Below are 139709 nucleotides of genomic sequence, written 5' to 3' on the forward strand. Positions count from 1 at the left end.
ATGTGATTACATATTAACAATTTCATATGTAGTGATGAAGGCATGAACTTACGTGGTACATGGACTGCAAACCGAACATGATAGAGAACCATTGCAAAAATGGTTCTTTACACAGGCACATTTCGTGTTCTCTACTGGGGTACAGTTCTTTGCAATCTCCAAACCTAAAAATGAATTCCTTAAAGTGTATTAGTTTGAAAAAGCAGATTTCTGCCCACAAGTTCTTGTTCTCAGACTTGCTGCTAGCTCTACCTCTGCTGGCACTGGTGAGGCTTAACTTTATGATACATCACACAGCTTTTTATGGAGCCGGGCTGCCAGAGCACTGGGAATATGGAGCTGTCAGAGAGACCTCTGCTGGACGAGAGCTCAGAAAACTGATCACACTATAAAGTTCTCACTAGAACAGGACTCATTCGGCACTGCTGAATCCCAACTTCTTTTTCCCATTCAGAAGTGTAAAGCCAGAAGGAAACTCAGAAGATCACACAGCCAATCTCCCCTCTTGATAATGGAGATGGGTTCTTTGCACTCCCTGACAGACAACAAGTTTTACCTTTTCTTGAGACCTCCAATTCCACTCTCTCTTTTTAGCTAACATATCCATGTTAAGTATTCTTCTTAAGAATCAAACAAATTAATTAATTTTCTCCTATCCTCGGTGTATACAATGATGCTATCTCCATCTATGAAAAAAATACTGCATTAAAAATTACTGTATCTACCTACTATTTTCATAGGCATATAAAAATAAAACAAATTTTTGAGTTACTGAATTCAGTGCCCTGCTGTAATTTGAAACCACTTTATGTTTCAAAATTTGATGAAGCTCTGCTGTGAAACCATTGCTGAAGCAACTCACAGAAAAAGCAAACATGAATGGTTTGCATAAGAATGGTTTGCATGGAACTTCTGTGGTAATTTTCCTCTTGCCTAATGTCAGTCTACTGAGTTCTCCTCAACTATGTTACTGTCTATGGAATATTGTGACTAGCCATCCCATTACCCTTGTCCTCCCTTCAGTTTAAATAATTGTGACACCATATAAAATACTGAATTGTTTCGCTCTAGCCAATTTCATCACCCATGCAAAAATGCTTATTACACTAGCAAATGGGAGGAAAGTTTTCTATCCATATTGAGGTCCTAAAGGAAGGGGAGAGCACCAGAGATTGATATTCCAACAGGTGATCTGAGTGCAACCATACTGGAGTCCAGAACTGTCTCTCACTAAACTTGATTTTGGGTATGAGGAATGAAGAACTATCATTCCCTAAATCCAGGTAGAGCAGATCTACAGGACACCTGGTGGAACTTGTAGGAGATAAGTTTAATGGATTAAAAAAAAAAGAGAGATCTGTGATGGGTATTTATGCAACAGGTAGTGAATTTCTGCTGCCACTCAGCAGGTTCATGAACAAAGGGCTCATGAATAGACACTAAAATGACTAGGTAGGGATGGATCTTCTAATGTCCTTTCCCACAGCTGTGGGTGCTGATAGACTGTAGGGAAAAGACCACAGAAAACAGACAGGTTTCTTTGTGTTATCTCTAAATAGCACCTCTTGCCTCCCCTGCTGAATGCAGAATACTGGGGTAGGTAGGCCACTGGTCTGACCCAGCAGGGCTTACTTTATACTCTTATACATGTATCCCACCCAACATCTTGAGTGTTTCAAATGACAACAATTTTAATAATTGTTGGAGTGAAAGCTCCTCTGGACTCAGGCCCAGAGGAAAGCCAAAGCATAGGGGTTGAATTAAAACCTTTGGACAAGCTGAGATACATGAAGCCACACCAAAGTGAAATAGAAATATAGATTTTTTAACTTTTAGTAGAAATATATGCTAAGTGCCTTAAACATTAAAAAGCTGTAGCAGAGACCTTAAACACAGTTGTTACTGCAGCAGTGTTACCTTTTCACAGAATTCTTTACTTCAGACAAAATATAGATAGAATTATACTGTTCATATTTTTTAGATAGAGTGTTCACATAAACAATAAGAGCTGCTAAAAACTGTATACGCAAATCTGTGTAATACCTGTGTAACACTTGTGTAAGGCTTACGACTGTTAGAATTAGACCAGGGAAGGTTAAGAAAAGAAAAACTAGAATCATGTGTTAATCTTATTGGTCAGTTAACAAATACAATCCACACTTCTGTAAGAAAAAATATAGAGTCTAGAAAATAGAGTCTAGAGTCTAGAAAACAGAGTATATGGAGCATATAGAGCATATAGAAGACAAAGAAGCTGTTTTGCCTGCTGTTGCTGTTGCTGCTTGCCTTTATCATGTAACCCCCTTCGAACTCTGCCTTCAAGAAAGCTGTGAGACTATGAAATAAAGAACTTAGCAGAACAGCAGCCTCCTCTGCTCTCTTACCCTGGTCTGAGAAGGAAGGGTACCCCGTCAAAAGCTCAACAAATAATATTATCAATTACATGAAAGACTACAAAAGAAACCCTCATTGCTTCTTACACCCCTCTTTTAAACAGAGGGTGAAGAAGAGGGAGAACTTGTCTTCCTTGGCCTAACCAGTTTGTACAGTGTCTGCTTTGCAAGGACTTTGGCTAAGCAAAGGCAGATATAAGGAGAAATAATGGGCCAACTATTTTTCTTCCTACTTCGTGCTTGATGAAAGGGAACTGGAGGATAAACTTATGACTTTCTCATTTATCCATTCCTGTTCTACCACTAAAAGTTTTGAACCTACATGCTAACCATGGTGCAGGTATTACGGAGACTTTTCAGTGAAATCCTGGATGAAAGAAGAGTCATTGCTACAGTTGCTATTTCTGTAGACATACCAAATTTGCTGTCGCATGATTTGCATCTCAAACACTTCTCCAAGTCATTAGGGTGATCCACGAATTCTTTTCCTTTCTCACATGGAACACAGTGTTTGGTACTATCTGTTGGGCAGGTGACATTTTTAACAAAACCTATAGAGACAGAAAACCAACCATTTAGACAGAAGCTCTAAGACTTACATCAGAATTGCATTTTTAATCCCTAATACTTTTTGATTCCAAATATGGAATCTACATTCTTTGTGCATGTGTAGATGCACTTCAGGAATGTAGTACGCATAACATTTGATTATCCCCATTCTTCCTCCAATTTAATACTGAAGGAGAAAACACCAGACAAAACTGTACATGAAAAATTGGAAAACCCATGAATGTATGGAATCTTGTAGGCAAAAGCATGTGTTTTCACTTTTTTAGCCTCTTTAAAATATGTGTATCTTAATTCTTGGCTGTTTTGTAACAAGCATGTTATGAGAGAACTACTGTCTGTAGTGAGAAGTTATTGGTGCACTGAGCTGAAGAAGTATTTTTGGAGTGGCTTATGGCCTGAAACAAAAAAAGATACAGCTAGAATGAAGCACTGCCTCCAGCAAACCACCTCATGCCGCTTCAGTATCCCTGCACAAAGCGATTCTGCTGTTAAGGACTTCTCAACAGAGTCTTACAATAATACTCACCACTTCCACATTTCTTGCAACACTGAGCATCTAAATAGTATTCATCCTTGTTACAGGTAATTTGCCTCCTGGCAATGATCCTCCTATTGTATGTCATTAGAGCTTCAGTATCATTTTTGCACTGTGTTTCAATAATTAAGGCAAACACCTAGGAGAGAATAACAAAAAATTAGACAAAAAAACTGTTTAGGGCTATAGGTGTGCTTTAGCACTAGCAGAGTTACATTAATAGTGTTACTCTATAACTAAACATTGATATTCACTCCCTTATTAAAACTGTTTATTCAAACTCATTACTTTGGATTGAATGGAGTATGAGGGCCTATATTACAGCCACGAACCCTACCTCTACAGACATTCTGCTTTCAAATTAATTTACAGAAGATCCATTTCTTTGAATTTCTTTGCACTGTCAAGTTAAATTGCACAGTGCTTGGGGTTGTTTGTTTGTTTTTATTCCTGTTACTAGTCAGTAGGAACTTTACTAGTGGTCCCTGCCCTGCCTCTTCTCATGATAATAATAAAACACTGTGGCCAAGAGGCCAAACCCTTTTTTTTAATTTTTTTTTTTTTTTTTGGTCTAGCTTGGAATAAGGTGGGAAAATTATAAGAATAAATCTGGTGTAGTTTGCTGCCTTCTCAGCAACATTTTCTGGGGAATCCTGTTTTTACTCTGCATGCTAAATATGAGATATCTATAAGATGGAGCTATGGATGCTGACCATAATATCAGTTAGATGCAGAAAACTCTTTATGTTAAATTACTGAAAAATCATTTTGGATATCAAACTGGCCTCTCAAGTGAAGGAAGTGTTATCTGTTGCTAATTATCTGAGGTAACCAATAATGACCATTGCCTTCTACAGTAGCCACTTCTTTTGATCCTCTAGTCTATACAGAGGTGGGAAAGTGGTAAGCATTTTATTTTTCTAGCAGCCATCTGTTTAAAATGGATATGATACTAGTTACTAGACTGAAATTAAAAAGGCCTTTCTTTGCACCTGGAGGTGAAGCTCCAGCAGCTGAAAGAGCATATTAGCACTTGAGGAACTGTGGGTATGGATGCTCTGCCCATCACTTCCCCTGTTCGGTGCTCTCTCTTCCTTTGCTGCCAAAGCTTTCAGGGTGCTCTCCTCTGAATCCCAGGGTAATGATGTTAAAAAATTAAAGTCTTCACAGAAGTTTTCAAATGGATGTATCAAATTAGTGTGATTTGTTTTCCTTTTGCCTAGGAGAACTGTCTCACTAAACCCTGGATTAGATAGTCCAATTAAAAAAAAATTACTAAAATACAGTCAGGAATGTAAGACCAGTCTGGTTTGGTTTTTCCTAAAGCAGTATGAAGAAAATGTCCAGAGAGTCATGCAGAAAATAGGATATAATCAAAGAAGGAATCATATTTCTAAATTACTAATATCAGGAAAACTTTGCTGATTTTACCAAATGTCTGCGAACATGATGTGTGCAGAGACACATGTTCCCTCACACGAACAAAGCTCTCTGCCTCTTGTTTATCCTTTTATACAAATGAGCTATGCTGGAATGAGGGGCTGCAGAAGCATAACATCTTTAGATGGATGCCCTCCACTCCTGCTCACGAAGATGAACTTCCTGGTACACTTACAAGAAGTGGGGGTCACTTCTAAGAATTTGACACTTAAGCAGCACCAAACACCTACATTGGTTCTGCTTGTAGGGATGTCTTACAGCATCTTCCTGTAGAAGGAATAATGATAAAACTGTGAAGACTTTTAACAAAGCAACACCCTGATTTTTTCAAAGTTTTTTTCTCCTGGTTCTGCACCCTCTTAAAAGCAATCCCTTTGCTATTTACAAATTTTGGTGTGTCTTATTGGAAAAAAAACCAAAAAAAGAGTCAGTAGTCATTTAGCTTCCTGTGTACACCTTAGTTGCTTTTTCTGTTGTCACTGAGCAGTAAACACTAATATCAGAAAGGAAACAGTTTAGGTACTTTTATAAAGGCAGGGATGATAGGTGCTTTTTTATGACGCACACACTCAAACAGTGGCTGCATGTTTTCAGTCTAAAATGACTCACAGAGGCTCTCTTTTAACTTTCTCAACCTAAAAAAAAATAGTTTTCATATTTACACTGAAGACTTAGATTGCACTAAGCAGTCAGTAGGAATAAGATCAATCGCTTGGGAACATCTACCCTTAGCAGAACCCATAAAAATTATCATATGAGCCCAAATTTTCTGTTTTCTCTCCATTTGCATTGCCCAGGCAATGAAAAGAGTTTTCTACCTGCTCCCTCTCCTTTATTCCAACAGAGTCCTCCAAAATGCTTTCACCAACAGGTATTTGGTAAGGACACCTATTAAACCTGTTTTTGCCTGCATTTCTAGGGCACAGTGACAAGACCTTTAATTTCTTTGATTACTTGTGAAACTTTGGGATTCTCAGGCCTCCAGTTTTTCCTCTATCAGGGGATCTTCATAACATGTCAATCTATTTTAGCTGAAAAGCTTTTGCAAAACATGGCTCATAGGTATGTAATCTCAGCTTTGAAAGTGTGTGAACATGTAATTTGCATACAGGACTTTTTAAAAACTTTACAGTGTTAACCCTGATAAAAACAATGTCTCTGCTTTCTCCTGTTATCTTTATAATACATTTTATTTTTAGCAAGCCATTCTTCCATTTCTAATATATAAATGCTGATGAATGAGAAGGCTGATGGCCACAGAATGTGACCCTTTTTTTTTTCCACTCCACATCTGTTGCGTGGACCAAAGTGCATGAGCTCATCAGGGGCTTTCTAGGTGTTAAAAAAAGGAGGAGGGGAGATTTTTCTTGCTTTTTTTTTTGCCTTGTGGAAGTTGGGTTGCTAGAACTAGCTCCATTTTAATATGCTTTTCTCTGTAATTATTGTCCCTTGTATTAGCTCTGACAGGATGGCCCTTTCAAAGAGTAATTTCACTCAAAGGGTAATCTTAAGAGGACTCTCTACTCCAATTCTTTCACTATGACAAGAAATTTCTGCTTCCAAAATCTGCAGTATCATTTTTCCTCCAGCTCCTTTTTTTCCCCCACCAAGGCTGAATCTCATAGTTAGCACCAAAATAACCTCTAAAAATAGTACTTCACATTCTAAAATCTTTTATAAAAAACCAAAAAAGAATCCAGTTCCATTGTTTAAATCCCAACAATGGGAGTTGGTATTTCCCCACAACTAGAAGCATCCTGAGCTTCTTAAATTCTGAGAGAAATGCGTGTGTTTAGTGCATGTGAGAGCAAATAGCCTCGGCTACTGTCCAGCATCTTAAAACACTCACTGTCCAAATTCAGTCCACTACTCTTTCAAATCTCACCTGACTCACATGGAAATTGCAAAAATATATTGGGGCTGGAAGTTGTATGGTTGGTTATTTCGTTGGGTTTTGTTTTTTAGAAGTACTGTACTAGAGAGCACCTAATAAATACTACACAATTTGGAGAGTTGGGAGTGATATTAACTTTGTTGTGGCTAAGGATAAATTGGAGCTGGACAGATAGAAATATAGCAACTCTTCCCCTTTTTCTTTTGTAACACAATATGACTTTCTCTTTGTTCAGTGAGTTACTGCAAAGATAAAGGTAGTTACTGTGGAAACATGCACAGACATGTTTCCAGAATTGGGGCCCTTGTACTTTTCACTTGAGTCTTGGGTCATCCCATCATTTTATGGCTGTTTATGCATGTACATGTAAATGTGTGTATTAGTTTTCCATGGTATGAGGAAGAAAGATCAATGCAGTAAGGTTGGAGCCCTATTTTCAAAGATACGTCTTCTGAACTTCCGGAAAGCTGCCTGCTCTGTAGTCATATGAGATAATTACAAAATATTTAGATAATAGTTCACTCTCTGGCCTGTTCCCTTAGAGTGTTGTCTTGGGGTGATTTTATGATGATACTTTATTCCCTAATGGTCTGTTGTATGCCCCGAAATGGCTGCTGTAGCTCTAATGTGAACCAGGGGGCAGGGCCAGAGCCTGGGAACCCGGCGTGGGTTTTACTCAACGCGCTCCAGCGTGCTTCAGGCAGTGCCATGGATTGTTAGTTCCTTGCCTTTGTTGGATTCGGTTTTTTGCTTGCTTAGGCAAGAAGCTGTTTTTTTTCTTTCCCTACCTTTTTCCCTGGGCTCCAGGGAGATTCTTCAGTTGCTTCTTTTTGGTTTTCTTTTTCCCATGAACTGTCTTGATTTGTTTTATTTTCGCAGTCCAGGGAGCCTGGCTGGTTGGAAGCCCGAGAAAGACGAAGCCAACAAAAGAAAGGACACTAAACCCCACCAGTTTCACCTGATGTGAGGAGCACACCAAAGCCAGAAGCTCAGCAGGTTCCTAGCTACTTTTTGCCTGAGCTGCTGTGTGGACTCTTCCCATCCTGGAGACAAACGGAGCAGCTGCCATCTTTGCCTCCTGGCATGAGGCTGGATTGGGGGGTGTGGGGTGTAAAGTTCAATATTTTTTCTTTCCTGTGCCTTGTGGGTATCTTGCTTTGTTAATAAACAGGGTTTTTTTTTTTCATTTTCACCCCCTGGTATTAATTTCTCTCATTGGCAAAAAGGGATTATTGGAGTCCTTCTCTTTAGAGGAAATGTTAATTCCAGAGTGTTTTCTCCTAAATTTGTCTCTAAACTGAGACAAGTGTGTCTCTCAGTGGTACGTAGTTTTGTAGCTTTTTCTAGAGAGAGAACTCAGATGTTTTCTAACTGCATAGACCATTGCTATTTTTGCACGACTATCGCTAAAAACTTCTTTTATTTGAGTGCACTTTGCAAAACTGAGGTCTCATTCAACAATTTTTTCATATTCTGGTTTAACCAAAATAATATGCCAGACTCTGACCAGGTTTACTATTTTATAAGCAGTGAAACAACATGCTAATTAAAACAAATAACTTTTTAAAAATAGAAATTATGTAGGAATGCCACAGACTTCCTAAGGTGTACTGAAATTTGGAAACAATTGGAAAATAAGAGCAGAAATTATATATTTTCTGGAGCAGTGTTATAAAAGAAAATATTTTTAATCTTTATATATATTCTGAATAGTTTCAACATGCTGAACTACACTGACATTTCTGTCACTAGTTGGCTGCTCCTGTACAGGAACAGGTAATATACACTTCTGTCAGCAGATGAAAATCCTATGTATTTAATTATACTTCGATAATTTGTGGAGGGGCATGGATAGAGCTCTCTGAAACACTTTAAATAATTTACTATCTGTTATGGAGTAAATCAGATCACAATTTGAGTGGTTTATACGTTAAGACTTGATTTTAACCCGACAAACCACAAAACAAACTGCGTTTGTTACCAATATAACCACGAAGAGACTTCGAATGTCAGCTCCAGGGAGCTGTCTCTGAAACGGGAGAATTGGGGCTGGGGAAGCAATGTGTGCTGCATCCACGCTTCCAGGCAGGTGGTGGCTCTGCTATGCAGCAGGGCTCACTGCCACCTGCTTCATCCCCCCTCTCCAGGCCTGGGGGAGCAGGGGCAGCTCTACCAGAGCGCAGGCCGGGCCCGGCCATCCCCACGTCCCTAGGTCTCCCTAGATCTGCTGCCCTGGAGCAGAATTCTTGCCACTACAGCTCTTCGGCATAATGCACCTGTACCAGTGAAGATCCCTGTGCTGGCCACTGACACACTTACTTTTCCTGTTGACGGCAGCCGTTCAAAATGGATCTTTGTGAAGGTAACTCTACTGATGAGAGTGAGACTCGAGGCCGAAGCTCTCAGAAGCTGCAGGGACTCATACTGTGTGCACAGGGCATGGTTCAGGCAAGAGGGGAAGGCCTTGTCCTATTGCTTCCCGTAAATGCTGCACACTGTCGCCAGGCTTGGACTATTCCTCTAGCTTCTCCTGGGCCACTATCATAGGGGTTTCAAACTCCTCCCCAACACGCATTTGCTTTTATGCTGCTTTACCAGCTCGCTGTTTTAGGGATCCGCTGAGGTGCAGTGCAGGTCGGCTCCCACCGAGCCCAGTTTTAGCCCGGGCAGGTCCAGCACCTCCCCGTGCTGGCAGTGCGGGGTCGCTCCACCTGCCTCGCCCGCGTCTCTGGCCGCTATGGGTGGCTACGGATGGAGGCCAGCGCCGGCTGTCCCTGGATCTCCCCACCTACAGCTCACGATCCGGTGTCCGAGACAGCCACCTGCATCCATCCCCCTTTTCTTCCGTCCCCTTTTACACAACACTCACTTCCCTTCACTCAGCACCCTCAGCAGTGCCTGAACTTGAAGGTGAGCTTTTTCCACTTAAAACATCACCTAACGAATTAACTGAAATGTCGGTAACGAGTTCGTCGCGGCCGGCGCCGAGCAGCAACCGGGCAGCGCTCCTCGCCCGGCGGCGCCGCACTCCCCGCCCCGCACCGCTCGAACCCGCCCGGCCGCCCGCCCGCTGTCCCGCTCGGGCGGACACTTACGAGAAGCAGGAGAAGGAGCCCCCGGGCCATGCCACCGCTCTCCCGCACCGCCCCCATGCCGCCGCTGCCCAGCGCTGCCCCGCACCTTCCGGCAAAGCGAAAGTCCCTCCCGGCGGGACAACCGGACCTGCCCGCGCCCGGCCCACCCGGCTCCTCCCATGTTGGCAAACACGGCCCGGCCCGCCCCCGGCACGGCACGGCACGCCCGGGGCTGGCGGGGCCGGCGGGGCTGGCAGTGGTGCCGCTGCCCCGCGGGAGCTCGGGCGCGGTGATCCGGTCCCGGACAGGGGCTCCGGCCGCCCGGCGAGCCGCAGGCACCGGCGGGACAGCCCCGCGCTCAGTGCCAGCGCCCCGCGGTGACAGGGAACGAGGGCACGGAGCCTCCGCTCGGGTGTCCCGGGCGCCGCGGGTATCCCGGATTCTTGGTCGGGGACCAAGAGTGGGTACTCGGCAGCTTGTGGATGCCAGGCACGGCCCCGAGGTCACGAAGCCAACGGCCTTAGGGTTGGGAATGAGGCATTCGACTCCTGTGCTTCAGCTGCTGGGCGGAGCAATTGCCTCCCCACCCAGGGCAGACGCTGCTTTTCTAGCGTTGGCAAGGACAGGCTTGGGGCAGGCAGTCCTGTGTGGGTAGAATGGAGCAGGCGCTCAGAACAGGCTAAACTCACTGCAGCAGACAGTACTGCCCTTTGCTGCCTTACTGAAAGGGTTGCTCAAGCCCGTGACTTCTATTTTGTAACTATTTCCAGTCACTTCTTATGTTTTTCCTGCAAGCTTTCAGTAGTTTGAAATGCTGGTAGTCTGGCCTCCTTTGTCGAGTTAGAAATAACGTGACGGCGTTAGTTACCAATATGTGTTTTGATCTTTCCGGTTTTGACATGATGCCATTGCCTTGGGAGGACCATGGTTGCAATCGAACCAGCATTTTCATTTTAAGCACCATTTTTCAGTGGTTTATGACTCAGATTTTCAAAAACCCTTCAGCTTTTTGGCTGGTATGGCTCTTAGCTGCAACACATAGCATCAACAAAAAATAGTTACTGTTTTAAATACTTCAGTCTTTTTAACCACTTCCGGATAAACCAAAAGGTACTGCTGACACATTTTTAGAGATGCTGCCTTTGGAGTACCCTTGAACAATCAACTTTTTCCCTTCCCAGTGGCAGTATGGAGTATAATGAGTGTGAGACACCTCTCTTGGGTGCAGTGCCTGGGTTATATGTCTCTAGTTCCTACTGGGCAAACCCAAATCAGCATGTCTGTGAGGCTGCTAATTTTAGTGGAAATTTGCGTGCTGGTAGGGGTGGAGTAGGGACTGCAAGCAATGTTGTCCAGATCTGGATGGTTGCTGCAGCAGAAAGCTTGGTAGAATTGTTTCCAAATCCATCACTTGAGGGGATTGTGTTTTGTCCTAAAATCAAAACGTTATGTGACTGGGCCCTCAGCAAGCATTGCTCAGGGCTCAGCGACACCTCGGTGTGCCTCTTGCACTATTTATCCGATATCTTCCGCTGATGTCACTCGAGTCTATTAGGTGCATGTGGTTTGCACTCCTCCCTGCCCCCCCGGTAGTGATGACTGTGTGCCTGTAGCTGCTTTGGGGTGGAGCGCTTTTTTCTTGGTAGGCAGCTTTGAGAGATGTTTGAGAAGCCACCAGATTCATGTCAAAACAACGGTATCTGCATATGACTTGAAGTCATACTTTACATAGTTAATAACTGTAGTTTTGTGGGGTTTTTATATAGATAATGAAGAAAGAGAGATGTGTTTGGAGGACTTTTTGTTGTGTGACTATTCTGAGTTGGTATCAGTGAGTACTGTAAGGCCAGTGTTTTCATCTTTGCTCATCTTTGCATCTTAGCAGCTTCTTTTTGGCTGGTAAAAGTGGCAGCGTTGACTCTTTCCCTTACTCATCCTTCATCTAAAGGCCAATTTATGTGTCAGCAGCAGCCTGCTAAGCAGTGCAGGCTCTGCGGTGTTTCTCTGCCAGCAGATGGCCTTGCGCCTCGCCTAATGCGGGAACAGGGATAAGACTTGGGTGGGATCCAGCTCGAGGAGCAGTTAACACACACTTTTTAGATCCTTTGTAAGTCCACCTTTAAAAATGTAAGATTTTGGAATTAAAGTGAAAATTTTGAGGTTTTTTTACTGTGCTGATTTGATTTGTGTGTGTGTGTGTGTGTTTCGTTTCTTTTCTCCCCTTGTAATTGTTGTCCTAGGCCTACACATGTACACTGATCATAGGAAATTCTGGTCTGTGCAAAACCACCCAAGGAATAAATTTGGACATACATGGTCACAGTATTCTGGCATTTAGTGTTGCTGAGTTAGAATCAGTATTCATGCCTTAACTGGCATCAAACGTTTCCTTCCCTCTCCAGAAAGCTGCTTGCACCTAAGGAAGCTGACTCTGTTGGTGTATTATGACGTTATGGATTGCTAGGTTTTTGAGAAGATTAATTTAGCCAGTCTCTCCAGGTGAAGAAAAATTTTTCAAGGTGCAATAGAACATAACTGAGGGCCCAGAGCCCTGTGCATTTTATTGGTCTCACCTCAGAATGTTGAATTCATATTTATGTTCCAGAAGGAAAGTAATGGGAGAGGAAGCATGAGATCTGACTTGCTTTCTACTACATTTTTCTTTGTTAAATTATCACAGATTTTTAAATTTTTAAAAAAATATTTGGTTTAGATTTGTTTTGGCATATTAGTAATCTGTACAAGTTCTTTTGTACTAAGATTGGGCAATTAGATTAATGTGGTATAACTTAACCAAAGTAGTTCCATCAAACTTAAATTCTCCTTTGTCCTAAAATACACATTAGAAGATCATTGTTGGTTTGGTTTTTGGTTTGTTTGTTTCACTTTCTGTCTGTGTTTTGTTTTATTTCGCTTTCCTGTTTTTTGTCTCCCCTCCCTCACGTATGTTTAGAACAACCAAGCTACTTTTGACTTTTTGTTCAAGTACTAGAATGAGTGATCCATTGCTCATGCAGCTCTATTGCATCTCCTTCATCTTTGATTCAAACCTCTTGAGTAATGTGACTTGTCACAAGCATCAGCTAACACTATTGAGAAATGATGAGAGTAGCATCAGTCTTTAAATAATCACCTCTTACTCACTACAGTTTTATGGTGGTTTTATTGTTTTCCAGATCTGTGAAACATTAAAGCAGTGACCTTGCTCCACCCTTTGCATTATGTTCTTGTAGACCAAAAAATATCTGTAGCCACTGTAACTATTGGCTGTTTGTTGCAGTGTGGTATGGCCAGATTCTGACAACTGAAGGTTACCCTTCTCCCTTTTTTCATAAACCCTTATGTACTACTTACAATCACCCAGGTTTGTGGTGTAGTGAAAGGTTCTTGGTCAGATGATGTGGTAACAAAGTGGTTTGTTCGCCCTAACACCATGTTCTGCTTGTGGAAAAGCTGATATGACAGCACAGAGGAGGGAAAGCAGGGTGTTACCAGAAAGGTTTATGAAGATCCTGTGGGGTTTTTCATAAGGGTGCTGCCTGATGTTACATCAAATCACAGATCAGGGTGTTCTGGCATGCAGTGTATTTCTTTTAGAAGTAATAGTGATCTGATACACCCACCTGTGGAGCCATAGATGCTTCTGTTTATCTGAAAAAAGCCCACACTAGCAAGAAAACATAATGGAAACAAAAAAAAAAGCCTAGAACAAAACAGAGGAAACCAAAACTCGTAGCAAGTCACTTGTGTCCTCTAGCAGTTCTCCTCTGGAGGTGATAAAGGAGAACTGGGCATAGACCCTGTCATTCTAAAAGAAAATTGAAACAGACGTGTGTCCTTTTTCTCATAATTCTACTTCCTGACACAGCCCTGGATCCATGCTTTTGTTCAACAGACCCAGTTTGATGACGTCAATGCATTCTTCACAGCAGGGAAAAAAAAAAATCATTTTTCAAACAAACTGAGCATTTCCTTAGACTGGAAAAGCAAATTGGCTGGATGCCTGGTGGCTCCTACAGCCAATCACTATAACCTTACCATAAATGTAGATGTGTTTCTGTCTTAGGGTTGATTATCGACTTTATTTTAGACATGGGACCATCCTGTCCCAGTCCTCTGTGTGTGCACTGTACAAGGGAGTGCTGAGATCCTGAACGCTGCAATATTTACCAAATATTTTGCACGTTACATGGGCTCACATAAAATTCGACATTGTGACTTGATAGATTGTAAATGCATCTCTTTTAATAGTTTTGCAGAGCTCTGTATCCATCCAGATCTTGCAGCAGACAGCTTTGCTTCAGAGGCTGGCTAGTAATATTTTCTCTTTTTTTCAAGCTAATTGGTCTTAGCTCTTTTTTGAGGATGTTATTACTAAGATTATGCTTTATACTTGCAAAGCTTGGTGTACAGCAAATGATAACTGTCAAATGCGTAACAGATCAAGTGTAAAAGCTTTTGAGATAATGTGCTAGGGATGCTAGGTGTTCTCTAGAGGTGAGTCAGAAAGTGTTCAAACCTTTTCTCTTCAGGCACTGCCTGGACAGAGCACTGCTATTTAATTTGTGAGTATCTTCCATTTGTGAGATAAATCCAAGGCTGAATCCTTGTGCTAAGGATGAAAGAGGAAAGATCTGTAGAGAAATGTCTGGAGTTAAAAGGTAAATGTGAATAAAAGGAGATCTTTAGTTCTGCTTTTGACCTTCAATCTGAAGATGTCCTTAACAGGTACACCAGAAGGCTGCATTTCCCATGTTGAGTAAGTGATGCTCAAAGAGCCACCCTTCAAGGAAGTTTTCATTATAATTTTAAAGTAAACTAAAACAAATTTTATTAAACGTGGTAGTGAGGAGGACAAGCTAAAGAAACATTTTAAAGGGTAGCATGCTGTAGTTTCTGATATTGTAAGAAATATTACGTCTTTGGAATTCAGTTCCAGTGTTTTGCTTTGCTCTGTCATGCTTCTCTTTCTGGGGTATCATCTGACAAGTGAGACTAGCAGGCTTAGATAAAAGCAGTGCCTTGTGGCTGAGACTCCAAACGCTCTTGTTTTGGTTTCTTTTGATATCAGTTAACCTTTGAAATTCTTTGGGGGTGGGGAAGACATGACGGTGATGTGAAAAGTCTTATCCCTCCCACTAACATCTCAAATGCAGTTTGGCATCCGCCGTGACATCAAATGTTCTTCAGAGCCTGAACAGGATGCAGTGGTCTTACTCTGAATGTTTGTCTCCTGGGCACTGCTGTGTGCTTGTAAGCAGGACTTGTGCTTCAGGTAGATGTTCAACAGCTAAATCATGGCAGAGAGGATTGGTAAGCACAAAGTTTGTAGGTCAGGGAGTTATCACTGTTCCCTGCCTTCACCTACTCCCCCACTTCTACCACACATTTGCACAAATAGAAGAGAGGCCTGGGTAGCTGCTGAAGCTACAGGAGTGAGTCATGTCTTCTCTATTCAGCTTCACAGCCCACTGCATAGGAAGGTTTTATGAGCTGTAGCAAATGAATTGAGTATGTAGTACAGACTGATTTATATTTCTGTCAAAATGCAGTGGATTGTTTTCTGTCAGTGGTTCTCATCAGCATTAAATGATGTGTTTAGGTAGTTGTGCATCTCTAAGGATGGTCATAACAAGAAGGGATACAGACATGTTAGCTGTCTGAAGCAGTCTGTTTAATTCCCAGACAAGACATCAGTTATTTTTCAGCTGAATAATTTCTCAAATACTTCTTGAAAGCCGTATTTTGAAGGAGGCATCCTTTCCACATAGCAGAATAGCTACCTCTTCTGCTGTCAGCCAGCTCAGATGCAGGAATGGGAGACTGGATGAGGGACTGAAGAGGGATGGACAGCAGAATATGCATTTCTGGTTCCCTGGGATGGGCAGGAGAGTCTAGTGCTAGTGCAGGCCATGGCTTTTAAAGCCACAGCTTTTGCATATGTTTTTCCCAGCTTGGGGATGCTCAGAAACCTCCTGGAGGCAGCCAGCTGAGAGGAGAGCAGTTCCTCAGTTTCATGTGAGAAATGAAGAGGAACTCACATGCCTTTGCTGTACGTGTAGGGAAATACACTACCTCTGGAAGTAGAGGTTTTGGACTGAATTCTCAGCTTTCATTTATTCACTTCAGTGAGCCATGATTTTTTTTGAGATCAATAGTAATTTTAATATTGCCTTGACTGAAGCTAAGATTTCACTACATATGCATAAAGCATATGTTAAGATAAGTTATGTCAGTATCTGGAGACTTCCCTCTCTCTGAGAGGCAGGGCTGGCCACCAAACCCTTGTCCATCAGCTCCCAGAAGGGGCAGCCCAGTCTGCCCTGCACTGGGCACATGGCAGAGCCTGGAATGTCACAGCTTGGTGCAGTGAAAGGCTGTTGATACATGGAGCTTATTCCTTGCCCTCCCAGCTACTGTCCCACTATTCCTGAGTGACCTGGCACAAACCCCATGTTTTCTTTTCAGGGGGCCCACCTGAAAAACAGGATCTGACAAAAACAAATTGCAAAATAATAACTGTAAGTTATTAAAAGTAAGGTGATAGGGAAGGTTTAGCCCTCATGAAAACAGTAGCTTGTATTGTGCATGCAGAGTAAAAGAACACAGATGTTAGCCCTTTTTCCCAAGTGGGGTTGTTCCCTGTTCCTTCCAGCCCCTTTTCCTGAAAGGCCTGGCCATTTGCAGTGTGAGTGGTGTTCAGTTCCTAATGCAATAAAATGCTACAGCAACACTGTTTTATTTAAATATGATTCAGAAAGGGGGATGTGTTTGAGCTGAAGATCTGCTAATTGCATAATTTTCTCCTTGTATTAAACAATGTGTTCATGCTGTGTAGTGCAGAGTAATCAGTGTGCAGGGAAATGATTTATATTATATTGAAGAGGTCTGAGCATTTGACCTCGTAAATGAATTCCCAGACACAGCTAAACACAATGCAGTAAGTAACAGGCTCTAATTAGGAAGCTGGAAGAGTTTTACATAGTTCTGGTATCCTGATGTGGCAACTATCCAGGCATTTTCAGGATCCTTGTACAACAGTGTTTTGCAGCAGTGGAAGGACTTACTAAGCCTCCAACAATTACTAGCAAAGAACTGAAAGAAAGAGAAACTCGGGAAGTACTTACAGGACCAGCAACACGGTAGAAACTATAATTCTGAGACCTTTTCTTTATTTTAGTGATGTTACTGGCTTGCAAGGAGAACAGAAATAGATCAAAAAGCAGTTGAGTTTGCAGAAGTCTCCCACTGGCAGGTTAGAGGTGAGTCTTGACAGTTTTTATCCCCCATGAGACCAGTAGTACAACAATTGGTCCTGAAATGGGCTGGAATGAGGAAAAGCTTTACAGAATTCTTGAGTTTTTCCATGGTTTGGGAGGACAGTTATATTTGTTTCAGAATTATGTATCTAAGTCTTCTTTACAGTTAGAAAAGGAAAAGAACTTGTTCTTTGGCCTGAAAGGGAATTTAAACAAACAGTTAAAGCTGGGCATGTAAAACACATTTAGTGGAAGAGGAAAAGAAAACCCCAAGTTTGATTGGAAAATGCTTTTACACTTTCAGAGAACCAACCAAGTTATTGAACAAAAATAGCATGTTATCTGTACTTTTCCATAGTTCTTACAACTGCCTGTAAGAAAGAGGAAGAGGAAACTACCTTATGTAACTAAGATATGTCTGCAAAGCAAGGACCAAAAGCCTGCCTGCTTCAGTGTTCTTGTGAGCCTTTTGCATCATTTGGAGAGCAGTTTATAAACTGAATATGCTAGAGCATGAGACACAGCTGTGTGCTAAATGACCAGCCATCACCAGCTGTCAGTATCCTGGGGCACCACACTTTGTAAGGGGAGGGTCTTCCAGGCCCAAGCAGCAGCCAGGATGAGTGCAGAAAGGTGTGACAGAGCAGGCTGAGACTGCACATGGGGCAGAGGAGAGCACCAGTGAAGTCCTGTCCTTCCTGCAAGCTGCAGTGAGTTAGGCACCACGTCCCTGGGTGTGTTTTCATTTGCCAAAATGACACTCAGCAAAAGTACTGTGGGGGGATGGGGTAGGAATCCTTCTGCACAGGTCACACAGGCAAAGAGCCTTCTCAAGGCTTCCTACTATAAACAGATTCTGTTGGGGAGGAGTCTGTTTTATCTTAGATCTGTAATGTAGGTTGTGGCAAGTTATAAAAATACATACACACTCACACACATTTTGTCTGTGACATTTTTCTGTAACTTATGTTATTGTTCAGATCACTGATAAAGGCATGAAGGTGTGTAGCCAGTGGTGGGTCCCACAGAATTCCACCCACTCAGCAGTGATTTCCCTGCACTGTTGTGCTGTAAGACTTCAGCTTCAGAGGCAGTTCTCATGCTACTCTGCATAGGTTGGATCTGCAGTTGGATTTTTTTAATGTTTTAGAATGTAAAAGGGATTCAGATGGCTTTTACAACTATGTTTATAATATTTCTTAAAAAAAATTTACAAGAAGTTGTTTTTATACAGCCTTATTCTCAAAGTTTATTATATTGTCTCTTATTTTTTATTATTTGAGTTCTGTATTGGCAGCTGTGGTAGGTTGACTTAGAGTGGTGTGTTCATCTGGCAAGTTTGTAATTAGCTACTTCTTGTCATTACATGCTTGAAATTTTTGTAAGACTGCCTTTCTTCCTGGGGAAAACCCCTCAAGCATTTTTAAGGCTAATGAAAGTAAGTGTTGATTGTTCTGGAAGCACTTTGGCCTATTCTTTCTAACACCTGTGTGGATGCAGGCTAGTCATGCCTGCTGCAATGTCCATGCCCAACTTTATTGATGGCTCTTTTAGCATCCTCTTGCAGTGGAGTTCAAATCAAAAAAGTCCCAAACAGTTTTGCAAATTTTCAATTTGACTTCTGACTTTTTTTCTGGTACAGAAAATGCATGTGTACTAAATATGTTTGCATTTGCCACATTTTTTACTTTTGCATGTAACTGCATGCACTTTCATATAATGGCATGCCAATTACAAAAGTAGGTTTCCTTTTACTTCAAAAGTATTTTTAAAAGTATGTGTTCATTTTAGCCACAAAGGTGGTAGATTTCCCCTTGTATATTTTGTACATTTTTTGGTTTATTGCCATGTAACACTCATTCCTTCACTGTTATTTAGTGGCTCTTGTGTAAGTTTAAAAAAAACCGTTTAGCTGTGCTCTCAGCTGTTTGTCACAACTGTGCTGAGTGACTCATACAGAAGACAAGGAAGTTGCAGTGGGGCCACATCTCCTTGTCCTGCCCTGCATTGACACTTAACCTTTGAGTGCTCCAAATCCAGTGCCAGGACAAAGGAATGGAGGCCAGGGCTGGGCCTTTGGGAGAGGCAGGTGCCGGCTTGGTAACATTCATGGTGAGAGTGATTCCACAGTTTGCCATCATCTAGAGCCAAAAAGTGAAACTCTGGCATTACAGCAAATTATTAAATTTGCTAGTGTAAGAAATTACCTTGTAGAGGTCCTTTTGCTCATGGTTTGCCAGAGAGCCAGCCATGCTGGCTCCTACAGGAGTTAAGCTGTGATATAACCAAGCATTCAGAGCCCATGGGTTTAATCTGTAAGTAATAACTCCTTGAAACTCACTTCCAGCAAGTTTCTCTCATGGGAACTCTCCATTTTCTTACTGCGTGCAAGCTCACCTGGCAATCTTGCTCTTGGTGAGATAATAACAGGACAATCACTTGTGAAAACGTGGGGGGAGCTGCTCTGCTTGTTGCTGTCAGTCTGGGAATGTGTTGGCTGGGGAGCTGGGGAGTCATTGTGGAGGAAGGACTCCTGTGCTCTGCCTGTCCCACACAACTCCCATTCCTTGGGAATGCAGGACTTGTTTTCCACAGTGATGGGGTGGGAAGATGTCATTTACATTTTGACAAGTTTGGATAGCATGTTACTGCTGAGGTTCTAATCATCTAGGGCAATCTGGCTCTTGAGAGATGTTCCAATGTAACATTATTATGAGGCCTTATCTACAATGTAATTTTGGACAGATCTGTCAGCATAAACTGTGACCGAGCTACTGAGGTGCTGCTGATAGTGTTTGCACACAGTGGGTCAGAGCTCTGCCCTGGCCAGCGGCCTGAGGGCTTATTCAGGATCTCTGCTGGATTTTCAGCTCTTGGTATAGACAGTATTCCTTTGACTATGCTTCTGATATATTTGATGTTTTCTTTGTAACATTAGGCTTTTCTACACCAGTTGGAGTGTGAGCTATGGGTGATGCCTCACAGAAAAAATGAAGAGCTCATTTCTACAAAAAAAAAAAAAAAAAAATCGTGAAGGGCATTCAAAACTATGTATTTAAACTAGGCAAATTTATGGAGGAAAAAGGTGAAATATATCTGCATCTATTATGCATGAGGATATGGGTACATACTCCTGTCTCAACAATTCCTTCTGCTGTACATAAGGAAGCAGAAAGGATATAGGAAGAAAATTACCACTGGAAGCATCCCATTTCTTTCCGAGCATCTGCTATCAGGAAATCTCAGAGACAGGATGCTGAGCTATATGGATATCAGCCTGACCCTGCAGGACTTGTGCTTATGTTCTGTTTATTTATCTAAGGATGATGGGGGAGACATTATCTCATTTTTACTTTGAATATGTTCCTTTGATTTTGAATGAAGGATAATTTTACCACATTCCCATGGAGGAAGATACCTTGTCAAGAAGATGAAGGAAGGTTGTGGGTTAATATTCTTCATCAGCCTGCTTCAGAGGCCCAGGCCCAGCTGGCAAACACTGTCTCCTCTAGCTCTTGAAGAGCACTGACAAAACTATTTTCCAAACTTTGTAGGTTCAAAATTGCTATATTTGAAAATGATTAGAGCAATTTTGTCTTAGTTGTTAGAGAGAGACCAGTGCAAGAACCTGACAATCATGGAGAAAGCTAATCTATGGGTCTGACAGTTTATGGTTAACCTGACACTTTACAGATGCTTACTGTGTGACAGCTGCAATGAATCAGGCTATTAGAGTGACTTTCTGCTCCTAAAGCTTATTTATTCCTGTCTTTCTCAAAATAGGGGATAGGGATGTGTAAAGCCTATCAATGAGATAGAGGAGAGGGCCTGAAGCCAGACAAACCAAAACATTTAGAGATTCTGCTAATGTTACGAAGATGAAAGGAATCCCCAAATAAAAAGGAGCCAGAGACATATTTAGCAGGGCCTCATTCCTAAACAGCCAATTGGATGGAGGCAGGAAGGTCTCCACACACATCTCAGAAGTTGTTTTCCCTTATAAAGTAAAGCAAAGGGATTACTCTATTCACAGTCTTCTATAGACTGGGATAAGCCTACAGCTTCTGTCCTCCTTTACCAAAAAAGTATGGCATCTACACACTGGTGCTGGGCCTCTGTGCTGGCATTCTTCAGGCCAGCTGGAGCCCATTTTCTAGGCACGGTTGGCTCTCCTGCTGTTGTCGAGTCACAGGCACAGTTTATGTCCATATGGCAATCCACACAGGTTACTGAAAAGGAAGAACTTAAGGAAGGTGTAGCTAAGAGTTTCGACTGATACATTGAAAGATGCTTCAAGTCAATAGGAGAGTTCCCAATGTAAATTGGAGCTTTGCTAGTATCTCTATTAAGAGATTGGGGGAAAGATACTAAAGAGAGAGACAAAACTCGTTTTTCCTCTTCTTTTTCTTTCTGTGATTGTACTCCAGACTGTGATGCAGACTGCAAAAGGGTTTAGCATGGAAAACCAAAGAAGTTCTCCAGGGAAATTAAATAAAAACCATAGATTATGGCTATGGATACAAAGAAAGAAAAGGAACCTTGGGGTATAGACACACCAGGCAAATTGTGCTGTGTAGATTCTGTACGTGAAACTACATGATGAGTGGGATAAGGATTTACAGACAGGAAGCAGAAACTGGTGCTGGAAGTGGCCTCCAGAGGGAAAGCTAAACTATCTTCGGGAATGGTGTTATGTTCTTTTTCTTGAAAAACAAACAAACAAACAAAAATAAACAAAAAATCCAAAGCCCCACACCACATATATATATTTGGGCCAAGCTCTTATTTGTCCATAGCTGCAGAGGAGGGTTCGGAGATTTGATCCCCAGCATTTAGTCTTGATTCTCAGAAGACTTTTTCTATTCAGCTCTCTTTAAGTTTTCATTCATGTCTCATGGTGAGTCCATTCTTCCCTCTCCCCCTGCCCCTCTGTCAATGACCTAAGTTACTGAGAAGAAAGGTGTAAGCCACTAATGTAATCTTTTCCACGTGTGCTTTTATGTATAGAAATATCTGTGTGATCATAACTTCAGCATGGAGTCACTAAAAAGAAAATAAATTCTTTTATTCTATAACGTCCCTGGATCTGGACTGACCTAATTTCCTTGTATAGTTCACCTGTTTGCCTTCCTTCCTTCCTGCCCCAGCACTTTCCATAACGTCCCACTGCAGAGACGAGCTGCCTGCTGAGCGCTGCTCTTCATTGTGCCCTGGAGCTGTGGCTGGGCAGCACCTCTGCATTTTCCCTGTGCTGTTGCTGTGTATCCATTCACTCCTGCTCAGTCAGCCTCTGGGCTTATTTCTTCCTTCTAGTCTGCCTATGCCTGTCTCTAACAATACTCTTCATATGGCAGGTCCTTCCAAACAACTGGGGTTTACTCTGTATCTCCATATCCACTGCTACCCGCTTGGAGTGAGACTCTGTGAGCCGCATCTTTTTCATGAGCACCCTGAAATCTTTGGTGCCCACTACAGGGAAGGAGATGTGTGATCTGCACCCAAATAACCATTCCTCAAAGCAGCCATGGGTCTGCTGCTGCTGTCATTGCTGCCAGCAGTAATTGTGGTATGCACCAGGATAAGGTTACAGGTATCATGGTGGAGCTTAACAGAGGTACAAGTCTCTGGTATCTGTGTGGCCACTGTCTCCTTTATGTTCACAGAGGCCTCTTGTAGAAAACTTGCCTATATTTCTAGCTATGCTGGGCACTGTGGATGATGCACCAGTTCTACTGGAGGGTTGTTTACTTGGCTCTGCAATCTCACATGTGCGGTACCCACCATAGCACAATCACCACTAAGTTTTTTTGTGAGTGTGAACTTCTGCTCAGTAAGGCAGAAAGTTTAGATTCTTCTGAATCTTTCTCCCGGTCTGGGTATTTTCAAGGTATTTCAAGGGCGATGTTTCTGAAAACCTTGGAGCGTGTTTCTTCTGATCTAGAAGGTAATTGATGTTTGTATTGAAATCAGACATGATACTGCATTGAAGGGTTCTGCTGTGTGAAATTCCCCTTCCCCTCGACCAAGGTTCCCTGATCTAATACCATATGTTCTATATGAGGTATGTAAGTTTTCTTGGCTATGTTACTGAGTGTTGTTTAAAAACAAAGAATTTGGGTTTGGCTGTCCTTTGAATGTCAGTTGGAGATATGCAAAAAAGGGCCTGTTTAGATCCTCAGCTTTGAGTTGCTTACCTCAGTGGGTATTTTATTTTCCTTTTTCAACCCCTTTTTCTTTTTTTTTTTTTTAATATCTGTGTCTTTCACCCTGATGATGGAAGTTAAATAATAAATAGCTTTTGCACAGCTCACGTTCCACCACTTGTTAGCTTCTGTTTCTGACTCTCCAAGGCAGTCACATTCCTTAAAAGTTCCTTTCCTTAAAAGTTAAATTCCTGTTGGTGTTCAATCCATAATTCTGCCTATTTGTTATCTCTACTAGTAGCTTATTCCTTAAATTTTCACATCAGAAAAACTTTCACTGTGGTTTTCTGGGAGGTTTTCTTGCATGAAAACTACTCAGGCAGCAAGCACTCCATAAACAAACGCACAATGCCTCTCCCTGTTGTAACAAGGCTTGCAAAGCAAGGCTCTCACTTGGATTCTCACATCTCTCTTGGCTTGTATGCTTGGAGCACTTTTGAATTTGTAAGGTTTAATACTGGAGTTAAGAGATGCTGTTTCTGGTATTTTGTACAAACTTGATGACAAAATATTGCTGGCTGTGATAGGGCTGCTTCACTAGAATTTGTCTGTCCAGAGAACAGTTGGCTACAGCTGTAGAAATCCAGGCCTGTGCTGAAAATAACTTGTACAGTGTGACCTGTTCCTTTATTTGCTAAAAACGTGTTCAGTGGAAAAGATAGCTGGGGTTATAAAATTCAACAACTGTATTATGAGCAATTTGGGATGTGAGTTTATGACAGTCCAGGCTTGTGGCCATCAGTAGAGCAGCACTAGGGCAAATTTGGGCCACAGGTCCTAGGGTTGGAAAATAAGCTTTCAGAGAAACAGAATGAGTTCTAACCCACCACAGTCCAAAGGGGATCATAACAACCTTTTAACTGAACTTTTTCACAACCTTCAGAGACTTCTCTGTGAACCTTGTACAACAGCAGGTACTTTTTTTACTACCTTTAAGCCTGTGGGCAATATTTAGTATACAAACCAAATGCTAAGCTTTTAAAGAGACTTTGTAGGAAAATTGAGCAGCTGTTTAGCTGGCCAGAAATATTTATTCATTGTTTTTATCAAAAACTTTAATGGCAGCAAGGTGTTTCTTTAAAAAGACCTCCCCTGTTATAAACGACTGCTCTTCCAATATCTATTCTGCTTCTTGGATGTTACTGTGGAGTCCTGGACCTCTCTTGTTTGAGCACATGGTCCTTCTGCCAGAGGGTATCTATTGTGGGCACATTCTCTCTGTATTATAGCAACTCTCCTGAAGTTTTAAAGTGTTTATCTTACTCAGCTGAAAGTCTCCTCCTGTTTCATGAGCTCTGCACTGGAATGCAGTGGAAGAGACCCAGGGCCTGTGGCCACCCAGATTAGAGTTTTTTGTATTAAGGTCCCTATATGGTTTTGTTAGAGACTTCAGCTCTGTCTCTGTCTGTCTCTGCTCCTTGTTTGGGAGGCTAGTGGGAGGAGAAGAGCTGAAGGGGCTATATAACCTCTGAGGTTTCAGATACAGAGTGTACCACCCTAGAGCAGCCATCCCCAGCCAAGCGCTGTCAGGGTAAGTGGCACGGAACCAATGGCATGATTTACAGATTGCTGGAGGATTTCAATTAAATAATGTCAAGTGGAAGCTATTCAGGAGGATGTACTGCTGTGCTGTAGTTTGCTTAAGAAACTTACTACAACTGAATTGATAAAATACTTGTAGTATTTATACTGAGTTGTCTTTATTTTATATTTTGAAAGGAAAAGAAAAATTCTACCCTAATAATTTTGCTGCTTCTACCAGCACTTCAGCAACTGTATAAAGAAACGGTTTGGGTAATGTCACTGCAGGAATTACAGCTATATTCTGGTTTAAATGAACCTGTGTGACATTGGGGTGTTAGTTTGGGACAGGGTTCCTGATGGAGTATGTAGCAGTGTTTCTTAGCAGATTTGCTTCAGTGATTTTAATCGAGTGTAAGGTGAAAGAGTGTTTTGTGCAATGTGACTGCAAGAAGAGCTGGGAGTATGCAAATCAGCAGTGTCTAATAGGATAGAATGAGGATGCATGTGTATTTATCCTTGTCTCTATGTGTATGAAACTACTGTTCTGTAAAATGCCAAATATTCATTAAGGAACAGGCTACATACAGTACTTCTTGTGCAGCTGGAGTTCTCTTAATAATTTGTTGTGGAGATTGGTGAGGTGATTGATTATATTTACATGTAAAACAGGGAGAAGAAAGAGGCTAAAGGCTGTACTGTTTTCTTGGGAGAAAAATTTCCTTTCTTCCGCGGTACTCAGTGACATTTGCTGCTCTAAGATCTTGTTACTGCCTGCAGTGGCAGTCCTGAGCTGTAACTCATTGGTTGGTAGCAGAGCCCTCTGTCTGATTTTTCAACTTTTTGTGCTTTATTACTAAATATGGTTTTCATTTAGAGCCCAGTAAGCTCAGAAATGTAGCCTTTCCTGCCCCCTTCTTTCCCCTCCCCCAAGTGATTTTTGGCATTGCATTAGCTGCATTGGTTTGAGCAACCCCCCTGACCTCAAATGCTGTTCCAAAAACAGACAGCTGAAAAGCGTATTTCCTAATTAGGAAAAGTTTGTCCAAACCAGTCTGTTCATTCATGTTAGATAACAATTGTACTCCATTCAGTAAATATTTTAATATAAAGAGCTTTTTCCCCCTAGGAGTTTAATAAATGAAAAAATTGCAACTTACTTTCCTTCCCCAATTACAATGATAAAATATCTGGAATATTAAGTTAGGATTTCCCTATCCTTGTCTTCTCCTGGGAGCTCTGCCCACACAGCCTGCAGGAGCAGGGTTGCAGCCATGTCTCGTGGCTGCCTGGCTGGGGAGAGACAGAGGACCTCAAATGAAGGATTTGGGAGAACTGCCCGTGCTTGTTCCATCCATTGCAGGGGCTAAACAGATTGTGGCCTCCCTTGCTCATTGGCCATGGCTCTTGCTGACCCCATTCTCATTTCTGCCTGCACTTCCAGTATCCCTGCAGCAGAAGGTTTTGGAGACTGCATGTGGAGCCAGCTGGTCCATGGACGTCAGCTGTCTCCCTTAGCTGTTAACACATTGCAATTTGTTGAACTCTGCATGGAAGCCCGGGCTTGGAGCAGGCCAAGTGATTCCCTACCACGCTATAAATTGCGAGCAAACAGTTCTTCTTGAGTCCTGGTATTCAGTGCTTGTTTCTGTAATTGACTTTAATACAAAGCCTTCAAAGCATTTTTATTACCCATATTATCTTCCTGTTGCTAGAGGAAGAAAACAGTTTCTTTTTACTGAGCCAAGGAGCCAACATAAATTGTTCTGTCACTCTACAAATGTAGTTTATTAGCTGCTTTGAAATTATGATAGAGCAGACCTTATGACCTGCTTTTAAAACACATACTGTCTCTGGCTTAATTTTAAAAGTGGGTTTATTTTTCTGAGTGATTATGGGAGAACTGGAAAAGACTTGCCTTTTTCTTTTCCCCCTTTTTTATTTGGAAAATTCCTACCTTTTTAAAACATTAAGTGTAAACTTTGTTGGCCACCTTCACCAATGGATTAATATCTGCATCAGGAAAACGCCCCTGGTACATGCATGGCATTTCATGTAGTTAGTTTTTGGGAAGCCCAAGACTAGAAGGGGAAGTTGAAATGCTCTTACCTTTAACAGGTTATCCACATGTGTCAGGATTTTGTCAGGGTGATAGAAAAGCAGGAGAAATTGTGCTGAATTCAATGCAGAATTCAATGCAAATGAATCTTTGTTTTTGCAGCTGTCAGTCCAGTGTTCTCATTTATCTCCTTCCCCCAGCCGTGGATTTCTGTGACCAAATTTAGATAAACATTTGCTGCTCCCTGAACTCTCTGCCCGTGCCGCAGGGCTGGAAGTCTCCTCTGGAATTCCCTGGATAATCTCTAGTGTGCACAGCCCTTTGGCAGACATGGTTGAAACCTCTCATGCTTTCAGAAGGAAGCCCATTCCCTCCCATGGCCCCGCAGTCCTCGTGATTCCCAAACTGGGGCCATACCTCTCCTTGCATGTTCTGGTTGCTTTCCTAGAGCCAAGGTGGCTCTGCTACCTGAGTATGTTTTTTGGTTTTGATTTAATTCTTCCCTGCTGTTTCCATAGGGCTGTTTTCTGTCTGGAAGGCCAGTGGACACTGCTGTAGAAGATGTGTGAGGAAGAGGACAGCACTGCCCTTGTTTGTGACAATGGGTCAGGGCTCTGTAAAGCTGGCTTCGCTGGAGATGATGCTCCAAGAGCAGTTTTCCCATCCATTGTGGGTCGTCCCAGGCACCAGGTGATGAACTACTTTGGTTGTTTCTTACTGGGCTTGTAGAAGGCTTTGTTACCCTGTCCCTGGCTCTTCACCCGAGGGCCATCTGTGTCTGGCACTAGGCCAGCCTAGGGTGATCTGTGTAACAGTCTTTCCAGGCAAAATGAGTCCAGCAGTGCACTCACCTGAGTCAAAGGAAGTCTCTTGCCTTGTGAAAGGAATCCTTTTAAAATTTTTCACTCCCTTCTGTGACATCTTTTCCCTGCCCCTTGATTTTGAATCGCCCAGAGAACTTGTTGAGTAAAACTTGTTTAAAGAAACCCCACCCAAACCCCAAATAAGCCCAACACAGGAACATCTGGAAATTCTGACTTCCCTTAAAGCTGATAATAGGTAATATGTGGAACACTGAAGGAGGAAGCAGAAGTTTTCAGTCAGCTTTCTCCTAACCCTTTTGACTTTATTCATTTAACTGTCAGAAGTGGGCACCTGTCTAGGGTTGAGTTTCTTTAGCTTCAAGGTTTACATTTGAGTATATGATGCATTCCACTATATTTTAATAGTTCTCAAAATACATTTATTATCTGAGCTGTTAAATACAGAGAATTTATGAGACAGATCACCATTAGCATGAATTAGAGAAGCTTGTCTAGATCACAAACTAATCCAAGCAATTAGCAGATCCACCTAATTGCTTGTATGTCACCCAAGGCCCTGGTGGGAAGAGGCAAGCTCTTTGTAAGATGTAGCACTTCATATACCCAGTAAATGCATTTTAAGTTCTCCAGGATTGGAGAAAGACCTGCCTTTCAATATAGAAAGTAGGACTGGAGGGTTAATTGAGGTCTCTGGGAATTACCATAATTTAAAAAGTGTATTTAAATGCCATTGTCTGTAGCTAGTGTGAATGATATTAATTGCTCAAAACCAAGCCATAAAGTTACAAATACATAAAGAAACAAATACAGATTTCTAGAACATTTCTTTCCTGATCATGTAGGATGGATCATCCCATTAAAAATTGCAAATCTGGGATGCCTGTTTTTAAGACACAGAGTTAGAGATGCCAAGGTTTGGAGTCTGTAATGACTAAGTTCTGATAGGAGTATTATGCACTGAAAGCATCCTACTGCATACTATTTTTTTTTTTTCATTATTTCTGACTTTAACATAGTGTATATCCAGAGTACTTGCCAGCTTCTGGTCCTTTAACCATATCTACAGGATTCATGAAAATACCTGTAAAGAAGCCCATACCAGTAAATTTAAATTGTCCATCCCTAATTACGGTATTATGGCATTCAAAAAGAAGATTAAAAAACGTTGACGCTTAAGCTTTGGGAAAAGTGAAGTGTGTATTGCTCCATCTTGACCCTTAGATGGCACAATATCACTTTCTGCTTTTACTCCACTTTATTATCATTTAGTAGACAGTTCATCCCTAGATAATAACAAACATTAACTCAATTTTTCCACTTTATCTTGATGCATTTAATACTGTACTTGTTCTTGTACATGTACTTGTTTATTTAACTGTAGTGGAAACATGAACTCCAGAAATTTAATAACCAATCATTTAATATTGGCAATTTAAGAGCAATTCGCAATTCTTCATTTGTTAGTGTCTGTAAACTATGTTGCAACTAGTGTAACTGGCAACTGGATTTATTTCACAGCTAATATTCTGTCTACTTAATGACACTTTTCCCTGAGAGACTAATGCAATTTGTATTATTCTATAGGGTGTGATGGTTGGTATGGGTCAAAAAGACAGCTATGTTGGTGACGAGGCTCAAAGCAAGAGAGGAATCCTGACCCTGAAATACCCCATAGAGCACGGCATCATTACAAACTGGGATGACATGGAGAAGGTATTTCAGCTTTGAAAATTGATGTGTACCACTGGTAAACAGAACTACTTGAACTAAGTATTTACAGAATATCCACTAAATTTTAGATTAAATTGTCATGCTATTAAGTATGGCTCAAGGAGAAGCTTATTAACAGCCAAGGTTAATGTGCATGTAAAGCTGAGTATCAGTAGGAGTACTTCAAAATTGTAATTGGGAGTTCTTTTACTCCAGCCTGATCTTTGCCAGTTACTGAGAAGTGGGTGGGGGGAGAAGAGGTCAAGGAAGAAAGAAAGAGAATATATCAATTTTCTAGTAAAAAAATGGAATTTAAGAAGGTGCCTGTTTCTGCAAAAATGCAAAGCATGTATGTGATTCTGATGTGAAGGGCACTGTTTATACACATACTTTTTAATGCTTGAAAGATTAGCAATATTGCAGTGCCATGCATCCATTTCACAGCCAGTATTTGAATGAAAGGCTTCCAGAACCATGTTTATAGTCATAGTCTGTACAGATGACATAATTCCTAAGATTCCAAAATGGGATCTCCATTTAATGTAGTTCTGTGAAAATAGGGTTATTTGGAACAGTCAGGACATCACAACACACTGTAAGTGTACGGAGTCACACAGCACTTAATGAGTCTCAGTATTGTAAATTTCACTTGAAAGCAAAATCTTTTAGATGCCAAACATACTAACAGTCCCTAATCACCACAAGCTTGAAAACAAACTTAGCAAAAAATTATTGGCCTTCAGACTGAAATCTCTGGTTGTTTTACTTCTTATCAGTGTATTAACCTCCTCACTGCAGTCCACTTGGCCTCAGAATTTTACAGCTTGTAGGAACAAGTCATGTGGAGGTGATAAACACAAGCTGACTTTCAACCTCACAAGCCATTTATCTTCATTTCTTTTTATGAATTCTTGGGCTGGCCTGTACAAACCAAAAGATGAAACTGTCAAGAGACCCATTGTCTGTTGACCTCTGTATTTTCTCTGAGTTGTTCTGGAACTGTTTACCTTTCAGTTTCCCTTCCTTTCCTTTCATTATTGAAATAGCATTGCTAGAACCAAGTGTGTCCAGTTCTGTCTTTTCTATTGCAAGAATAATATATTCATTTTCATTAGCTTATGTGTCCTTAAAGTAAGTTGTATATTACTGGTAGTAAAACCTGAGGATAGTGGGTTTTTTCTACAGTTATTCTGGTAGTCTCTATGGAAGCAGTAAGAACAACTGCATGAGAAACATCACCAGCCTTTATCTAGAACTGTAAGCAGAGTGCTGGAGCTCAGTAACTTCCTGAAAGTGATGCTGACCTGCTGATTGATGGTGTTTCTTTCCCTTGGCTTCTCTCATTATCCTCAGATCTGGCATCATTCTTTCTACAATGAGCTCCGGGTTGCACCTGAAGAACACCCGACTCTGCTGACTGAGGCACCACTGAACCCCAAAGCCAACCGTGAGAAGATGACCCAGGTAAGCTCACAGGAAAGCTGTGGAATAATCCAACCTTTTCATTCAACAGGTTGTGAACGTCATCATTCTAGTTAGTCATGCTGTCCAGCAGTCTGTTTCTCTCAGTTATGGAAGATGGAAAGTACATAGTGACCACCTGTCATATCTACATGTTATTACATATAGCTTAGAAAGTCACTGTATCCATGTCGAATGTGAGTACTTCAGTCTGTCCAAACTTTCAAACTTTATGTCATCTTAATCTGTTTTTATGCCCAGGCCCCTTCCCAAATTATCTTTAATATGTGGATGTGGCTATATCAATACCATAAAGGTATAGGCCAAATACAGGAGGATATCTTACAGGACAAATACTTTTGGATTTAGATTTTTTCCCTTTCTTGTTTTTACCAACCATTGAGAAATATGAAAATCTTGTATTCTACCTCTCTTTCAGTAAATTGCTTCAACTAAGCTAAACTCCCTAGTGCTAAGACAATTATTTTAATGGCATTTCAGATAATGTTCGAGACGTTCAATGTGCCAGCCATGTATGTAGCTATTCAAGCCGTTCTGTCCCTCTACGCCTCTGGACGCACCACAGGTAGGCCTCAGGGGAACATGGCACAGACGTTTGAAATAGTTCCACGGGTATGACGGGAATGAATCGTGTGTTCTCTTCTCAAAGGGATCGTGCTTGACTCTGGGGATGGTGTCACCCACAATGTGCCCATCTATGAAGGCTATGCCCTGCCACACGCCATCATGCGTCTGGACCTGGCTGGCCGGGACCTGACAGACTACCTCATGAAAATCCTGACGGAGCGAGGATACTCCTTCGTGACCACTGGTAAGGACACGCTGCTGGCTGACAAGGAGAGTTGTTCATGTGCGATGTTTCCACTGGCCTTAGAAGGACTATCAGTGGTTCTGCAGTTGAATAGGCATGACAAGGTCTCCAACATGAAAGTCCCTTGAAAGACTAGCAGACAATTTGTTTAAAATATGGGAGTGTTGGAGGATGAAAGGGAAGAACCAGTCAACATGTCTGGGTCCTTCCTGAATTCCATTTTAAAGATTGAATCCTCTTTACAGCGGAGCGTGAAATTGTCCGTGACATCAAGGAAAAGCTCTGTTATGTGGCCCTGGACTTTGAAAATGAGATGGCCACTGCTGCATCTTCCTCCTCTCTGGAAAAAAGCTATGAGCTTCCTGATGGTCAGGTGATCACCATTGGGAACGAACGCTTTCGGTGCCCAGAGACCCTCTTCCAGCCATCTTTCATTGGTAGGTTCAGTGACTGTTCTGCCGTGGTGAACTGCGCAGAAATACCACATCCCTGTTTCCTTTTAGTTGTGCTCCATTACTAACTCACCCAGACCTAGACACGAGTGTGTTGTAGCACCCATTATAAAATAATCTTTTACAACAGAACTATTAATATTGTGGATAGAACTTCATGTTAAAGAATTAGCCAAAATGCTTTCCCAAAATAAACCTGAAATGTTTATTCTTGCCTTCTGGCATTGGGCCTGTGCCATTTTGTATGTTTGAATGTGCTTGCCAGGAGTGGGAAGAGGTGGGAGGGGCAGGCAGGCAGCAAGACCTATTTTTATTTTTCCAAAAGACTGCTCCAAATCCTGAATCCACGGTTCATTGCCTTTTCGGAGCAAAGCCAAGACAATGCAATTGTAATCAACATCCATGAAGGCAGATTTGCAGCTAGGTCACACAGAAATCCAGTGTCAGTTCTGCCAATAGGCAGAATTTCAGTTCAGAAATAATGTAGTTGCATACCTAGAGGTATTAGGACATATTTTGACTCTTCTGTCTCTGAGTTGACTTAATTTGAAAAGAAGGAAGAAAGAAAACAAATTATTCCAAGATCATATAAGGAATTCTTAGGACAATTGAGATTTCCTGCAAAAGCCTAGTGGAAACTTTACTATTCCACACCCCCAACTTTCTTTTTAAGGAGGAGGTGGTGTGTGTAAGGGGGGAGAGAAGGGCTGTACACAAAGGAAGTCTTTAGCAAATAATTTAGGCAACTGCAGAATGACTTTCCAGATTTCCAAAGCTCTGAGACTGATGTCTTCCAAAGAGTCACTAAACGTCATGTCAGTTCTGTGTTAGTAATTTTAAGTCTCTGTATGGAGTTGCTTCCTCAGTGTTCTTCTGTACCTTCCCCAGGCATGGAGTCTGCTGGTATTCATGAAACCACTTACAACAGCATCATGAAATGTGACATAGACATCAGAAAGGATCTTTATGCCAACAACGTGCTGTCTGGAGGCACTACAATGTACCCGGGTATTGCAGACAGGATGCAGAAAGAAATAACTGCTCTGGCTCCTAGCACCATGAAGATCAAGGTATGTATGGTACAATCATTTGTAAACTATATGAGCTGGCATTTACAAAGTCCTCAAAGATGTAGTAAAACATGCAACACTTTACAAAGTAAGTGCTTTTAACATATTTTGAATCACATCTGGATTATCTAGCAAATAATCACCACCTGGTAACTTTGGTGCTGGAAGAAGAGAGCCTTTTCTCATTGCCTTGTTCATGTTGAATTCTGTCAGGTGCCCTAATGTGGCCAAAAAACAGCATGGACCCAGCAGCATGATTTTTCCTCTGGGGCTGTATGTGAGCTTCTTCAGCCCTTTTAGTGTGATGGACATGGAAGAGAGAGAATGCTGGTTTTGTGTTTGGCTTACAGGTTTGAAAGAGACCCTGAAAAACCAATCTTCATTCTGCTGCTTCGAATCTTCTGTTCTTTGCTTTACAAACATTTTATCAGCTATACCAGAAGGAGCACTCCATAGGTCATTGATTTTTTCAAGCCTTTCTAGACTGCCATTATATGTTTCCAGAGCAATTATCTCCCCTTTTCTCATATGTGCCTGGGGGTACATGAATGCGCCAGGGATAGGGGTCACTGAAAAGGCTGAGTCAGGCAGAGAATTTGAGGGTATAGATTTTTATAACAAACTTTAAACTTTTCTGCTTGCAGCAATGGATAGCTGTAATAGCACTAGCATATATAGGCAGTGTTTTTGTTGATATCACATATCACTGCTTTAGTATTTTTGTATAAAAATGTATTTTATTCACAGTAGTCAGTTGTACTTAATGCTTTTATTTCTTGAACAGATCATTGCTCCTCCTGAACGCAAGTACTCGGTCTGGATTGGAGGTTCTATTCTTGCCTCCCTCTCTACTTTCCAGCAGATGTGGATCAGCAAACAGGAATATGATGAAGCTGGCCCATCCATTGTTCACCGCAAATGCTTTTAAATTGCTTTAGCTTTATATGTCTCCTTAGTATGAATGTATTCAGGGAAATACATTCTTATAATTTCATTCCATAAATCCTTCATCGTAATTAATCGAATTAATTGGATACTGTGTATTTCTTAAAATAAATTTTAAATATGTTATGAAATTGCTGCTCCTATTTAAAAACAAAAGGCAAGACGTGCATGAGTGCAGATGCCATTACAGCTGGCTTGAAGCTCCATCTTGTGACATGAATTTATTATTACACTGTACTGGGCTTAACAGAAACGGAGGTGCCTTTATCTCAATGATACCAATGCCAGAAAATGCTCACCTATCAGGCTGCACGTTCTCGAAGTTTAGCCTCAGAAAACATTTTAATCTGCAAACAGAACCAGTCGTGGTTCTTACAAAGTTCTAGGCAGTACCAAAGGAGCACAGCATCTGTTCAGTATCAAGATGAACACAGGCACCCTGCTTTGCATCTTCTCTATCCAAAAATATTATCTATCCACATCATTTCTTACTTCATAGCTGTCATGCAGGAAAAGCTAATTTATTACAGTGCATGGGCCAGCGGTGTACGATGGGTACCGCAACAATTCTGTATTTTCTTTAAAGAAACAAAACCTGTTCCTTTGGGAGCATATCTGAACACTAATAGTAGGTCAAACATATGATTTTCCTATTGTATGCCCTCAGGATGAGTGCAGCCTATTATTTTTATTTTGTGATTTCTAGCAAGATCTAAAGGGTAATTAAGCTGGCTTAATATACTTTCTCTTCAGAACATCTTTTTTTTCTTAGAGGGGGGGAGTAATGTGTTCAAAGTAGATAAAATAATTTAGACAACGTTCTTTTTCTGTGGTTTTTCTGATTCTATTTATAATCTTAAATACATCAGCTAAAGGTATATGCATAGAAGCTGGAGCCAGTAACACTGTCTTAGAAGTATATAAATATGACTAAGGAATTCACTGAGACAGACCTGGAAAAGGTCACTTCTAAGGAACTTGCTGCAATCTGTATTCAATAGAGTTCAGGATAAAGGATGCTATTTATGTTTGTTAACCTATTTTCCTCTCTCGACTCAGTAGTTTACCTCACTTGCCTGTTACTTGTTATCTTTCAAACTAAGCTCTTTGCAACAGCACCTGTTATTTACCATGTCTGCATAACCCTGGGGTTCCAGATCTTGTCCAGCTTCTGACTGTTAGCACATGTTGCAAACCTCTTTGTACTAACCTTATTATTTAAAGTATAGGTCATCTAGATTCTTGGAACAGTTACTAAATAAACTCTTGTAAAAGCAAATAACTTTGTATGGTTCTTCCTTCTAACTCTGTCTAGATCTTTTTATCTAACTCTAGATAGATCCAGGGAACCCTTTTCAGGATAAGAAGTGTCTTTCAGTTTAAAGTTTCTACTGGCAGGTTGCTGGAGAAGACACATTTCTCCTAGGGACTCTGATACATCTCTGCTATCCCAAAATGGTGAGGGTCAGCTCCCAGATAAAGGATTTGGGTATTTCTAAGTATTTTCTCCTTAATTACTTAGCTGAAACTTGAGGTCTAGAACTTGGACTGGAGAAAAGGATGAAAAAAATCACTCAAACTGATGGATTTGCCTCTACTACATAGAACTTAAATTTACTGAAGCTGTAAGAGATGTATGTAGCTGGAAGTCACAAAAAGCCAACCACTGTTAAAAATGTCTAATTCTCAGGAGGAAATTAATGCCAACAAGTGACAAAAGAAATATTACTTATTTCAACACAGTTACTGTAGTTTGAAGTTCCTTTTATTGTTGTGTTTTATAGGTGAGATTTTTTTACAGATTATGGGGTAATGCCACTGAACTCCATCTTGACAGAGCAACAAAATAACTCCAAAACAGGCTAGAGCAATAAATATCAAACCATTCAATCTAAAATGTATAAATATAAAAGTAATTTCTGAAAATGTAGGAAAAAACAGGAATCCATTTTTCTGTTTTGGCCTTTTGCAGAGTAACATCGATATGGTCCATCCGTATCACCTCAGATCCAGCACAATTATCTTTATGTCTTTCCCAACCACATGGGTACATGGCTGCAGAAGAAGTCAACCCGTTACTCTCAGAAATCAGTTTCAGTAAAATAGTCAGTAACTTCATCCATGAACTAAGTGTGTAAAAGACTACTGAAAAGAGCCTACCTGGAACAAAAAACCTTAACTTTTTTCAGAGCTGGACTACCGTCTCATCATCCCTACACTCGATGATGAAAGAACAGAACAAAACAAAGAACTCTGACCTCTCCTTCTTTTGAGGACTGACATTCAGAGAGCTGACAACACAATAATTTCCAATGTCTCTCAGCATTACTTCTTGGTATTGAATCATTTTATTTTAAGCTATATGAGATGCTGCTGTATTTGAAGTGAACCCCACTGAAAAAACCCAAACCTTAATTATTCAAAGGTAAAGACTCTTATTTCTCATGAGAAATAGCACTGTGTAGCCATACATACACCATTATGTGATTAAAACATCAAAAGATACGATGGTTACAGAGAAATTCTTAGAGAAGCCAGGGCAAAATTATGGGCAATGAAGGAAATAGGGCTTAACCTACTTATAGCTGCACTTTTTAGCAGCTGGGATGTTCTGTCAGGACACTACAATTGGGGAGATGAACTGATACATTGCTTAAAAACTGAAGAGCTCAGGAGTAACTCCCATTTGAAAACGCGTCTTTTGCTCCTTCTGAAAGCAGGTAGAAGTGATGACTGATGGTAACTACCTCTGGTTAACCACCATTTGAATGGCAGCTTGTAACACTCGCCTCAAGGCTGCTAATGACTGCTTAAGTAGTCTCCTGCTGTCTGCCTTGGTCAGTGAACTAAGAGTAATGAATTAGTAAAACGGGGAATATTATTAAGAAATCTAATCTCAAGTTTCTGTTTGCAGCAGAACCACGGTCAAGAGTTTGAATAGTAAAAACTGTGTTGAATTATATACTTACATTAAATAACCTAGGGTCCTTTGTATGTGGATGAAATCCCTTCTTTTTACAAGCAGAAACTTCTAGCATGCCAGCATTTGTAAGTCTGAAGATGCCAGTGCTGAAAAGCAAAACATGAAACTCCTGTTACACACTGCTCTCATGATACACGTCCAAGGCTTCACATACAAAAGCTTAAAAGAAGGACAACAGAAAGGTGCTTGGTGACTTTCAAAACACAGCAGCCCAGGATGAGTTGGATTTTTAAAGCTATTTTAAATCAAGGGGAGTTGTATTCCTGTAAGGGAAGAGGTGATGGGGGAAGGGGAGAAGAAGGATCACAGTACTGGTACTGCTCCCATTAGGCAGGTTAGGCCACTGAGGGATAAGGCTGGTTCACACAGGAACAAATGCAAGCCAGAAGCTTACGTGTTCAGGATTGCATTTCGCCCAAGGCAACTTAAAAGAAAGCAGCCTTTAAAACAGCTGTGGGAGTGACTGGTAGGAGTACATCCTCCCCACTCTTGGGTAATCACATAACACAAAGTATTCGAAAATGCACTGCTGCAACACTTTAGGTATTGAATAAAACGTGACAAAGCCATCCTTCTGTGAAGAAGATTGATGCCTATTCACTGCAGGACAGCATCTGACAACATAAATGTAACAGGTTAGAGTTGGTTACAGGGTATCAGCATCAACTGTGAGCGAAGTTTGTAACAGCAGACGTTTGTAGAGGTGTACAGGCATGCTCATGGTTAGAAAGCCTAGTGCTTGTGCCCTTGCCACTCAATCTCCATTCATAGCTCTGCTACCAGTGTGGTCCATTTAGGAAGTTAGGCAACCAGGACAGGATTCATAGAAGTCAACTACAGAGGCAGAAGGTCAGAAAGAAAGGCTGAAGAAACTCACAGTTTAAGCAATGGAGTTAGCCCTGACAGTCTGAAATGCCAGGCACACTAAAGGAAGGAAAGAACCTCTGAAGACTGTCTGGGGTGCAGAACCAGACTGCCCTGCTCTGGCAGAATCACCTTGAGCAGGTTGCCAGGACCATGTCCAATCAGGTTTTGTGTGTCTCCAAGGGTGTAGACTTTATGACCTCTCTGGGAAACCTGTCCCATTACAAATCTTCACGTTAATATTTACACTGTTCCAGTTTTTTCAAGATACATAGTTTGTAGTTTATGAAATACAAAAATAGATCCTTATTATCAAAAAAAGTGATTTTACCCCTCTGCTTTGCAAAGTGCAGTTTTTATCTAATTCTAGAGAAATATGTTTAACCTCCCTCCACATCATTGAGCAGACAGAGTGAAGATAGATCTGTGGTAGGGCATTGGCAATGAGTACTGCAGAAGAATAGATCCTGTAATTATTACTCTGTCGAGCAGAATATTTAAAAAAAACAAAACAAAAAAACCCTGGATCTGTGAAGGGAGGAGGAGAGAAAAGCCAGAAACAATACTGTGCATAGAGACTGACTGAAATGCAAGCCTAGGCAACTTATAGAAAACAAAGTCACAACACAATGTTCATGCCCTTCATCTGAGTTGACATGTATCCTTTGCATTTGATCAAATTTTATGACAAGAAGCAGGGGAAAATACCTAAATATTACTTTAAAAAAATCAGAACTCACTCATTATGCTTTGGTGAACAAACAATTGCAATGGCCTCTGGCAACATTAGCTGATAAGAACAATGAGTATGAAGATCAACACTGGATAAGAATGCAGTTTGTGTTGGATGTGTCTACAAAAAGAAAGGGAAAACTCAACATCATGAAATATTTCTTACAGATCAAGGTCAACATACATTCAAGAAGGAAAAACAATTTGTTGCAAGTGAAAGCATCAGTATTTCCCCAGGTTGGTTTCTTAATTTCTTCTTAACCCAGATTCTGTATTGTTAGGGAGGCTTTTCAGGATGAGATTCATGGAGGCACATTCACAATCAGATATACAAGCAATTTTCTGGTCAAGGAGGGGAAAAGTTAGAATGAAGAAGCACGAGACAAATGGAAATGATGTAGCTATCCAAAATTCCTAAGAGTGAAATTAATATAAAGTTTAAACAACACAGTAGTCCCCTCCCCGACTTTTGAATATGGCATTAGAGAGTAATAAAATACCCTTAAATCAACATAAACAAAAGTTGCACCAGCAAAAGCAGGCCCATTGTGCCAACAGGATGCCTCAATTGCATTAAGGAGTTCTCTGTGGGGAACATGCGTGCTTATTTACATCACTACAATTTGAATTAAGTAAACAAATAATTTGTATTACTCCAGCTGTTTCTTTAGTTTATTCCTTTTTGTTTTTCCACATGGTACGTAGAGCCAATATAGGAAAGCCAGAATCTATGAGTCATACATACATGGATCCAACCCAAAGTGAGGAGATCATACTGATCCTGAATACCAAATAATTCTTCCACGTTCTCCATGTCACAGTAGTCTGGTCCCGCAGTTTGCTTTGGCACTATTACGTGTGTAATAGTAAATTCATTATGTGTCTGCAAAACAAACACTGACTTAGGGTGGAACAGACTAACTAAGGAATAAATGCCAAATCAAAATCTGAAAGATGTCAGCCTATCAGCTAAAACAAAACAGTACAGCTCCACTGATTCCAGCTCCACTGATGCCAGTGCAGCTCTACCAACATACTGCACCTAAAAATATGCCTCAGCAATTTATCATGAAAACATTCAGGGTAGCATCAGTCACAACACAAGATTGTTGTATTGAAATGTTCTTAGAGATCAGTGTGAAAAGATTGTCCTTTAAAATAATTAAAAACATGAAAGAGCTTTGAGAAAACTATAATGATTTTCTGTGAAACTTGGAACAAGACTATTACTGCTGTTCTTTCTCTTCATGCAATTCAAATGCACTTGGGATCATCTTTAAAATTCTTTGTGTGTCAGCATCAGCCATGACATCTTTCCCTGCTCTCAAAGGACATTAAGTGTTATCTAGGTCAAAGGAAAAAAGTAGAAAATCAGATGTTCTACAGCTTGATGGGGGGGATTTTCTTCTTCTGTTTTGCTCTGCCATCATTAATTTGATGACTCCAGTGGATTCTAGCTGTCTTTATATTTCATTGTCCTGTAGCTAAACCTCACTCACCTTAGATGAATGCCAGAGAAAGTACTCGAAAAAGCCTGTATTGTACAGCATGCTGAAAAACTTGCTAGGCTTTATAACAACAGCAGTGTACTTTGAGCAGATGTTTCCCCAATAAAGCAAGCCCACAATGCTGAAGTGACCACTCAGGTCATAATATGAAGTTCATTATATGGAAGATCAACCATTTATATCTGTTTCTCTGAAATCAATACATCACAGGATAATACAGCACTATCAAATATGTCTTCCCCATACAAATGTGAGGGTTAAACTGTACCAGTTTTCCACAGAGAATTCCACACGTCTCTATTCCTCTTACTGTATTTGCCTCTGCCAGCAGCAGAAATTTGTGACAGAGATCCCTGGGCAAAATGACACCTCTGAGTGCTTCGGCCAATTGAGCTAACCAAAAATAAAAAAAAAAAAGAAAAAAGAGAGAGAAAGAGAGATAAAAAAGGCATTTACTGCTAACACAATGAAGATCCCTAAAATAAGGAAATATACACAGTATATTACACTATATTACTAAAGGTGAAATAATTATACTTACCACATCATTGACTTCTAATGAGAATAAATCTACAGCACAAGCACTTCATCTCAATAGAAGTCACCAGCCCACAAGATAAGCTCACTAGCCTGTCCCTGAGGTGACAGTGAGCTGGTACCATCTCCCAGGCCAGGGCTTTCCAGGGGGAACCGCTGCAGGTTCTGTTCTGTTCCCTTGAAGCCCAGACTTCATTTCACAGGAGCACTAAATCTCAATCTCTGTATCCATCCATTGGTACTCAACCAGAAAATGTGAAACTGTGCAACTCTCCCTCTTAAAATGCAGAAACCATAAGGAACTGCTGAGCTTGCACAAACCTGTTCATGGTTACTTCAGTATGGACATCCTCACAGTGAATAAAGACATATGCAGGTAGATAAAATAAAATAGGGGAAAAAAGAAGTGTCTGCACTTACTCTGAACAGCACTTAGAGTGGCTGCTGGCTTTAAGACCCGGTCTACTGGTGGCGAATGCCCAGCACAGCCAGATGTGCCGCTCCTCTCTTTTTTCTCCAGCAGCGCCGCAGATAAGGAACTGCTCTCTGGTACAGAAATACAAGATAGCATACTTCCATCTATCTGCTCAGACATAACCACACTCTCTTTGATTTTCTGATCTCGAGCTAGTTCTTGCTTCTTAAGTTGATCCTCAAAGAACTGAAATTGTTCTGATTCGAGCTGCTGCTGCCGCATATGTGCGATTCGTTTCTTCTCTGCCTCTATTAGCTTTTGGTGCTCTAATTTCTTCAGAAATTCAGTTTTACATTTGTTCTGAAACATACACAACATAGTGACATTCTCAGAACACCAAAAATGCTATGAAAAATGGAAGGAAAAGAACAATCTAACAGTTCAATAAAACCATAAAATCCTGTCATTAAAAATGAAGTCTTTTGGAACATGGTTACTGAACCATAAAATACAACTATATCCCCAAAAGTAGGATGGAAAGCATAGTATTTATGGAGGGAACAAAAAAGATGTTTCTCAGATGCTTTTTCCAAGACAAGTTTTTAAGCTATAGTTCCTGTTTTCAGTGACGTCAATCTCAACTCAAACTGGAGCACATTTGGAGCCAAGGAACCTTTTCCACTTATTGACATAAGTATCAATCTCATTGTCATTGTAAGGCAGAATCAGAGCATACCAAAAACCTATTTGGATCTTTATAGACTGTTATCAAGTAAATATGGCAGCACATGTATTTCCTAGCGCACACTGGCTTTGCTTATTTTAAAATGACCAACTGATTCTAAAGAAGAAATGAAAAGTCATTCCTAAGCAGCTCAGGAAATTATTAGGGTCTTGTAAAACTGGCATTTTACTGCTTAATTTTTAAGTTTTATATGACAGAAAAATATTCATGCCAACATTTAATAATCATATAAAACTTACTTTGTGTTGCATGTATTCTTGATATTCTAAGTTATACTTTTTTAAAAGATCTCTTTTCAGTTCATCTGTCCGTGGAAATGCAACCTCCTTCAATTTCTTTGAGGTGGGATGGGGGAAAAAGATAGGTAAGTTTACTTTTCACTTTTTAAAAGAGCCACCTGGAAAACAAACTCAGCTGTAACACAGATTTTTAAAAAATACAAAACAGAAAAAAACCCTGTTCTTCTCACAGGAAAAAAAAAAGCAAAAGAGGAAATATACGCTAAATCATCAGTTTATGAAATTTCTATAGTACCTTGGTTTCACTAAAGATATATTGATCTATATTAGTGAAAGGTGTGACATGGCTACTTCTTATCTCAGGGAAAGATTAGTCCTTTTACTAGCAGTCTTATCTCCGTTTTGTTTAACAGGTGGGTGATGACCCACGTTTTTGTTGTAGGTGTAATTTGTAAAAAAACGGTAAGGCAAACTTAGAGAGTTTCAGGTAGGATCATTGCATTTTTCTCTGGAACTTCCCAGCCAGAAATATGTCTGAATATGCCCATTTCCAAGTGGGAAAAGAAAAAGTTTCTTTGAAGAGATAGCTCTACCTGTACCTTTCTGTTGCAGACCTGGCAAAACAACATTACTTGTAAAACAAAACCACCACCCAAAGTTTTCTACTAATGTGAGGGCCACTACGAAATAATTCGGAGGTTGTATGCAAGGGAGGGAAAGAGACCACGTGTTTAATTGTACTGAGTGCCATAGGAGGAAGCAATGTTAGATGCTCTTTGTCAATAGGGATGTTTTCCTACATTGTGGACCACAGCTGGAACTTTGGCATGAAGTGGTTTGGTTTTGAGTTAAACATTCAGTTTAACAGTAGAGAAAGCAAGAAAATATGGGAGCATGGAGCAAGAGACACCCATGGTCCTACTAGCAACTCTCGCTGGGCAATTCCAGATGTGTTAAGTTCAGTATAAGGCTACATTTAAAATTTACTTAAAATTTACTTTCTAGAGGGGAAAAAAACAAAAGTAAAACTGTTTTGTATAGAAGTGGAGGGAAAAAATCTGGTAAAAACTAAGTAAATACATATTTGGTAATAAAGAAAGAAAAAATATACTTCACTTATTTAGCAGAGTAAGAAAATACTGCACAGACACCAGTAATGCCACACATTTCTCCTTCTGTTTGCAGTAGTCAGTTTGGACCATTACCCATTCACATAAGTGGGACCAGAATCAAACTAAGTACTGTTAACATAGTGTATTTTTAATATCTAAACTTTCAGATATAGATGTACCTGAGCTTCCAACAATGTACCAACTAACCCAGAGACCATTCTCATTCACTTTTTAGATTGATAATTTAATTTCCAAAATAAAACATGAATGAGTAGTGGAGAAAGGTATCAAAAATTCAAGCTGCGACGGCTGCTATGGGTGCTCTGGGGAAAAAGAAGCTATGGCCTATGTGTGCTGGGAAAAACAAAGAGAATCTGTGCAAAATATTTTTTAAAGACCAGGAAACCATAACCCTACCTTAATAATATCTTGTTTTTCTGGTACTGCACATTGGTGATAGTCTCGGTGACTGGGCAGCTTTTCTACAAACAGCCTAGAAAATGAAACACGCATGTGTTTGCCTTAGAAGTTAGAGGAATATCCATAATAGCTTTCATGTTGGCAGAAAAATCAGTTTCACATAACTGTTAAACACTGAATTCCAGATGACTTGGACCAGGGTTTTACACACAGTTTAAACTGACACATTATGGTATGGACCTGTATGGGACACACAGAATAAGGACAGGAGACTATTTTCTACATCTGATATATTTTGATTTTCATTAGTAGTGGGTTAGGTTAAAGAAAAGGACTAATTAGCAGCCAGCATCTAAAAATATCCCTTGAAAACACCCTCCACTCTGGTCAGTGTTAATAAATCCTATTTCTACTCTCTTTATCTGTCCTTAGCTAAAATGCTGACTCTTAAATGGAAGACAAGAATGCAACACTGACTATCATTAAAGCAGGTATTTTTACCAGACCAAGCTGCACAGCTATCTGCAGTATTATTAACCTACCCAACAGATAAATTATGGCAACAAACATCTGCAAAGAGTTTGGAATACACAGCTGCTACCATTCTTTCAGCAATTTGCACAATATTCACCTCCAGACCTTTCTTCTTATAGAGATAGATACATTTAAAATCAAGTGGGCTAAGAAAGGTTTGGTCAAGTTTTCAGAGTATGAGGAAAATAAGGAGGGAGGAAAGATGTCTTCTATTATAAAATTTTTAAAATATGCACATTAAAAAACCCTTTCAGAAGGCACAGAACAAACCAATCAATCCTACAGCAAAACTAGCTAGGTTAAAAGTTTAAGTCTGTCACTGATATATTTTTCAGCTGTCTATTTTGAGAGCTGTAATGAAAGCTGGCCAGATTTGTTCTTTCGTGGTGGGGAGAATAATCATACAATGAACATACATTGTAGATTATGCATTTATTCCTGTAAGAAACAATAAATTATACTTAATCCTTTTGGGGGGAAAAAAGTCAAAAGGAAGCAAAAAGACATTTTTCTTATGCTTTTTAAGTGCTGTGCAATACTACCATCTTTAAGACCAGCAGTTGCTCATAAGGCATAACTACTAAGGGCTCAGAAATCTTATTAAAACATTACTTTTTAAGTCAAAACCTCTATTTAACTAACATGCTGAGGGCAACAGTGCTCATGGTATGGCCTGGCAGAGTAAACTCAAAGCTCTGTATGTGAGGTTAATTCATGCCTGGCAGTTAACACAGGGATAGGACAACCATATGAAAAGGTGAGAGGAAGCTTTAACAAAGCCCATGCTTAGTGCAAAAGATCTCCAGAGAACAAAGCTGTTCTGCAAGAGCACACTAAACAAGTTTCTCCTTATCTAAAGGAGTTCTCTCTGCAGCTCTCCATTTCAGTTTACTCAGAATTAGAAGCTGTAATGATGACAACTGGTTCCTTACGTTATGAACTTATTATAAAACACAAAAGCGTTCTCCAGGTTTCCCTCCTCCATATACACCGAGGCCATTCGCTCCATCTCCACTCCCGATCTGAAGTAACGCCGGGGAGTGATGTCCTCATTGATTGTGATATTGCTGCCAAGCTTGCTTAAGGCACGTACTCTCTCCTCTGGGGTCACAGAGATGTCTGTGTGGTCAGGAATAGCTACGAGCTTTTTCTGAAAAAGAAGAGTCTGATTAGCAAAGAGAATATTCTGTTTCACTTCCAGTAAGTGGTGTCAGTCAAGAAGCTCAAGGGAAATCTTCAGCTACTTTTTCTCAAAATAGGCACTGTTTCCCTCACCTCTAGCCACAGTTGAAACATTCTAACATGTTTCTCAATTGCAAGTAAATTGTGATCAAAAAGAAAAAGGGATCTCATCCCCCCCCCTCCCCCCAAAACAAGAACAACAAAAAGATAAAATAAGGGAAATTGCTGTAGGGAAAAAGAAAAAAAATTAAGTTAATCACTGTAGAAATTACAAAGGCAATATAAAGTGTGTCCTCTTTAGAAGCCTCCACAGATGAATTCTACAAGGTTCTGTCTTAAGTTACTGAAATAATTTGACGGATGTTCTGAATACTCAGATTCCTACTAAGTGATGTATAGCATTTGAATGCTAGGAATACTTCAGGTAACAAAGAGCAGTAAGTACCTCTGGTCAGTCAACAGCTCATTTCAAATAATTTCATTTCCAGTTTTAAATGAGGCAGTTAAAGACTAAGAAGTTAGAACTAATTACTGAAGAAGAACCATAGCTCCTTATTAGGGTCATTACCTTTCTGCTAACTAATAAATAAATAAATGGCTACTGCAAGCTTTTTCCTCTTACTGTGACAAAATTTTTTACTCTTTCTATTCAAAATACTCATTTCAACTGCTTAAAAACTTGATTGCTGAGACCCCATAAATCACACTTATAGAAATACAATAAATTCCAACAAAACCATCAGGCAGAACATGGGAGGAACGTGGCAGCATGCAGCAAGAGACCCACGGAGCTGAGAGCCACCACTACTAAACAGCTCTCTTGAACTGTTTCTGAATTGAAAGAGAAGTTGCTCAGCCACTGAAGCACTTCTTTGTAATACATACCAATGAGCTGACAGTGAATGGTTGCTCCATGTTGTTGTCTGCCTGCAAACCAAGGAGATTGCTCTTTTCCTCCAAAGTCTCCATCTGACTGAAAAGGGCAGTATCAATCCGGAGCTCAATATTTGCCACCAGATGTCTCAGGGTTTAATAGCCCAAGGGAAACTGGGATATAGAGACGTCGATTGTGGTCGTGTGCTGGAAAAAATAAGTCACTCAGATTAGAAATACATTCAAATGTTATGTAAATTTGCATGCCAGCACACACACATAACTTTGGTGGCACAGTACTTACATATTTAATAATAATTTAAAATTTACCAAGCATCTAGAATTTGAATTGGGAATGCAAAAGGGCTCACAGTGCAGTTGTGCTGACCTGTACTAATTTCAGTGGATTTGAACACAATAAATTATTTTTACAATTTTTACAGCAACTTAAAAAACTCCTAACTTTCAAGCATTAAGTGAAAAACTCAGAAGTTTGAGGACTAATTGCAGAATCCGTGCTTCCTTGAGCATATGCTTTGACAAACATATTTATAAACAGTATGAATCTGGTATCTTTATTTCCTGCTAAGCCTATAACTAAAAATAAAACTTTACACACAAATTTGTATCACTAATATAAAGCAGAAAAAAATACTTCAAACACCATGTGTTCTATCTGCATAGCTTGCTGACTTCAAAACTCAAAATACAATGAACTCTGATGAGTCAACTGATAAAAATTCCTCCTTGCACAGCTTTGAACAAGTAAAGAAAAAATGTGGATATTGTGGTCATCAAAAAAAAAACCCAAAGAGAAACTAAACCTAAACCAGAAAACCCAACTCTGAGAAAGGAATGAAATACTTAAATTACACAGGAAATGTGAAAATTAAGTTTCTAATGTGTTTTTTCACTTCTGTGCACTCAATTTAAACAGATTTGATCCTGCATGTCGAAGGCATTTTATATGTTGCAATAAATATGCTTATGCTCTTATAAAAGCATAGAGTGGGTTCAGCAAAGATGTTTTCTCCACACACCTCTCTCTAGAGGCCAGAAGACTCTGGATTAAAGAAAACAACCCTGATGTGTTTTTAGCTGGCTGTATTTCTCAAGTATTGATTTTTGTGTTTGCATCTTCCTCATTTTTCTTCCAAAAAGCAACAGTATCTATTAGATCAGTTCTTAATTTTAATCATTAATGCAATTCAATTTCAAGACCTGCTTTTTGCAAATTAAGGTATTCAAACCGCTTGCCCAATTTGTAACCAAAAAAATGAGCATGGCTTATACAGCTGAGAAAGTAAGCTCAATTGTGGTTGCCGTGCTAATAAAACCAGTTCTCAAAACAAGTTAATTTATGTACTTGGAGCTCTGGTATAAATGATCAGCTTGGCAGGAGCTCCTATTCGTTGCCTATTCACAAACTGTAGAAAGGCCCCATGGGACAACGATAATGAAATATTTTTGCTTTAGCCTACTCCAAGAAACATTCTGCTTTAGGGCTAGATCCACCTGAAACCCTTCTTCTGCTGAGGCACTGTAGGCGTGGAAGACTGTGAAAGGAGAGAGCTAAAAGCTTGGCCAATGCAGAGCTTGTGTCAGACTTCTGCCCATGCAGCCCAGATTCTAAGCAGAAATAAAATCTTCTATGAGAGATTCTGCATTCATGTTCTTTGTGGAACTCAGAAACAAAAAACAAAAACCAAACCTACCAAAAAAAAAAAAAAAAAAAAAAAAGGAGCTAAAAAGCATATATTTTACAAATATTTATCCATTCACTTATCCATCACTTATGAATTTTTTATTTTATTTCCTCTAGAAGCATCTGGGACATCTAAAATACTTGAATGGAAGAATGGATCTGGTCTAATGTATGCATCCAAGCATAACAAACTGCTAAATGTTCTACTCACTCAATGTATATTAAAAAAATGGTTTGAAAGTAAAGGTGCAGAAGAGTATTTCTCTTCAATTCCTTATTTCATTTAGCAGCTTCTGGCAAGAAAGCCTTTCTGTAGCAGCGTCTCATTCTGCTTCTCAAGGCTTTCTCCCTTAACAGACCTTCTGGAAAGCCTAGAGAGGAAATGGACATTTAGGACAATGCTCTTGAGATGCTTCTCACTGAAGGCATGGAATATGGATCAAATGCTTCTTTCAACTGCCACCACTCCTTAGAGATCTTTCAATCCAGCTGGTAAGCAAGTGCAAAAAAGTTAGTGCAGCAAGTGGCAAACCAAGAGCCACTAATTAGTGGTTTGGTTTGTTTTTTTGGGGCTAGTACTCCCAAAGAGATCTTTGTTAAAGAAGCCTATGGTATTCCCCAGTCAAAATCTCTTTGGAAGTGGCACAGGAATACATCATGGAACCCTTTACTTGCAAATATTTCCCAACTCGACTGGCTCTAAGAATATTAAAATTATAAACATAAGTTAATTCTTTGAACTTAGAACCTAAAGAAGCATTAGTAACAATAATTTTTAAAAGTGCGATACCAGGTATTTTAAACAGGAGACATCTGGTAATAGCAGAAACTCACACTTCCTCAAAATTGTGTCAGAGCCTGGAAAGGATGAAGAAGCTCTACAGAGAACATAAGACATGTCACAGTGCAAGAGCTTAGCAGAAGAATGCCTGCAAATAAAAGAAGAAACTGACTTTTTAAATTTAGCTTCAGGAACACACTAAAAACGAGAAACTGTAAATAAAGAAGAAATACTAAGATGAAATTGTATCCCTTTTACAAAAATGTCATGTAAGATTCAAATATATTTGCTATTACAGGTGGCAGTGTAACTTAAGAAAAAAGAAATCCTATAAAGGACTGACTTATGGGCTGACTTATGGCTGCACTCCAATACATTGTCCTTAACACGTGGACACATCATTATGAATGACTAAAATGCAGAGAGTAAAGCTTTACTGAAAACACCACCAGAGGCAGGTCTGCCAGCTGCCCGGAATGCCTCTGTGCATAATGTTCTTCATGGCACAGCTTCACACTCACCTTCAGCTGCTCCAAGGGCACAACACGGCCAAGGGGCTCCCCTCACCCTCACCCTCACCCTCCTTCTTTGTACTCTCACTTTGTTGGCTCCACTGGCTTCAAGGCAAGTTGTAGCTAATCCAAATTAAAATTAAAAGGGCTTTTAAAATTAAATACTTCCTTCTCAAAATTAAAATGCAAAGGAGCAGGCAGAACCATGAAGCCAGCAAAGCAGACAGATTTGTCCCTTTCTGAGGCAGTGCTGTCCTAGATTGATATGAGCTGGCTTTGAAAAGGCACCCTAAGAGCTTGTATAGTGCCTACAAAAATTGCCCAGTTCTGACAAGTGACTTTGTTTTCTGGAAATAAACTTATATTTCACCTTACAAGAGTAAGGATAAATTCAAATACCAAATCTTTCTGTATAGCTGAAACTAATTATACTCAAATATACAAAATAGTTGTGCTAATACACTCCAACCTCAACCACAGGGGATAAATACCAATACCAGCTTGGAGCTGTCTTAATCTAATAGACTATAAAGTGCTCTAAATTCTAAGAGTAAAGATGCATTTTTCTACATTACTATTTCAGGCATTCCGGTTAACTTAGATGGACTTAGAAGAAATTCCAGGACATTTAGTATTCAAATCAAGTTTTTTTCCTAGTTATGAGTTTTTTGATAGTCATTACCAGAATATAATAATCTAACATCTACTCAACAGTTAAGAAACTTTTCTTGATTTCATTGGGAATAGCACTTCTTACCAAATCCCGTTTCCTCCTCAAAAAGCATTTGTTTTCCTATATGTTCCATCTTATTATGCTATGTATTGATCCTTGAAAAATCCAGATTTACTAAATCAAAGCCCTTCAGCCAGAGGAAACAGAGCAAACTGAGAAAATCAGCATTTTAAATGGCATTGAAAGTCATTCATTCTGTTCAGGTTAACAAGCATCCTACCAAGTACGAGGGAAATGAAAAGCAGAGAGAGCAATTTAAAGTGAAAGTTTATGCCAAGAGTAGTACATGAAGACAGAAAAAGCATATCAAGTACCTCAGGAGCAGGCTCATAAGACAGAGGTGGTGTGAGAAGATCTGGGGAACGCATGCACAAACAAACCCTTCTGAGAGCTGTAATATCACAATTCACCACAAATTCTCCAACACCCTCACAGTTTGCTGCATGCTGGCGTTTCAAACCATTGCCGGGCTGGCTGGATGTGGACAAATGAGGCAGCTCGTGTGCTCAGGGCCCGGCAGGCGCTGCTGGCTTTCCCCGTTGCAGCGGTGTGGTGAGATAGGGAGCGGTGTGGTGAGATAGGGAGCGGTGTGGTGAGATAGGGAGCGGTGGCTCGCACGGCTGCGCAGCGGGGCTGCAGCGGCTCCGGTGCAGCACGGGCTGTTGGGGCTCCGCAGCTGGTGATTGCAATGCCTCCAGCGCAGCCAGGACACAGCCCGGGCACAGGGAGGGGTCTCCATGCCTTGCTGGGACAGACCCTGCAATGCCTGCCCAGGCTGGCAGGTCCTTCCCCGGCATAGCCTGACTCTGGGAGATGGCTGTCCCAGCCAAGCCAGGGAAGCCAGGTGGGAGCATGCTCTGCCCAAGGATGTGCACAGGGACTGTGGCACCCCAGCCGGAGCGGTGCTGCTCCAGCTCTCCGGAGAGGACACAGACACACAGAGGAGCTCAGGGTGTCAGGAGCTCCCAGAAACTGACTGCAGAGCGCGAGGATTGAATTTCAACTCCTTATCATCATCTGGAGGCTGCTTTTCCCTCTTCGGTTCTTCAGAAGAGGTTTTAAAATGTTGAATGAGCTTTTAGATTTTTAAACGAGTAACTGAGTAACTTCAATAAATATTAGTTGAATATATAGTTTTCACTTTGTAACATTAGTTACTTTGAAACATTAGTTTCCTCTTTGTAACACATTTTTAAATTCCAAGGGAATTAATCATAACACTGACTTCACTGCTGTGAGCAACATTTATCAATATTTTGACTATTGGTCTTACTAAAAAAAGCTTCATTAAAGAGATCACTGGCAAAATTTTCCAAAGCACTTTCTTCATTCAAAGGTTAAGAATAATTTATGCAATAATTTAGTCTCTGCACAGTTTTAATAGTGGATTATTTCAGAAACACTCATCCTTTTGTTTGATATTTTCGTGGAATGTAAAGCCTAGATGAGTTTCCCACCAAAATCATTCACTTCAGCCCATTGGGATCAGAATTCTTACAGTATATCTAGAAATATTTGCTAATACAGAAGCTAAAATGTGGCATAGTTCTACTTTTTGCAAACTGCTCTTGAGAGAACTGTTCTGCAACCATGCCATGGCAAGAAAAAGCTTGCTTTAATATTGCTATGAGAAGTTAACACAGTCATGCTTCACGTTACTATATTAGGAAGTGTGATGATTACAGAATCCTAAAATAAAGATGCATCTCAAACCATAAGGAGGTCAGTCCTCATTAAAATAGCCAAATTAGCAAGTGCAACACCTTTCAATTACTCGTAATGGAAATAAGTTGTCTCAGCAAACTTTAAATAGGGCACACCAGCAACTGCCAGATGAAGGTAAAGGACCATTTCATGCCAGTAAGTCACCCATGCAGCAAATACTTAAAATTCTGTACTTGGAAGTGGACATTCAAGTGGCCTTGGTGAAAAACAGGTTAGAAATACAAGCAACTATCTCATTCAGCTCTTTTTGAAATGCCAGGCCATGTATTGGCACAGCACATAGTCATTTATACACACACACTTGGGTTTGATATATAAATATGCTAAACACCAGCCTAAATAGCAAACTGCCTTCTGTTGGTTCTCTCCAAAACCAAACAGCTTGTTCATCTGTCAACATGCTTTTTGTAACAAGCACTCATCATCACAGCAAGTGATTCAGCTGGTATAGTAAGTAGTGTCTTCTGGAAAGAAAAACAACAAAGCACTGAATGTCATGGCAAGATAATTCCCTTGTGCAGAGGAAATACCCAATCAACAAAACCCAACAGAATGGCCTTTCAATGAAAGGAAGCACTGCGAGGAGCCAGTTCATGAAAACCCTGTGCCTTTCAATGGAGAAGTTGCTCTTTACAGTGGGAGCTACTAAGCTCAGCTCCAGAAAAGCCCATCTTAGTAGCAGTTCATGATTTGACACTGCTCCTTAGCTCCATGGCTCCATTTAAACACCAGTGCCAAGACCTCCTCCCAAGCTCCACTAACTCCCAGAAGCAGCTACTGAGATATACAATCATGTCTCCTAGAAGTGGGTCAAGAACATTTCCTTTTTATCCCTGGTGAAGGACCAGTGCCTCCCATGTCCCAGCACTCTGCCCAGAGGCTTCTCTGCAAACGGTGTCAGTGATGTATAGACAGCAGCACCTTCACCTGCTTGGGTGCTGAGAGGGAGAAACCATGTGCAGGGAAGATCCTCCATGCACAGATCTGCCAAACCCAAGCCTTGCTTATATGCTTAAGCCACTCAGTGCTGTATCTTACATCACAAAATTGAGCTTTATTTTCATCTAAAAAAAAGAGTGGGTGACACAAGAGTCTGTTTTCCCACGGCTAAAACAAAGTTTGAATAATTATCTAAAGACTGTTATAGTTGTTCTGCAAATATTTGGACTGCTGCAATTAGTCAGCATAGTTACTTATATAGCACTGACTACCTGTTTTCTAGGAACAGCATTCCTGTTGGCACAGATACAAACATTACTGCATCAAGAAGCTACACTAATAAAATTAGATTGCTACTGGATCTGCTAAGACTCTGATAAACCACTACAATATACAGATAATGTCCAACATGGCACGTGCAAGAACCTGACTTTTACTCCTTACAGAGTATGTGAATGCAGAACTACAGGCTTCTCTCTCCTATTGCTTCAAAGCACAAAGGAGACCTCTGACTGTCAACTGTTTTCTCATTATTTTTTATGCAGGCTGTTTTGAAATCAACATCTACTATGGTTGTGCCACTATAACATAACCCTATGCATTTGAGCCGTACACATAGATGGTGGCTCGCTACCAGATTTATTAATATGCTCTGTCTACAAAAATATTAGTGACTCTTAAGAGGATGTCCTGAAAAATGGACTGGAAATATTACACATTCAAATGCTCATTCGTGAACTGACAGTTCTTTTTTGTGGTTCTTTCTCTTGTGGTTTCTTGTGTAAAAACAAAACACAATCCCTCCTCCCCCCTCCTTTCTTTAGTGACACCATTCAGTTTCAGCAAAAAAACATTTTTAACATAATGGATAAATATCACCCACGGTAGAATGTCTTGGATTACAAGCAAAAGCCTTCTTAGGCAGTCAGTGAAATAAACTTATGCAACACAGAACAGTATCTTTCCAGTGACCCACTAAAAGCATATTCTAGACATGGTGTAAAAAACACTGCCGTTTCCTTCCTTTGGGAAATCCACAACAATCCCCCAACAAATTTGCACCAGGGCACAGTAACACAGAAGAGGACAGAAACACAAGGAAGAGCTGTTGGTACACAATTTGTTCTGTGATGATTCAACTGAAACACTGAAAAAAAAGGAGATACTTGCAATCCATAACATTATTGATAAAACTAACTTCCACCATGAAGACGAGAAGCTGTGTTGCTAAGGGAAACAAATGAAAGGCTCAAATCAGCACAGAGGCCTGCAACTTCATGGACTTCCAAGAAACAAAGCAAGCATGATTCCTTGCAAAGCCTTTCTATCCATATCCCTATTTCCCTCAGGGGCAAGGTCCCACTAGGCTAGAGGGGTTAAGAATCTTCTGGTTCTTCCTATAAAATGCAAAGATCTTTTCTGGCAAAATATATCCTACATAATTTTAGAACATTTTCAGACTCCACAGCATCTAATACGAACATTTGTTAACTGAGTGAGTAACTGGCTGCTACAATCAATTTCTGTTTCTATCTGATGACAAATTCTTATGCTGTCTTACTTTCTATGTCTCAAAGTAGAGGGGACAAAATAAAGGAAAATCAAATTTACTTGACATTTCTAACATACAAATTCACAGTTTATCTGAAGTCTATTAAATTGCCTATAAAGGATGAAGCTTGTCTTTTGGCCTCAAACCTAGAAAAAGTAATTTGAGGCACTAGTTCAAAAGATTCTGACTGTTTTGTACAAAAATGGTTAGGTAAGCAAAGGTCAGGTACGAAATCGATAGTGAGATTACCTACAGGATGAAGTGTGATCAATCAGTACAAGTAACTACCATTCAATCTGTCATGTTTCTGTAGTACAATGCTTATATTAAAATAATAACATTAATTGATTTCATAGGGAAATCTTTGACCTCCTCCCTGATTCTATATGATTCAGGATTAGCGTTCTATGAGAAAAAAAAAACCAAGCAGGAGAAACAACAGGAATGTCTGGCTCTACGAGAAGAGCTCTGTGTGCTTTAGACTGCTTGTTGTACTTGGATAGTTACAATGTTGAATTTCTCTTATGTAAGTTTCTAAGATTGACAGTGGTAAGCACATGTTTTATAGCAGCACTGGCTGTAACACAGTCAGCTCACAGGGCTGCTTGGCAGTCAGCTGAATTATCCAGAATATCAAAGCTGAGCATGACGATTTCTGGTTAACATTTTGTACCCTTGCAGGCCAACAGTCTATTCATCCCAGTGAAGCTGTGCACAGACTACCTTTGAGCCATTCAAATTATTTGCTTTTCCCCCTCAGGATGAGTCCATTGATCTTTGCAGCCTATAAAAGCTCCTTTTTGTGTCAACACAGTGCAGTAGATATCTCTGAAGGCTTTTTGACAGTGGTTAAGAGATGCTAAAAGAGGAAGATGCTTCCTACATTGATTATGTAGAGAGCCCACAGCTTCCATAACGCAGTTCCATATGTTGTGTGCTGAGCTGTGACTCATCTAGAGCTGCCAGTAGGAAGTGGTAGGCAGCGGGTTGTGTCTGAGGAGCTGACTGACTCACAGCATTACCAAGAGGCATCATCAGCTGGGCAGGATCAAAAAGGCTGGATTTTTATAATAGGAATTTCTTTGCAACAACAATACTAAGCCTTTGCACACGGATTGTTCAGGAGCTGCACAAGCAAGATAATTTTCTTTTATGGACTGCTATGTCTATTTATAATGGAAAGCATGACCAGAAAATGTTTCCTGGCATGACAATCTAAATGTTCTAACTTTATTAAAACTGTATAGAAAATCTTCCTTTACATGGCCACAAATAATTTTCAGAACACAAACTGGAAGTGATGCAGAAATAAAATTTCAGGAGTCTGATAAAACCAGAAGAAACATTATTCATACATGTCCAGCAAACAGTGCTTAGTTTTATACAGTATTTGTTCAGTGTCTTCATGCACAAGGCACCTTGCCATTCCCTCAGCAGCTGAAGATTGCACAACACCTCTCACCTTGAGCTGTACTCTTCCCGATCTTGGTGATTAACTTCCAGGAAAAGCCTTAAGGCCTAACCTCGAGCATGTTTTGTGCACGTAAAGAAAACCACATGAGAAATGCCTTCACAGTGTCTGCACAGCAGTATCAAATAATACAAATGACTGCTGGACTGATCAAGAAAATGACCCCTATTTTTAACATAATGCAACAAAATACCCCCCCTGCACTTTGAGCCATTTAAAGTACTGTAACACATACACCCACACCAAGGCCCCCAACCATGAAATTTGTACCTACAGAATTATACAGAATTTGTAGAATTTGTATACAGAGGAGGAATGCCTCCTGCATTCCTACAGTATCCTGTGATCTATGAAAATCCAGACTTGTCAACACTGCCCTTTGTTTTAGTTATCCAAACATTTAGCACTTAGACATGCAATATACCAGCTGTAATGCATTTAGTACATCAGAAAACTCATCTGTTTCAGAGTATACTGCCTGAGCAGCACCCACAACAACAAACCTGGACTCCATTCCTCTGGGGATATTTAATGAAGTTCTGGGTCCAAATCCTATTTTCTAGGACTTGGTTGTCTAAGGCAATTCATCAATATACACTAATTACAGTTTTGGATAGTAATCCACTTTAGCCTGCAATGAGGAGAAACCCTACTTCTGTGAAAACAGAGCTTTCTCAAAGTTGGTCTTCACCTGGGGAGTGAACCCCCTGGGAAGTACAGTCTATCCAAGATCTCATAATCTCACAACTTCACATTCTCAGTAGAAGGTGGGGGTTTTCCCGCCCATGACTTCTCAGAGCATTCAGAACCATGTGCATATTAAATAAAAATAATTCCAGACCAAGAGGAATTCCCCCAGAAGAGACTTTTTGGCACCCTTCTGAAACACGGCAGCATATGCAAGAGTGAATTACATTCCTCAGTGCACTTCAGAAGGACACCTGAGATCCGACAGAGGTCAAAAGGAGGCAGGTACAAAACCAAGTATATGAGCAGAAAAAGCCCATCAGAAAGTTACAGATGCTCAGTGAACACAATTTCTACTGTTTTAGATTCTTTCACTTTCTGTTCCGATGATCATCTTTCACACGTATATGGAAATCATTTAAAACCAGAATATTGTTATCAGATTGATTTGTCTCTGGCACACGGTAATATTCCGGACTCCCCACCACACTGTCACCACCTCTTTGCGTGGACGCAGCGGAGTCAGCAGGTTCGGCCGGCCAGGCTCGCCGCCCGCACGGCCCCGAGCCCCCGGTGCCACCGCGCTGCCCCCGCTGCTGCCCCGCTGCTCCCCCGCAGCGCCAGCCGCTCCCCGTCCGCGCCGCGCTCCCGCCCGGAGTTCCGCCCTGCCCGGAGGAGGGCTGTTTCCGAGAGGCCTCCGCGGGTCACCGCACCTGACACCCGGGGCGGGGACGGGACGCTGGCCGGGCCGGGGAGCGGATGGAGCTGGTACCGGCCCCGGCTCCGCGGGTGCCGGCCCCGGAAGGGGTACCAGCCCCTCCTCGCTCTGCCCGCAGGGGCCGCTGGCGCAGAGCAGCGGGATGGAGGCGGGAGGCAGCGCCTCGCTGGCTCCGCGCCCCGCGCTCCCGGGAAGGGCGATGCTGCTTACCGGGTCTCGCATCAGTGCGAGCGGCGGCGCCGTGGCTGCCGTGGACAAAGCGCAGGGCGGGGGAGGCGGGAGCGCCGGGGCGGCCTGGGCCTTCCTCCCGCTTCTCTTTCTCTTCCTCCTCCTCGCGTCTCGCCTCGCCTCGCCCCACCGGGACGCGGAGCCCCGGGCGCCCTGCGTGGGAGCGGCCCCGGGCGGGCAGGTGCCTGCGGGGACCGAGAGCCCTGCGCCGCCGCAGCCGGGCCGTGTCACGGTGCGGGGCGAAGGGAGGAGCCTGCGCCGCGCCGGGCGAGCGGCGTGCCCGCGTCCCGCTCTGCGCTGCGGGGTCCGGCCGCCGCCGCTGCGGCCCCGCGGCTGCCGGGGGGCGAGGGGGCAGCGACGGCCGGAGGTGCCGGGCGTGGGTGGCGGCGGGCGAGGGCAGAGGGTGCCGAGGGTGCAGCATGGTCCGTGCGCACCTGGAGTGTGTCCCCTCCGCATTTCCCACGGTCCCAGTGTCAGCCAGGCCATCATTAAGTCAGTCCTTATCTGCTTGGGTACCGGCGGGTATTCACACTTCACCTGGGCTCTCCTGAACTTTGGAAAGGGCTAACCGAGGGGAAACAAGGTTAGCACCGCTGTTGAGGAGGCCGTGAGACAAGAGGAAAAGGATGAAAGTTAACTTGAAAGTGTGGTGGTCAACGTGCGGCTGTGGTACCTGGGAAGAGGCACGCTGGACATGAGAGACTTCCTCCTCTAAGGCAGAGGAGGTAGCCTGGTTTTCTGAGGAGGCAGGGCAGTGCTCTGGGCTGGCCTAGATCTCTACTGGGAATGTTCAGCCAATGCAGCAGTTACTCACACTGTGATAAGTTTGGATGACCTTCTTGTCTTTCTGCTGAACTTGCTCAGCAGGTATTGATCATATTGATGTCTTTCTTGGGGCCCAAACCTGGACATGGAAGTCTAGACATGGTCTAAGATACTTGTATTTAGCTCATCCTACACCCCCAAACACAGTAATGTAATTTCCATTCCTTCCTTTCATTGTGTGTGAGGCTGTTCGGGCTGCTTGGCATCCCAGCCTTGAAGTACCACTCTTGGTGCCGGTAGCTGTGGAGTGAGACAGCAGTCTTGATCCTGGCTTTAAGAACACGAGGCACTGGTTTGGCCAAGCAACAAAAATCCAGTATGCTCAAACACTTACCTTGTTATCTTGGATTTGGCTGAGAGAGTTATGAAATCGAGGCTCCAGTCTGTGCCATGGAGGGCTTTCAGTGGAACTGTTGAGCTAATCCTATCCTGAAGCAGACACGGAAGCTACACTTTCAGTGCTGCAAGGATTTTGTCTAGGTGGCTAACAGTTTTCCAAGGGGAAGTGTAAAGTGGGTATTCCTGTTGTCCAGACCCTGACCGTTCCAGGACTGCATTTCTGATGGATGCCAATAAGAAAATAAAGTTTGGTTGCAGGAAACTTTGTTAAATGGAGAGTCTATCAGATGGGTATTTGGAAATAGTCTTCTGTTAGAAAAACTGGCAATCATTTGTAGAACTCAATTAGGTCAGAGGTGAAGTTAGGCTGAACATTATGCTGATTTAGGTGTTCAGTATTGAAGACATTGCACATGGTGTTCTTTCCCAAGACCTGTTGGTCAGTGACCTGAATGTTTCCCTGGAACCTCTTGCAAGGTGTGCCTGTGCCTGATTCTTGTACAGCACGGCAAGATGCTCTAGAAAAGTTTGAACTTGATGTCCTGGAGCAGCCCTTGGTGGCTGCTTCCAGGATGAGTAAACTTAATTTCAGACCTGTGTCCACACAACCAGATTTTGAGGAACTGATAGATCCATGTCCCTTCACCTCCCTGAAAGGGCAGTCCCCATTGTGCGCCCACTGCTTTCTTCAGCTGGGCAGAGCCGTGTGAGAGAATCAGAACTGTTCATGGAGAATCAGTTCTAGTTCATGGTTAGCTGTGATTCTGCAAAAGAGAAAATGCACCACTGGTGAGGGAAGAAGATGTTTGGTGTTGTGATTCTCTTTTTTTCCCTCCCTTCCAGTGATTTTGTGCAATGTCACACTGTCAGGTTCATCCCGTGCACCTTGTCTGAATGCTGGGTGGTGCTGCAGAAGTGTGAATGAGAGCAGAGGTGAAGGGCTTTGCTGCCAGACATTCCAAAGAGTCACTCTCTTCCTCGTTACCCAAGCTGGAATTCTGGGTCCTACTGCCCCTCCCTTCAGACCTGAGCCCGTATCTGTATTGGGTGCAGTGTTTGCTGTGCCTCTGCCAGGTCTGCCCTGTGGCATTATGGAGTGGGCCGGGTTTGTTTGAGTTCCCTGGGGTGATCAGGACACTGAGATTTATAAATGATGTGATGTGGGCAAGAGTAGCCACCCGTGTCTTGGACTGCAAACCTCTCCAGAACCTGAGAACTCAGTTCCCAGTTGTACTACAGGTTGCAAGAGGAGGTGTGTCATTTGCATATGTTTCCATGAAGATGCCCTTTGCATGTGTTTTCTGTAGAGACAAACATGTTTTGTTTATATTGCTCTCTATCTCCCCGATTATCATCAAATGGGTTTCACTTTCCACAAGTTTTGACTTAGGAACTGATGCTTATGCCCCCACCCAGAAACACCCACAGTGCCTGAGCTATCCTGACTTGCCCTGTAATGATGAACCCTTTGGTGTAATCTTTACCTCCTGGAATTGTCTTTAGGTGAGCACTGACGTGGTGAACTGAGAGCCTAGAAGAACTTTTAACAACATCTTTACTAATAGTGGCAGAAATATTTATTGAGATGGATGCAGTTGTTTTTTGTGTGCCAGTTGCTGCTATGTCTGCATCTCCTCAATCCCCAGTTGCCAGGTTAGGAGCATGAAGACAGTTGTGCTCTTTGTAGTAAGAGGGTTAACAAACCATTAGTGTGAGGGTAAGAGAGTATCTGCATCTGTCCAGCAGTCAAGTGTTTCCTCTCTGACATATATTTTCTAGCACAGGATTTCTTGACATTTGGGCCAGTATAGCCAACTCCTGACTGCTTAGATGCCAGGGTAATCTTACAAGTGAAAATCTTTTGGGTCTGTGTAGGTTATTGGGTGAGTTGGACGGACGTAGACGAGTGGAGACGGAGACGGGGACGAATGGAGAGATCTCTATAGGCAGGTCTTGGGACACAGTCGGTTTATTGTAAAAGCGTGGGTATAGGGGCACTGCTCAGAGCTGCCTGACTCAGCTCTGAGCAGGCCCAAGAGAGTAAGCAGGTGAGAGAAAGAGAGAGGGTGTAAGAGCAAGAGTGGAAGTAAGAGTAGAAGTGGAAGAGAGGAATAGAGAATGAAGTGAAGTGAGAATGAATAGAAGAGAGAAGAGAAGTGGAAGTGAGAATGAATGGAAGTCCTGGTTACAATACAATAAATCATCTTCTGTACTGAATATTCTAATTGTCACTAACCAATCTAATACAAGATACAAATCCTATAGCATTTACATACAGCCTATAAGAGTTCTTATATTACCATAGAGTGTTACATCTTAACTTCTAAAAACTACTCTTTGGACCCCTTCTGCTGAGCTAGTAGGGTCTGCTCTGACCCTTGGACCTGCCTGCAAGCAGAGGGTATTGTTCAATCAAGAGGGGATTATCTTCAGTGGCCATACCATTGTTTTCTAGTTGTTCAGTAACTAAGACCTGGTATTTCAAAAGTGGCTTTCATTTCGATGTTGCCTGTAGTTTTCATATTCCCAAAATCTTTTGTCAGGCAATCATATTTCCAAGGTTTTCCTGTTCCATCTTCCCCAACAGGTCTGCCTTGCTGCTGTTGGTAATGTGAGGAGAGAAAAATGGGTGAAACACTATCAGGATGACAGATGATTCAATTTCAGCAAAGTTCAGCAAACAGAGAAATTATCTCCCATTTTGGGTTTTCAGGGAACAACACCTTTGTCTCAAGTGAAATATGTAGTACTGATCATCAAGGAAAGAGAAAATGAAATCCTAGTTTTAGCAAAATCAGTCACATGGAAGCTGAAATCTTCCAAAGTAAGTGGTCTCTGAAGTGTTCCATCTACTATATTTGTGTTTTCAGTGGTCATCCACATGTACCTCAGCTTCTTCAGAAAGATTGCAGTCACTATAAGAGTGTAACACCATAGAAAGCAGTGTAAAAAAATTGCCAACCAGTCGTCAGTGGTTTGTAAACCTTTATACCTATCCCTATACCAATATTCAACTGCTAAATAGAGAGCTCTGAGGTTTCTACTGGATGAATTAATTCCTTATGTGGCACTTTAAGCATATTTTTTCATTAGTTCAATGATTTTCAGATACATTTTCTCAGTTGCATCAAGGCCCCAGATGAAATCAAGATGTCCCCATGCAGGAAAATGCTCATGGTAAATGAGATTAGTGATCCGAGGAAGTAGCCTTGCCATGTCTTTTGGGTCTGCAAATTTGTCCTCTCCACCACTCCAAACAGCAGTTGGTGTCCTTATCTCCTCTATCTTGTACACAGGAGGAGCAGTCTGTGGGACAGGGAGGAGAGCTGAGTGAATGCTGTTGTAGCAGAAGCTGTGTTTAGAGAAAGGTTTCTGTGCAAGCATCTCTCTTGGCTTTTTTCTTCTGCACTGCCTATAGTCAAACCATAAGGATGAAGGCCACCCTCTTATTGTTCATTGCCCTAACCCCAGTCCTTGCCTTGCTTATCATCACAGAAGAAATTAAAGAAACACGGAAGATTAAAATGGAGATCATCTGGGATCTGGGCCAAATGACAATGCAGGATGGTTATTTGTCAGTGTGGTAAGGGACCATACACAAGATGTTTTTAAACTGACCCCTATTATCAAAGGGTGGTTCTGTTATCTTTCTTCTGCGCTGCTTTTTGGGCAGTTTCCTAACCTTCCACAGTATTGGGAATAAAACATTGCCCATTTCAAAATTTAAACTTCAGGTATTTTAAGACTGTATGTGTGCATGAAAGGTGACTGAGAAGTCTTTGGAATCTTTATCCACCTGTAAGATAATGTGCCACCCATAAAACAACCTGCCCTGACTCACAAAGCTCACTGCAAGTCAACTGATCTGATCAAGCCTCAAAAAATAGTCAGGCAAGTTATAAGTGTTGCAAGAGGAGCACAGCATTTCCTAGTGTTGACTAGGCAGTAAATAAAACTCCTGTGGACCAAGTTTTGCCTGTTTCCTTTTTTCCATACAGAATACCTTCGTTCACCCCAGCAGTCTCCACTATGCCATACTGAATCATCCCTTATGTTTAATTTTTACGGCAAGTAGCCTCTGAATACCAAGGTAGGCATTTCCACTTTCTTTTTTCCCCTCCCCATTCTAGTGTTTAACTGAAAGACAGACCTTGAGGATTTTTGGGGAAGTGAAGATCTCTGTACTCATCCAGTCCTTGGACCTGGGTGTGGCTCTTAGCCTTTTGGGAATGGCAGGTAAGTTGACATGTCATTGGACACATCCCTTCATCAATAGGGCAGGCTGCAAGAATCTGTCTGCACTGTGTTTGTGAATAGACTTTGACAATTATGAGTAGTAGATTCAGGTGAAACTTTACCTAAGAACACCCTCCCCCTCTTTTTGTAGCACTCAAGGTGCTAAAATATGAATTTTTCTATTCTTAGTTTTGCCAGGACGCAATGATGAGTTCTCAGAAAAATGTATTGCCTCACCTGGTTGTATCTCTTCATGTTCTCCTTACAGCCATAGTCATAAGCTTGAAACTGGTCTGCACGTAATATCTGTTAATATTGTAACAAAGACAGATAAAATGAGAGTGTTAAGAGACAGTGCAGAAGCTGGTTTTTTGCATATGATTCAAGTCAGGGCTCAGGCAGGAGACAGGATACCAGGGATACACAGGAGGGGATCATGGGATAAGTGGTTTCACCGCCTTTCCCCTTGCTAACATTCCCTCCTGATCTTCAACCACCACCCTTGGTATGTTTAGTTATTAAAATCTTGCTGCCCTATCTTAATTGGCTCTTCAGTTAGCTAAGGTAGCTCTTTGTGATGCAGGAGCATGTCAGGGCTCTCACTAGCCTGGGATACCTCCTCACACACCTCGACTTTTGTGTGCCTGTTTGGTCTGGTCTGGTCTGCTCACAGTAGTGGCAACACTATCAGAGGCTCTGTACTGCATACGAGAGTATTGGGAGCAGGGTGTGATTACCTTAACACTGAACTGTTGTCTTCTGGGATTTGTCTAAAAGGTAAATCAAAATAATAAAAGATTACCCTGTCTTACTGATAATGTGTGTGCATTTTTTTCATCCAAACCTCTAAGTGACTGAGGATATGATAGAAATCTGCTAGCTCCTCCTCTCTGTTTTGTGGCTCTGGGTGCTTGGTTTCTGCTCTGGACACCAGGAATTTTAGGCAGGGGAGTGTAGAGCAGCACACATGTATTTAGGTGCTGGTTTAAGTGTCACAGTTCACTTAGAGTTCACTTAAGTTCACAGTTCACATACAGTGATGTGTTTCTGAGCCAATGCTATCTTGCCCTGGTCTGATTTGGAGCCTAGGCAGAACAAGCTTGGGTCTGAAAGTGGCATGAAGTGCCAGCAGAAGAGGCAGTTCCCCATTTTGCCTTTGTGCCAGCAGAGGCATTTGTGCAGATAGCTGGCTTTTGGAGGTAATCCAGGCTGCAGTTAACCTTCTGGGAGACAAGCTTTAACCTAGATCACTTCTTCGTTTGGTTCATCCCTGACTGCTGAAGTTCTCGCTATCCTCCCTGCAAAGTGCCTAGACAGCGCTTGTGTTCACTTCTGCAGCCTTCAAGGCACACGCCTTCATGAATAAGGATGAAGGCTGGAAGCATTTAGAGCCTAACATGGAGAGGTGTGATGTGCCCTGGGGCAGTCTCAGAGCCTGGTACCAAAGGGGCAATTTGGGGAATGATCTGGTAAGCCATGGGAAACTGTGCTCCCTCTGTGACAGGTGAAAAGATCTGATGGGCAGATTCCCAGATCTGTCACCTCTGGCCTTCCTTGTTGGCTGTCAGTTGCATAAAAAGCCGGAATAAGAGTGTTTGTATGTCAGAACAGTTATACCTGATGCCAGTGAATAACATTCTGTACTGATGTTCCAGCTGGGTAATGTCCTGCATAAGCATCTGCTCGACTCTGGAGACAAAGCAAAAGTGTTATTAAGGCAGAGATCCGGTGCTGTGACAGAATAAAGCTGTGAAGACCCTGAGCAACATACTGCTGCTGTGTTAAAACCCCATTTTTGTAGGATATTCTTCAATTATAAAAAATGAAATTGAGGAAAGACTCACAAATATGTTAGTTTACAGTAGGAATGATTACATAAGATTTTATGCCTTTGGGACAGTCTTTTCAACATTAGTCCTTACCCACAGAGAAAACATAATTCTGAAAGTGTGTATGGCCTTGGTTTTCCTAGTTTCTATGATTTTTATGATGCTTTAAATAATGCATAATCAATAGAGAAAGATTGTTAATACACAGTTCTCCTGAGCATAATGAAGCTGCATGTGTGAGGGCTTTTTATGGGCACACTTGTTAAACAGTCTGAGAGATTAAAGGTGACTGGAGAACAGACACGTGAAAGGTCTGTAAGAAAAACAGGTAGCAGCCAGAGTAAAGGAATGCAAACTTTCGTTTGGAGAGAAGTGTGAAGAAATAGCTTTGAGTTTTGGCTGGAAATGTTTCAATGTGTAGCAAGCAAAAAGAAACCATCTCTTATGTTAAGATGAGCCAGGTGTCTTGTTGCTTAGGAAGGAAAACATATGAATTGTGCAAAAGAGAAAAAGTTCTTTCTCCATCCAGTTGCCCTTCAAAACTACTTCAGATTTACTTGTATTAAGCTTTTCTTGGATGTGCTTACCGTGTTCATATTTTGTATCCTGCCCCCTGCTATGGCGCAGAAGATACTGCCACAAACTTTTCCCAGACATGCACAGAGCTGTGTTGCAAGTCCTTTCATCAGTTCATGGTAGTGAAAAGCTCCTTTGCAGCCAAGTAGTAACTGAGGGGAGGAAAAGTGCAAAACCTTTTTTTAGCTGTTGCAGGATTATTTGATGCAGAAAACTCCCTCTTCTATAAGTCACTCCCTCTTTTTTAATAGCCTTGCCTCTTCCCCAGAGGCAGGATTGCTGAAACTGCTTGTCATCCCACTATCCTTTTTAGTGTGTTCTTCTCAAGGGCAGACCACATGTTCTTCTTCTTGAGTGCTGGAGGTCACTATCCATCTGTTTTTAGTGTACTGATCTCAGTGAGAAAGGAAGTTGGCTGCACTGATGACTGTAGAATATAGGAACTCCCTTTTTGCCCTAATATTTTTTCCAGGCAGGCGCAAGCTGTACTGTATTACTACCAAGTAAAGAGGGATCAGACAAATGAGACAAATGAGAAGGGTGTAGAGCTGGCTGTTCTGTAGTCACACCATGGGTACAGCTTGGAGTGAAAGAGGATGTGCTCCTGTGGTTTGACATAAATAATAGCATGCATGATTTCCACATTCCCAGTAAATGCTGTTAAATTGACACCTTCTGGTGTACAAGCTTCATGTATCACTTTAAAAGTAGATAAGTCACAAGCAAAAATGAACTGCATGTCTGATAAAATTAAGATGTGAAATATCTTACTTGTAGTTTTTATTAGTGCTTAAAGCTAGATTTAGTAGAATATATTAGATTTCTTTTGCTCTGGTATTTGAAATTTTTCTTCAGAGATATTTAATTTAAAGAAATAGCAGTGAAAGTATGCCTGCTACCTTAAAGAAATTGCAGAAGAGATACTGTGTGAAACCTTGCAGCTTAGCTCTCTGGAAAGTCTGAAGTCTACAGGTACTGTCAACAGTCTGATACACTAAATTCAATTCCAGCTCATCACCCATTAAAAGTTCAGGTTGCATGAGCGCAGTAGAGACAAAGCAGATAATTATGTCTTTCTCTTTAGAAGAAATGTCTTACCCTGATCAGTGGCTGGGGAAGCTGTGTGAGCATTACCGCAGGACTGGTAGCATGTGTGATGGTGACTACTGGTGCCAAAGAAAAGAATGCTTTAATCTTCTGAGACAAATCAGGATAAGTAGAAAATGCTATGAAGCCTGCAAGCACAAAAAAAAAAGTCAAGTTAATGAAGAGATCTCCACAGACCAAATAAATAAAGAAGCAGTAGGCAACAAAGAAGTGAGACTAGATTACCAATGGCTGTTTTCCATTTCTATGCTGCAGACCCAGTAAGAATGTTTGATTTTTGCTTGAAACTTTTATTTGGAAGATAAAGTTCATTCTAAGGATACAAGCTCATTAGAGCATCTCCTAATATTGATCTTCTCAGAACTGACAATCTTGTGTTAAGACCAGTTTTGGTTGAAAAGGTCTATTAATCAGATTTTTGAAATTCAAGTTCTCGCTAAAGTTACATAAATTCTAATAAAAGAGTTTCTCAGCTTGCAGTCTCTAAAAGACTGTATGTGTTTATGCTGGCATTAAGAAATACAATAATTATCTGGAGATTAAGAATAGAATTTTTCCTTGTAACTACACACATACTTGGGTGAAAGTGAATTCACACATAAAGGAAGAGTATAGGGAAGGAATTAAAACTAAAAAGGGTTTGTTCCATCCTGTTTTCTGAATGTGTTTAAATTTCTCCACTGATGGATTTGGCTGGTTGACATAATTATCTAAAGACAAAGAAGGCGGTGACTTGGTCTGAACTATTCATTCTGCAAAGAGACTCTTAGAATGCGCGTATGCGAAGAAAGGAAAATAATTGTCTAAGAATGCCACTTCCCCCATTTTCTACTCTGTTTCTAAGTTGGTTTTTGTAAAAAGGTAAAGGTACACCATGATATAAACCCCAGCGTCTGCTCACAGACCTTACACATAAATCCTAAGCACTAATGCTGACTGTTTTGTACCCAGGCAGTTCTAACATTACCTGCAGTTGACCCTTCCGAGTGACCAATATAGTAAACATCCTTCTGTCCGGTTTTATTCATGATGAAGTACAGCTCTGCTGGAATATCGTATTTACCTGTTTCATCGAAGCTACAGGGAGAAACACAAAAAGCTGGCAGACAATTTGACTATCACAGTGAGTTACTGATTGTCAGTTTTGTTCATTGCACCAAGCAGGACCCATTGAAGGAGGAGGTTGCACAGTGTGTCTGCATCCTTACTTGAGCTGGGGAAGTGGGCAGAGGGGTGCAGCTGTACAGCCTGGCTGCCTGATGCCTTGGGCTCTCTGTGGAGGAGGTGCCAGTTTCATCTGACAGCTGCAGCCCTTGGGGAACTGAATTTATTCAGTGCTTTCACCCTTGCGGGTTACAAGAAATATTTTTCTCTCAGTTAACATCAAGTGTGGTAGATCCGATTTCTAGACTGAGCTGAATAGTCTCCTCTCCTTTCTGCACTTGGGACATGGTATCTGGTGGGAGACCTCAAGGTTACAGATGCCTCCCAGTTTTGGAAGCCTTTTCCAAAAGAAACCAGCATGGTGTATGGACAAAGATGACTTTTATACTTCCAGCTTTGCTTCTGTGTGTGCTAATTCCAGAAGACCCTGTCCAGACCATGCAGCCAATTCCTTCTTACAACCTCCCTGATATGCCCAAAAGTGGCTACATCTGTGGAAAAGAGTTTGTCTAGTCTCCTTAAATGTTGCATGTCCCGCTTGAAGTCAGATTATACGAAAACCTGTAGTGTTTTCACATAATTTAGAAAAGGATTTTTTCATAAAACCAGAAAGGGAAAGGTTCTGCATTCTAGTACCAACTGCCTCATCTTGCTAGTTCCCTGAATGTTGCTTTCTTCAGAAATTTTTTCTCCACAGAGTACCTGAACTGCCAGAACTCTTTCTGGCAGGGCTTAAGCGTCTTGTGTTTTAAAGACCAGGTGTCTCCTCGGCTGTTTCCCAACCAGACATCGTAGCCGGCATCTGCGAGGAGGAAGCCTAAGCTGTTGTTGGGCAGGTTGGAAATCCAGTGAGTAGCATCTGCTAAAACACCATGATGTAGCAAGACTGCAGGCTTCTTCTCTGAAACAGGAGAGTTTCCTTAGGCTGTATTAGTAATAGGTAATATGTTGTTAAAACTGGGGTGCAGAATTTGGTTTTGCAGGAGTGTTTAACCAATATACAGAACTCAGGCCACATTCTAGGCTGGGTGCCCTTGCTGAGATGGAAAGGTATGGAACATGCCATTGTATATGCAAGGGGGAAAGATGGGGAATCCATGTAAGAGTTGGCTCTCAGACCTTCATCTTGTCTTATATGCCATACCTGTATTTTGGCTGTTCCTTCCAGCAGGAATTCTGTAAACACCAAGAATGTATCCATCCTCTGTTGTAACTTCATATTCCTCGCTGGGGAATCCATGATATCTGATAATTTCACTCTGGGGAAAGCCAAAGGAGGGTTTGCATTTACAGTGCAGATATTGGTGTAGGAAGTGTTCAGAGGCTGCCTCTGTCCAGGAATGTGAAACTAGCCAAGAACCTGCCATGAAGATAAATGTGATAACATATTGCTAGCCTTTCTCTACTGCTCTGTGTTTTACTGGTAGGGAGGGACACCAAAAGGGATTCCTGCAGGAAAACAAACTCCAGGTCTCTCTCTTTTGTGGATGATCCTATAACTGCCATGCCACAGCCATGGAGGCCAGGAGATGCAAATAGCAGTGAGAAGAGTTGGGATGTGTTTCTGTGATGTGGTTTGTGTATTCTACTCAATACCGTATCACTCAAATTATAGTAATTGCTTTATCTGTGGTACTCAAGCACTACACTTATAAAAGTAGCAGGATGCAACAAAGTCTTCTTCAGACCTGCTTAGATGGTAGTTGTCTGATATTTGATTCCCTGTTATGGGACAAAGTGTGTGACTAACCTTTTGGGAGATAGTTTGTCATTTTTTGCAAGGCTGATACAGGTGTGTAGCATGATGCTCTGCCTTGGAATGTGGTCAAGTCACTCAAATAATACCCTGTTTTTCAAGCTATCAGTGGTGGGCTGAGAGGGAACATCATGTTCTCCTTTTGGCATTGAATTATGCTAAAACTGCTCTGACACGTCAACCCCAAATTAACATCCTGATAATGAGGCAAAGATCTGGCAGATAAACTGCTAAGCTGATCTGGAGACATGATTGGTAGTCAATCACTTTACACTATCAAAGTCCAGTCCACTTTCATACGGTTAATTTCTCCTAACATATCCCTTCTCGGAGTGTGTGTGAAGATTTCTCCTTTGCGTGGGGACGCCCCTCAAAGTTACTCCTGGAGGTTGAGCGAAAGAGATTTTGCCCATGGATGTTGGTGTGGGTGAGGATGAGTTGCGCAATCTCTATTTTAATAATTGTTTCTTTTTGCTAGCTTTAATACAATTGCTTTTATGTGATTACTTTGATATAATGCACTCTTCTATCCTATCTTATACTAGTAGTTTTAGCTACTGTACTGTGTAGTAAAAAATTCTGATTAGGATATTTTTGTCTAATCATTTATTATAATAAATCGTTCTTTTTTATATAAATATATCTGGTTTGCCATCGTTAGTCCTGCAAGACAAAGTTGTAGAATGGTTCAATCACACCTTTGTAATTCCTTAGACTTCAGCAGTGTCAGTTGGAGGCTAAGACTGGATTCAGCTGCACCCAGGCTCCTCTCTGAGCAGGAGTTTAGAAATCAAGGGGGTCCTTTCAGCACCTCACTACTCAATGGAAGGTCTTCTATAAGGAACTCTGCCTGAAGCTCCCACTCTCCTCCACAACAAGGTCGTACATTTCTAGAGACTAAACATGCAGCAGTATCTCTATCTGTTCCACAGTGAATCCTTTCTTGCCGAAGTGTGGTTAAGCAAGCCATGTAGGGTGGAGCTTCTGTTACAGACTCACTCACAGCACCACCTATTACACACCTGCTACAGTGAGGAAATCTTTGGTGATTCAGAGCAAGGGGTTTTTGTTGTGAGGGTCTGCTGTTTGAAGAAGGGGTTCAAGCACCCTTACACTGTTCTAGGCAAACAGGTTACAGAAGGGCGGGCCTTGAAACTAGAAGCCAGCCTTTGTTTCCCCTGCAAAGGAATCCTTCTCTCAGGCTAACACTGTTCGGATAGGAGCATCAACATTTCCTCCAGGTCCATGCTCACAGTGCTGGAGAGACCTCTTTGAAGGGAACTTACTTTAGCCTCCTGACAGGCAGTTAGTCAGTGGTAGTGGTAGTGGGAGAGAAGATTTAGAAAGAGAGGGAGAGAAGGTGACCCTACTTACAACATTCATGAAGCATTCGGGGTCGCGACTCTTCTTGCAGTGGCTTGGGATGGAGGCTGCTGTGAATCCTGCTGAAAAGGCAATTCCTTGGGAGCAGAGCAGCATGAAGAGGCACCACATCTTGGGGCTGTGTGGAAGAGCACATGCTCTATGTTTGTTGGGAAGAGAGTGGTGTGGAATTCCACAGGAAGACCCAAGAGGAGTCTCCTGAAGGTTGCCCAACGTCTGCTCCCCAAGGGCTGCCAGGATAAGTATCTGTGTGAGGAGGGGTTGTCTGCAGCTTATCCTCTTTGATATCGGCCAGGAAGGAGTCAGAGGCTCCAGGATGAGAAGGAACCAACCTGGGGGCCTGTGTTTATACGGTATTGATTCTAGTTTGTGCTGAGTACCATCCTTTCTCTCTCATATACATCTTTTCTATTGTAAATCTGTCTTTCTTAGAGAAAAGTCTGAATTTTCATGGATTTTAGGCTCTGTCTGGTGGTCACAGTAAAACTTGTCTGAACAGAAATTGTAGTGCTCTCTATATAGTTAATGCCCTGGTTTTTGGCTGTAGCCAACTTTGTAATTAGCATGGAGGAAACAGGTAATAAACCCAGAGTGTCGTATCTGAAACACCATGGGAAAGAGTGTCATTAAGACTTGGAGAGTGTAAAAAGGATAGGTAAAATATTTGTTTCCTCTGAACTTCTTCATGAAGGAATGAAGGAAGGAGTCGTCAATTATTTTCATTTTTTATTAAATCTATCGTATCCCTTGAGAGCCTAGAACATTTGGATGAAACCACAACTGGAATATTATATATATATAAAAATATATAAAAATTGTAATATATATAATATAATATTATAATTGTAATATTGACATCCAAACTCACTGTGGTCTATCCACTTTGTAGAAGAACACTCCAATTCTTCTGTCAATACACCAGAAATTCTCCCAACTATGTGCGCTGGAAGCACATTTTCAGAGTAGATATTCCACTGCTTTCTGCTATTTTATTCAGTTCAAATAAAAGTAAAAAACACTTTCTTCCTGCATGTGGAGCATTGTTTGGGAACAAAACTGAAAAGTTCAGCACAAGCCAGAGTTTGTACTAAAGGTAAAGCAATGCAGTAGCTAAATTTTTACCCTTTTTATGTTGTGCAATTTTCTATATACTGTACTGAATATGGAAGCTTTATAAATCAGACCTAATGCACCAATTAACTCCAAGGTTTGGCACACAACTGTCTCATTAATTTCAGTGGTCAAATCTTGACTGTAGGAGCAGTAATGAACAATAATCTAGTCTTTTTATGCAATGAAACAATGCCAAAGACTGACATTTACCATGGCAAACAGGAAATAACTGAAATATTTTAAAAAGAAAAAAAAAAAATGGTATAGAAAGGTGCCTGAAAGATATGTTCAAAATTGCCATTTCTGAAGACTTGGTATTAATGAAAACAAACCTCAAACATTCTAGAAATTCATCAGTGTACTCTTGAGAGAGTAGTAATTGCTTTCACATACACTTTAAATGGTACAGAAATACACCAGGCTAGCAGATGCCACAATCTCTGGATTAACTTACAGGGAAAACTGAAATGCTTTTGGAACTACAAGAACAAGATTTATTCAATTTATGTACATGCTTTCAAAGCTGAGATTTCCACGCATCCACAGTGGCACCCCTAGGGGAAAAAACCAAGGAGAACAAAATGAAGCCATCAGTTGCATCATTTGCATGGGTCAAAGGCTTTTTCCTCTCCACCTCTGGCAAACATGCACTTTGATGCACAGCAGTCAGAAAGGATGGTAGGCTGGCTGCTCTGAGAACCAGCTGCACAAATTTATGGAGACAGGCAACAGAGAAAGAAACCATGGACGCATATGAACAAGCAACTTACCTCTGTTTGACTCCCTTGCTTGCGCCTTCTGCTGCAGTTCCTGGTCTGTCTCCCGGCTGCCTCACTGCCAGAAGCCTGTGCTGATGGAAGGAGCAGCAGCAGAGCTCTGTGTGTGATCTGCCTGTATAGGAGAGCATGTTGAAGGGCTGCTTGTTTGGCAGTATTTAAGGAGTGAAGTTACTCTATGATAAATAGCGCCGTTGCATGATATTCTGAAAGACCAAATTGCACCATGGATCTGGTGGGATAAAGAGGCATCTAACCTGTTATTAGAATACTTAGGAGGAACTTGGTTATTCTTGTTCCCTGAGGCTGTGACAGATCTTTATCTGTACTGCTACCTGTCTCAGTAAGTGCTGTAACTACTGTATTTTGGGATAAAGAGGAGGAAGAATCCAGCTTTTCTCAATTATGAATGTGATCTCTGCTGATGTGAGTAGTACAGAAGCTGTTGTGGTCACTGGTTCCACACCTGTTGCTTCTTTTCTGAATTGCTGATAGCTTGGGGACAATCCTTCTTTGTCAGATAATCTTAGAATAAAAGCACGAGTGATTTGAAAGGTGTGTATTTAGCATCACACACACATTCCTACATGTGTTGTTCAGTGAACACCACAACATGCAAGCAAGAGTTTGCTCTGAATTAGCCTCCTTCTGTAGGGATTCTCAGGAGCTGAATCAAGTTTGAAAACATTGTGTAAACCTGGAGTCAAGAGAGGGTGCTAATACTACTTATTATTTACAAGCCATCTCCATGAATTCTGTTAAAACACAGTATGCTGGAGACCGCTGCCTAACCACTGAATTAATTGTAGTCAGCCTGGGGGAGCTTGATCCTCACTGAAACTGGTCTGGTTTCTTGATGCAGCAAATTGTTTGAAACGTGGGTGCTAATGATCTGGTGCTTTGCCTGGGAAAATGAATGAAGTAAGTACTTGTTAGGAAACAAAACCTGAGAGTCACCACAGAAACAATTCTGCTTTGTGAAGTAGGACACAGTCTGTGGAAAAACCAAATAGGTGATTTCTCAGTGAAAAGCATCACAGCTCAACAGGTCTGATACCCCTGCTTAGTGAGAAGTATCAAAGGCTTTTCCCTGCTTTGTTCCCAGCTAACATCAGCCTACATTTTTTGTTTTATAGAATTGTCAGCCTGGAATGATCTGCAATGTTTTACCTATTTCACCTCATGGTGGCATATGGCATGTATGATATTTTTTCTGATATTGTTGATGGGAATCAGTTGAAGAGTAAAAGGTATGCCCATCTGAAAGCACTTCTTTCTCTCTGAAAGAGAATGAAAGTAATGCATATAAAAAGAGAATAGAAAACATAAAACCTAGAAGGTATACAGAAACTTCCCAGGATGGGCTGTCCTTACTCAGAGAACCAGGACAGCTGAGGTAGTAAGTATTCTGTTTTAAAATACTGTGGCAAAACTGAAGCCCAGGAGGTCTGGCCTAGAGCTGGACATAGCATGAACTCAGTTTAATGTTATAAAATGCAGGCTCTGCTTCATGCCATTGAGGAGTTTCTTAGTGCTTGTTGGGTCTGTTGAGTTAATCCTGAAGCAGAGGTGCAAGGGACCCTTGGAGTGCTACAATGATCCTGTACAAGTAGTTAACACTTTTCTTAGGGAAAGCATAAGCTGTGAGTGTCCCTCTTGTCCAGACACTGGCCATTCCAGGACTCCATTTCTTGGGAATATCCATTTCTGAGGACTGTTTTGCACACACAACTCCAACAGGCCACAGATTGCTTTCCTGAGAGTAGTGTAACTCATGCAATTTGTAGCTATACAATCTCTAGTGCTTGGAATTTGATAAGACAAATGACCTTCTGTGACTTGTATTGAATATGCTGTTCTTAAACTTAATTGATATCTGGTTTAAAAAATAAATTTACCTTATGATTGCCCTGTTGAAGGCCCTTCTGAAAAATATTTGCTTCCCTTCTGGCTCACATGAAGCTTTTGAAGTGTTGTGGAATTCTGTCAGGATGTAAGAATCATGTTTCTTACACAGACTGAGTAGGTGACAGTTTGCCCATGCACTGAGTCTTGGCACCATCTGGAGAAAAAAACCTTATTCACCAAAAAAAATTTTTAAATTTCAGGACTCTGATCTTCATTTAGAAGCATGGCGAAGAACACTGAAGCAATGTGTGAAACAGGAGTGAACCTGTGACTATATACACTTACATGAGTCTCATACCTCATCATGGTTGGGCTGCTTAATTGTTCTTTACCTGATGCTGTGACCAAAGTAGTCACTTCAGTGTTTTTACAGGCGATCTGGGATATGATGCTGAATTAAATGGTAATTTACACTAGCTTGGGAAAAGTGTTGCCTGAAGCTATTGCTCTGTTTTGTAAAGGGTGGGCTTTTGCTGTTGTTGTTGGTTTGTTTATTGTTTTTTCAAACACTTTTTCAGATTGCCATACATTTATTTATTTTTGTTAGGAAAGGATTAATTAAAGTACTAAGTTGTTTTATGTAGCAGCTTAGTGATTCAATATTTCTTTCAACAAGTTATAGTTTATAAATTCCAACAAGCTGGTCAGTAGATGCAAGAGGATGTGAATATCTTAGGATCTGGATGTGAAGAAATACTGGTGAGGAAGACCTCCTCACCTCTGAGGTATTATTCACTGTTGTATGTCCTCAGTCCAACAGTATATTCAGCACATGCTGAAAGATCAGTCCATTGTGAGGATCCCAGTGAGTTTGTCACAGGTAGATGTTATGTCTGTTTCTTTTACATGCCAGCCTAATTTTCTTCAGATAAACAGCCAGTGAAGGGGTTAGAACTGGTGCCAGCAAACGAACACTACAGCCAGTGGTGCTGTACTACTTTAATCAGAGAGGGCTGGAGATAGAAAAAGTAATTTTATATGGTCCTCCACCTTGCTGTAGAATAAATATGAAAATTATTTGGAAATAAAAGTTCTGGAATGGAAGGCAGAGGGCTTGGATTTAAGGTGCATGCTTACATGCACGTGTTTTAAAACATGTTTTAAAATTTGCTTGAGATACATGAAACACAATTTGAAATAGAAAGGGAAAAGCTATTTTGAGGTGAATGCAGATACTTGAAATACACATGCCTTACTCGGAAAGACTGAGTGTAGTACAGAAATGCTATCAGCATCTTAACCTCAGGGCCATCAACAATAATTCCCTTCCCAATTAGCATATAAAATTATCAGGTTAAACATGAATCATATTCATTGTTTGTGCTGGGCTAGGAAGAGAACACTGAGCAAAAGCGATGAAAGAGGCCGGCCTGTTTAATTAGAGAATGAGAGGCTAGTTATACTGGGAGCTCATTAAAGGCGTGGGATGTAGTTCCTTCCCTTTTCCTGATAGGCATTTGAGGTGCTCTTGCAGAGGGTTTTGAACAGGTTTTAGTCAACTGTAGCTTGAGTCGCAGACTAGCTACTATTCTTTGTTATTTTAAGTTTTAGATTTCATGCTCTTTATTCTTTTCACTCCCCCATTTCTTTACTTGTGGAACTTTCTTCCCCTCTCTCTCCCTCCTCTCCTCGACCTGTTTTGCTACTTTCCTTTTTAGGTAACTGGAGGATGTTGTTGCAAAAATGACAAAGGAAAATGCTTGTGTGTTGTAACTTGTTCCGTAAGTCTCCCGTAAGTTGCTGTTCTCACGTTTCCCTCCCTGGGTTGGGCTTCTGAAGACAATTGTTTTATGCTACTAAGTAGAAAGCACTGAAAGGAAACGTAGCTTAAGAAAAAGTGGTATTTTAAAGTTAAATATTAACCAGATTCAAACAAGCTCAAGCGCATTTCAAGTGAGGTTAACTTGTTGGGCTGTTGAACAAGAAGGACTCCAGAGTGAAGAATAGGCATGGGTATACTCTATTCAGAGGTACGTGACCATTTTCTGCAGGTACTGGAGCTGTTGAAGGTATGGATATTCACTGGGCTTGGTTTGTTCCCTTCACAGCCTCCCATACACAGGCTTATACAGATCTGGAAGTTTTTTCCCCTTTGGAAATGTTTTCCTTTGTCTATTACAAGCTGTCAGTAGTACGGTTTATAGGAGCAAAGAAAATACAAGAACTGGTGTAATTATTGTGGCTTCACAAAGTATGTGCTCAACATTTTTTGTTGGTCTGTGTTGAGATCAGAACGATTCTGAACATGGTGCAAGCAACAAACAATTTCACAAAAAGCAGACAACTCCTTGGCTTACACTGAATACAGATAACAAAGCTAATGCTTAGAAAACCTCCTGCTGCCCCCATACTGTTTTAGGAAGGTAATATTTTTGTCTTGTCTTTATGTGTTTGTCCCCAGACTATAGTTCATTTAAAATTTTCCTGTACTTTAGCATAAATTCTACCTAAACATTATTTTTTATAAATTTCCCATTTGTATGTGTGGGAACAAATGAGGATTTTGGACCTCTGTGACTCTGAAAAGAGTGCGTTGCACTGGTGTTTCTTTTTCTGGAGATAGCATTACATAGCTGTTGCTTTTAAAGGTTACATTTCTGTGCTGAAAGCCACTCTTTTATTTTTAAAAAGCTATTCAATGAAAGCAAGTATCTTCTCCTCTTTCAGTATCACAAGGAGCTTGAATCTGTGCATTCATAAGGTGATCGGCTGAATAGACTGCCACCTATTCTGAAAGGATTTCGTGCCTCTCTCCAGACCTATTACTCTGAGATAGTATTGCAGGGGAAACCAGTGTCATCTAGCTTAATTACACTGGTGTTTAAAGAATGGTCAAATCCTGTCTATATTTTTCATGATTATTAGTTAATATTTTCATATACATTCATTTTCTTTCTTTAAAAAATTTGAGATGCAATTTTCTGGGTAAATTATGGTTCATTTATACAGGATGGAAAACTAGAGAACTAAAAGTAAAAAACTTCAAGTTGCCTTTTCTGAGCAGTATGTATTGGATATTAGTGTGTTGCTCAACATCCTAAACATAATTTAGACTTTCCTGTTCAGTTCATAGCATGCTTTCGGAATAATTTTAGTGCAAAGGAAGAGGCTGTGGATTGGTTCAGAATATTTTGACATTACAAAGCATCTTTTTTTTTTTCTAAACCACTGCAAAGAGTTGATGTAATTTAGGCAATCCCCTGCAGTTCTAAAGGAGGAAGCAATTATAAAATGAAATTTCTCTCCAAGTTGCAAGACAGGCTTTACCGTCACCTCCTCTCTATTGGTTGAATGCTTTGTCCTTCATACTGTGCCTTTAACCTTTACTTCATGTGTGGTAGAACTTGCTAAATAGCTCAAGGATTATCACTAGCTCAGCAAAGTTAAGCAGAGAGAGAGATGCAAGAAACTCTGAAAATAAGCAGACAACTTCAGGTGTGGCAGTTCATCTGGATCGAGTAAACTACTAGGACCTGACATCAATCATGTTCCACAATTGATTAAAAAAAATTAAACATCAGTTCTATTATTGTCCTTCCTGACAGTGAAAGTTTTATTGCTTTTCTTGCACCCCTTATTTTGTGATCTTGTACTGAGTGGTCTCAGCCATGAAAACCCTTGCATGTCCTGTGAGTACTTCACACGTTTCCTGAAGATACTGGACAATTAACTCCTGGTCTGAAAGGTTTGCAAAAGTAGTAGTGTAGAAAGACAGCTTTTAAATACTCAGTCACTGGCATATCTAATATTCAAACTCTTCTTTTCAGTCTCCAGTGCATGCCCACAGGTTTTTTTTCAGCTGGGCATACTGAGCTCTAGTTCATGGTTAGCCCTGATGCTATGGATGGGAAAATGCACCACTGGTGAGGGAAGAAGATGTTTGGTGTTGTGATTCTCTTTTTTTCCCTCCCTTCCAGTGGTTTTGTGCAATGTCACACTGTCAGGTTCATCCCGTGCACCTTGTCTGAATGCTGGGTGGTGCTGCAGAAGTGTGAATGAGAGCAGAGGTGAAGGGCTTTGCTGCCAGACATTCCAAAGAGTCACTCTCTTCCTCGTTACCCAAGCTGGAATTCTGGGTCCTACTGCCCCTCCCTTCAGACCTGAGCCCGTATCTGTATTGGGTGCAGTGTTTGCTGTGCCTCTGCCAGGTCTGCCCTGTGGCATTATGGAGTGGGCTGGGTCTGTTTGAGTTCCCTGGGGTGATCAGGACACTGAGATTTATAAATGATGTGATGTGGGCAAGAGTAGCCACCCGTGTCTTGGACTGCAAACCTCTCCAGAACCTGAGAAATCATTTCCCACTGATGCTTTCTTCAGAATTTGTTGTTGTGAGAGCACTGGCCTTTTCCTCTCACACGTCCCTAAAGGAGACACCATAGACATTATGTCCGTGCTCCAGTTTCCAGTGCATCTCTGGGAACAAGGGAAGCTGCAGGGGCTCTCCTGGCAGTCCTCCACCACCATCAGACTTCTGCTCTCGTAGTACTGCTCCTCGCCACAGCTGAGCATGAGCCTGAGACAAGAACTTTGGGTCTTTGCATATGGCTTGCACTTTGCATGTGAAGCCCAGGTATTCTGAATATTATCCCATAGGTTTATTTCTCTCTTGTGTATGATGGGTGGATAACAATAACATAGCAACAGTAATAACCATAACACAAATCTGAAGCTGATTGTTGAGCTGTATCACTACCGAGGCAATCTTCTAACACTGTAGAAAACTACGTGAGATCTTCCAGTCTTTTATCCTCCAGGCTTTTCTGTAGACTTAAAGGGAATATGTTTTCTTGGGTTTTGGATGGAATCTGCTGCTTGTACCTAACACCGTTCTAACTCCATACCTGGCCTCCCTGCTGATACTCCAGACAGGTGCTGTCTGTCTGTTTGTAAGAAATCCTATTAATGTCTTATGAGAAAAGTTTGGAGAACTGTTTAAAACAGTCTCAAGCATAGGTAGTCATCCTTTAGATAGGGCTGCCAGAGTGACAACCCAAAAAATTGAGAAGTGGAAAAGAGATTTCTGACTGAGCCTTCACAACCACAGAAATCCTGGCACATGCCCAAACCCCACCCTGGGGCCAGGCAGGTTTTGTGTCCATTTTGTTGCTACTGGAAGCCTGTTTTGTTACTTTACTCTGCTTATGAATATAAATATCTTTCTAATTTTCATGCTAAATTTCTTGGTCAGATATACCACCTTTTTACCTTGTTCTTTGAAGTTAATTAGCTCTTCTCTAACACTGACCCTTTAATATATTTTGGAACCGCTACAATGCTGTCACTCCATAGCCCAGCTAAGCAAATCAATCTTTCTTCAGGCTCTTCATATTCCTCAGGTGCAGAGATGTTTCATGCTCCTGCCATAGTCTGACCTCATTTTTGGACTCAAGTGACAAGAACTGTATACACTCTGCCAGTTAAGTGTCTTCTATAACATCTCTTTCTGTGAGAGAGGGTGTCTATTATAACATTTGCCTTTCTTAGATGAGTGACTCATTGCCGCCTATCTGTAATTTTTCTTATTTTTATACTTTCATAAAACATTTTTTTAATCCTTATTGTTATTGATATCAATATCATGAACTTCTAGCTGTTTGTACTGCTTTGTTCCTTCAATATTCTGCTACTATGTTTGCTCTTCCAGCAGTGGAGTTATGTTTGCCAATTTGGGAGGTATATTACAAGTTTAGCCTGTGGGACTTTTCACCTTTCTTTGACTATAAGGTATTTTCAAGAATACAAACCAGCAGAGTGGGCCTCAAAAAAATCCCACACAAACAGGAAAAAAGTTTGTGTTGCTTTGTTGTTTTTTTTCTTTAAACGTGAGTGGAACATGTTAATGCAGAGAGTATAATTTCTACAAAGAATCCCCACTTCAGGGGAATAATAGTGATTAAAAAATACTTTAAATACATCAGTTACCCAGGTATTAGTTGTTGAAATGGATGAGGACTGTTTCCTTGCATTCTCTGTGCCCTGGATGTTTTCTGAGAACAGCTGGTTTTGGTGGGTGAAAGAGTATGCATGACTTATGTGTGCTAGTCTCTGTACATGACTTCAGCCCCAAATAATGTGGTCTCTTAGGGAGTGGTCTGTGTGGCACCATTTTTCATGGCTCTAGAACTAAGTTCAGCAGTAGTGTAAGGTTTAGAAAAAGATCCCACGGGTCAATGAGAGTATCAGTCAGAAATGCCTTGGGTTTAACTGCCTAGCAAGTTAAAGTCTTGGAGGCAGTACAGAAAGAAAAGCAAAAAAGCATATCCTTTGGTGCCATGAGCTGCTGAACTAGCAAGAATCAGTCTAAAAAGGAGTAAATTTATGTGGTAAATGACTGGGATTTGAGCAGGTGTTCAACCAAAGAGCAAATCTCCCACATCTTTAAATAAGCAAAGCAATCCTAAAAACAGGAGTAGTAGGGAAATCAGAGGTGCAGACAGACTCCACATGATCTTCTCTTTCCTGGACATGAAGATACAGTACTAGACACCAATAAGACAGAGAGCAAGGTTTTAGAGAGAACTGATCTTTTAGTTGGCACCTGTGTGGAAGTCACCCCAAAAGGGACTTAGAAGAGGTTTTTTTCCTCAAAGTCGTTAAAACAGTTCTGGTTCCAGTGAAGTGAAAAGCAGAAAATGGTATACATAGGCTTCTATAAGAATACAGACGGATGTGCAAATTTAAAATGTGACATGTGTTCTTTGTAGATTTTTGTCTGACATAATAAAAACAAAACAAGAAGTGGTGCAAGGTCTGGTAAGCATGTAAATACCTTCTTTGGAAACAAATCACTTCTCTTATACAGCTGTCCAGAAAACTAAGCAGTAATGATGCTGGAGATAAACTTGTGTTGTAGATCAAAATCTGACTAAAACAGTGTAAAAGAGATGAATATTTTTAAGGCAGGAAGGCGTGGGGATAGGGGGGAGGAGGGGGGGAGGAAGCTAACTGGAGGAGTGAGGAAAGAGCTCAGAGTTCAGGACTAGATCTTTTTCATGCAGAGTATTTAGGATGTGAAAAAAGGAGAATGGAGAAGAAAAAAATTGCAGATATTATTTAAAGAAAATTTCTATTTTGGAAAATGTTGGGTAAAATCCTCAGTATCAAAGAAAAGAAAAAGACTTATTCTCTTTTTGACTGGAGACCTCAAATTCTACCAGTCTGCCCCACCTCTAAATGTTATTTTCTGCCTGTACTAGGCTGTTAGAAGCTCACAGTACTCCTATCATTCTCAGCTTCTCGTCAGTCTCTTGCTGCTGGAGAGGGAAGGAATTGCAGTTTAGGTTAAGGATGTGCAGAAATACTGAGCAAAGACCTGACCAGCAAGAATTTTGCAAAAGCCAAGCAGGATCCGACCTGTGGGCACACAGGCATGAGTTTTTTAGGTACCTCAAGGTCTAGAAGAGAAACATTGGTGGGGGCTTGGTTTTTCAACTTTCACCTGCAGGGTGGTTCTCTTCTGAGCACGGATGAGTCAGGAGCGGTTCCTTCTATTCATCAGTGCTCATCCAAAGGGAAACTCTGATGCAAACTCAGAGACGTGGGCTTGTCCCTGCTTGCTGCTTAATGCAGTGACCAGCTCCTGTGAGAGTGGAAGCCGGTTTTGGTTTTTTTTTCCTAATGGCTGCAAGTAAATAGGATTTATTTCTTGGATTATAGAAGTAGCATCCAAAATGAACAGAAAATCCATTCCATTGTGCAAAGGCTGTGACTTCTGGGGCTGAGGGCTGGGAGCTCTGTAGCAGCTGCAGGAGTGTCTCCTACCATCATCTTCTGGAAGGCACCAAGAACTACAGCCTCTGTCAAGTATTTTGGGACACACATGTAGTAAGCCAGAATGGGAAGTATGGATGTCTTAGTGAAACACGTGCTGATGCATATTATCTTCTCACTTCAGCCCATCTGTCAGGCAGCTTACAACAACGATTTCAATAAAGTTCATCTCCTTTTGGAGCGCAACGGCAACTATCTGAATGTCCAGGACAGCTTCAGTGGAGACACCCCTTTAATTTGTGCATGTAAACAAGGAAACAACAGGATAGTTAATTATCTTCTTAGAAAACATGCTGATGTCAACCTCAGAAATAAGGTAAGTGGCCACTGACTCTTCCTTTGCAGTGACTGTTCCTTCAGATTCTTGGAATGCCAGTGGGGACACTGGCAAGCACAGACAAACCTCAAGTTTGTTTCCTACTGAGGCATGTATGGAGAAACAGGTGAAACAAAAAAGCTTCTCTGCTTATTTGGGGCCCTGTGTAACTTAGTTTGTCCATCTCCGTTTTGACAACCTGTAGCAAGTTTAACACTGTAGCATGCTTTACAGCCCTGCCCTTTAGTTGCTTTGGTATATTTGGTATTCAAACATTTTTTTTTAAAACTCTGTTCTCAATAGGAATCTGTGTTGGTTATTGCTACTTTCCTGTATTTCCCCAGTGTCCCAAAGGAGACGTCCTAAGGTCTCACATGTCCTTGCTTCAGTAACCAGCACCTCCGTAAGAAGGGGGGCTGTGGCAATCCCTCCTGCTGGTTTAACTTGCTGTGAGGCAGCAGCAGCCACATGAGATACCCACTCTCTCCTTTGAATCTCTGCAGCCAGGTCGAAGTTTGCCCATGTACACATGGAATCCTTTGGATCCCACATCCTCCTTGCACGTGTAGTCTGATTTCCATGACTGTCTATGTGTTAAACGTGCCTCTACTTGAAAGAAGCAAGATGCATGTGTCTATTTCTGCTTGAAAATCACAGCAGTATTCCTGTTAGATAGTCTAAAAGAAAGCTTGTGGAATTTAAAATGGTCTACTCTTATCAATATTAAACAAAGTGAGGTCACTGAATCTGGTACTAATCAGAGTTATTTTGTGTTTAGAAGGACCGCACTTGCCTCCATTATGCTGTGAGGAAACGGTTTACCTTCCTTGACTACGTGCTCATCATAATCCTCATGCCAGTTATGCTTATTGGATATCTTCTCATGGTGAGTCTGGATGGAAGAAGGAATGACCCTGTATCTTTCCCTCAATCACATTTTTCATGGTAGTATTTCAGGCCAGGAACATGTATAGAATATGGGCTGCTTTCTTAAAACCGGACTGAACGTGTACAACAGAAGGAGCAGGGATTTTGCTGTGAATGTAGCTGATGAAGGACAGAATTGTATTGCTGCATCAGTCTGGCATTTTCAAAGACCACTCCTCTTTTTGGAAAAAACACGGTATTTAGCACAAATGTACTTAAGACTATATGCAGATGAACTGTTTTTCCGTGTAACTCTTTCTCTTGCACCAAACAGGTCTCAAAGACAAAACAGAATGAACACCTGGTCAAGATGTTGCTTAGAGCTGGAGTCGATGTGAATGCTACAGACTCTGTAAGTGGGTTTATACAAATGCAAATGTGGCTCACACGCAGGCAACAATACTAAAAACAGACTACAGAACCTTCTAGCAACATAGTTGGAGTAGGAGCTTCGGGAACTGAACTGACTGATGTACCAGGAAGACTCAGTGTTTCCCCTTGACAGTTAGGCAATAGTTTTGTAATGTATACAGAAGTAATTCCCCCCTGATCAACTATTCTCCCTTTCTGACCAATGCCCTCATAAGGGAATCCAGGCAAACTGGGCTGAGGTACTGATGTATTAAATATTTGATTCTTTAAAGATTCGAGAGATATAAGCATCTGAGTTTATCAGCATTTATAAGTTTTTGAACTGGAACAGATTTGTGGGCTACAAGGCAAGACCCTGTGTCTTCTCTTGGTCTTCAGAGTGTGCTGATCTTCCCTACACAGAGTTATGTATCCACTAGCCTACCTGGGTGTGGTAAAGAGCTCCTCTACTCTAAGGCACAAAAGGAGAAACCCCAATTTTATCAGCAACCAAGTTCTAAAACACTGAAGTGCAAGCAAACAGTATAGTTTAAGACATAGTTTCTGAGACCAAGATTATGGAATCCTCCAAAATTATTGGCTTCCTGCTAATGTGTCAAACCCGTTTTAGCAGTTGCATCCCAGGGAAGGAATGATTTTTTTTCGTTCCTGTTGTTCTCATGATAATGTATTTGTTTTTCTGTGTAGTGTATTGTGACAGAAAATGGTATGTGTGTTCTGTATCCAGCTGTTAGGGGGAAAATGATACAGGTAGTCCTACTTAGCTAAGGTCTACTTAAGAAGTTTACTATAGAAATAAAACTCATCTGCTTCTGCTTCCCTTCAGTCTGGCAGCACAGCTCTTCACTATGCTTGTGAAATGAAAAACCAGGCAGTCATTCCTCTACTGCTTGAAGCTCATGCAGACACTTCTGTAAAGAATCAGGTAAGAAGGTGGAGTTGATAACTGTATTTGCTCCTCATGGTGATGAACCAGTAAGTACATTGTAGGCTTTAGCAGTGTAGGCACAGTAGTTTAAGGAGAAGGGTGCACAGCTTCCTGGCAGCCAATTTGTTTCCTGTTTGGTATGAAACATTTGTTCCATTGCCTTTATTGACAAGAGCAACTTCAAAGTATGAAACCTTCACTGCTGGATTTCTACCAGTAAATGCTGCCTGTGTCCCCTGGCTTAGCAGGGGCTTGGCACATCTCTTAGCTATCTTTATGTTGCCTCTTCTTAGCTCAGAGCTACTCCACAGTTGTTCCTAAGATGTAGGCTGCAGGGGAGGGATAAAAGTCTTCCTAGGTGCTTTTTGTGCCGTTGAGGACCCTTCTTCTGAAAGGCTAAGTCAAGCTGCTTCTGCCACCAGAACAGCTCAAGTCTTGCCCAAATCAATATTGACCTGGGAGTATCTGCTCTCCTGAGTTGAGGTGAGCAGTGTATTATCTATGTTGCTCTGGAAATCAAATCTTAGCTGAGCTCTGTGCACTTGGATACTACTCCCAGGAAACAGTGGAAAGGCTGTCCCTACTGTAGGGGAGGTCTCTGTTCCTGTCTTTGGCCGGAGTAGTATTAGACCCAGCACGTCCTGAAACCTTTGTTTTAGAGCAGAAGTGACATGGGACCTTACACAGGTGGCAAAGTCAGGAAATCTCTCTGTACTTGACCCCTATCTAACATATTGCAATGTATTTCATGTGCTTCTTTCAGGATGGGGAGACTCCCTTAGATATAGCAAGAAGATTACAGTTCCACAACATTGAAAGCATGATAGAAAAAGATTCTTAGCCATCAAGGACTCTCAAGCCTGCAGAAAATTACCTCATCTGACAAACCACCTTTCACAACAGCAGAAGTCCTGCAGAGGATGGGGGCTGATACTTGATAAAGACTCGGTCCACATCCACCCCTTCCTTGTTGCAGACTTGGACAATTTTGTGTGAGATTTGTCAGTACCCCAAGGCCAGGTGTGGGGTGAAAGAAGTTCATTTTATTTTACTAAGCCATGAATTATTACAATAGTGCCCAAAATATTGCCCTTCCCATCTGCTTCATCAATTTTATTGCTTGACTTCTACAGACTGTGGATTTTGAAAGCTAGCTATAAAATATCTGGAAGCCTAAACCACTGCATACAATGGTTGGCAGCCAATGCAAAAATAAAATCTCCTTTAGAGTGTGTTACTTGTTCCATAGGGTAACTAAACAATATGCTACAGCAGTTATGAAAAGTCTGGTACCCTTCCTCTTGTTATTTCTCTTTCTACAATGGGAGTGGCTGGGAAAACAGATCTCTCAGTTGAGCCCTTCCTCCTTCCATCCTTCCTACGATTTTCACACACCTTAATTCTCACTGTGTTGCTACAAAGGTAGGATTATCTTCTCTTTTTCCATCTAAGAAACAGCAAAAAGAGATTCAGTGCCTTGCTGGAGTCCATAAAGAAATTCAATTCCCAGATCACTTTAATGCATTAAGAAGTAGTAATGAAAATATGTTTGGCTCAGAGAAACAGGTCTCTGGACTACCTTTCCAATATAAACAGTGTACTAAAAAAAAGAGTCAATAAATGAAATGCTGTTGATGGAAGCCAGATGTATCCTTCCCATGGGACTAGACAGGACAGCATGCTGTACAGAGTGGCGCATGCAGCAGGGGATAATACCAATCATAGTAATAATATATCCATGAGTCTTCTCTTGCATAGGTGAAGGCAGAAGAAAACCTGCAGTAGTGAGCAATCTATTAGAATGGCCCAGTGCTTTGTGATTTAATAATGCAGCAATAAAAGGGAGACTCTTTGTACACTGCTGTATTGTGCCTCCTTGGTCTAATGGATCTTTATTTTTTGGACAATTTTGACCTTTTCCTGTAAGCTGTCAGAAGTGCAGAACATAGGTGCTGTGATCAGCACTGCTAATGGGTGCTACAGTTGGTGTGTGGACAAGCTGGTGTATTTTTCCTGTGTAAAAAGACAGATCTGTTTTTCAGTGTAACTCCAGCTACAAAAGGTCTTGTCTGGACAAGGTGAGCTTGAGGCTGCAGCCAGAAACACCCCACAAAACAAAGCTCCTTGTTGGAGCCTGTAATAATGAACACTTTGTGTGTAACCTGGGGACAGACACTCCAGAGCAGCTTGTAGATGAGAAGATGGGAGGCACTTGCATGGATTATGAAGCCACCATCTCTTAGGCCTAATGGCCATAAAGGGAGAACATCCAACTGCTTTCCCATGGTTTAGGAACTGCTTGAATGAAGAATGGTCCAGACACAGAGCTGTGTAAAAGTGAATGCTGACAGCTCAGAGTGCTTGCAACAGCTTCATTGCCAGCATGAAGAATAATTCATAGGGTGGAAGTTCTGTTTCCTGGAGTGCACCTTGCTGGATGGGTCTACATCTCCATATTCCACAGCTGCCGTCCGTGGTCTTTGAAACTGTGAGGGGTTCAGAGTGTTTTAACAAATATTTGGGTGATTTGTAGGCATGGAGGACAGAGGAATACATCTACAAATTTTTAAGGTTGGACTCCTTGATTCTCACTGCTTAATGTTTGGTAGTCATCTATTGTCTGCTCAGTTTCTTGTGCTTGAAGATCTTTGGTTGTGTTGACATTAAAGGGTAATTTGAAGAGGGAGAAAAAAAAGCCAAGTTCTCTGTCAAGGGGATCAATAATTTAATTTAAACAAAAGTATTCATTTCAACAGAGAAATGATCGAATCACACTTTTGGGTCTCCATAGGAAGACAAAAACTGGGCATGAGAATGGGTACATAAGATATATATGAGAACAACAGAATTCAGGCTTAGAAAAATTAGTCTCGTAGAAATAAAAACTGTTGAAATTCAGTGATCCCTGCAGTATGTACTCAAATATATAAATATTTTCAGCTTTCATTCTTATATACCTCAAACTTTCCAGGAAGATAGCAGTCACAATAACACCATGGAAAACCTCTAATTATGAGGAAAGCAAGAAATAAATAAGAATAAATAAATACCTATACAGGTATCCATTATGTGTGTCTGTGTGTTTAGCTCTTCCCCAGATATCACCCTTATTGCCAAAGAGAAATTTTGGAGGTTTTCACAATCAACACTCTGCTCATGGTTTCAAAAATATTTTTTCATTAGTTCAATGATTTTCAGATACATTTTCTCAGTTGCATCAAGGCCCCAGATGAAATCAAGATGTCCCCATGCAGGAAAATGCTCATGATAAATGAGATTAGTGATCCGAGGAAGTAGCCTTGCCATGTCTTTTGGGTCTGCAAATTTGTCCTCTCCACCACTCCAAACAGCAGTTGGTGTCCTTATCTCCTCTATCTTGTACACAGGAGGAGCAGTCTGTGGGACAGGGAGGAGAGCTGAGTGAATGCTGTTGTAGCAGAAGCTGTGTTTAGAGAAAGGTTTCTGTGCAAGCATCTCTCTTGGCTTTTTTCTTCTGCACTGCCTACAGTCAAACCATAAGGATGAAGGCCACCCTCTTATTGTTCATTGCCCTAACCCCAGTCCCTGTCTATGGAATAACCCATCCTATTCCTGTTCTTTCTATAAAGCATGGCTAAGGGTTGCCTTGCAGATTGACTCCAGCTTGCACTCCTCAGAGGTGTGGGCAGGGAAAGAGGAGTGTTGGTATTTATCTGTGATGGACTGCGGAGATTTTTCCTGTGTATATTCAGAGTGGGAAGATCTATAAGTTTTTTGGGGGCATGAAGTGCAACTTTTGGTCTTAGTTTTTATGCTTGGAATTTAAGTGCCAAGGAAATAATTTGGCCATTTATAATTTCAATCTAGAAAATTTCTGAGACAGTGTGCAAGATAGAAGTGGCTGATTGTAGCTCTAGAGCCTTTCTGTTTGTGAAAAGCAGCGTTTTGGTACAGCACAGGACACTGCAAGTCAAATGTGCTGCTTAAAAGTGAAATGATTGCCAGTCCACTGGAGAGGTCACTGTAGCTCTGAGATCCACTTCCTCTCTTAAATGAAAGGCAAACTTTGAGGATTTTTGGGGTAGTGAAGAGCTCTGTGCTCACCCAGTCCTAGGACTTGGGTGTGGTTCTTATTCATTTTTGCAATGACGTGTAAGTTAACATGTCACTGGGCACACCCCTGCATTGGTAGGGGAGGCAAAATGAACTTCTGTTAATTGTCTGCAGGGTCTATCTCTGCCTTGTTTGTGAATAGGCTTTTACACTTGTGTGTGACTCAGCTGAAACATTATCTGAGACCACTCTCCCCCTTGTTAGTACTCACAGGCGCTAAAATTTGAATTTTTCTATTTCTAGTTTTACCAAGACCCAAGGAGGAGTTCTCAGGGAAGCCATTTTGCCTTACCTGGTTGTATTTCTTCATGTTTTCCTTAGAGCCATAGTCATAAGCTTGAAACTTGTCTGTATGTGCTACCTTTTAAAAGAAAATACAGAATAAAAGTGATGAGAGATGAAGAAGTAGAGTGAAGGAGGGATATTCCTGCCTGTGAGTTAAGCCAAGGCTCAGGTAGTGGACTGTGAGTTACTCCCATACATTCCTCTGGCTGCAGGCTTCCAGGGTGCTGAGGATAGATCACAAGGTAAGTGGCTTCCTTGCCTTTTCTCTTGCTAGATTTCTGTCCTGATCCTTATATTCCAGCCTCAGCATATTTTATTACTTAAACTCTTGTTTTACTACCTTAGGTACCTAAAGTTGGGGTCCCTATTTGTCATGCAGAGTTGGGTTCAGTTGTCACATGGAAAGAGAACCTGGGTGCCTATGTGTCAGGGCTATTACAAGTCTAGTGCAATATGCCTTGTAGGACTGGGGAATGAATACCTGGAGGTGTTTTGTTTGTTTTAGTAATTTAATTCTTTGCACAAACATGACAAGTAATTTCATTTGTGAGTGCTGTGTAATAAAGGGTGATAGAAAGTCAGTGTCTATTAGTTTAGAAAACCTTTGCTTCAAGGATTTAAGTAGCTGGGTATGTGCTAAAAATCTGTATGGTGCATTGTCTTTGCTATTTTATCTTCCTCTATCTGTCTTTGCTTTTTATGCACTTGATTTTGTTAGAGGCTGGCAAAATAGACCATAGAGTCACTAGCTGTCCAAGTTTTGTGTTCATTTCCTGCTGGGAATGCTTGTCTTCAGGAGCACATCTATATTCTAGACCGCATTAAATGTGCAGGTGTTCAAGGCAGTAGGTGAGAAGGTACGATGGTAATTTTCCCAAATCCAAAGCCTCTGGATTTTCCTGCAGGCTGTCAGTTGCATAAAAAGCAGCAGTAAGAGACTGTTTACATGTCAATGTACAGTTATACCTGTTGCCAATGAATAATGTTCTGTACTGATGTTCCAGCAGGGGAATGTCCTACGTACACATCTATTCGACTCTGGAGAGAAAGCAGAAATCTTATAAAGACAGAGATCCAGTGCTGTGACAGAATAAAATTGTGAAGGAAGTGAGTTTCTAATATTAAAGAAGTCAGCTTACAAAACATTTTTTATAGTTCTGTTAAGGAGGTGTTCCAATTCCATCTCCCTGGATTCTTCCTCAGCTATGTTATCTTGCACTGAGAACCACATTAGTGACTTAAGCAAGGCAGGAAATACCCTTAATGGTTTAGCTCTGCAATTCAAAAGCTGCTATTGCTTTTGCATTGAACCTTTGATTCCAACTGCTTTCCCATATGTACTTTTAAAAAGGATTATAGATGAAAAAAATGGGCCCAGTTGTTACAGATACTGCAGTAATAAACATTATACAGGCCAGCTTTTGCATACTTTCGCCACTGTAAAGGGGACTGGCACCACAGTGTTCACAGATTGGCAAACAGAGGGAAAACTCTTCTGTCTCTCCTGTCCCCTCTGAGTGATGCACAAGGGTTTGTGAATCCCACTGTAGGTGTGCTGCACTCCTCAGCACAGTGGAAAGGCTTTCTGTAGCTCTACACCTTGTGGATTGAGCTGTTGGGCCCAGTTCTAAGGTCAACAAAACCAAGAAAATGCCCCTTACAATAGTCTTTGGGACCAAGTTTTGGTGCAAATAGTCTGAAAATTAAGAAAGAGAGTTTTTTCCCTGTCTTTTAAGTATTTCAGTGTTCAGAGGACCCCCAGAGTCTATACACTAAGGAAGGAAACTGGCAACTGTATTGCCAAGAACTCTGACTTCATCACTCATTGTCTCTTTTTAAAGAACATCTGTGTGTGACCAAAATCTGGTTGGCTTAGCCCCAAAAGAGGGTAAATCTTGATATATGCAATATAGCTCCAATTTGGACTCAGTTCTTTCTTTCTGGCATTGGAATGTGCCTCGTTGTTGGTCCCACCCATCCCTAGCCCTAGCCATGCTGCTGCTGTTGGCAGTACACAATGTCCTGGCATTCCCTCAGCCTGCTGAGAACTGTGCTGTGGTTTAGGTGTGTTTACATGCGTGACGGTAACCAGACAAGGATGGAGTGCACAAATGTACCTTCCAAAATCCCTTTCGTTTTACCATGAGTAGGTGTTCTTGCATATGCTTACCGTGTTGATATTTTTGATGCTGCCTCCAGCTATGTAACACAGAACATGGGCACAAAACTTATCCAGGCTTGTACAGAGCTGTGTCACGGGTCCTTTCAGAAATTCGATCTGGTGCGCGACTCCTTTGCAGCCAAGTACTAACTGAGGGAAAGGAAAAGTGCAACACCTTTTTTTCTTCTTACAGAAGAATTTTATGCAGGAAATTGTTGTTAATAGCCTAGCCTTCATAACACAGTATTCAAAGATTGCTGGAACAGCTTACCCTCACAGTACCCCTCAAAATACCCCATTTCCCATAGAGCTAATTTATTCTTCCTCCTTCATATTACTATCACCAATCCTTGAGGAAGCCATCCTTCCATTTCTAGTGTGCTGACCTTAATGCCAACTCCTTTTTAAAGTCCCAGAGATCATCATGTCTGTTACTGCAGTTCTGGTTTAGTTCCTCCTGCATGAGGCCAGCAAAATTTTAGTTAAACAGCAGGAGTTCTAAAACAAGACAGTGTTTCACAAGTCTCCTACTTCACTGGGAGCTGCTGCTACAAGATTAATATCCTGACTATTTTCCCCACAGGATTTGGGAACAGAGTTTTTGAGACCACTCAATTCATCCAGAGCTCAGTGTCAGCATGTCACTTGTTTGGGAATGCTTGGTCTCAGGCTGAGTGAACCCTGCGAAGGTTAGTGAGGCATTGGACCTCTTAGAAGAAAAAATTACATACCCTGAGCAGTGGTTCAGGAAAATTTGTTAACTTAATCAGAGGGCTTGTAGCATGTGAGCATACAGTTACTGGGCCCACAGCAAAGAACACTTTCACCCGTTTAGCCAGCTCAGGGTATGTAGAAAATGCTATGAAGCCTGCAAATACAAAAGAGACAGGCTGAGTTAGTGAAGATATCCTCCACAGACAAATTAAAGACATAAACAGCAGATAGCAAACAAGAAATGATAGTAGATTTTCAGCCCATTGTCTGTTGTTCATGTTTGTGCTGCATGTTTTACTCAAGAAAAGTGTTGGAGCTAAGTCCTGAAACTAATTTTATTTAGGAGGCAAAGTTCATTTTGAGGTTTAGAGCATGTCTGGGCATTGTCATTATCAGAACAGTTTTTGTAGGCAACATGTCAGTGAGGTTTTGGAGATAACACCAATTCCCTCTAAAGTTCAAGGAGCTCTCATAAAAAATGAGTTTTTCTAATTAGAGTCTCTAAAGATCTATGCATGTTTATGCTTTCACGAAACTATAGAATAATTAGCTAAATAGTGGGAGCTTTGTGTGTTTTCAAGCAATTATTTGCATCATAGGCAGATGAAGAAAATCTAGATGGTTAGTTTATTTTGCCGTGAGGATCTTTAAATGCTCTTACGAGAGGCAAAGAAAAAAATGGTCAGAATTTGTAACAATATATGATTTTTCCACATTTAATTTTCTTTTTTTCTGGGTTGTTTACACTAATGAACTGACAGTTGCTACTTTCTAATCTATGTTCATTCATGGATCTTACACATAAACCATAAACACCAAGAACTTTCAACTGATGCTAAAAGAAAGTTAGCTGCATTTAGGGGCCATGAACTGAGTAATAACAAAAGCTGCACCTAAGAAAAAATAAACTACTAATATTTTTACTTTCCTAATTTTTGGTCTCTGGCACTATGTTTTTAAACAGCAATGTGGCCAGTTACAGCCACTCATGAACTACGATTTAAGTTGTAAGATTGACACTAAGTCATGACTTAGTAATGTTGAGGTTATTTTTCCTTGCCTTCAAGCAATTTAATTTAAATTAATGTATTCATTTAGATTATTTTATGGACTGTTTCATCTTTTTGATTTTTCAATCCTATTCACAAGAACAAGCTCCCCAAGGAAGTGTTCACAGCACCAGTTCTGACAGAGTTCAAGAAGTATTTGGACACTGCTCTCAGGCACATGGTGTAAACATTGGGGCTGGCCTGGGAAGGGCCAGGAGTTGGCCTTCAGTGATTCTTGTATGTCCCTTCCAGCTCAGGATGTTCTATGGTTCTATGATTCTAATTGTCTGTCTTAATACAGAAGAACTTCATGTAAATTCCTGTTGCTGAGAAAAATACCCAATGCCAGTACCAGAAGTACCCAGTAAATGACCATTTCTACGTTCTATGAAATTATTTAAAAAGTTGAACTATCACTGCATCCTCTATTAAGTTTATTTGCTTATTAAGGATAACCAAATCTGATTTTAGAAAAGTTTTGCACATTTTCCAAGTCTCAACCCAGAAAAATCTCTATGTTTTTCTAAGTCTCTAGAAACTAGAAGAACAACAGAATCAGTGGGGAGAGTCACCTACTGATCAAAGAGGAACACCAACGGTTGTGAAAAATTCCCCTGATGTTACCTGAAGCTGACCCTTCCGAGTGACCAATATAGTAAACATCCTTCTGTCCGGTTTTATTCATGATGAAGTACAGCTCTGCTGGAATATCGTATTTACCCATTTCATCGAAGCTACAGGGAGAAACACAAAAAGCTGGCAGACAATTTGACTATCACAGTGAGTTACTGATTGTCAGTTTTGTTCATTGCACCAAGCAGGACCCATTGAAGGAGGAGGTTGCACAGTGTGTCTGCATCCTTACTTGAACTGGGGAAGTGGGCAGAGGGGTGCAGCTGTACAGCCTGGCTGCCTGATGCCTTGGGCTCTCTGTGGAGGAGGTGCCAGTTTCATCTGACAGCTGCAGCCCTTGGGGAACTGAATTTATTCAGTGCTTTCACCTGCACATGTTACAAAACACATTTCTCACTTGGTTGAATTCAACTGTGAGAGATCCGATTTCTAGACAAGACTGCTCAGCATGTTCCAGCTGCGGTTGTTGCTCTCCCTCTCACAGTACTGTCTCCCTTTTCCTCAGCATCCCATTTCATTTCCCAGTCTCTGAAATCTCTTCCCCAGCCCATTCTCCCAGCTCTGAGTAGTAGTGAGCATCCTTCTTTTTCTGGTTTTTTACTCTCCTGGGTTGATATAGATCCTATTCTTATGCTGGTTCAGGTAAAAGCCATCAGGCTGAAGATATCTAGTCCCCCTGGTGTTTCTATGTTGAGTCTTTTGAGTCTTTTTCTCTCTACTGAGTACCTGAACTGCCAGAACTCTTTCTGGCAGGGCTTAAGCGTCTTGTGTTTTAAAGACCAAGTGTTCCCTCTGCTGTTTCCCAACCAGACATCATAGCCAGCATCTGCGAGGAGGAAGCCCAAGCTGTTGTTGGGCAGGTTGGAAATCCAGTGAGTAGCATCTCCTAGAAAAGCATGCTGTAGGAACACGGCAGGCCTTTGCCCTGAAAAACATGAAAATATTCTTATATTGGAGCAGCAGTTAATGTGTATTTAATATTGGAGTGCAGAGTTCAGTCTGTGAGAGGTTTCCCCATTCAAGAATCTCCCAGGAGAACTATGCATAGATATTGGTTTGAGAAACCTGAAGAATTTTTTTCATGCAAGCAGAAACCATTTAATGACATTTCATAACCATTTTATGACAGGTCTGGCAAATAAAGAATTTACTGAGGATGCCTGTGCTACCTCCTCTTGCACTGGAAAGCCAACTTACAGCCCCTATGCTGAAACCATCTACTCGAAGCTGAAAACTGCTGAAGGCATAACAGTGCATGGAAGACAAAGAAAAATTAATCCAAAGAAGCAAATCCATGCTTAGGCAACCACTGAGCAAGGCTGAGACGCCCCTGATCTAACTCAGTTAGCCTCACTTTGAGAGTCCGGATGGTCCAAAGGATTTCCAAAAGAGATCCATTTAGGGGAAGGCATCCAAATAAATAATTCTATAATACTAACAAGGACTAATAGTTGAAGTAGCAGTATCCAGGGTACCCCAAAATCCAGATAGAAATTTTTATTCAATTCAGAAAATGTGATGAAACTGATGAAATGCATTTGCTTTTCACTGACTACCTGATTTCTTACCTCCTTCCTTAAGAATATCTCTGTCCTTCAGAAGCCTGGGAATTAATATTCATATGCCTAACCTCAGAGGCTTTGTAGTCAGGCTACTATTTTATATGTATATTATTTAGGTTGTTAATGCAAAACCTTCCCAAATCCAGTTTACCAGTCTACCTGCCAGACTGTTTGAGGGAAAAAAACCCCAAACCCAACCCTTGGATATAACACAATTATTAGAAAAGTTTGAAGTAAGGATAGAGACACTGAATGTGCTGACTTCAGATGGATTCAGTATTGGAGTCACCTTTCTGACTAGGTACTCTTGTGGAGACGGAAAGGTATGGAACATGCCATTGCAGGTGCAAAGGGGAAAGATGGGGAATCCATGTAAGAGTTGGCTCTCAGACCTTCCTTGTGCCCTATAACTGTGTCACACCTGTATTTTGGTCATTCCTCCCAGCGAGAATTCTGTAAACACCAAGAATGTATCCATCCTCTGTTGTAACTTCATATTCCTCGCTGGGGTATCCATGGTATCGGATAATTTCACTCTGGGAAAGCCAAAGGAGAGTTTGTTAACACGTCAGTTGTCCTGTTCTGGAGCCTAACCAAGATGAGCAGTGTGCATGTGGGATGTGCTATGGTGGTAGTGTAAGACCCTGGCCACAGAGACCATGGCTGAGAATAAACACTACAGGCCTTGTAAAAAGATGAAGCAAAGTCCTCTTCAGACCTGTTTAGGTTTAGCTGGTGGTTGTCTGGTTTTCAGCCCCCTATTATGGGACAAAGCAGAACTGTGCTGAGTGACTAACTCCCTTCTGGGAGATAGTTTGTCATGTTATGCAAGGCTGATTAGGATTGTACAATTTCTACAGATTAAAGACGCAGCCATATCTGTATAAGACGATGTCAAAAGCTGTGGGGACGGTCCATAATGAATACTTTCTTGTCAAAGTGTGGCTAGGCAAGCCATGCACGCAAGGCAAACAAGGGTGGAGATCTAGTCAAAGGAACTAATGAGACCACCTACACCTAATTATGCATGAACTCTGAGGAAATCTTTGGTGACTCAGGGCAAGGCATCTTTGATTAGTTTGCATTGTGAGAATCGGTAGAAGGGGTTCAACCTCCCTTACCACTGTTCTGAGCAAACAGTGGAAGGGCAGGCCTTTGCTTCACTTGAGATAAGAAACCAGCCTTTGCCTCCACTGCAAAGCAATTCTTCTCTGTGGCAGCCCAGACTGTTTGGATAGAAGAATCAAGGTTTCCTCAGGCTAGTGCTGGAGGGTTCTTTGTTCTCTTGCCAGGTTTGCACTCCTCCCCTTATGTAGTAGCCTGAAATACCAACATGTGTTGAGAAAGCTGACTGCAAACAGGTATCATGAGGCATAACATAGCTCCATATTTATCATATATCTGTTGGGGTTCACCCTAAATGCAGGCAGCAGAGGTCTGTTTTTCAGTTTGGTACGGACTGGAGCATGTAGTCTGTTCTCTGTCTGCAGTCCAGGGCTGAGTCTGGCTGCTGGGATCAAAATTCCACAGTCTGGATCTCCAGTGGTCCTCAGGAGGTTCTGGGGAGTTGCCTAGCCTTGGAAGCAAAGGTAGCAGACAGCAGTCCCCATTGCAGTACTATGTGTCTGTCTTCATGCAACATGCAAGAGGCACATCTGTCCCTGGTATGTTCAGAGCCAGCCCTCTCTGTGGCAGTGACCCTGAGGCAGTGGTTTTGGAAACAGCAGGGTGGGGAAACAGAAAATGCAGAAGGGGCTCTTCTTAGCTTGCTGGAAAGGACTGTTAGTTATGTAACTGTAAGGGAAGATTTAGAAAGGGAGAGAAGGTGACCCTACTTACAACATTCATGAAACATTCGGGGTCGCGACTCTTCTTACAGCGGCTTGTGTCAGCACTCGGGATGGAGGCTGCTGTGAATCCTGCTGAAAAAGCAACTCCTTGGGAGCAGAGCAGCATGAAGAGGCACCACATCTTGGGGCTGTGTGGAAGAGCACATGAAGGGGTGTTTGTGTTAGGAAGAGAGTGGTGTGGAATTCCACAGGAAGACCCAAGAGGAGTCTCCTATAGGTTGCCCGAAGTCTGCTCCCCAAGGGCTGCTGGAATAAGTACTTGTGTGAGGAGGGGCTGGCTGCAGCTCACCCTGTTTAACAGGTAGGGTTGCAGAACAGGAGAGGAAAACACCTGGGCATACCATGCCATATTCTTATGCCTGAGCACTCTGCAGATTACAAGGGAACTGAGGTTGGTAGACAGGGCCAGCTCTTGGCACGAGCCTAGCAGAAGCTTGACAAAGAAACGTGAGCACCTGAGATGACCATCACCCAGCTTGTCTGCCTTTATCAGTCTCCAACCTTCTGCCAGCAGGAGAGATGAAAGGAGAAGAAAGCACTGTTTGTTTCCTGTCTCCTCAGGAGTGAGGTGAAAGAGATTCAGGATGGCTCTCTTTAGACCTGCCCTTTCTTCCTCTGGGACTGAATGCTATTCTTGTGTCTGTCACTGGTATGCTGGGGTGAGGAATCACATAATGAAGATCATGAAGGGGCCAGGAGTAATTCAGGCACTCTGTGAGGAGGTTTAATGGACTTAAGGCAACATGCTTGCACCACTTCAGTGCCATTTGTGCTTTCCTCATAGGGTGATGTGACCCCGAACATGATAAAGTTCTGTTTGAAATCAGTTCCTCTGAGAATATGAAGGAAACAAGGTGACCATGTGTGGCTCCTCAAAATCCCCGTGAGTCAGTTCCTAGTCAGCCTTACCTTTTGGCTACCAGCCGAGCAGCCATGAGGAATAAGCAATGGATCCTGACACTGCCTTTGTTCTGCCAAGGGCCTGTCTCCGTTACCTCTTAGAAATGGTTGTCCGTAGCGCAAATCTTGTATTGGTCACAGGGAAGTGAGACCTTGCTCTTTCCTGGGATGACTGATGGTTCCAGATTAGCTTTTCTGAATAGAAATTCAGAGTGCAGTCGATCTAGCACCAGTTTATGCCAACTCCACATACAGTAGATATACTTCCCAGTTTTGGTTTTTATTTTCCAGAGCCCAGGTCAATGAGTGCAGGAACACTGCTCTCTCTGAGCTTCCCAGACTTTTTTTTCAACGAGATAATTTTGACTCAAACATCCCTTAGAAAAGAGAAGAACGGATTCTGTGACCCAGATAGTTACTGAGTGTGGTATTATAGTAAGAACTCTTTGAAAAGCAAGAGCTTGCAAGTTCAGTGCTCCTTGCTTATTCTTTCTGAAGAACTGCACAAAAAAAGATTAATCCATGAAGCTCAGTACTGTGCTTACATATTCAGGAAAAGCCACATCATACATCATACATCAAATTTTTGTTGTATGCTGTGCTTTAATGTGTGAGGAGAGAATGGCGTCTGTGAGGAGAACAGTAGCCGTCATTCTGCATGTGTATAAAGTCCATAAAGACCAGGCAGGAGACTTAAATGTTCACCAGTAGAATCCATGGGACTTAATGCCATGTAAGGCTTCAGCTCATCATGGCATCTTGTAAGATTGCCTCACCAATAATGACTGGGAACACCACTGCTCTTGCAGGCTTGGCTTCCTCAGAAGAAGAGGACACGCTTCTGTGACCATGGTGTTTTTGTGTTAGTTCACCCTCCTGTCCATCCTGCAATTAAATTTTGGTGTAATTGTCAAATATCTGCCAACTCCAGCACTGAGATACAAGCCTGCACAGTGATGGGGTTTGCAGCAGTTCCTGAGGACTTTTTGTCAGGGAAGGACTACTTGAGAGCATTCAGCCTTGCTGGGGAGATGGCAGGCAAAGGCAGCAGGTGTGTAGTCAGCAGCAGCCAGCAAGAGTGAGCTTGCACTCAAACCCAAGCTTACAGTTTTTGTTAGGAAGTTAAGCAGACTCAGGAGACAAGTCTTTCTGGAACAAGGCATTAGACATGGAGAATGCAATTTTTAATGATGAACAGAGGTTCTCATGTAGCCACATGTTTCTTGAGTCTGCTTCTAGCATAAGACGTCTGCTATGATGAGACATGGTACTCTGTGAAGCTTATTTGTACTCAGGAATGTTCAATATGAAGATCAAGAGAAAATAAGGAAGCATTCCCCATCAAGCAACGGGGAAGAAGAACAGAATTTGTGGGATGAGAGAGAACTAAACGAGGAAAATACATTTTGACTTTTAGTGATCTTCAATTTAACCTTTATATTTGACAGAACAAATTTTAAGAAGTCAAGCTTCATGAGTCATCAAACAGTTGAAATGAGGCAGCATTTGGAAACACCCAAAACTTTAAACCTAGCATCAAACCACACTTCATTAGATTTCCTTTGTATATCAAATACTTCTTAATTTTTGTTGTCAAAGCAGGAAGCCTCACAACTTCATACTCAGGCAGTGCAACACTGTTTTGCTTTCTGTTTTACTCTGTTCTAGTGGGAGTAAAATATGCCTCCCTATCCCTGCGCTGGGAATCTCAATTTGGCAAGAAAAAGTTCTACTAATATCTCAGCTTGTTTTCAAATCACTACCAAGATTAGTTGAGGCAATGAAGAGGCTTATTTAACCCTCTTGTTAAGGTAAACTTTCCTCAACGCACTCTGTGATCACCCGGCTTAGCTGGCATGGCTTATGGACTTCCAGATATTAACCTTTTACTCAAGTGCAGGGGGCCAAGTAGCATCAATCTTGGCAGGCCACTGCTCCCTTAAACTCAAGGAATAAAGACATGAACAGCTGATTTCATCCAGTGAGATGAAGTCATAAGCAACTATTGAGCATAGTGAACTATCATAAAAGAATATGCTTAGATGGTAAAAAGATCAGAGAGGCAAATGCCCTTGAAAGTTCCTCTGCATGCTTTTAAGATTTAGTGAAGCTAAAATACAAGCCATTCTGAAAATTGCCCTTCTATCCTTGTGCCTTAAGCAATCTAAAATTTATTATATAGAAGCTTTAAGGCATACACACACCGACCAGAAGAGCAACTGTGACTAAACATGCATGAGAATATGCTGCCTTACTCACTAACAAAACATACATATGCATTGAATGGAAGGAACAGGAGGTTCAGATTGCACACGTTTCAATACTTGCACATTCATTCCCTTGTTCTCAGACTGAAGAAAACAAGTAGAAAAAAATTAAATAGTTGCCCTTTTCCTTCCTTTTGTGCAGGTCAAACTTCTTTGTCTTCTAGTTCAAGCAAAGAAGCACTTCTGTGCCTAGCAATAGGCTTACAGATGAGAGAGAAAAAACACTGTTTATTTTTACTACCAGCTGCACAAGAGCAAGACATCACATCTTTATGGAGACAGGAAATAGAGAAAGAGACCATGAACGTGTATGTATAAGTAACTTACCTCTGCTTTGATTGCCTTGCTTCTGTCTTCTGCCACGGTCCCTGGTCCTTCTCCACCAGCAGACTGATCCACTGGCAGCAACCTGCGCCGACAAAAGGAAGTCAAAACAAAATGAGCAGTTCAGGGAAGCAGCTGTGAGTGTCATGAGTTGGCAGCACGTATTGTAGAGCGTGTTTAAGTGCTGATTTGGCAGTATTTCAGAAGTGGGGAAATCTTTGTGATGACAAAGATTATCTAGTTTAATCCACCACCCCAAAATGCAGCTTGGAGCAGGAGAGTGTACTGTGTACCTATAAATCAGTGGTTAGCATGTTTAGCTGGGACCTGGGTGTTACAGCTCACTGGGTCTGTGGCAGACCTTGATCTGTACTGTTACCCACCTGAGGGGCTGCTTCAAATGTAATCTTTTAAGATGAAAAAGAGGAAGTGTCCAGCTTTTCTCAACATAGTGTCTCAAGAACACTGACTCTGCAATTGCTTTTCATTTGGTTTATGTTAACTTTAACATTACAGACTGACCTAAGTCTGTTTTCCAGTGAGCAGCACAACTCATGAAACCCAGCTTATTCTGCATTAATCATACTCCAGTGCCAAGGAAGGCTTGAACATGACATGTAACTTTTCTCCCAGTGAGGGAACAAACAAGTGTTCTTGTTTATCCTAAGCCATTTTCATCACCTCTGAAAACATGGTATCTGGAGATCTTTGCTTAACGGCTGAATTAGCTGTAGACAGCCTGGGGGCTCTGTCCTCACTGAGATTGGCTTGATGACCATGGGCAGAAGGACTCGTTCCGTGTCCTTGGGCAGCTGGGCTATAAACTAAGTAGAATCCTCCTACGTGAGGATCAGCCTGTTCAGCCAATTAGCTCACAAGTGTCTTCAGAAGAGCTTGAGTTTCATCATGGATTGATGAGCATTTAGAAGAACACCAGATAAGAGGGATGTGTTCTTGGGAACACCACTGCAAACAGTATGATGCCTTTGACTACCAGGGGAAGGAAAGGAGTGAAACAACAGGATGTCAGTGACAGCACAGTAACAGCTCTTCTTTACATACAAAGTAAAAAACGTTGTCTGGAAGAGCGGAGAGAGTAGTTTGGTAATTTCTCACTGAAAAGCATTACAATTTGACTTCTCTGATATCTGTAAGATGATAACTATAATCAAACCATAAATTAAACACTCGGAAGGACTTCTGCAACATGATGTCTCATCCCTTCTCATGTCCCAAGGTGGGATCAACAGTCCCCATGATGTGTCCAATGCTGTTTGGTCAACCTGCTTTTACTGACTTTCCAGAAAATTCAACTCCCTGCCTCCTCTATGGGGTCCCAGGTTGGAACACAGCTGCACAATTCCAATCTTTTCTAGGTTGCTTTAGGGAATGCTCTGTCTACTTTCAGGTATGGTGTTGCATTTAGTATGGAAAGCATTGAAAACTTACAAAGTAGGTCTCAAGTACTCATACATTTTCCATACAAGCAGTGAGTTGGTTGAAAGATTGACTCTCTGAAGGGTATTTGTCTCCAGGAATTTGTATTTGGTGGAAGGAATGTCCTTGTCTGGAGGGGAACAGTTTTGCTTGGATCAAACTCTAGTTACATTTGTGAAGCAGAAGGAAACAGGACAGCCTTCAGCAGTGGGTTCAGGAGATGAAACAGTCCTGTTGTTTGTCTTGGAAGGGAAAGGTGCAGAAGTGGTAACAGCCATGGTTAATTTGTTTGGCTAACGAACCATTACTCAGAGTGAGACACGGGTCCTTTGGTCATACAGTGTCACCAGTGAAATGTCCCAGTGTAGCAGCTGCACTGTGCTGGCTAGCACCCCAGACTTGGCCCACATTAACATTTCGTTGAAATGGACAGTGAGGGTGTCATGCTGAAAGGAAACCCCTGAATGCACTGTGTTTCTTTTCACAGAGAAGCTAATGGAATTTTGTTTTGGAGGGATGGTGACCTATAATGCTGTAACCCAATAACCACAGAGGTTACCCTTCAACTGAGTGGTTTTGTGCTGTAGCTACCTGTTTGAAACAAGATTGTTAGAGTCATAGTTACTCCAGGAAATTAATAGGATGAATAATTCTTCATCATTGTCTTCAAAGCAGCTCTTTCCAGTAGTGGTCAAAGTGCTCTAAATATACATGGGATGAAGATAATGGATTGTTTCTAACAATGTTTGGGTGCTTTTCGTTTTAGTGTTTAAATGCCAAAGAGGCTGCTCAGAGCCATGACAAAGGTTAGATCATCTCAGCTCTGAGACAGCCAGTAGCTTATATGTGAAACAGCAGGAGGTGTGAGGTTTCTGCTGGGTTCAAGGTGTAACTTTGAACTACGTGTCCCATGGAAGTGCTGCCATTGCCAAAATGACTGAGTCAGCAAGGATTTCTCTGTCTCAGGGTGGGTCTTGAAGTCAAGTTTTTTTCCAGGTGCATGCTTGAACCATGAGACTGGCTACTGTTTTCTGTTGGGTCTACCCTGTGTCCCTTGCTCTTCCTCATGAAAACAGTGAGCAGTCCTGTTTCAAACAAAGACAAATCATATTCTTTTCAGGAGTGAGGTGGTTTTTTTGTATGAACTCAGTTTCTGCTTTCTGCTCATCATCTTGTTTAATAATAAAATTATACAATATCACAACTGTTAGAATTAGTTTTTGATTACACTATGCCTTTAAATAACTGTCAGCCCAATAAACTGAGAAATATTATGAAGAATGGAAAACATCTAGAGATCACAGAATGTATCCAGAGAAAGGAAGTGCTTTCATTACTGTTACAGTCTAGAGAAGAGAGTAGGCTGCAAGCAAACCCTGTCCTCTGTTAGAAAAGCATAGTTATTGCAGAATCAAATCTGTATCAACTGAGAAGGTATTACAGATCCACAAGGTTGCCAGAAAATATGAAGTGCACTATCAGGGTGCAAAAGGCATTGGAATGACATGTAGAGGGCAGGAGGAACCCTTTCCCCAACTCCAGATGCAACAGAAGGGGTTTATTGTACCCAGTGAATCTGTGCTGTTGAACGAGTCAGGTAAGTCTTCTGGTTGTGAGTTAAGGATACTTCTGCATCAGGTCAATAATTTCATTGTACACTTGCAAAGGTGCATCTAATCCCCAGATGAAATCCAGGTGTGCCCATTCAGGAATCTTCTTGTGATAGATAAGCTTCTTAATTTTAGACAATAAGATGGCCACATCCTTGGGATCTGCGAGCATGTCTTGCCCCCCAGTCCATACTGCAGTTGGTACAGTCATCTCTTCTGTGTTGTAGAGAGGAGGAAGAGTCTGAAAAACAGTACAGGAATGAACGTCCAGGAGAGCACAGCAAACTTTAAACATTCATTTGGGGCTTTCTTCTGTCACTGTTCGAAGTAGAGGTGTCTAAACCAAAGAGGAAGGAAGTTCCCTTGTTTGCCTTTTCAGTCTGTGCTCACAGGGATTACTCAACTGATAGCACAGCCAAAAGTAAAACACCTCCTGAGCTGACAAACAGTTATTGTTAGGTCTTTGCCCTCTCAAGTGGGATCCTAGGGCAGGAGCCTGAACAAGACAGAGATGCCAGGATGCCTCTGGATAAACCCCCATCATGGTCCTTTTGAAGTACTGGTCAGCCCCAGAAGACATGTGCTAGAGAGAAAAAACAGCATGTTACAAGGATGAAAAGGATCATGAAATGGCTTCCGTAGGAGGAGAGGGAAAGCAGCTTAGGACTCCTGTGTTTGGAAAAGAGATGTCAGAGCAAGGACAGGAGACAGGTTTATACAACCCAAATAGTATGAAGAAAGAGCACTGAAATTAATTAGACCAAACACAAAACCTGAAGGCATCCCATGTCTTTCCAGGAGCAAGCAAATTCAAGGCAAGCCAAAGGAAACTGTGTTTCATGCAAGTCATCATTAAAACATGTAACTTGTAATGACAGGTTGTTGTGGAGACTAAAGGGTAGAAGAGTCAAAGATGGGATTAGAGTCTTGAATGGAAAAGATGTTCCTCAGGGTCTGCTTGAGGACAAAGTCCTTTTTTCTCTGGCTGCCAGAATCTAGGGGTGGCTATTAATTCTCCAGTTTTCCTATTCCTAATGTTGTCATCTGTTTCAGTTCCACTAGTAGGTAAGATGTTTTTGTTCTCTTCTGTGTACTCTTCTTTTTCAAAATTAATTTTCTGGTTTTTCTGCCCTTACTTCCTCTTATTCCTATTGATCATTTAATTGAAAAGTTTTGCTTTTCCTCTCTCTCTCTCTTTCTTTTAAAATGTCTTAAATTTATTATTGCCACTAGTGCTTGCATGCTTTCTCTGTTGACTTCCAAAATGAAAAGCAGTAATATTTTCATTTACTTATGTTCTGAAAATGTGTCTCCTACCACATCCTTGCTCTCTTCTTGTGTGTTTCTGTGCTGTCCAAGTTTGCTTCACCAAAATATACCTGTTGGTATTTTTCCATGTTCTTCTTTGAACTGCCCCAGTCATAAGCTTGGAACTTCCCCGAGCGGACCTCCTAAGAGGATGAACAAGAAAAAGGTAGTTATAAAGCCATAATTTGGGAAGTTTTTGTGGTTTTTCCCTGATGAGCCTCTGACTTCAATCTAAAGCCCCAAAAGAAGTTCTTCTAAGAGCTATGAAGGAGCCAACAGTAAATTAATTGTGTCAAACAGTGAAAAGGAGTCAAATGTTTTTGTCACAATGAAAAAAAATCACATCTCCTCCAGAAAGACCCAAAGATGTCCTCACAGACAATTTGTCCAAGTTTGTAAAACTGCTGTTAACAACTGCTGTCAGCAAGTTCACCTCAGCACTACTGCCTTGTCCTATTCTTTCAGCTGTGTTGGCAACACTCAGCTCTGCGAGGGGCTCCATCTTATGTTTTCTCTTCTCACTCTATTTTGAATACAGAAATTAGCATTTCTAGTTCTTCCCCCTCTTGGCTTTACCTACAACATGGGTTGTAACTACTCTGAGAGACCCTCACCAGAATCTTAGTATTGAAATTCCTTTAGCTCCTTTTGTTGTAATAACAGTAAGGACAACAACAAACACTTAGGAGTACTACTACTGCATGTTTGTGCTCGCAGTCTGTGGTTAGGTACTGAATTACATCTGAGTCAGCTGTCAGAGCTCCCCCCGCTCTGCTTTTGTAACCCTTTTTCTTTACAGGTCTAGGTCATGGTTACAAAAGCAACTTAATCAAACCTACTGCCTAATGTGAGCTCACAGCCAAAAATATACTTTGATTTTGAGTAAGTGCCTGTGCAGATATCACTCAAACTTATCAGTGCTTTTGCTGTGCTGAAAAGTGCAGGAGCACTCCTGCAAGCTCTCTGTGCTCGCAGCTGCTTCCTGCACCACTCCAGAGCCCATGCTGCTGCCAGGAAACCTGCCTTGCTGCAGAGGCTCCTCCGAGGGAGCCCAGCTCTGTGGATCCTTGGAGTGTGAGCCCAAAGGCAGAAAGGCAGCTCCCATCAGCGCTGCTGCTGAAGAGGTACTGTGGCAGTACCTTGTTATTACTGCAGGCCTGGTTCCTACGGTATATCACCGTGTCCCGCAGCCATAGGGAGGAGGAGGAGAGAAGATCCAGCAGGCAGGAATTGTGCAGCAAGATTGATTTATTTAATTATTTTACAAACTCTTTTATAGACTTTTTTCTTCATAGTCTAATTGGACAAAGGACCAGCCACCCCTTGGGGGTGATTGGCCAAAATCCTAAAACATCCATTATCAAAATATTTTCTACTATACCATAAACAAGACTTTCCAAGGTTGCAGGTGGCTTGGTTGTTTACACTCCCTGCTACCTCTTCTGTGGGAGAGAAAAGTCTCTCACGGACTTAGAAAATAACAAGAAGATCCTCACTAACAGCATTTTTGTACCTACACCTTGTAGGTGAGGGATACAAATAATCTACTAAATAAGGTGGTTTTGGTTCTATTGCTGTCCAGATACTGACAGCCTTGAAAGAGAGAAAAGAAACTACAAGGGTTTTAAAAGTAAAATTTGATCATTTATGTGGCAGCCTAAGACCTGCTCATTTCTTGACACCACATTGGAAACATGACTAATTCCTTAAGAAAAACTCCTTACAGAACCATGGACATCATTTATAAAAGGTACTGGATGCACAATAAGAAGAGCCATGTACACCTTCACACACAGCTTCCGTGTTTTTACACAAATGCAGCACTTCATTGCTGGATTCAAATGTACCTGTGTCACACAGGACATTTCTATCCTGCTGGCAAAAGAAGGAGCAATGAAAAATAGTGTTCTGAACTGAGGTTTCAACTGCAAACCACAAGTTGCCTGTGTTTCCAAGAAGCTAGCCATGGCTTCACAGCTGGTTATCTCTGTACCTCTCTATTCAGCTCGAGGTGAGTACCTATTTTGTCTTCCAGGGGTTTGCTCATACCTGACTCCAGTGGATTATGTTTTGCACAGAAGTTCCAGCAGAGGTTTGGGCAATATACACGTTGATTCGGTTCTGAAAGAAAATACTCGGTGAGCATTCTCTTCTTCCCTTCTATGCAGATGTACACCAAAACATGTGCTACAGCAGTGTCATGTACCAATAAAAGCAACAGAAATTGGAGTGGCACGACTGGAGACTCCCTCAGATTTACGCCACAGGTGGAAATGTGTTAGACTAGGAGTAGCACTGAAAGAGGAATCCCTAACCAGAGCATTTTCCAGGATGACTGAGAATCTAAAAGAGTCTAGGTAAGTGAGATAGAATACAAAACCAGAAATTTAGACCCCAATCTGCATGGTTTTTTTTCAGAACTCTGTGTCAGATTCTGTGTGAGAGAAGATCACTGTTGGACAGAACAGCAAAGCAACTGCCTGAGGAATATAAAACTATTTGAAATAAAACACACCCTAGCACTGCAGGGGCTTCTTAACAGGCTGCTGTGTGATCCTTCCTTAGTGAATGCACTCTGAGGCATTTTTTGAAAAATGCTGGAGCAAAATTTTGACTCCCAGGTGATCTGACCTACAGTTGGACATAGCTGGTATGTCCCAATACTCTCCTACCAGTGTCTGCCAACTCTCTCTCAGGTCCCCCCAAAGTATCTTGTGCCTCTGGGCACATCCCTGATGGTCCAAGGCTTGGAGAATGAGGACAAGGAGGAATATGTGTGTGTTCCTTTGTCTGTTGCAAAGATAAAATGTGAAGCCTGTAGGCTTTTTATTTCTTCTTTTTCAGACTATTAGCCACAGTATGGACCATGATATGGTGCCTTGGGTGAGGTCTGGCAGAAGGCAGACTGCAGAATTTTGGGTGGCTCTGAGCACCTGTTGACTGCAGAAGTGGTGCCAAATGTCCTTTTGAGGAGAGAGGCAGTGGTTCCCTGCTAGTGATAGGGCAATCAGCAGATACTGCTGTCCAGTAGTGGGGACTGTTCCCTGCAATGTGGTACTAATAGAAATTCAGAATTCACACTACAGGGTAGAGGGTGAGTTTTGGGAGCATAAGCTTAAACTCCCAGTAGAACTGGTAAAATTATACATACCACATCAATGTTTTTCAGGTTACAGCCACCCAGATTGAAGAAGACACTCCTACAAAGCCTGGCAAAAGCCTGGTGGCTGCAGACAGGGGCTATTATCCTTGTTAGACACTCAGTCTGGGGAAGGAATTCTCTTTTGCCAAGCATACCCTGTGAAATACAAAGGTAACATTCATTTAGGAATGTGCACACTTTTCTTCTCCAGCACTCTCAGTGGTTCTTACTTGCCGTTTCTCCTTTTGCTAGATGATGTTCCCACAAACAAGTGAGAAATTACTTGGTTTTCCATTGCATCAGTCTGCTTGGGCATTACTCAATTTGGGTTACATCACTTTTAATAAAGAGATATGTTAATGCTAACTCCAATTCATAGTTTAGGCTTGTATATCAGTTGTGGCCTTGCCTGGAGGAATCTTGGAAACCTTTGAGGTCCTGCATCTCTGTACCTCTCTGGGTGACCTGTCCCTGTGCTGCACTGTTGCCTTGGACTGAAAGCCTTTCTTATTGCCCAGTCTGAACTTTTGAAGGCCTCAGCCACAAGGTAAACCTACCCATGTGCAAATGAGTCGACTTCACAAAGCCCTATAGTTCTGTTTATCCATTTAAAGAGCTGAACAAGCAAGTATACGGTTAAACAATGGAAACCAAGGTATCACATACCCTGAGCACTTTTTCAGGAAGGTAGAGGAGTTTTGTTGCTGGGCCTTTAGCATACTTAATAGTAGTGACAGGTGCCAATGCAAAGTAGAGTTTGATTTTTTGAGCCAGCTCTGGCATTGTTGAAAATGCAATGAAAGCTGAGAAAACAAAAAGAGGAGTTTAAAAAAATAATCATTTTTACATTAGACTGTTTACAGTATTAATAGATGATATTCTGCACTTCCAAATTCATAAGCAACCTCTTTAGTTGTTCAGAAACTATGGTCCTGACTAGATTTGTATGAAATCCCTCTTCTCCGTAAGTTACCAGCTTGTAGGTTTTTTTCCTATTCAGAGAAATTTCTTTCTTTATTTTGCAGCTTTCTTCCAGACTTGATTAAACATAAATGTACACTTCTGATGTACTTTCATGCCTTTCTTTTACTATTGGGAGGAGAAGTTGTTTTTCTTCCGGTCAATCCAATTTTGTACATCTGGTCTAAGCTGGACAACTTCTCTTTCTGTACTCTCATCTTCCTGTTCTGTTTATTTTGGTCAACTGCCCAGCTGCTGTTGGGCACACCCTTGCATCTTGGATAGAAACAATTTGCGTGGCCCACACACAATAATTTCCTGTATAATTCTTAGTTGACAGATTTCCAGCAGCAGTGCATTTGATCCATTATGTTTTATTATCTGTATAACAAATTTTAAATGCCTACATGTTGAAAATTGCTTATACTACCACATTATTTCACATCTACAAAGAGTTAATGAAAACCTCAGGTACATTCAGTAACTCAGTATCTCAAATCACATTTTATACCTGTTTTCCTGAGGAATTCCTCTCTTATGTGTAACTTACCAATGGTAGTACCTTGTGAATAGCCAATATAGTACAACTTTTCCTGTCCTGTTTTCTCCAAAATGAAATTTATTGCTGCTGGAAGATCAAACTTTGCCATCTCATCAAAACTGCAGGCAGGAGATTGAAAGAGAGGCATGCATAAATTAAAAATCAGACTTCAAATTGAATTCACATTTTTCTTAATGGCTTGTCAGCAAAGGAACAGTCTGAACATTTTAGTGAATCATTCAATTGTTCTAAGTTCTGTATTTTTCTGGCACTGGATATGGAAGATACTACTCAAGATTTTTGGGTTATTGTATTATAGAGACTAGTATTTCTAAGTAGCTGCCAAAAGTGGCTCCAGGGCTGAGGAATGGCATAGAGATGGCCTCTGCAAGTTCCTCTGAGTCATTCTGCTGCTGTTCTGCCTCTAGTTTGAAGAACCTGTTCAAGCAGTAATTAAAGCAGTCTCCATTGCTATTTCAGTTCACATGCTTTTATAGGTGCACCTCAGCAAAAGCGAATGTAAAGAATGCTTATTAAAAAGTAGCATATGTAAATCCCTGATTTAACCAACTGAAATAAACACATAAGGATGGGCAACAGATATCCCCTCCAGTGGTTCTGTCTACCTGAAAGCCCAGAATTCATCTTGATCAATGGAATACTTTTGATGTTTTCTTGACCAGCGATTCCCTCTGCTGTTTCCCATCCAAACGTCAAATCCAGCATCAGCTAGCAGGAAGCCCAAGCTGTTGTTGGGCATGTTTGTGACCCAGTTACTAGCATCTCCTAATAATCCATGCTGGAGAAACACCACAGGTCTTGAAGCTGAGAAACAAAGCAAAACCGAAACTAGAGTTTGTAATTGTTTTTATCTTTTCATTTCCTGGTAGTTCAGGGACACTACTGTCTCCTATTCAATACTGGGATTTTTTCCTGCATCAACTAATCATAAGAACAAAACACCTCTTTCTCTAAAAGACAACTTCTAAGCTTCTGTAAGAATTTATGGAAAGATCTGCCTGACACCAGAGAAAACTAACTTGGCATCCTCTGGTCATTGTTTGTATAGCTCTTCCATATCAGCTTGAGATTCTCAACATTGATGCAGAGATGAAGGTGTGGGACTGTTTTTAGAGGTTTCCTTTACCCAAAATATGAATCAGACACTGATACTAACCAGGTGTAAGCAAAAGCAAAACAAAATTAGAGGTTAGAAAAGCTTTTGCAAAACAAGCTGATTAGGCAACCTTTATCCTACTTCTAATTTTTTTTTAAAGTTTTACTCACCAACCCTTACTAGGAAGCATATGTTTCATTTTATAGTGGATTTTTACTATAAATAGGTGTTCTTGACATTAATTCTGTAGATCTTGCAGGTTGTTCAGGGCAGCCAGAACTCTCTGCTAAAATTTCACTTATGTATACAAGCTTTGGTGGATGTTTTACAAATACAAGGTACCTCTTTTGAGAATATGCCCTATCTAGGCTGGTTTTGTGTCATATTAAAGAACTGTACCTGGGCTTCCTTGATTCTGAGTACCATAAGGGATTCTGTTAATGGTAATGGTATAACCATCTTCTGTCATCACTTCATACTCCTCGCTCGGGTACCCTTTGTAAGTAATGAGCTCATTCTGGGAGAGAAGGTACAAATGCATTTGCTTGCACAAGTCCATTTCATATATTATAAGATATTCACAATAAAGAAATGTTAGAAAGCAGGTACAACTGGGGATTTAACCTACATACATTAAGCATCTGAATGTATGTAACCCTAAAGCATCAATAAATTTCCTTTTTTCTTTATGTTATATCTAGGGTTTTACTAGGGTTTTACAGTTAAAATATGTCATATAAAACCTGTATTACACTCCTGCCATACAATCATCACAAGCGCTTGCATTCTGGTGATACCAGAATCACTATAAGCTCATAGCAGGAGTTTATGAGCTGGGATGAGATGTGTGGCTGAGACAAGGAGCTGCCCAGGTGCCATGCTTCTGATTTGCTTTGACCCAGCCTGGAACCAGCTTGTTTAAACTACCCTCAGAGGAATCCAGAGAGCTTCACAAGTACAGTATTGTGAACAGCCTAGATGCAATGAGCACTGCTGAAAAGCTGACTACATTATGGAAAAAAAAGATCAGGCAGTTGCACTGTTGCAAGGGAAATCCCTAGCACAGCCCATCTTAAGCTCTGAAGTAAATAGTGCTTTTGACCTGCAATTTTCAACCTGTTTTGTTACAAAAGAGGATTGGTCTTTATAACTTGTACTCAGAGAATTACTCAATGTATTTTTTCAGGCAGGACAGAGCCCCCAGGATTTTAACAAGTGATTAAAGATCTAAGTAAGCTTGCTTGGCAAGAGGGGTTCTTCTGAAAAGCTGGCCATTTTTGGTCTCTGCTGGTCACGACTAGCTGTTTATAGACTTCATTGCTGGTGAAATACTGACATTCTACATAATAATTTTTTCAGATAGTTAGGTAGTGCCAGCAATAGCTAGCTGGTAACTGATATTTAAAAAGAAATTAAGTCTGGACATTTACTATTTGTTTTAATTTCTATCAGACAGAAGATGGGCTTTTTTTTACACATGCAGACAGAAGAGAATAGAAAAGAAATCAGTAGCATACACAGTGACTAGAGAGGACAGGTTAAATAAAGGCAGCTTATCTACCTTTTTATTTCTAACACTTAGAAACCCCTCTGCTGTCATGTGTAACATCCATCCTCAGGTCACTCCACCAACCAACTTACAATACTCATAAAGGCTTCAGGATGCACAGCTCTCTTCATTCTTCTCAGTTCTTCTGAGTAAGTAATTCCCTGAAACAAGTATGTAACAGCAACAAACAGCCATATCTTCTCTCTGCAAAAACCAATATATTCATCTGTCAGTAGTCCTGCTCTGCACTTGCAGTCCAGACAGGTTCTGTACTTTTCTAATGAGGAAAGTGCTGTCTAATACTGAACAGAGCCAGTCTGGTACTCCTTACTTGTTAATTAAATAGGAAAAAGCTGACTTCAAACACCTATCTGAGGGTGTTGGGCAGCAACCTGGGCTCTCTGCTAAGGTTTGGACTAGGATGCTGCTCTTGATCAAGGCAAATGTATCTGAATCCAAGAAAAGAAGCAAAGCTTCTGGAGAAATAGATTTCACTCATTTGTCTGAGAAGTAGGTCACTTGCATTACCATGCCATGCATTTGATCTGTAGGTGAATTTGGAAACATTTCTGGCTAACTCTGAGAAACACAAAGTTATTGGGTAACTCGTAAGTGAATCAATCATTGTCACAGTGAAGCTTTCAAAGTGGAGACAACCAAATTGTTGGACAGGTAGAGGAAAAAAAGCAAAAACAATTGAAAATAAAAATTATAAATATTTATCAATTAAAAACTTAGGAACCTAAATAAAGCAGTTCTTTATAGTTGTCTAGCAAAATTTATACAAACCTGCTCAACGACAAGATTTATCCACTCCATGGGATGAGGATGGAGAAAGGAAAAGAAAACTTTGCTAAATGTAATGCTAGGTAGAGACTGAGTGCAGGGACATCCAGTTTTGTTAAGCAAAAAAGGAACAAAAAAACCTGAGAGGTAGCTATCCTGCTCAGATGCACAAATAGCAGCTCCACTGTCTGTGAAGACCTCCATAGTCTAAGCTCAAAGAAAATGCAGTGTTTGAATTAGCATCTTCTCTACACTATACAACTCCACGGAGGCCACATCTAAACTTCTGTTTTCTCAGTTACAGATATTTCAGTCAGACTGATTCAGCCAAAAAATCTATTTCATTTATTGTTTTCCTAATCAAGAAGACTTTTAAACTTTTTTCCCCAAATAATGTGAATGGTTTCTTTTCTTATTGCAGAACAATTTATATGCTAACTTCCTAGAACTACAATGCTGGTACAATCTGTACCAGCAATCTGTACAATCTGTGTTGAAAGTACTTGGCTGCTTTTGTAGAAAAAGGGACGTTTAGAAACCTTTGTTTTACTGAGATAGCATCCTTTCTTTCGGTTTAAAGCTACCACTTTCTTATTCCCTCGCTTGCCGTCTTCCCATACCTCTTCAGCTATCCCAGAGTTATCTAAATTCAGGCTAGGTGAGCCAGGCCTGAATCTCTTTAGCCACAAGGAATCTTCCAAGAAGTAGTCATACTTTCACCTACCAGTCTTACAAGCAAAACAACACAATGAAACACATTTGTACCCAAATAATAAAGCAGCTCCTCAAGATCAGGTTTGATACCATCTTTTGCAGCTCCTGTGAAGCCTTCACCAGTTTTGGATGAAAAATAAATCAAAGCATTACTGACCTTGTGCCCAAAGTCATGTGTTTGGCTGAGCAGCTGCGGCTGCAGAGGAATGAAAACTCAATTCCTGGCTGTTCGGAAGCGGTGCTGGCAGTGAAAGGATGGTCATGCACTGTTTTTTCTCCAATCATGCAGCAACTTGACAATAAGCCTCTGTTTCTTTCCCACCCCTCATTCCTTCTACTATCTCTTCAACATTTCCCTAATGCCACACCAGAGAGAGGTGACTCCTTTTATTCTCAGACCTCATGCTTTTCAGCTCCTTAGCCACCACAGCTATAACAAGGCTCTTCTGCTATCACAGATTGCTGGACTTTTAAGGAGAATACCAGCCTCTGTAGAGTGGCAGAGCAGGATCAGGAATTTTCAAAGCAAATATTTTCATAGATACACCTTATCATACCTAATGAAATTGTCAGTAGACCTGCAACCATTTTCTCTTCTACTAGCAACCTAACAATTCCAGCTTCTCATGTTATCTGGAAAGGATGGAAAGAACTCTGATACCTCTACAGATATTAGTGCACATATTTTTCTTTTATTCTTTTAATGCTTTCATTGCTGTTCCAAAATTCTGCATTGTTGCTGGAGTGGTTTCGGGAGATTTTCCTCCATTTATATTTCACCTCTTAAATAGCCATAGAATTGAATGTATATTCCCTAAATGAATAGTTATGAAACTAGAAGGCTTTTCCATAATCTGTACGGACTCAGAAAGCATTGCCAAGATGGGCACACGTGTCAGTGGTCTCAAGCATAGTTTGAGTGGGCCAAAATTTTTCAGCAGTGGAAATTAGGTGGGCCTGAACAGAGAGTTCAGACAGGTCCTTTTTAAGGGATTCAGGACAGTGACCTTTATAAGTCTCTTCTTTTTGTGGAGTACAAGCCTAGTGCAGCCGTGTTCCACCACGAGTGGTGTCCTCACTACGACAATACAAACTTTGCAGAAGTATGATTGAGGCTCTTTCTTTTTTTTCACTTTTGTGCTCTGTTAAAAAGCTGGTGGGTTTTTCATTCTGCATGTTCCAGGTATTTTTAAATCTGAAATTAATTATTCTTCCTTGTTCAGTTACCAGTTTTTGTTCCTCCAGTTATTCTTTCTGTCCCACAGATACTGTTCATCCACATAGAAAAGATCAGCTTAAACACTAACACAAACATTGAACAAGGTTTTGAGCAGGATTTGATATTTCTATTTATATGATAACTTGCATGCTTTCTTCTTGCAGTACCACCTGTGGTTAGGATCAGAAATATTTAATATATCCTCAGAAGTTATTTTCTTTAATACTTACAGATCAGAAAGAAATATGAAAGAAAATCTTAGGAGAAGACCTGTTTCTACAAGACTTGTTATCAGGTCTTCAAAGAGGAATAGAAATGTCTGAGTTCAGTTTCTGGCAGGGAATTAGGAGAGGAAATTATTTTCAAAGAGCTGGTTTAGAACATGGAGTGTTTTCAAATATTGATTCTACACATGGGATGGGATGTTTTTTTTGAATCTTCTCATTATTTCTCTTCATACACTCCAAGTTCTTTCATCTTTCCTGTAAGAAAAACAGGTTTCCCCCTTTTTAAAGTCTCAATGTCTTTTGAAGCTCAACATGAATTTTGTGAGTGAACTGTTTAAATGTGTACTTGCCTTTGAGTACCCCATGCTATTCTAAGTCATTAAGATGTGCTATTAACTCTCTGTGAACAAAGCCAATTTCATTCTTTAGTGCAAAGCAATGCTCCAATAACAAAAAAAACCTCACTAAAACATTGCACAAACACGGCATAATACCATAAATAGCAAACGACTGGATAAAGTCATTGCAGGTTATTGGCAGTATGTGCTTGAAGGGTTTGAGATGGGCAAAGAAGGTGAGCTTGGGTGAGTGTTGGGCGGATTTTTTTAAAAAAACAGACATGCACAGTCTGCTGCAAATTGTCAGGTTTCAGTGGAAGTTACTCACACTATAACCATGTGTGGAATTCAGTGGAAATGCTTAAAGGTTGAGATGTTGTTGTGAGAGTTGTGGCTGCAACTTCACAAGCATGGTCAGATGTAAACAAACTTTAAACTGGTCAGTCTAGCTGCCCTTATATAAATAAGTGCCTTTATATAAATTGTGCACTACATGCTCAGTTTATGAAGCCTCAACTCTTTCCAGTGCTTTTTATGGATACAACCCCCATCAATGTACAGCATATAATCCCTAGCATTTTTGTGTTTTCTGTAAACTCTTTGCTCTCCCCATTCCCTCCTACTGCAGGAACTAAACCTGGCTCTGTAAATGTCTTAGGAATGGAAGATATTTTTATACAGCTGAATATAGCAGTTCATCATGGATCAAATATGTCCTTTTGGCTTCTTCATGCAGCTAGCGAACCTAGTTATCAGAAATGTTTGGCTATTTTAAGTATGTTAAGGAGGGCCTTTAAGGGGAGGTATGCTTTATTGAGAGACAGACTTGTTTTTGTGAAATTGCTGTCCAGGAGTCTCCAAGGGAACACATAGCAGCAAAAACAGAAGGATCCCCTTGTGCACTCATATGGCTTTAAAAACATTTCATGTCATAATGGTGTAAACAGTTGCTTCCTGAGAGTGAGAAAAACACTGAGAACTAAGAACAGGATCTAACAGTGTGCTCTCCATTGAGTCCCTGGGATAATACCTTGTTCCCAGCAGCATGAAACAGCTGCCCTCAGCTACCCACCCCATGTTGTTGCCTTGGGTGGAGTGCTGTTGGTCCCCAGCACAGGCCTGTTGGGAGGGTGAAGGCAGAGCCTCCCTATTCAGCAATGGACCCTACACCTCCAAACAGCGAAGGAAGTGCTCTCAGTGGAGTCCATACACAGAGAGACAGAAGTGCAGAAGCATAAAGCACTAGTGAGAACAGGCCCTGCTTGGATGAGAGATTCTTCTCAGCTCTGTCAAGCCTTCAAAAATATTTCTGATTGTCATCATCAAGGTCAATGTGCTTGCCTGGGGATTACCAGCAACTGGGCTGAGTGGCACAGTATTTTGTAATCGATGAGTGAGGTAGCTCTTCGTTGGCACCTAGATAATTATACATATTTTGCATTACAAAGGTAAAGTAAGAAGTGTCAAAAGGAAGTGCTCATGATGGACAAAGAGGGCTGAATGCCTGTCTGTGCTGCTGACACTGCTGCTGCCTTGTCTGATAAAGTCCCAGGCAGCGCTGCCCTCCTGCTCAAGTGTCAGTCACCCATAGAAGCGGCAGCTTGCACATGGAACACTCAGCACCAGCCTCTCCGTTAACTTATCCGGGGGAAATACAACTTGCAAAAAGACCAATTATTTCCACAACACTTTCTGGCTGGTGCTGAAGTTTGTGAAATATATGCAAGCCAGGGTATCTTCACCTCTGAGAGTAGATGAAGTCTGTGTTGCGATTTATGAGCTTTGCATTGTTCAAACTGTTTTGCTTCATGATCTGCAGTCAATTATTTTGTATCTTTCTGCTAATTTTGTACTAATGTATAGAGCAGTATCTTGTCACCCCCATGGGTATCAATTATAATTAGAGAAAAAAGGAGTTTACACATCTACCTACACATGTGGAAAGCTGAAAATTACATATGCTTTATTTCTCTTGCACTTGTTGCTGGATGAAAGCTTTGTGAGTGTGAATTGAAATCCTCTGGCAGAAGAACTGGGAGCAGTACGAGCACTATGCAGGCCTTGCACTCAGTGCGCAGCAGTGTCCTGGTGAGCATGGGCCACTGAGCACTGGTAAGCACAGACTAAAGAAGTCTCTGGTCAGCTTAGTACTGCCATCAGCAGGACCTACCCTGCTATTTTTAAGGGGTCAAAGGGACTGTGGGCAGAGTGGCTTGGGTTTTTCTCAATCCTAAGAATTAAAGTAATGGGTTTGCTGTTGGACAGAAGGGGGGGTGCTGGGGGGTTAGTGACAGCATCACAAAACCTCTGTCCTCCATTCAAACAGGGATTTTTGCATACCTGTAACTGGGTTGAGAGGGGGCTGATTTAGCAGCATCCCAGAGTGGGCTGGGACCCCTGTCTCTCTTCCCATGAACACCTTTCTCCTGGCCTTCTTCCTGCTAGAAAATTCTCATCAAATATGAATTCCATTACTAATCATCTCCATCATGGTTTGTCCATTCTTTTCACGCATTAAAACCAACTTCCCCCTAACTTTTACTATGGTAGCAGGTTAGATAATCACAGACCTGTCTTTCCAAATTGTAAAGCACTTATTTTTCACTTGTACCTTTGCACACAGTAGGAATTTCTTTTGAAACAGCAAAGGTTTTGCTTACTCAGAGATTGGATCCTTTTTGTTTAAAAAGTGAAGATACAGTTACCAATGCAAACTACTGGTCTGCTGTGAGAATCAACATTCATTTTCCCACATGAAATAATCTACTGTAAACAATGAAAAATCAAACACATAGTAATTATAAAATTAAGATGATTACTTTGTACTTGGGATGCAGAATATTGTTTTGATCTTTTGTAACGCAAAAGGGACATGATCAAAGTGTTTTAACCTTAGTTATAGAAATGCACTTTAAATAGCAAAGCTGCTTATCAAATATAGTCTGTGTTTTCAATGGAAGCTTTCCCTTATAAAGACAAAATTTGCCTCCTGACCCCAAAGTAGTACTTTTCCAAACCAAATGAAGAACCTACATGTTCCCTTTTACTTATGTCAACAAAATATTTCATGCTCTTGCTACGTGAAGGAAGTTAACTTCTAAAATGTTAGTGCCAACGCATAGTTCCACAACATTGCACAGAGGACAAATGAAACTTAGGGACCTCTTTCAAGCTCTGCCCCACTGAATGTTGCACTAGACATCAAAAGTTTACATTAAACAAGGAAGTGTTCTTTCATTAAGACAAACAATATCAGACAAGGGCATAATTCTTACCATCACAAAAGAATTCCCTGTCCTTTTGATGATCAGGATGACCTCTTTGCTTTGGAAACATTTTGTAAAGGGTTTTGAGGTAGGAAGATCCCTTTGCAGAGGGGTCTTGTGATGGTTTCCCTCCCCTGAAGTAGATAGTAGTGGCCATCTGAAAAGTGGTGAGTTCCCAGGGTCTGTCTAAGAGGATGCTGTGTCCCTCTCTCCTAGTGGGACTGTCAATCTGCAGTGGAGAGACTCCAATACTAGAGGAGAACAGGTCTGAAAAGCTGGTAATTTGTATTTTCCTTTTGAAAGCCAACAGAACAACTAGTCAGGTCTTCACTGTCCAACAAGTGGTGTGGTGATCCTCAGGCTGATTCTGGTCTGAGCCAGCAGCAGCCCTACAGAGCAGCACACAGGGTACCTGCTAAGCCCTGGCCCTGGCAGCATCACCTTTAGGGTCTGTACCCCTCATGCTGTGCCCTGCCCCTCAGCTGGCAAAGCTGGGCTGGCATCTCCCTGCTGCTGCTTTCCCTGGTGCCACTGCAGCACTGTCCAGCCAAATGAGTCGGCACTTGTATCCACAGTCTTGCTCAGCTCATCCTGACATCTTGAAATAAGTGTCTGGTGTCCTTGTCTAACAACTGGGACATTCAGCCACTCACTACTGTTGTTCAATCTTCTCAAGTAATTCTGATCTCCAGGGCTTTTTTTTTCCTTCCTCTGCTTCAGTTGGCACCTCCAATTAGGAGGATTTTGTGCACGAACTCTCCCTGCTACTTGTCTGAACAACTCTAAGATGCAATCTTGTTAATCTGAATGAATATTCAAATAAGTAAGTGAAAATTTTGGCTGAAATCCTTCTTTTTGTGCCCTAAGGGACGTCAGATTTTTTTTCATATAAATCATAAATCATGTCCTAATTACAAATTTTACTGAGACTTAAGAGAATGTATTACTGAAGATAAATATGTCACTTTTCTTTGCCTTGAGAAAAATAAAATATCTGAAGAAAATATTTAAACAAAATTTTAACAAGCAGGTAAATTCTTGCAGTTAGCAATGCTGTAAAGAATTTAATTCGTCCTATCAGAATTTTTTTTCATTTAATAAATCATTCCCTGAGTGCTAGATGAAGCAATCTTGGTTTTCTATCAGTTTGTACCTTACAGTTGATTGCAGGCTCCAGTTAAATATTTCCAAAGGTTAGGGTATCTCTCTTGCTCCCCTTCTTCCTCTTCTAATTTCCTAATCATGATGCAGTCTTTACTGGTCAGGAGACACTGACAATATCACATCTTTCTCTTCTAGTTCGTCAACTTTTTGTTATCAAACAACAAAGCCTTAATTATTTTGTGGAGGACTATGCTGAAAGCCAGGGAACATGCAGCCAAACACACAGGCAGCATAATCTCCTGAACATTGTTCCCTTAGGAAGGCAGCTAAACCATCCTCCCTTAAGCCTTTGAATAAAATCACTTTATGCTTCCATACTCCTGTTGGAATGCTCATCTTCATGTTTTGAAAAGGGATTGTGCCATTGCAAAAAAAAAGATTTTTTCAGACTCCTGTAATTTTCAAATAATGAAGACATGCACACATATTTTAATAAATGAGTTATTCTGATATAATGGACCCTCTGCAGTCAGGGTCACCCTTAAAATTATGGGCAATGTACAGTGCCAAATTTGTATGTGATGTATATACTGGGTACCTGCCTTTTTAGTTTCATAAGAAAGCACTTGTTTCCACAGAAGGCATTGACTTGGGAGCCACCCTGAAGTTAGTGCTGCTGTTTTCTGCATGGCTGAGCATGGTTCAATTTTAACAAGGGAGGAACTGAAATTAGACCAATTCAGAGAAAATGGGATCCACCCCAAAATGGATGGGAGTTTCCAGTCTTCAAGGATTTTGGAAAGTATGTGGAAAGAATCATTACCATTTTGTGTACTGTGAATTCTCACCTGGCACGTTCAGCACCCTGGAGGTTGTTCCAGACTGTGCAGCAGTGAATCATGTCTCCATACCAAGTCCTAGAAAGGGATCCTGGGGAGGGCCATTGGGATTATCTGAGGAAGGAGACAGCCTTGCCTTCCCCACTGCAGCATTGCCCAGATCAGCAGATCTCCCACATGATGCCTTCCCCACACGTGATGCCTTCTCCACGTGTGATGCTGCTATTGGCGCCAGGGAAGAGGAGCAGCATGAAGAGCAGATTGGCTCTGAGATGGCTTCTGTGACCACTGGTCTATAATTTTCACTTGGGACTGCAGAGAATTATAGCCTTGGACTTTATTTACTAGAAATTTAAATCCAAACCAGAGGCAGATAATTACTTACAGCAAACTGACTTCTCTACGTGGTAGCTATCAGGTACCAGTGGGTAAAATCATAAACACAGGGTGTATATACGCACAGGGTGTGCTCATGCAATCCTCTGCTCACAGCGGCGATTTTCTCCCTTACATGGCAATTCACCTCAGAGGGAATTTTATGCATTTTTTTTTACAGAATTACAGAATTTCAGGCACTATTGTCTCTGTTTTTTCCTTTTTCTTTAATCCTTGGCCATTGCTACCTGTGGAACTCTAGACAAAGAGTGGAGTGTAGAAAAAGTAGGGGCTGCTCAGCACACCAGTAATCAGATCCTGGATTCATCAGCAAGAAGAAACCAATGGGCTTCAGTGCCATTTCAGATGCACTTGAGAACCTTGCCTGCCTCTGGGATTCAACTCAGGCTTTGTATGTAGTCATTTTGGCTGAACCAGTTTCTTGCTGGATCATGTCTGGACTGTGTGAAGCGTTTTATCTCAATCTGCTAAAGATTGCTTTATTTACAAAACTGTAAGTAAATAATGAAGACCAGATTTTCAGGTAACCTTCACTTGGTTTACATGAAGCAACAGCCATATTTTCAGGTGTACAAGAAATTTTCCATCTATGATGACTGATGGGCACAAGTTGTTTAAAATCCTGAGCATCAGTGGTCTGCAAAATTTACACTGGATGTAGCCGAACGTGATAGGGGGGAAAAGGATGAAAGAAGTGGTTATTTATGAGAGGAATTCTAAACATTTTCCCTTTCCAGGTGATGCAGACTAGCCAGTTCTGTGCATTCAAAGGCACAAACAAACTCTCCAGGATCAGCAGGTGTTCCCAGTCTTCAGGATTTTTCTCTGTGACAGAGGGATCCCTTTGAATAGGAGCTCAGTGTCTGATAACCTCACATGACCCCAGGAACAGCAATCTTTATGGAAATGCCAACCAACCTTTTAACAAAATCTCCGTAAATTCGTTCATTTATAACATCATTATAATTTAAAATGTGGTTTTTCATAGCTGTGACAAGCCTGGGAATCATTAACATGATCATAACTGGTTTGATATTATCTTTGGACTTCAGAATACTTGACAGATAATCTCATAGTTGTTTATCCAGTTCTTTGATGTTGTGCAAGTTAGAGGGTTTTGGTTGGGTTTTTTGTCTGTTTTTCCTCTTACTGATATATTTGGTTTTGGTATTTACTCTGGTGGTGAGGCCACCTTACAACATTATGACTTTTCTAGCCATGGTATATTTTCTTACCTGCAACAGACTTTGGCTTGCAGAGATCTGTCCAACAGAGAGTGTGTGTGTAACCATGCTGCAGATGTTATCTCTGTTAGCAGGTGAATCCCGGAGGGTTTGCTACCTCTGAAATGTCAAATGCATGGTGCATCGGCTACCCAGTGTGCACATAGGTGGTTCTATCCGAGAAATCACAGTCAGAAATAGTGCCACTGCACCTAAGTGGAGACAATCACCCTGATATTTCCCATCAAAGCAACGTGGATTTACCAAATTTACATGAGATGAAATAGCAGGCTCTTATTATGCAGTGCACGTTGTCTCGTTTATTAGGAATAGATAGGGGTGGTCATTTAAGATGAACCTGGTTTGCTAAATACAATCATAGCATGGAAAGGTGTGGTATCTCCTGGATGAGCTGAGGGAAATCTGGTTAGCTCCAGTCAGGGTTCTATAAGAAGGAGCCATTCCCACACACACCCTGGCATGCCGTGGCTCACTGTCCCATCCACTGACCTCCCTCTGCACTGGGAGGTGATGCACGTTGTCCTGCTGCTCCTGCCATGGAACCACACAGCAGTGCTGCAACAGCAGAGTATCACACAGTGTTCAAACCAGCTCAGAATTAACAAGCTGATGGAGAAGTTATACAGGGCACCTAATCATCATTTAACCTTTTTGCTTATGCTTGCTATATATTTGCATATTTTTAGTCTGCCTTGGGAATGGGAAAGAGGTACTCCTAATATATGTGGCAATTTCAGTTTCAGTTTCAAATTCAACTATAAGTTGCCATACTTCTGCTCAGGGAGAAGGGAAAAAAATCTCCATTTGCCCTCTCCTGCTTTTCGTACACATCCATTTATGAGTGATTCATCCAGGGCAGAGCAAGTTTATACACTTGTGAACTCAGAGGTCTGATAATGTTTCTCGTGACTGCTTTGAATAAATCAGATCTAAAACATGATTAAATAGATCAAATGAAATATAAACCACAGCACAGCAAAACAGAAATTCTACTTGGCTCCTGTTCTTCTTAGCAGCTCTTCTGCACAGGTATTGAGCCACGTACACACCTACTCAGCTTCACAAGAAAACTTTTCATAGAAGTCAAACTTTTCCTTAAAAGGGTAGAACAAAGGCAAAATGCTATTAATAAAATTATCTTTTCTCTTAGCAACTACAGCATTAAAATCATTGTAAAACAGATGAATGTTTTCAGAAATACAATTTAACTTGTGATTTCTAATTAATGTTAAGTGAAAGCTCTGTAAAACTTGATTAACAATTATCATTGCTGATTTTCTACTTGAGATTAGCTTTGAATGAATTTCATTCAACTTGTAATTTTGGCTGTGCTTGCCTGAGATGTAAAATCTTTTTAATAAGACAAAACGCCCATCTGAATGGCTGAAATGAATGCCACTTACATGTGAATTACAGTCCTAAAAAAAAGGTTGCTCAACTTGATTTTTCTCACACTTTTGTTTTTAGTTGTTTTACAGACTTAGCTGCTTGTGGAGCAGTTACTTGAATAATTAATTTTTTAGTAAAAGTATTGAGTAACAAAGCTCAGCTTTTGCATGGCACTTCTGTGCAGTCTAGAGTGGCTGCATGAGCATTTCAGAGGTGACACAAGAGTTTTCACAGCTATAGGCAAGTAGCAAGAAAGAAGGGAGTCTGTCCAGAATGGCACACAGGACACTGTTTTGGGGCAGAACCAGCACAGCGGCTGCAGCAGCATTTCTGTGGCAATAATTCCATGTGGTATTTTTTCCTTTGCCTTGTCCGGTAGTTTGTCTCACATGATCTGTCATGGTACCCTGTCTAGATGCACAGTACTGATGGAGTAATTCATACCTGTGGCACAGTTTCAGGAGGAGCAGCACTGAAATTAATGGGTTTGGGGCGTTCTCTATTTTAGCCGCGGGACACAAAGCAAAAAATATTTTGCCATTTTGTGCCATCTTTTCCATGGTTGAAAGTGCTATGTAAGTGGAAAACAGACATGGAATTTTGATTTAGAAGGAATCAGCTTGAATAAGGAAATATTTGTGTCTGTGATTACTAGTTGGAAGTGAAGAAAACATGAAACAATGAAGCTGATAAAATGATTATAGCAGAAATGCAGTATTTTAGTACTGGATAAGAGCCAGGAAAAATAATGACAAAAGCAGAGCCTTCTTCATTTCCTAACCAGTCAGCAGGAATTTGTTTGCAATTTCCTTCTTAGGGCACTTCCATGAGAGATGTTGACAGTGAGATTGTCATATTTTTTACACTGCCACAACATGTAGTCCCAATGTGAAACACATAACATGTCTATGGTGGAGAAGACACTGAAATTCCATTTCTGCAGCTGATGATTTCTTCTGAGATTGCAGATGCTTGCATGAGAAACAGATGCTGAGATGGAATAAGAATTAGTTAGAGAGGAATAAGATGGGGTTCACTTTCCTGCCTGGGCCTTGGTTTTTGAGGGGAAGGTGCTGCTAATGGGTGCAATTTCTTTCTCAAGTCCAACCTCCCAAGAACTTCTCAGATCAAGATTCCTTGCCACACTGCTGCAAAGTCATATACGCAGAAAAGGGCTGGGGACAGTTTCCTCAATAGGCACAAAAGTAAAAGTAATAAAGAACCCAGAGCAAGCCTCCCCACCTTGAAAGGGAGAAATGTAGTGCTACTATATCAAATTCAAAAGTCCTATCACTATACCAAATTCCCCCAGAGAATTCTAGTTGAGTGTGGCTTAGAGAGTAGCCAGTGTAGAAGAGCTTCTTCCCCTCGCTTTTGTGCACAATAAAACTTTTTTTGTGTTCTTTTGCTTTCTCATGCTGTTGATGGAAGTAATGCAGTCTAGCAAAAACATTATTGAAAAAAACCAGATTGCTTTTTTATGGTGCAAAATGTGTAGTGCATCAGCAGACATCCTCCACCAAGAGTTGGAAGGTAAGGTTTGCCAAAAAAAATCCCATAAAAACAAAGCAAGTTAGCTAGGGCTGTGATATAGTCTCTTTTTCCTGGGCACATTCCCTGTGTCTGCTGGCTTCTTTCCTTCTAGGCACAGTTTGGCAGATGTTTGCCCCCTCTGCAGTGTTGAAAGCCTCATCCAAAATTTCACCTGCAAGCATGTCTCTCCAGGAAGGGTTGAGGGAGAAGGCTGTGCAGCAGCTGGGGAGCTGGGTGCCAGCAGGGAGCTCAGGGCTGACAAGCAAGGCTGGGCATCTGGGTGAGTACCAAACACAAGTCCCCTTACAGAGGAGTTTTGCAGAGGGAGGGGCAGGAAGGAACTATGCAGTCATGTCACAGTGCATGTAATTTTGTTTAGCATGACTAGATCAAGACAATATTTCCTTTTAAATAGTGCTCTGGGTTGGAAAAGAGCGGTGAAAAAGGGTGAAGAAGTGGCTGGGCAGAAGGAAGAGATGAGAGTGGGATGGGGATTAGTGTTAAGATGCTGTTCACAACTTCCTCCTGAGCTGTAGGAAGTCCAGGATGTGATGAGGAGGAGTTGCCAATAAACATTACTCTTCCCTCTTTTTTCCTTTTTATTTACCTTTTTTTCCCTGTCTGAAATAGGGATTCCCTCTTTAGTCTGTGATCCAAAGACCTGGGTTGGTTCCTGGTGTTTTGCCTAGAGCCTTAAAACAGTCACATGCTGAGTGAATAATTGCCTAGAATTAGAATGCAAGAGGCACCTCAATCATTCATTAGGATATAACCTGTGCAGTCATTTCACTAGTGGCGTGCCAGCTGATACATAGTGGGTGCAAGTCACATTCCTGCTTTTGCACCATGCCAAGCAGACAAGGGAGCTGACAGCTCTAAGCAATCCCAGGTAGGGTTGGGATCTAGTTTCGGTTCCTGTAACGTCCCACACAGCACAAAATGCAGGAGGCCAGCCAAAACAGAAACAGCATTTCTGGCCCAGCACATGGGAGAATCTCCTGAGTGGGATAGGAGAAGCTGCAGGGCTGAAGAGTGGTGGGGTTGCAGGTATGTGAGCATGCAGCATCTGGAATCAAGTGGAGACAGGTCCTCTCCTGCATGTGGATATGACTCAATACTAAATTAGAAACCACCAATGCCCCTGATACTGATAGCAGTGTTTGCTGCTGTGAGTGTTGCAGTTACGGTTTAAAGCGGGGCATTCCTGATTTCGAGTACTGGCACTGCAGAAAGTGAATGCTTTTCTCTCCAAGTGTGCCTTATTTTCCTAGCACTGCTGTTGTTTGGTTAAAACATTGATTTCCGTGTTTCAAATATACAGCAGTGCTCAGAGAACCTGGGGACCAGAGTGCCTGTGGGGATCCAGGGGGTTCAGCAGGTGACCATCCAAGGCCCTGGTGTGAGGTGGGAGCACCATGGTGGGGCAGGTAGTGTGCCTGTCTCCAGGACTCTGCAACAGCTGTTTGTGCACTGGAAGAAGAGAGGAGTTGTAACTGAAGCTTGCACCAAAATCTGGTTTTCCTGCATATAAAACTCAAAATGGATTAACTGCTTGCAACATACCAGTTCACTAAGTTTTGGTGGGGGGTGTCAAGTAGCATCGTAGAGTGTTTCCACTTCACATGTACATGTAAAGCAGGCAATTTTTTCCTGATGCATAGGGATCTTTGGTGGAAATTTCAAAGGAAACTATTTCTGCCAGGATTACCTCACAGTGTTTTAACTTAAACATGTATTTCTTCTGGATGATTCATCTAATTTCCTTTCAGTATGTGAATCCACAGGAGTTTATAGCTTTATGCACTCTAACTCAGTGGATTAATCTCAATGGACCAGCTGAGTAATGAATTTTTGCAATGCAGGCAAAAATTTCTTAGCAGAGTTCATGTAGTGCTATGTGGACTTACAGTTCGGGCAGCTTATATTTGGACACTATGCACTGCAAAGTTAATAGCATCAAGTTCTTCTCCTTTCCCTGCAATTACCATACATATATGAGAGCTTTTCTCATACAGACCTCCTACAGCCCTCTACAGCATCTCTGGTGCTTTCGGTAGCCCCTGGGAGGGCTCTCACAGCTAGATGTAGGGAATGGGGCCAACAGAGAAGTGCACACTTGAGTGAATAATCTCTGAGGCCTCTGCAAAGTCATCTGACACCCCCTGAGGCTGAACATTTCCTCTGCACTGGGTTTTAAAGAAAGCCTGAGGCTTTGTTTCTTTAAGCAGTTGAGCTGCTCTCTGTTTCTGAAAGGGGTTCTTTTATCCCCCATCCCCTTCATTTATGGCTGGCCCTCCCTGAACTTGTTTGGCTCATTACCCAAGAAGATAGCCACCTGCTTTCTTTTTCCTAATTATTGTTCCTCTGCACTAACAGGTCTGTATGCTGATGGAGCTGGAAGATGGCATCCCACCAGGGGTGGGATGGGTGGTGAGGAACAGAGGGGGGGATGTACAAATGGGCTCCTTGGCAGGGAGAACCTGGGAGGCAGCTCAGGTGCCGTTTGAGGTGCAGCTTGTCTGCCTCTGAAGGAGCAGCCACTTCCCCAGCATGGATGCAGGCTCTTCGCAGACTCCAGGGTGAGTCAGCCACGGACCTTAACTGAACAGGCAATTTAATACCACAGAAAAGACAAGCAGCTTTTTTTCCCAGCCTTTATCTCCTGAGCCAACTAGCTGTGGGGTTGGAGAAGAGCCAGGCCAACACAAGAGAGCATGCAAGAAAATCAACCAGGTCCAATGCTGGCTCCATGAAGCCTGAAAATACACTTCACCTGTAGCTTCCTCCAGTCTTGGATCTGAAGGAAAACCTACAACAGACTTTTAAAAGATGAGCCTAAAAACAGAAACCTGATTGTGCAGACTCTAACAGCTGCAGACACATTTTAAGCACTTCACAGAACAATGCAATTTACTCCCTACATACTTCAGGGTGCCAAAGGTGCTGTCACCACATTGCTTTGCTCCTTGCCAGCTGGCCCTGCTGCCCCACAGGTACAAATAATGGGGCTGGCTGATCGAGTGAGGGCTGAAGGATGAAATTTGTGGCAGAGCAACTGTTCCCACCCAGGCAGCCCAGGAGCTTTGCTGAGGGCTAGAGAGGAGTCTGCAGAACTATGGTTTTTCTCTTGTCAGCAGATTGGTTCATATATTGGGAGCAGTGTCTTTTCAACAAAGTTTATCTCCCTGTGTGCAATTAATTATGCAATGTTCGAAGGAGAGCCTTGGATGATGCAGAAAGCTGACTTTGCTAATGAGAGGGGCTCTAATGGCAGAGCAGATGTGTGGTCAATCTGGGGAGCCAGCTCCAAGCACAGCCTTTTTGGGCAGACCTGGCCAGGGTGGGTATCCTGTTAGCATGGCTGGGTTAGGATCTTGGTTGCTGCAGATATGTTTGTCACCAGCTTTAGAGGAAAATAGCTTTATTTTTTTATCTCCTAATGTGATGAATAGAGCAGGTTGAGGGTGAAGTGGTTGGACCCTGGGCTTGCTGCTGTCAGTTGTTCAGTGTTAACTGGGTGCAATTTTCTGAAGATATTTTTACAGGTGCAAATCCACCCTGAAGGCGCATGTGTACGTGACTCTTCCCCAGCACACCATGGCAGGGTGGAAGGTAAATATATGCAGCCAGAAACAGGAAGTCTCTTATCCATGTATCATGTTTAGAGCCGATTGATACCAGCTACCATTTTAAATGTTGGTGATGCAATGAAGTTTTTTGTCTATGTCTCACTGTAGGACTGATGAGTGTGTGTAGCCCTTCATAAACTGCTCTTGTCAACAGTTTCATTATTAAACACAGGCAGTCAAATATTGTGAGTTAATATCTTTCATCTTCTTCCTCAGACATATCACAAATTAGAAGTCACTTAAAAAGAATTTATTAAAATGTAGCACTGGTTTCTTATCTCAATTGCCTTCTGATTACACTTTGAACTACACTGCTTTCCTAAATGAACATGGTGATTGCCACTTGGAGAGCTGAGATCTTAAATAGAAGAAATAACGCATTTACAAGAAAACAGCCAGCTTAACTGGCTTCTACCTTATATATAGTCTAGCAGGTCTCAGGAACCTTCTCTAATTACCGTCACTTCTCCCCAGGGCTGTGTGTCTGGGTTCAGAGGAGTTACAGATTTCGTCCCAACAATGGTGACCGTGTGGCTTCATGTCCTGTGTCCAAGGGAATCCAGCCACCTGAGCTCTTCCCACATGTCCTCAGGTGGGAGAGAGCCAAAGGGATAAGTTGAATAGGACAAAAATGCCTGATTGTAACTCAATGGTCCTCAAAAGGCAGAAATTATGCTAGGATTAAGCTAGAGTTAAGGGGTTCAGGGAAGAGCTGGCATGGAAGAAAATGGTGAGACAGTATGGTAATTTAATTATTGCCTTTGCCCTCTGGGGGCCATAACTACACACACTGAAGTTACACATAGTCTGCTGTGCTGGCATGCTGCTGAACCTCAGGACCTGGGCTGCTATATCATCCCAAAATTCTTCTAATTCAAGGGGGCTGTTCAAGCAGGGGACACCTCGAAGGCCTCTGCTCCTGCTTAGGTGTCCCCAGGGCCAGAGATTATTTCCCTGCTGGGCTCAGAGAGTGCCTGGGGAGGTGCTAAGCAGGTGCTAGGGCCAGGGGTGTGCTTGGTGTCGGCCCATTTCTGAAATAATGTTTTGGATGTCTCAAGCTGCTACAGCGGGTGCAGGTGCTGTGAGAGAACCCGCGGGCTGCAGTGCCCTGTGCTGAATGTGGCCCAGCCCCGAGCTCTGCAATGTGCAGCGAGGACCAGAGGGACACAAGTGCCCCAGGAGAAGGTGCTCTGGGGCATGGCAGTCTCCCCTCCTCCTGCCTGTTGCTGCCAGAAAGGAGGCACAGGCCATGGCTGAGATGCCAGGCAGGAGCACTGCAGTGGCGTGTAGTGCTGAACAGGGTTGTGACACGTGTATGAGGCTGTGGGAGCAGAAACCTTGCTGTGCTGGCACTGCCCTGGCTGAACCACTGCCTGTCCCCTGGCCCTGCACAATGCGTGTGACCAGGTAGTGCAGGCAGCCCCTCTAAGAGGGGGTGGCACAGTTGTCACCCCAAAAGTATTGAAGGCAGAAAGGGCCACCTCCTGGGGCCCTTTGGCTGCTGCTGGAGCATCTATCCGTTCCAGGGTAGCAGATCTGTCCTGTCCTGGTTCCTGCTGAGGGCTCAAAAGAGGCCGGCAGAGCTGAGAGGAGCGAGGATGATGGGGGCATCAGGTGGGGTGAGGATGGGTGTTGTGTCCGATGTGGTCTCCTCAGCCTCACTCTCCACATCCTCCAAGTTCTCACTGACAGAGGGGATGATCTGCACCACCTTCTCCTGAAAGTGCACTTGCTTGCGAGGGACTGGCACGGCTGCTGGTTGGGCAGGAGTTTCGGGGGCTGAGGTCCTGTCCTTGCTGCCTTTCAGGATGCTCTTCATATGGCCCAGGAGTGAGCAGTGCTGCTCCCTCTGGGCCCCATGGAAGGTGTAGGTCTGCTCAGTGTCACCAATGATGGTTGGGGCTGCCTCAGTGGCCGAAGGGTCCACGTACTGGCCCGCCTGGGCATGCGTCTCTTTGTGCCCAGGACTCTTCCTCTTCTTGCTCAGCAGGAAGTAGGCCAGGGCAGTGAGCACCAGCATGGACCCTGGGGACAAGAATGTGTTGGCTGAGGGCTGGAGCAGGTGAGAAGAGCTTGGCAAGCAGTGCTTGGTCTGGCTAGCTCAGCACCATCTGCCACCAGCCCAGCTCCCTGCACATCCCCACCCTCACTGGCCCTTGGCAGACCATGCTCCTCTTCCATCTGTGCTACTCCCCACCCAAGCTTCTCACCAGGGATGGTGACATGCCAGACGAGGACGGGATGCAGGAAGCAAGCCACTGAGAGCAGCGTGTACCCCAGGAATTTCTGGAAGCTCCCTGGGCGTCTAGCTCGCTTCCAGCAGGCCTGTGCCAGGGATTCAGGCTTGTGACTGGGGAGACAAAGAGAGGTCCTTGTGGGATGAGGCAGCAAGCATATGTCAAGGAGTTTTGGACCTAAGCGTGACCCATCTAGATGTGCAGATCCTCACTCTGGTTTGCCAGGAGATGGGGGTGTTTTTCAGGGAAGGAAAGCAGAGTGAGCATCTCCTGTTGGGAGAAGAGCATCTGCCAGAGGCCAGCACCTCAGCATCTCACTAATCAAGTGCCTATTTTTTGGAGTAAGTTATTGCCTCTCAGCTGTGAGAACTTTTGAGTTTATGCTAGGAGACTGCAGCAGTGCTCAGCCTCTGAAAAGGACATAAGGATTGTCTATGTTTTAACTTTAACTTCTGTGCTGTCTCTGGAGGGAGCTGACGCTCACCCTGGGGATCTGACCGTTCCCTCAACCCTGGTACCTTGTGCCTACACAGTGTATTAAGCACATGCTGAAGACCAGGGTTTGTTGTGCTGATGCTCAGGAAGTTAGGGCACAAGCCTGGATTAAAACACAGGTTTAAATGTGTGCGCACGTGGACACATTTACCTCCCCCCTGTCTGAGTGCACTTGCCTTGGCATTAGGGGCAGGACATTTGGTCTGGCACTTGCAGCTCCCCCAGATCTGGTGTTGCCTGTAAGGGGCAAGGTGCCTTAGGGAGGTCCCATCATGGCTGGAGAGCAGTGGGCAGGGTCTACTCACGTGAAGCATATCTCCAGGAACAAACTGATAAAGAAGAAGCCTTCACAGACAGTAACTGCAACCCCTGAAAAACTGAAAGGTGGAGCTGTCAGGGGAGCAGGGCTGTGCTTGAGTATGTTCTCCAGGTGGGCAGAAAGGGCACAGCGGGCCAGAATTTACTATCCAGTTCCCAGCACAGTCTGTGTGCTGGGGTCTGAACACCCTCTGCTCATCTGGTTTGTGGAGGAAAACTCACAGCCCTTCTGTCCCTGGGGAGTCAACTTGCAGCCAGTGTCACCTCTGGCCTGCCTGAGTCTTCAGAAGCATCTCTTTTTCTAACAGAAATATCTTATTTTTCTGAAACCTCAGTATGGAGATCTGAAATCCCCAAAGGCTTGGACACTGTTCCCTGCTGCTGTTGAAGTCTACTCTGGTGCTACATATGGTGGAGGGGTTCACCTTGTCACCCCTGCCAGCTCTGATTTCAAGGGCAAAAATACTCACAGCAGATAGAAAGCCAGGCTTTTGAACTGTCCTCGCTGCAGAGTTTCTACGCCCACACCGATCAGCACTAGAAAGAGAAGGTAGGAAAGATGCTGACTGCAGGGTTCATTCCCAGTTCCCTCAGGTTAGTTCCCAGCTCCCAGGATAGATGCCCCCATTCCCCCAGGGGCTAGAGAGGCTGCTTCTCCCATGCAGGGCAGCATGTTAGGACTGCTAGCACATGTGATTCATGCTGACATGGCAGCCCAGACGAGTCAGAGCTGAGTGCTGTCCTTGACATACAGCCCTGAAACCTGTCCCAGCTGCACCCCTATCGTGGCAGCCTTGACACTGTGTGGGCTGGGGAAAGGTGCTCTGGGAATACCAGCTGGCCTTGGACAGCTGGGGGAGGTGACCAGCAGTGTCCTGTGACCCTTCCACCCTCTGTTGTGCTGCCACATCTCAGCTGCCACAGGGCCCACTGCCCCATCTTTCTCTGCCCAGGTCCCCCCCAGTGCCTGCCAGCCCCACTCCCTTGCCCTCCCTGCTTGCCCAGGCCTGCTGCACCCAACACGTGGCTGCAGAGCAGGGGAACTGTGCCAGCTGCCTTCACAAAGGGCTGTAGCCATAGCATCAGGCTAGCCAAACAGAAAAACATATAATGGGAGCAGGCAGATTAAAAACAGAATGAACGTTCTCTCAGTGCCTCAGCCAGTACAGAACACCAGGGAGTCAGTTTAAGGGGGATTAAGAGTATTAGCAAGGCTAAAATCTTTGATGGATTGGCCAATAGCTTCAGGGGATGGAAAATTTCCTTCAACATCCTTCAGTTCCCTTCAAGACTATTTCTAAAATGGAGTGGAAATTTAATGCCTCACACAATCTGTGACGAGTTGGCCAGTACTTGCCAACTCACAGGGCACAAGTGTTAGCAGAGTAGAGCTGAATGGAGCCCAGGTTTCATGGCCAGAGCATCGCCCTGGGCAATCTTCTGTCTGCACCTGATGTCTCCACCCCCCCTCACTGACCAGTCCCCACCCATCCACTGGTGCTCAGGCAGTTCACCACTGGTCCTGCTCAATGCACACTGGCCAAGGTTTGAGGCGCAGGTTGGATCCACTTCTCTGAGCTGTGGTTTGCCCCATCTGCAGAAGGGTACCAGGCTCCCAAGCAAGGACACAGATCAGTGTCCATCAAGACTGCCATGTAGGCCAATGCCAAGGGGCAGCTTTCCCATCTGGGCTGAAAGAAATCCCTCTGTATTTTCCCTGTGTCACTTGCAGCTGCTGGCCCCTGTCAGCCAAGGGAACGCATGGGGCCCATGTGCCACCCTCCTACACTGCCCTTCCAGCCCTGAGCATAGCACAGGGAAATCAGTCTCATCAGAGGGCTGTGAAGCTGCAAGAACTGTGTAATCCTACATGCAGAGTATTGTCTTTTACTATCTTGTGACTGAGGACCATTCTTTATAATCTTCCCTACGAATGTGGAGTTCATTCATTCTCATTCATTCATTCATTCATTCATTCCCTGTGGATGAATGCAGAATTCTACAGCTTGGCTGTTAGCTCGAGCCTCTGCTCTGGATGGGGAGATTTCCTCCTTTTGCACAGCTTCTGCTTTATCCACAAAGCTGTTTGGATGAAGAATCTGCAAGAAGAAAAGAGCTGTTTCGAGGTGTTTGTTTGGACTAGTCACTGCCTTGGTTTGGATCTTGTCCAAACCATGTGGCTAAAGGCACATGATTAGGAATTAAATGGTTGAAAGCATGAGAATTAAGAAATAAGTAGGAACGCTTTCCTAGATGCAGAAATCACAAGGCCTAGAATCTCTGAACTAGAGATGCTGCAAACACTGCAGCAAATCACAGAGCTGTTTGACGACTCTTCATTGACTTGCCGTAGGACAAGTTAGCCATTTCCTGATACAAAGGAAGCCCTGTAGCCCCACCACTGCAGAGAGCCATTACACTCCAAGATTCTGGGGGAAGGGAAGGTTTGTATTATGTGGGTAACCTGTATTTACTAGCAGCATAAGGAGCTGGCCAGGCCTTCTCAGAATCAATTAGTGAGGCTGATGCACTCTCCCTTTCATAGTTTTTTTTCAAACAAAACCCATGGGAACTTCTTCTGCATGGTTTCCATTTCATGTATAAACCTCACACACCTCATCATCACTAAACACTGCATCAAGCTGATTTCTTACTCCATTGAGACACACAGAGAAATAAAACACAGGCACATCCCATTCTTCACTGGCCTTTCGGGAAAGTCAGGTGGTACTGGGAATGCACTAGAGCTATGGAAAAGCACAGCTCTCTATGCTCCGTGATCCTCAGCAGACAGATAACTGCACTGCTCATTTAAAGAAAAATTAAGGAAAGAGGTGCAGATGCTGCAAAATGACGAAAAGAAAACATGCAGGAGAGAAAGATGATACTCCACTAACACACTTCCACATTGTAAACTACTTTCAATTTTGTTGTTCTAGCTTTAGTTTTCTCATGGCAACAAGCTCATGTTTTCTCCCAGGAAGGTGTCTCTGAGTTTCCCTGGAGTTTTAACTGAGAATATGACCAGCATGAGGCTCATGTGGACCCAAGGGGATGGGGATGAAGAAATGAAGAGATTGCGTTTTCTGATTAAAGCTGTGTCCCATCTCCCACTGTTGCAGTATCATCATGACATGCCCTTATCTACTGGGAGTTTGTATAAACTCAGAGACTCAGATCTCTGCCTGTTAATCAGTATCAGTCCTTTAAAACACATTCCAGAGCCTCCATCACCCCAGCTGGGCTTTGTGTGTCCTTGGAAACCTGTGCGTGCTTCAGCCGACCTGTGTGCTTTCCACTTTGTCCCTGATTTGAGCAAAGTGCCTCTTCATGACTGTCTGCAGCTGATAAAAGAAATACAAAGGCAGAAGGGCCTGCTGTGACTTACTGTACAGTGTCTGACTCTGAAATCCCTGGGGGTCTGAAACAGGAACCACAGGCACCACCTCAAGCCACCTCTCACCAGGAACCTCTGGTTCACCCCTCCAGACTTTGGACAAATCAGCCCCTTTGATCTCTGCTTTACTGACAGGGAAACTGAGGCAGAGAGTGCTGCCTGTCCTGTCCTGTAAGAGCTAGTCAGCAGCAGTGCCAGAGTCAACCCCTGAGCCCTCTGCTTTAGCTGATTGCCCAAGTCCCATCTGGAGATGCTCCATGTGAGATGGTGTTCCATCCTCCTGAGTGAGACACTCTGTCTGACACCTGGCTCAAAACACCTGCATTTCACCTGAAACCAAGCACCTGGGTGTGTCACCAAACCCAGAACACCCTGGTCCAAAGCAGCCCCTGGCAGCGGGTGAGAGGATGCAACTCACCAGGTGGGTGAATTTATGGTGTTTGTACTGCAGCTATAACCTGAACTGCTCTGAGCTGCTCCCCAACAGGTTGCTAGAGAGGCAGAGCAGTGCTTTTGTAGTAACTATGCCAGGATGGCTGGGACAGAACCTCTCCATCCTGCCTGGCACAGGACATCTCACTGTGCGCAGTACAAGGAGCTCCTCCTTCATCTTTACATCCCACAGAGTAGCCCGGCAGTTTTGCACAGCCATGAGTATTTTGCTTTTCAGTCTCATTCACATCTTGCCTATGCCTATGTCTGTGTTAGAAGAATACAGTTTAGTTTTTTTGTTGGTTTTTTTTTTTTTTTTGTGCTTTAGCTTGACCTCTGAATGTTGGCTCTTCCTTTCTGATGTCTCGCTGTGCCTCCCACAGCATTTGGAAAGAGCCTGGCCAGGCACGCAGCACTCTCCCACCCTGGGTCCCAAAGCAAAAGAGCACTTGTTTCCTTGTCCCCCTCATAGGATGAGGCAGTGGCTGCAGCTGGCCAAAGGCAGGGAGGCAGCCTGGGGGTCCCAACACCCACTCAGTGCCTTTTAGTGCCAAAGAAAAAGAGAATTTGCTCTTACCTGCTGCGGTGGAGATGCCCAGCAATCGGCAGGTATACTCCAGGGCACTCCAAAATGCCTTGTGCTGCATGGTGAGGAGATGAGGGCTGCGGTACAGCCAGCCAGAAACCCCTCTTCAGAGCCCCCACCTCAAGCGTAGCCCAGCAGCTCCCAGGAACAGGCAGAGCCTCTCGCTCCCTGGACTGAGTGACCTTCCTGAAGCAAAGGGCAGTTCGTGCAGGACTGGCCACCTCCACAGGGCCTCCCAGGGGAGGGTGGTCGGAGAATGAGCTGCCACCCCAGGGAACCGGTCAGTGCTGCTTCCTGCTGCTCCCGTGGGGGCTGTGGAGACCTGGCCTTTTCCTGCTCGCCGCTTGCTCCTTGTCGGCCCGGGGTGATTAATGATTGGTAAGGCAGGGGTGCGGCTTTGGGAGCATTTGTACCCCAAGTGCATGGGTGCATGGCCTTCCCTGTTCCTGAGGTGGAGGCTCTGGAAGCCCAAGCTGATTAAATGAATGTGAAGTCATTAGTGCTGTGCAGCTCCCGGCAGGTTAACCATTTGTGAGGATGACGATGTTTGCTCTTGGCAAGAGAGCAGCACATTTCTTGCAAGTCACGAGGGGCACTCCAGACCCACTGCCTCCTGCAGCTGAGCCCCTGGCCATGGCTGCTGCTTGCCATCCAGGTTCCAACAAGTATGACTTGGGAAGCATCTGTGCTGATGTGCAATCACAGGAACAAGGAGATCAAATGTATTTACAGGGGTCCTACAGACTTGGGACAGGCACAGCAAGGCAGATCTGATTTTTGTGTTTTGGGAACCCCAGTGAAATGTGTTTTTGTTTTGTAGCTACCAGAGCCATTTGAATAGCACCAGGGCTGCACAAGTGTCCTAACGTATGGAATAGGTTGCACAGATACTCCGACCTCTTTGCCTTGGATTTGGTAGACAATCTGGGGGTCGTTGGCTTGTCCCTGCAGGACACATTGCCTCAGGAGAGGGGCAGCCCTACGTATGTCTGAAGGACAAGAGATGAAAACACTGCCTGTTCTGGCACCCCAGACCCACACTCCTTTGTGCTTGAGCAGGGTACATCTTGCTGGAGGTCACCATCGATCCCCACCTGCTGCCACTCAGGGAAGAGGTGGTGGGGGCAGCAGCATGGCAGTCCTGGCAAGAGGGTCATGTGAGCACAGCACAGTCCCAGTGGGCAGCAGGGATGTGTGGTGCCTGCAGGGCTGTGGGTTCACAGGTCAGTGAGCTCACCTTGTGCTGCAGCTTGCATCTGGACAGTCACTGCAGCTCCTGCCCCTCGCTGCGCTGGCTGGGAAGCTGCTGTGGGCAAGGGACTGGGTGAATCACCCTCAACTCACACACAGACAGCCCTGCAGGGAGGGAGCAACCAGCTGAACCTGTCCCCTGTGATCCCTTCTCACCTGCCTGACACAACAAAGCTGAGGCTGGCCAGTATGTGTTGTACTGACTTGTCCTGGGGGTAGAGATGACTTGTTCCAAGGGCGCAGTGACAGCTTCTCTTCCATGGGTTCTTGGTCTGTATTTCAAACTAGGATTTTCCCAGGGCAGCCAAATGCCTGAGCTTATGAAACGGGTCCATGATTCCTGTAAAAAACTGCTGACACTGGTTTTTTGAACATTCACAAGGTTGTGAGTGGCAGGGATTTTGCAGCAGGCAATCCTGACAAGGTTTGGGTGCAGAGCACATTTTGCATGTGAAAAATGGAAAAACCCACTGGGGAAGGGTTTCCAGAGCATCCTGAGGAGCAGTGCTGAATGGCGCAACCCCAAATCGTGTCTTTGCCTTGCAGCACTGGCACTCCCTTTGGGTGTTGTTCTTGTCCTCCTGCACCACCTCAGGTGTTTGATGGAACTACCCATTTTCCACAACTGGTGACTCACTGGTGTGCCTTCCTTTTTGAGAAAGTGAAAAACAGAGGCAGCCAACAGAGAAGGTCACACAAAGGCTGAGGAAAAGCCCAGCTGGGGTACCTGCTGCCCTGCATGCTATGGCTGGGCATTGCCTGGGTGATCCCCATGCCCTCTAATTGTGCTTTGCTGCAGGCTCTAGGAGCACTCTCTGCATCCAGAAATCACCAAAATGCCTTAAGAGCCCTGGGGTTTACAGAATACAGATTCATAGAATTTTCTGAGTTGGAAGGGATCCACAAGGGTCACTGAGTCCAACTCTTAAGTAAATGGCCCATATGTGGACTGAGCCCACAACCTTGGTGTTATTAGCACCATACTCTAACCAGTAGAGCTAATCTCAGGGATTCCCAGGTTGTACAGGTTGTGCAGGCTCTTTCAGGTTGTGTCAGCAGTCCAGATGCTTTTTTTCTTGCCTTCTTTTTTTTTTTTAACATTGATGTGTTGAATTGAAGGCGCCTCTTTACAAATGTGAAAAGTAGAAAACTACTTTAAAAGCAAATAGAGGAAAGGAAGATATAAGAGTCTTTCAGAATCACTTAGAGCCATGAGCTTAGGCTTGAAGAGAAGCAGAAAACACCAGAATGCAGCCCTGAGCTATGAGCACCCATCCTTCAGCAGCACCCAGCACTGCTCAAGGCAGCAAGCTGCTGCCTTCTCCTGAGGTGGGGGTCCACTTAGCCAACATGGGCAGGGCAGCACACTGGGCTCTTACTCTGGCACTCCTATTAAACTTCACTGAGCTCTCACCCAGAAAGTAAATGACTTTGTCTGAGTGCCCTTGACAGCAATGTTTCCTTTCTGGGGAGTAAAATGCCCCAGGGTTTTAAATAAATGTAAATGCATGGGCAGCAGTGGTGCTGGTCATGGAGGAACAAAATGTATTTGGAAAATGCAGATTAATACATTAACTATTTAAACCTTCCATCTCCTTCCCATGTTCCTTTGGCTACTGCCCAACCTCCATCCTCTGAGTGGGCCTGTATTATCCTTCCTGAAGGTCCTTGTCCCCCACGTAGGGAGACCCTTAATCTGGGGCTGCATAAGGTCTTCACTCACTCTTCCTGGGTGCACTAAGTGTTTCACTCCAGTGCCCAGCAGGAGTGAGCTGGTATCCTCAGACTTTATTTGTATCAACATCCATTTAGCAGCTTCTTCCTTCCATTTAGGATTTTTTTTTGCTGGTGCTCCTACAAGCAACCTCACATGAACTTGATTTTTCTTGGTAGAAGGATCCCTTCTCCTTCTGCTTCTGTTCAAGTGGGGAGATGATACCCTCAATGAGGGTATGTTTTGGTGATGTTTTAAGAATGAGTTTATGCAGTCAGAAGAGGACTGACAAATTCTGAGCTTAGAGGGGTTTAATAGCCTGTAACCAACAC

The 139709-nt window shown here is 42.2% G+C and overlaps 8 protein-coding genes and 2 long non-coding RNA genes across 28 annotated transcripts in view; 4 read left to right on the top strand and 6 right to left on the bottom strand.

Moving 5' to 3' along the window:
• FAS (Fas cell surface death receptor) overlaps positions 1–10058 on the bottom strand; it is a 13715-nt gene extending 3657 nt beyond the window's left edge. Inside the window, exons 1-4 of the mRNA XM_032116571.1 lie at positions 9928–10058; positions 3490–3637; positions 2810–2944; positions 53–164 (exon numbers count right to left, since the gene is read on the bottom strand). Of these exons, the coding sequence (XP_031972462.1) occupies positions 53–164; positions 2810–2944; positions 3490–3637; positions 9928–9984 (452 nt within the window). The 5' untranslated portion in view covers positions 9985–10058. The remainder of the gene's footprint in view (positions 1–52; positions 165–2809; positions 2945–3489; positions 3638–9927) is intronic.
• Positions 3637–8024, top strand: LOC116447423. Its single transcript, XR_004241568.1, has 2 exons — positions 3637–6000; positions 7712–8024. It is a non-coding gene; the product is annotated as an uncharacterized LOC116447423 (long non-coding RNA).
• A 14736-nt stretch (positions 10059–24794) lies between the features above and the next one.
• ACTA2 (actin alpha 2, smooth muscle) lies at positions 24795–34495 on the top strand. Its single transcript, XM_032116052.1, has 9 exons — positions 24795–24899; positions 27467–27638; positions 29357–29485; positions 30836–30946; positions 31445–31529; positions 31614–31775; positions 32021–32212; positions 33116–33297; positions 34082–34495. The coding sequence occupies exons 2-9, from the start codon at positions 27510–27512 to the stop codon at positions 34223–34225; spliced, it is 1134 nt and encodes a 377-aa protein (XP_031971943.1). The 5' UTR covers positions 24795–24899; positions 27467–27509; the 3' UTR covers positions 34226–34495.
• Positions 34496–35989: 1494 nt separating this feature from the next.
• STAMBPL1 (STAM binding protein like 1) lies at positions 35990–57668 on the bottom strand. 7 transcript variants are annotated; one of them, XM_032116045.1, is made up of 12 exons: positions 50432–56967; positions 49394–49507; positions 46399–46593; positions 45264–45481; positions 43795–43870; positions 42266–42361; positions 41287–41641; positions 40598–40722; positions 39567–39704; positions 38830–38942; positions 37212–37311; positions 35990–36297 (listed from the first exon to the last, which is right to left on the bottom strand). In XM_032116045.1, exons 3-12 carry the CDS (start codon positions 46480–46482, stop codon positions 36241–36243), a joined length of 1362 nt encoding a protein of 453 aa, XP_031971936.1. In that variant the 5' UTR covers positions 46483–46593; positions 49394–49507; positions 50432–56967; the 3' UTR covers positions 35990–36240. The 7 variants fall into 7 exon arrangements, with proteins under 7 accessions (XP_031971936.1, XP_031971940.1, XP_031971935.1 ...); XM_032116049.1 differs by lacking the exons at positions 49394–49507; positions 50432–56967 and adding an exon at positions 57420–57668 and having other exon boundaries at positions 40640–40722; XM_032116044.1 differs by lacking the exons at positions 49394–49507; positions 50432–56967 and adding an exon at positions 57420–57668.
• Positions 57669–59380: 1712 nt separating this feature from the next.
• Positions 59381–61221, top strand: LOC116447394. Its single transcript, XR_004241564.1, has 2 exons — positions 59381–60466; positions 61189–61221. It is a non-coding gene; the product is annotated as an uncharacterized LOC116447394 (long non-coding RNA).
• A 391-nt stretch (positions 61222–61612) lies between these two features.
• On the bottom strand, positions 61613–72685 carry LOC116447390 (lysosomal acid lipase/cholesteryl ester hydrolase-like). Of its 3 annotated transcripts, none has more exons than XM_032116528.1 (11): positions 72536–72685; positions 70644–70770; positions 68658–68772; positions 68216–68414; positions 67317–67426; positions 66341–66477; positions 65254–65394; positions 64455–64526; positions 63075–63143; positions 62752–62821; positions 61692–61907 (listed from the first exon to the last, which is right to left on the bottom strand). In XM_032116528.1, the coding sequence occupies exons 1-11, from the start codon at positions 72670–72672 to the stop codon at positions 61789–61791; spliced, it is 1296 nt and encodes a 431-aa protein (XP_031972419.1). In that variant the 5' UTR covers positions 72673–72685; the 3' UTR covers positions 61692–61788. The 3 variants fall into 3 exon arrangements, with proteins under 3 accessions (XP_031972418.1, XP_031972419.1, XP_031972417.1); XM_032116526.1 differs by having other exon boundaries at positions 62752–62902; XM_032116527.1 differs by lacking the exon at positions 62752–62821 and having other exon boundaries at positions 61613–61907.
• A 3248-nt stretch (positions 72686–75933) lies between these two features.
• ANKRD22 (ankyrin repeat domain 22) lies at positions 75934–87787 on the top strand. 3 transcript variants are annotated; one of them, XM_032116538.1, is made up of 6 exons: positions 75934–76181; positions 82344–82535; positions 83314–83421; positions 83737–83814; positions 84661–84759; positions 85526–87787. In XM_032116538.1, the coding sequence occupies exons 1-6, from the start codon at positions 76146–76148 to the stop codon at positions 85601–85603; spliced, it is 591 nt and encodes a 196-aa protein (XP_031972429.1). In that variant the 5' UTR covers positions 75934–76145; the 3' UTR covers positions 85604–87787. The 3 variants fall into 3 exon arrangements, with proteins under 3 accessions (XP_031972429.1, XP_031972430.1, XP_031972428.1); XM_032116539.1 differs by having other exon boundaries at positions 75936–76419; XM_032116537.1 differs by lacking the exon at positions 75934–76181 and having other exon boundaries at positions 81429–82535.
• Positions 87788–87916: 129 nt separating this feature from the next.
• On the bottom strand, positions 87917–100757 carry LOC116447392 (lysosomal acid lipase/cholesteryl ester hydrolase-like). 3 transcript variants are annotated; one of them, XM_032116533.1, is made up of 12 exons: positions 100603–100757; positions 98785–98893; positions 98018–98203; positions 97098–97236; positions 95680–95794; positions 94423–94621; positions 93688–93797; positions 92032–92168; positions 91310–91450; positions 90106–90177; positions 89147–89215; positions 87917–88158 (listed from the first exon to the last, which is right to left on the bottom strand). In XM_032116533.1, the coding sequence occupies exons 3-12, from the start codon at positions 98041–98043 to the stop codon at positions 87925–87927; spliced, it is 1242 nt and encodes a 413-aa protein (XP_031972424.1). In that variant the 5' UTR covers positions 98044–98203; positions 98785–98893; positions 100603–100757; the 3' UTR covers positions 87917–87924. The 3 variants fall into 3 exon arrangements, with proteins under 3 accessions (XP_031972424.1, XP_031972427.1, XP_031972425.1); XM_032116536.1 differs by lacking the exon at positions 98018–98203 and having other exon boundaries at positions 100603–100756; XM_032116534.1 differs by lacking the exons at positions 98018–98203; positions 98785–98893 and having other exon boundaries at positions 100603–100756.
• Positions 100758–103193: 2436 nt separating this feature from the next.
• Positions 103194–114213, bottom strand: LOC116447391 (lipase member M-like). 4 transcript variants are annotated; one of them, XM_032116530.1, is made up of 10 exons: positions 113921–114209; positions 112356–112467; positions 111114–111231; positions 110224–110422; positions 109607–109716; positions 108763–108899; positions 108106–108252; positions 107004–107075; positions 105026–105097; positions 103194–103887 (listed from the first exon to the last, which is right to left on the bottom strand). In XM_032116530.1, exons 1-10 carry the CDS (start codon positions 114046–114048, stop codon positions 103654–103656), a joined length of 1329 nt encoding a protein of 442 aa, XP_031972421.1. In that variant the 5' UTR covers positions 114049–114209; the 3' UTR covers positions 103194–103653. The 4 variants fall into 4 exon arrangements, with proteins under 4 accessions (XP_031972421.1, XP_031972422.1, XP_031972423.1 ...); XM_032116531.1 differs by having other exon boundaries at positions 103749–103887; positions 104964–105097; positions 113921–114211; XM_032116529.1 differs by lacking the exon at positions 103194–103887 and adding an exon at positions 103904–104229 and having other exon boundaries at positions 113921–114213.
• A 15462-nt stretch (positions 114214–129675) lies between these two features.
• Positions 129676–139709, bottom strand: part of TMEM72 (transmembrane protein 72) — a 15944-nt gene continuing 5910 nt past the window's right edge. Inside the window, exons 1-5 of one of the 4 annotated variants that reach the window (XM_032116941.1) lie at positions 136404–137014; positions 132468–132534; positions 131985–132056; positions 131158–131297; positions 129676–130972 (exon numbers count right to left, since the gene is read on the bottom strand). In XM_032116941.1, coding sequence (XP_031972832.1) covers positions 130512–130972; positions 131158–131297; positions 131985–132056; positions 132468–132534; positions 136404–136473 — 810 coding nt within the window. In that variant the 5' untranslated portion in view covers positions 136474–137014 and the 3' untranslated portion in view covers positions 129676–130511. Of the gene's footprint in view, positions 130973–131157; positions 131298–131984; positions 132057–132467; positions 132535–136403; positions 137016–139709 lie in introns of those variants that run through there. The other 3 variants (XM_032116943.1, XM_032116942.1, XM_032116944.1) reach the window with 3 other exon arrangements.

Source organism: Corvus moneduloides, chromosome 8, assembly GCF_009650955.1.
Source record: "Corvus moneduloides isolate bCorMon1 chromosome 8, bCorMon1.pri, whole genome shotgun sequence".
Lineage (NCBI taxonomy): Eukaryota > Metazoa > Chordata > Aves > Passeriformes > Corvidae > Corvus > Corvus moneduloides.

Excerpts from the sequence above, each read along its gene's own strand:
- LOC116447391 (XM_032116529.1), bottom strand. The coding sequence starts at position 114,048 with ATGATTGGAGAAAAAACAGTGCATGACCATCCTTTCACTGCCAGCACC. Across the intron at positions 112,468-113,920 it reads CACATGACTTTGGGCACAAG|AGAGAAGATATGGCTGTTTG; the intron begins GTCAGTAATGCT and ends TGGTTTTTGCAG. Across the intron at positions 108,253-108,762 it reads TTCCTGAAAAAGTGCTCAGG|GGTATGCTTGGCAAAAGAGA; the intron begins GTATGTGATACC and ends TGTATTTCACAG.
- ACTA2 (XM_032116052.1), top strand. The coding sequence starts at position 27,510 with ATGTGTGAGGAAGAGGACAGCACTGCCCTTGTTTGTGACAATGGGTCA. Across the intron at positions 27,639-29,356 it reads TGGGTCGTCCCAGGCACCAG|GGTGTGATGGTTGGTATGGG; the intron begins GTGATGAACTAC and ends ATTATTCTATAG. Across the intron at positions 31,530-31,613 it reads CGCCTCTGGACGCACCACAG|GGATCGTGCTTGACTCTGGG; the intron begins GTAGGCCTCAGG and ends CTCTTCTCAAAG.
- STAMBPL1 (XM_032116044.1), bottom strand. The coding sequence starts at position 46,482 with ATGGAGACTTTGGAGGAAAAGAGCAATCTCCTTGGTTTGCAGGCAGAC. Across the intron at positions 41,642-42,265 it reads AAGAATACATGCAACACAAA|AACAAATGTAAAACTGAATT; the intron begins GTAAGTTTTATA and ends TGTATGTTTCAG. Across the intron at positions 37,312-38,829 it reads TGTTCACCAAAGCATAATGA|CACTGGCATCTTCAGACTTA; the intron begins GTGAGTTCTGAT and ends TTTGCTTTTCAG.
- LOC116447392 (XM_032116533.1), bottom strand. The coding sequence starts at position 98,043 with ATGGCTGCTCGGCTGGTAGCCAAAAG. Across the intron at positions 95,795-97,097 it reads CCGAATGTTTCATGAATGTT|AGTGAAATTATCCGATACCA; the intron begins GTAAGTAGGGTC and ends TGGCTTTCCCAG. Across the intron at positions 90,178-91,309 it reads GCATCAAAAATATCAACACG|AGTCGAATAGATGTGTACGT; the intron begins GTAAGCATATGC and ends CTTTCTCTCCAG.
- ANKRD22 (XM_032116537.1), top strand. The coding sequence starts at position 82,284 with ATGGGAAGTATGGATGTCTTAGTGAAACACGTGCTGATGCATATTATC. Across the intron at positions 83,815-84,660 it reads ATGTGAATGCTACAGACTCT|TCTGGCAGCACAGCTCTTCA; the intron begins GTAAGTGGGTTT and ends GCTTCCCTTCAG. Across the intron at positions 84,760-85,525 it reads ACACTTCTGTAAAGAATCAG|GATGGGGAGACTCCCTTAGA; the intron begins GTAAGAAGGTGG and ends TGCTTCTTTCAG.
- LOC116447390 (XM_032116526.1), bottom strand. The coding sequence starts at position 72,672 with ATGCTCTCCTATACAGGCAGATCACACACAGAGCTCTGCTGCTGCTCC. Across the intron at positions 64,527-65,253 it reads GGATACAAAATATGAACACG|AGTCGAGCAGATGCTTATGC; the intron begins GTAAGCACATCC and ends CTTTGTCTCCAG. Across the intron at positions 63,144-64,454 it reads ATGTTATTCACTGGCATCAG|ATATTACGTGCAGACCAGTT; the intron begins GTATAACTGTTC and ends CAATATTAACAG.